The 110783-nt window shown below is 37.6% G+C and overlaps 6 protein-coding genes across 15 annotated transcripts; 3 read left to right on the top strand and 3 right to left on the bottom strand.

The window, feature by feature from the left end:
- The first annotated feature begins 1507 nt into the window (after positions 1–1507).
- LOC138134932 (protein artichoke) lies at positions 1508–64431 on the top strand. Of its 3 annotated transcripts, none has more exons than XM_069053531.1 (5): positions 1508–1785; positions 37605–37634; positions 55828–59124; positions 59433–59728; positions 63188–64431. In XM_069053531.1, exons 3-5 carry the CDS (start codon positions 55866–55868, stop codon positions 63749–63751), a joined length of 4119 nt encoding a protein of 1372 aa, XP_068909632.1. In that variant the 5' UTR covers positions 1508–1785; positions 37605–37634; positions 55828–55865; the 3' UTR covers positions 63752–64431. The 3 variants fall into 3 exon arrangements, with proteins under 3 accessions (XP_068909632.1, XP_068909634.1, XP_068909633.1); XM_069053532.1 differs by lacking the exon at positions 1508–1785 and adding an exon at positions 31283–31395; XM_069053533.1 differs by lacking the exon at positions 37605–37634.
- Positions 64432–73436: 9005 nt separating this feature from the next.
- Positions 73437–76589, top strand: mal (maroon-like). 2 transcript variants are annotated; one of them, XM_069053121.1, is made up of 8 exons: positions 73448–73715; positions 73884–74040; positions 74091–74720; positions 74771–75164; positions 75214–75748; positions 75799–76011; positions 76064–76281; positions 76330–76589. In XM_069053121.1, exons 1-8 carry the CDS (start codon positions 73586–73588, stop codon positions 76525–76527), a joined length of 2475 nt encoding a protein of 824 aa, XP_068909222.1. In that variant the 5' UTR covers positions 73448–73585; the 3' UTR covers positions 76528–76589. The 2 variants fall into 2 exon arrangements, with proteins under 2 accessions (XP_068909223.1, XP_068909222.1); XM_069053122.1 differs by lacking the exons at positions 75799–76011; positions 76064–76281; positions 76330–76589 and having other exon boundaries at positions 73437–73715; positions 74771–75380.
- Positions 76590–77590: 1001 nt separating this feature from the next.
- Positions 77591–79482, top strand: mora (CHORD-like protein). Its single transcript, XM_069053138.1, has 5 exons — positions 77591–78209; positions 78270–78520; positions 78577–78879; positions 78931–79125; positions 79184–79482. Exons 1-5 carry the CDS (start codon positions 78131–78133, stop codon positions 79379–79381), a joined length of 1026 nt encoding a protein of 341 aa, XP_068909239.1. The 5' UTR covers positions 77591–78130; the 3' UTR covers positions 79382–79482.
- Positions 79483–79525: 43 nt separating this feature from the next.
- Positions 79526–96860, bottom strand: bchs (WD repeat and FYVE domain containing 3 bchs). 6 transcript variants are annotated; one of them, XM_069053120.1, is made up of 28 exons: positions 96566–96857; positions 91636–91867; positions 91328–91573; positions 90925–91276; positions 90688–90874; positions 90437–90635; positions 89772–90387; positions 89550–89719; positions 89185–89504; positions 88978–89134; positions 88806–88928; positions 88020–88755; positions 87286–87971; positions 86951–87235; positions 86341–86900; positions 85836–86286; positions 84453–85756; positions 83817–84345; positions 83524–83768; positions 83218–83473; positions 82949–83167; positions 82389–82903; positions 82105–82337; positions 81375–82054; positions 80971–81322; positions 80774–80923; positions 80610–80721; positions 79526–80557 (listed from the first exon to the last, which is right to left on the bottom strand). In XM_069053120.1, exons 2-28 carry the CDS (start codon positions 91846–91848, stop codon positions 80266–80268), a joined length of 10188 nt encoding a protein of 3395 aa, XP_068909221.1. In that variant the 5' UTR covers positions 91849–91867; positions 96566–96857; the 3' UTR covers positions 79526–80265. The 6 variants fall into 6 exon arrangements, with proteins under 6 accessions (XP_068909221.1, XP_068909220.1, XP_068909219.1 ...); XM_069053119.1 differs by having other exon boundaries at positions 81375–82051; positions 90925–91573; positions 96566–96860; XM_069053118.1 differs by having other exon boundaries at positions 87286–88755; positions 96566–96858.
- A 524-nt stretch (positions 96861–97384) lies between these two features.
- Positions 97385–100153, bottom strand: LOC138134700 (poly(ADP-ribose) glycohydrolase-like). 2 transcript variants are annotated; one of them, XM_069053124.1, is made up of 9 exons: positions 100072–100153; positions 99650–99926; positions 99450–99599; positions 99161–99399; positions 99011–99105; positions 98797–98959; positions 98427–98745; positions 98144–98372; positions 97385–98090 (listed from the first exon to the last, which is right to left on the bottom strand). In XM_069053124.1, exons 2-9 carry the CDS (start codon positions 99902–99904, stop codon positions 97444–97446), a joined length of 2097 nt encoding a protein of 698 aa, XP_068909225.1. In that variant the 5' UTR covers positions 99905–99926; positions 100072–100153; the 3' UTR covers positions 97385–97443. The 2 variants fall into 2 exon arrangements, with proteins under 2 accessions (XP_068909225.1, XP_068909224.1); XM_069053123.1 differs by having other exon boundaries at positions 99978–100140.
- Positions 100154–100268: 115 nt separating this feature from the next.
- Positions 100269–102445, bottom strand: LOC138134701 (moesin/ezrin/radixin homolog 1-like). Its single transcript, XM_069053125.1, has 6 exons — positions 102182–102445; positions 101807–102069; positions 101520–101750; positions 101200–101460; positions 100596–101145; positions 100269–100542 (listed from the first exon to the last, which is right to left on the bottom strand). The coding sequence occupies exons 1-6, from the start codon at positions 102359–102361 to the stop codon at positions 100378–100380; spliced, it is 1650 nt and encodes a 549-aa protein (XP_068909226.1). The 5' UTR covers positions 102362–102445; the 3' UTR covers positions 100269–100377.
- Positions 102446–110783: the final 8338 nt, after the last annotated feature.

The raw sequence follows: 110783 nt of genomic DNA on the forward strand, positions 1-110783 counted from the left end.
TGACTTTGTGTAATCCCATGAGGGCGACAATAATTCCACGTGTTGCGTACAAAATTTTATTTACGACCGCTCAGAATGTTTTAAAATCGACTATTTTTTAGCATCAAAATTCAATTCAAAAACAAATTACAAATATACCTACGGTGAAAAACAGTAAAATTTTGAGTTGTTTTTATGAAAGTTTACAAAGAGAAAACGGATTATGTAAATTAAAATCTGTTTTCGCATGTGAAAAATGACGAGTCAAACTGATTTGTTTAATTCCCTTATTTACTCCATCGCACACGCGTGCGGTAATAGTTCTTTACGACAGGTATCGTAACGTTCCATTTTACAACAGGAGATGGGATAACCCATCGAGTAGCGTAATCTGAAGGTACGACACGAGTATAGTACAACATTCAATTATTATCCCAAGAAATATTACACAAACCAAAATAGTGGGCCGGAGATATTTTTTATTTCTGTCACGTTTTTTACTGCTAAAATACGGACATTATACACGATACAGACCAAGAAAGTATTTCCTCATACAATGAGATAGCAGCAAATGCGCCAATTGCCAATTAATGACCAGCAGCAAAATTACCATAAAAGTACAAAAATATCACTTTATCACACATCATTATATTGATAGTAAAGTGAGTCATTACTTGTCTTCAGACAAGTATTTCAATAAGTGGAATAAATAGAATATACCGCACTCTCGTAGATAATAGTATATTATTTAACGAGTTCCTGTGTAAACTGGGCTCTTTATGGCATGAGTGGGCCATAAAGAGCCCAATTTACATACGAACGAGTTGAATACAAGGTGTTTTTTTTGTTCGACTAGCCCCTTAAAGGCTCCAAATTGCTTAAAATCTTTAAAAATAGCTTGACGTTTCGTTTTGACAAGTTGTGACATTTATTAAACTCCGTTCACACAGGAGAAAATTCTCAAATTCTTACAGTGTCGAACAAAAAAAATAATTAAATTAACAAATCTGTGATTTCCGGTTTGATAATTATTTTTAATAAAAAAAAACATAATAAACGAAAAATAGAGAAATTGATAACTAATTAATTATTACCATGTGACTTCCTTTGTGTGAATGTGGTTTTACGAATTGTCGCACCATACAGATTTGTTGGCATTTTGTTGTTTCGGAACAATTCCCTGATGAAATAATTTTTGTTTATAATTCAATCTGAACGTGGCCAATCGCCAATATTTTAAATCAGATAACAGAATAACTTTAGAAAAATCAGTCCGGATTGTTTTCGTTTTCATTTCCGCATGCCACATTGTTCGAGTATTTTTTGACTATTCACACGTGACATAATAACAAAGATCAGACGAGAGGATCGTGCTAAGACCACACCATCATCGTCAAGAAAACCCGAACGAGGCCACTTTGTTCGAATGTATCTTCATGTGATTAAGGCCTCAAATTGGAATTGGTCCTTGTTGTAATGCGAACAAACCAGCTGGAGGGGACGCCCGGCTTTCCGTGTAAATCCTGCTGCAGTCTACGGCAGGACGTCAGTGTGGTCGCGTCACACTCCACCCTTCAAAACTCGCGTCGCGACGTCTTCGCCGATGTCTTACACAAGCGGAAACTTGTTAGTTTTTAGTGCCCCATTAACGGCGGCCTTTTATCACCGGCTCCAGGCCGTAACACACTGAAGTGAATCCGTAGTGTGGTGGTGTTTATTGTACCATTCCTGCAAGAGTGTCAGTGAACGTGTTTGTGGGAATCATGAACTGATACGTGCGACCAGTGCGAATTTCGATCGTTTGAGGTTAGTCGATATCCCTCGTTTTCCTGCAACGCCAAATTGCCCCCTTTCGCGGACCCACTCTTAAAAATAAAACGGATTATTATGCTAATGCGGACCAGAATTGGCGCTGTACAAACATATTATCGCAATTCTCTTTGCCGTCATTTTTGCCCCGCATGCATAATTAGCGAGATAAGTGCGGTTTTTGGATTTTTATTTCGATCAAGCCAGTCAATTTCCGACCGCAGCCGAGGGTTAAACAACGACGAGGACACATTTCAAGGGTTGCACTTTTTACCGCTCTACATGTCCCAGATGATGGGAAAAACGACGAGACACGTTTAAACTTTCCCGCTTGTTAATTTGTTAAACTAGGCCTCACAGGGACATTTTTCTTGTCGTGGTGGTTGTAATTACAAATTGCCACAAAAAATCACATGTCGCGAAAAATTCGTTTCTACCCAAGAATGAAACGTCATTTCGTTGCTGGATGCAGTCGTGTTTTACGAAGTTGTGCTGTCGCGCCAGTTTTTATTAAAGTGCAAAATCGAAATCGAATCATCGATCGAAACCAAACAACTACCTGTTGCTTGCGGATTTTGATGGGGAAAATACGGGGTCATTTCTGCAAAGCAATTTTTTTTTTGTTCGATGCCAAAGGCTAGAATTTATCCATAATACAAACAAAAACAATTAAAATCGGAAAATCTAATTATTTTTTTAAATACATATTCTTATAAGAACACCATCATTGAGAGTAGATTTTTCTATCCTGTATTGTCATTTCTTCGTACTCGTACCTAGTGTTGTATCCAGCTTTGTTTAGAATTTTATATACCCAGGAGAGTTATGTTTCCAATAAAACACAACGCTGTCATGTGTTTTTCTAATTAATCAATAACGTTTAATATTTAACAATTAGAGTATAACTGCCAAAGGTTGAGCAATTAACAGTTTGTTAATTAGTCATGAATTAAATTACGTATTGTGATTTGATTGGTATTTCAATCAGTATCAATATCACATACTCGTAGGTATTGCGGGCAAAAAAAGTGGGACATCAAATTTCTGTCAGTTGTGAAAAATTCGATGTAGTTCAAGCTTTATTGTCATTTTTTTTGACACTATTCCAGCTGACAGTTTAAAAATTTATTTTATACTCCTATTTTCCTTTTCCAAATGCCCTCTTCTTTTGATAAAGGTAGATTTTGATTGGGACTTTGCATTAAATAAATATTCACTACGTGCTTACTTACAATCATTCCCTACAACCTACTGTTACGAGCAATACATTTTGGTCGTCAATGTCATTTCAAAATTTGGTTAGATTGTCACAAATTAAAAAATTTCCCTGTCTGATTATGCGCATGTCAACAAAGTGTCAAAAAAATGAGAAAAAAATGACAATTGACGTCATACAAGATGATGATAGGTTATGATATTTACGACTGTTTTACAATGGAACATTTTCGATTGCGTCAAAGAATGACCTTGACAACAAAAATTTATAGCTCGCGACTGTACAATACTTAATAACAACGTCAATCAATAGAATCAGATAAGGGTTATTTCACATTAAAAGTCAAGACAATGACGTTGATGTCCCACTTTTTTTGCCCGCAATAGTACGTTTAAGATGGGCAATTTTTTCGTAATATGTATAAAATAAAATCATTTTTCTACGACTGTTAAAAAACCTGTACTATATTTCATTATTCTTAGTGCGCGAAACATATGTTTATGGTAATAGGAAAAAAATAAAAAGCTTTAAAAAGTTCCCTAGCGTGACATTATTTCACTCTGCTGTTATGCAAATATATGCATCAAAATAGTCGAAGCATGAGAGTGTATTGAAAACAGTTGATCTTCGCTTTAAAAACGTCAAATTTTAAATTTGTGTTTTGCTTTTGATTGCTTTTCTAATTGTACACAGTCGTACAAAAATATAATTTGGAACTCACGCATATGCGTTTTTTTTTTTGTATAAATTACTATTATCTACTATCAACAAACAATGTTAAACTTAGCATTCATTTCAATATCATAATGACGTACTTTCCACATTTGTGTGGAAAGTGACATTTTACCTCACTAGTGCATTAAAGTGCCTAAGCTACGGCCTAGATGGACAATTTCCCTTCTCGTGTCGTAAAATAACAGTTGATAATATGTACTTATATCGTAAATAGTAATTATTAATAAACCCTGATTCATATTTGCCAGTTTTATAAATCATTTTATCGAAACAATGAATTTGGAAAAATCATACATGCAACTTGTGTATAAAGAAGTTGCTGTGTTCGTGTGCGTAAACTCTCCACAAGCTGATCGATCATTCAACAAAAAAACAAATCAAGAGTGCTACCTCATCTTTTGTCTTTTTTAGCTTGATTGTACACATATGTATAGGTACACTGGCGGCCATTAATTTGGAAACACCGGTCTAATCTAGTTTACTGGATATTTCTAATATTTGATAGTGTAAGCGTTATGTCATGAACTCATGTCACTCATGTCATCGTTGCGCGCATTCAACAGACTGTCGCAGCCGAAATTGATATGTCAATAACATTGTCAAAGTGACAAACAATTTACAATAGAAAAATCTTGGTGTTTCCAAATTAATGGCCGCCACTGTACTTGCTATACACAGGCTCGGTTGTATAAAGCTTAGTTGAACATCGTGCCAGCTAACAACGCGTCAAGTCGGAAATCCGCCCATTTGATTGGCTGATTGAAATCCAATGTTAAATATCTCCCAATCAGATCGCTTGACATTATGTTAACTTTAACAACGAACTTGACATCGTTTTATACAACCGGACCAAAGTCGTTTTATTGGTTGCCTACTTCTCGAAAAAATCTGCTGTTAATGATTAAAGCTTTTACCACTTATTCTGGGACAATTGTTGCTACAACTACAGGAAACGTCCGTAAACTTTGCCGAAATCGAAAACTTTTTTTCAAGGTTAACATCAACACCGTTGCTTTAAAACTGACATTTCTTTGACTTTTCACCGAAACATCTGCTTACCGTTGGCGTCGCGTTTGGTCATAAAACTGGTAAATTACCCGATGTAAAATGTTGCTCTTGTTTATTTTATACATTTTCTTCATTATCTGATAATTATAATAACATGCACAAATATAATCCCAACGTCTAAAATTCATGAGGTGTGATTTATTATAAATGGCGTTTGTGACCACAAATTGTCTACGCCCATGCCTTGGACGCTTGTTTACATGGAATTCCGCTGTGACATGACCGATAATTTGCAACGCCTGCTCTGATTTGTTTTCTTTTTCACTTTGTACACAGAACAACTTTTCTGTTAATTAGAAGAAGCTAATTAACATCAATAATTTATTGTATAATTGTGGTTGATATAAAAATGGTTTAATGACTTATTGGAAAGTATTTTTTTAAATGATGCGAGATTCCTCCTATTTCTCTTCTTTTTTTAAATTGGCTTCGACTTTTACCACAAATTAATTAAAAATAAAGAACAGTTTCTCTAAACCTAAATTAAGGTAAGCTCATTTTTTTTGTCAAATTAAAGCTTCGATTTTCGGATTTTGTATGTAGAATGAGATACATACTAAGAGGCTTTGTTTTAATAGGATTTAGTGAATCTCACTAGAGGAGAAGGGCCGGAATAGACGATCTCTCGACTTAAAAGGACTATTAAAAAAACAATCATTAAGTAATGATGTTTTTTAATGAGTAATTGCAACAAATTCAACCGTCGAATAGATCCATTAGTTAAATGATATTTTGGTGGGTGGAAAAATGTGTGGGTCAGAATAATATAAACCGCAAATAAGTGAGTCCGTTCGTGGACCAGTTGGTGTACAAAATGAAGCCACATTGTGTTGCAATTTTAAAATAATTTTTTGTTCCGGTTTAATTTAAACTGTCATCGCGTGAAGTGCTTTATTTAGCAGATTCACTGTGTATACTGTCCCATTAAGGCCGTTTGTGGTGTAACGATTTACATTAGTTCGGATTTGACAGCAGATTTATGCCGAACCGCCATTAGAGTAATGACAGTCGAAAATAGGATTTTTGTCCGGAGCGGATGCAGCAACTAATAGACTGTTTTGCATTCAGTTATTCAGTATATCGCAAAACGATAATTAATATAATTTAAATTGGAACGTCATTTTAATTTCGTTTTGAGCTGTGGGCCAATAAGGAAGCGCTTCCCAACTCAGAACCGTCTTAATTTTTAATATGGTGGAGCCTCATCCGAGCTGTTAATCTTCGCAGAAGAGAAGGATACTGCCGTGGCCCGAAGTCACGTTTTGATTTATAGTTTTCAAACAGCAAACTTAGTCGGAGTTCTTAAGACTCGCTTCATACTTCGGGGACCGGTGAGGATTTTTCTTTTATTCTAAACGCAAACCCTTAACGTCTTTGTGTGCGTTCCTGGCAAAATTTATCACGTTTCACGCACAAAAATCTTCACCGATCGACGGAAAAAATTAAATGTAAAAAAGGCGTCGGTAATAATTTGAAACGCGAAACTGTCAGAGTGCACTACCTCCTCTTCCGTGTCGAAACGAAATAAGGAAGCGCCCGACATTAGATACGACATAAAACACTATATTTCGTGGAGGAATTATCTGTATTACATCAACAGGGTTGACGAGACGCCCATGATAAATGGCATCACGTGTCGCCCTAAAACGGGGGTTATTTTTCAAAGCCGGAGCTGTTTATCGGATATTTTTGCTTCCTTTATTACGTCGGTTTATATAAATTATTATATTTCATCCCCCGATATTCGGCCGATCCTGGCCGCAACAAGGACGACCTAACTGTCCGATCTGAAGGCGGCATCTCCATTTTGACGAGAAATGTTTTTGGCAATCACTTGCGAAACTTGTCCCGGCCATAAAGTGCGCTCTTCACAGATAAAACGCTTCCATAATTGACGCACCAATTTGGATCTGCTAGATCATATGGCAACTGAAACGTAATTATTTGGGAAGATAGTTTCGTTAGGAGTCGTTGATGGTCGCGTCCTTGAAACTTATATCCTGATTATTCCTTCCTCTTATCGTGGTTGTTCGTCTAACCCCAAATCCTGGCGCTGCTCCGAATATATCAGATTAATTGTCGCCAGTCCTAGCAACTCTTCTTTCAGCGGTTTTACGGTTTGTTGGCTGTGAATTGGCGCCACTCAACGGTTTCATACTCCCATACATTATTCTGAATTTCTTTCAAACTTTCGGTTTATTTCATTATTTCACTTTGGCAGGAAGAATTAATTTAAGACCGCGGCAAAGAAAAACTTTTTAAACTCTTAACCTCTCGACCTCTCTTCTTTGTAACTGAATTTATCCAGAAGCTGAGTGCTTGTATCAAATTAATGTGATTAAGAAACGGTGTTGCCTTCTTGTACCCTAATTAAATCATTGAATAAAATAAAAAATAAGCGACATCGCTAGTTTTTCACTTGGAATCGTTGTCTGTGGTTAATAATTAAATTCTTCTGTTTCTTCCATTAAAACCTTCAAAAACTTTTAGTTTATTTAACGTTGTCAAAGCTAAAAGTCGATTTTACAAGATAACAATTTAGGACATTGCTACGTAACTTCTTGAAATGGAGGAGAAGGCCTTTCTACGTCTACGTATATACTTTGGATAACCTATCAGAAGCTTTTGTGACATTTTATTTGTTAACGAGAAAAATTATTTTTCAGTGGCATATTTTTATAAGTTTTGGTAGATTAATAAATGTTCTGTAGCAAGAATTAAAATGAACTAGAGCCTAGTTACAAAGTTAATTTTCAAATCAGCGCATTAAAGTACTTTCCAATTTCAGTTTAATGACATGATGGACTACGGTTTCACATTTTATGATTAATTAGCTACATAAAATATTTTGTTGTGAAATGTTGTGTATTTGTTGATGAATTCGTAAAATTGTTACCAATTAAAAATATTTCTCCTAGGAGAAAACAAACTGATCAATACTGGCTTCAGTACTTCAACACTAAAGTTAGTGTTAGTTAGTTAGTGTCAGAAATTAAAATTTGCTAAACTACACTCTGAAAAAGTTTTCGATCGTAAAGGAAAATTCCCTTTTAAATTGGGCATTTTTTCAGCGTGCAAATAATATGTATTATGTATATTACTCAACAAGTATGTAAGGATGAAATTTGCGGCCGGAGTGCTGTAATCAACAGAATGAATAATAGCCATTTTCTAATAACAAGTAGAATTCGATACTTTTTCTACGTCCAAATGTTATCATTTTCGCTACCAAAATTGAGTTATTGGTTCTTTTTGATAAAGCACAGACGAATTATGACATTTCAAAATAATTATGATTTATGAATATTGCAAATTCAATATTACGATTGATCACCTGTGGAGTAATGAGCCATTTTACTACTCAAGGCCGTGGATAATGAATGTCATTACTTAACAGTTAGCAAATAATGAATTTATTAAATGTGTTATATAGTATAATATGAATAGGAGTAGTAAAGTACTTTTTGTGCAACCGTACGCGAAACAAGCACTTCGCGTACCTAAAGCAGGCCGCGAAATCCAATTTTACAGTACCTAATAGTATTATTTAACTAGTTTTAGTTCAGATCATGCAATGAACGTTCTAAAATATCAATTTTCCAAATATTCAGGGCTAGTACATTTCATGTGACAAAATTTCTCGTTTAAAAACCATTTGCGGCGATAATCGCGATTCGCATAAAAAACATGCATTCATTTTTCGCAATTTTTATGCATCCACATTCGATATCGAATTAATTCTCTATTATAAAGCACGGCACAGAGAATAAATTCGTGCACGAGTTGGTTTTTACGAGTGCAGTAAAATATTTTGTCAGGGACGGTGTTTGATCTTGATGCAACTCTTTCATCTCTTCTCGCGAGACTCGACGTAATCTTCTTTCTTTAATCCTCGATTGTGCTGCAGCAATTTACAAGCGTCGACACTAATCTCGGGGGTAAATCTCTCAGCAAGAATATATTCTATAACTTAACCTCTTACAGTAACAACAAACTTCGACACTTCACTCGATTTTGTGCTGTTGCATGTGATTTTCCTTCGATGGGGACAAATTAATTTTTCAGGAGCGACTGCATGATTCGAAACAATGCTTTCACGTTTATTAAAAATTTGTCGCTGTAAATTATTAAGTTGCAAATGGTGCAAAAGAGAAATGTGTATTATGTATGGTCTTGGAAACGTCAATATTACACTTTTTTAAAATTCAACAATATGTGTTTGTGGGAAAGTGCTGAATGCAGCGTCCCAGTGATGTATATTTATCAGCATTTCCATTTCGGCGGCGAAATAGGTTTTTGCTTTTATTAAAACAAATTTTCAGTAGTTTTGGGAAAACTAGATCGTTTCCCGGTCACAGCACCATGACCTGTGTAAAAACAGCGAAACCTATGCGTGTCGAGATAACAATTCTAAAAATAAAAATATTCCTTAAAGGAGAAAGCCGATAGAGTTTTAATCTGCACCAACAAGCAGTATATGTCAAAGAAGAGATTCAGCCCTCAGTTTTCCTTTTTATTTATATAAATAAAACGTTTCCGTGTCAACCCTTGCGCCGACAGATGTGCTCAGTTGTGGTCGTTGTGACAAATGGAGCTTAATTAATATTTTTTAAGGGTGACAAAAAAACCGTCCGGCATGAAAATGTTGAGAATGGCAAATTTATTTATTCAAATCCTTTGTTCTTTGACACGTTTTCGATACAATTCCGCATTAAAATAATTCAATAAGCGCCATAAATAATTTCAAAATAAACTTCCAATTTTAAATTGTACACATTCTGGACACGCCGCAATTAATTTTAACATCGAATAACAATTACACGAATTAAGCCATAAATTACTTTTATGAAAACCCTTTTTGTGAGCGTGTATTATAGTTTCTGGCGATAACTCACAAGACTGGCTTTTCAAGTTTAATGAATCTTTTTCAGGAGTGGATTTTGAAAAAACTAGATTTTTTGCTCGTCTCCTAAATTTTGCGCACGCCGCTCGGATTAATCTAGTGAAAATTATTTGATATTGTTCGAGGTAATTGCAGCTTTTTCAGGTTGGTAGAGGGATAAATTTATGCAGTAATAAAAAGCTGGGGCCAGTTTTGAAACAATAGCGCAATTCGAGGGCTTCCACAGAGCGGCTTCGCTAATGTTCCCAATAAAAATTAATTTCGAACACGTTTTTCATCAGGTGCGGCCGGTTCGAAGAACAGATTTGCGAATGAACGCTAATCTACCAGAAAGAAAAAGACTTTGTTTTGGGTCAATATCGCAGATCTCGTCGATGGATTTTATTAAATTATGTGAGCTGTGATACATTTGAAATGTAAATTTGTGGAAATAAAAGCCTTAAACGTTCCTGTTTATTGTTGCGATTTATTTACATCAGGTTCCATTGTTGTTCCAGTGAATGCATACAGAAGAAATTTACCGCAGAAAATTATAGTCGTTAAGATTTTTTATTTTGATTTGTGTGTTGTGTATTTTTTAAATCATCTTTATAAGGAAACCACATAATAAAAGATCAAGACTTTTACATTTCACCTCTAAATGTTCGTTGCAAGGTTATAAAACTGTTTTGATTTTTCGAAAGTAATTTGAAACTGGACTAACATAATGTTTGTATTGGTCGTTATTTGTAAAGTACTAAAATAAAAATATATATAATTTAATGGTATTAGTAAAACAATCTCTGAAAAACTTCGTCTAACGTAAATGCAATATTATAGCATTTTTTCAATTTACAGAGTTATTTTTTATAGCTCAGCATTCCTTCTTTTAGTAGTTTTCATTTTATACGTCATAAAGCCTACGTTGCCACTTACAGTTTTAAAGCAGGGGTTGGTAAAAATGAAATGGGAGAAGAAACCAGATTCGCATTGTCCCTACACAATTCTGACAACAAAAACATATTTTTTAAGAAATACTTAATACTAGGAGGGTGGAGGTGTGAAGAAGTTCAACATGTCAGTGCAAAATTTTTTCAGCCTTGGCTGCACCCGAAAGCTGTCTCATTGTGAAGCGAACTATTCGGGGAACTAGCCCATTTTATTTTATTAGTGTATCTGTTCGACGACTAGGCTATAGTTACACTTCTGAATCTAAGAAAGTTTCCTTTGAAGCAAACATTTGAAATGTCGGCTGAGGATCACTCTGCGCAGTTAATTAAAGAAGTGCTGACAAAAACAAAAACAAATCGATTTGAGATTCAAAGGAGTTAGACGCCAATTTTTTTATTTGGGTAATTGAAACGAATTTTTCTTCACTCGCACTGAAATGAAATTTTCATTAGATAAGTATTTCATTTTCTCTTAAGTGAAAATTCTTAGCTTATCTTTTACCGCTTATGAATGACAGATTTTAATTTTTCGTGCTTGACATCAACAAATTCTAGAGTGAATAATTCATTTAATTTTTAAAAATTTTCGAGATTAAAATGAGAAGTGTGTCACTTCCATACTCTTATATATAAAAAATAATACATTTTGACCGCAATGTAGAGGCCCTAGTTGGCAGCAAAAAGCAAGCAAAGCTGTCAAAGATTCGGATGTCAGTTTGACTTTTATAAATTTTTGGGCACCAAACGTAAGGAAAGATAACTCAAAAACTCTTTGTACGGCCAATGTCGGACGATATCCTGTCACTAAGACGAGACGGTGCGATTATTTGGAAAGATAAAATTGGGGGTAGCTTAGCCCAGTCCGCAAAATAAAATATGTAGCTTTGTTTTGTCGTTTTTGCAAAACTCAGCAATTCATCGCGAGATAAAGCTAAGTTGAGCCCATTGTGTAAAGCTTGGAAATACCGTATGAAGAATTCCTTTTTCTTACTCCTTCCTGTTCTTTTTATATCACCTCCACTAAATCTCTTTTTCGACATTCCATCTGTTATACGCTTCGAGATTTATACGACTCGCGGTTTATACACCTAGTTTTACACAAGTCTAATGCACACCCGAATTTTGTTTATAAAAAAATGTCCTGACGGCGATAAATATCGCCGGCCCCACGGACGACAGCGACAATTCCAAAAATGAAATTTATCTCCTCGGTTGAGTCAGTTTGAAAATTTCTTGTGTCTGTTCTCACGACTTCGATTTCGATTCTACGGCGATGGTCGCGTATAAATATGAATGTTTAGACTGGCTGAGATGTGGAACGAAAAGCGAGGGAGTTGCGGATGCATAATTTAGTGCAGGGGTTGGCGAAGGAATTATATTAGGAGTGCATCTGTCGTTTGACGTAACCGGGGAAATACCCTTTCGTTTGCTGCTCCGACTTGTTTCCTTTAATTATTGCTACCGGCTCCGCTATATTTGAAACTTCACAGCTGGCAATGTACTCAGGAAATTGTCAAATAAAGTACTAATGAGCGGCTTAAAAATAAACCGGCGACTTATTTTACGCGCGATATTATTTCAGGACCATCTTCGAAGGCTTCCACGATGAGCGTCGTTGAGGACACCTGCGTTGCAAAAATTTCACGTTCATGAACGTTTTCTCCACGAAACATCGTAACAATTGACGGTTGTTTTTCTTATTTGACCGTCATACATTTTTAATTTTTCGTAATCCATTCATAATTTAAATTTCTTGAAAAGGCGCCATTTTGACTGACACTAAAATCGAACGCTGCATGTTGTCAATCACGGTGACATTAGATGACTTGATTTCTTCAGAACGCAAAGATGTTTCGTACATTCGAGCTGACAAGTTATTTACATAATGTTCGGTTTAAATTCAGCATTCACAAATTAGAACAAATATTGATAACTATGGAACTGGGGCGTGGACAAAAATGTAATAACAAAACCGAATTCTTAAAAATATTATTCAAATATCGTGTGATAATCGAGTCAGCCTTGAACATGTTGGTGATGCGATTAGAAAGAAGACATTTATTTAATATTGCATAAATGACATGAATGCGAGGAAGTAAGGTTAGGAAGTTGTTTCTTGATGTTTCATGTATTTTAAATATGTGTGGAATTGTGGTTCAAGTTACAAAGAATTCTTTACAAAGATTTTGACAAATAATTTCAATTAAACCTCCAAAAATGCTATAACTTTAGACGCCACAGTTAGATATGTAAATTGTAGAATACATACGGTTTCATCCTCAACACTGACTCGCTTACAAATTGTTCTTGATCAGATGATATAACCTCAGAATGCAACACTTGGTGCAATATTCTAGTTCTAATTACAGCATCAGTTGCTGTCCGAGTATCCATAACTTCTTCAAAGGGTTGAGTTAAATGTTGTAGCTTGTGCTTTTAAATTAAATTATCAACATTGTTTTGTCAGGTCTTCCAATAAACTTTGGCTAAGGAGTATTCTCCAAAAAAATAATCATTGATCACTGGGATACCGTTTTTGTAGGGCCAGTCACTTGTTGTTATATTGCATATAAATAATAAAAAAGTTGCTTAACATTTTATTTTATCTTTGTAAATTTTATTCATTGCTGCGATTTCAAAGATCTTGGAACATCCATAATTTATATTTCAAGGTTCAAACTTTTTCAGTTGAAAAAACTTATGTATAAACATAGAACTTTGCTCTCTATTCTTTGCATCGGAGGAATTTGTAAATTTCGTTTTCGATTTGATTTTTTAAGTTTAATTAAAAGCATTTCTGCTTTCCATTGTGCTGCTTTACGTTTTGTGCGATGCGAAGCTGGAGTTTTAAAGAACTGAAAATTTCATAAACCTACGTAGGTTGAAAATGTTCATCTCTGAAATAAAAGCAAAACTCTGTGAGGCTGTGTATGAGGTTTCGTAAATATTTCACCAATCAAAAAGCATTTTCACTCATTTTTGGTCAGGTACCCTGAAAACACAAAGTTCGAGAATTTTATATTAAAACATATCCAGCGATTAACATTCGCAAAATTCCAGTCACAAATAATTGTTGCCTCGGTAGATGATATGCTTTGGATTTTAAAGCCAATTTACACCTTTCTGTGTTAAATCCAGTTATCGAAATAAACCTGCGCCGCGTAATGCAAATATAAATACTGATTAGGGTAGTAATAATAATATATTGGTAATAACCGTAAAAATGAGTCTGGTCTACCAGACTAGGCTTTATTTAAATTAATTTTTTAGGCACCGTTAATGAAAACGGTAATTTTACGTACTCACAAGCGGACGAAAAGTAACTCTTTTTCGTACGTTGACCGTTGCGCCCTCTGTTGGTCTGTTTAGTAAGTTTGCAACGACCCCGACAAAACCGATAACTGTCCTGTCATCATAAATGATTTACATAAATAAATAATAATAATAATGTATTGCAAATAGTAAATTTCTTGTTTTGTTGGCAAGCTGACAAGTGATAACAAATACTATAAAAAATTGTTAATTCATTTATCTATTTGAAAGAGGTAGATACAAAATAAATTTGTAATTTGTACAATGATGTCTTTTGCTTTGTGGTTCGTGCGGTTGCCTAAAATTTTTTATGTGCACCTCTGCCCAAAAATTGCTTTTTGTCTTCGCCCAAAAATGGTTTCTTTTTGGACCTTTTTCAAATTTTTGCTACTCTAGATTATTTTATTTATTTTATCACTCAAACTCGTTTCTATTTTAGGCATAGACCGTGTAAAGAGTCTAATTACACTTGCAACAACTCGAAATTAATTTTTTTATATTGAATATTTTTGGTAAAATTTAAATAAAATACTAATAGAAACCTGATTACGAAATAATGAATCTATTTTTGCCATTATTTTTCTTTCTTCAGTGATATGTGTACAGTTGGTTGCAAAAAAAACGGGAAACGAAAATTTTCCTAATGTAAATTTGGTTTTGTCCATTTGTCAATTAACTGTCTACTTGACAATACCTATCAAATAATTTTTAAAAATGTCACTGAATTTTTACGTTAATTCTAACCTATCCCTCGTAAGAAGTTTTCACACTATGAAGAAATTGTGAAAATGTGTCAATTTTATTCTGACAGTTCCCGTTTTTTTTGCAACCAACTGTATATATTTTATAGACGAGGATGGTTTATGATTCATTCTCTCCGACACAGCAGGTCCTGACAAGGAATCGAAAAACTGTCATAAAGGAAGTGTCATGCGATTTGTGAAATTTGGTTGGAGCTTCTTTTTGCATTTAAGATTAAGTCGGTCAGTTGTTCAATGAAGTCGTCTTTTTTAAAAGTGGATTAAATCGACGAAATGTGTAAAAGGGTTTATCGTTCAAGAAATCTCAAAGCATCTGGCGAATCTGCACCTTACATCAAGTGGTTAACACCCGGAAGAGATTTTAAGGTTGGCAGGAATCTTGGGAATATGCACCAAGCGCCGGATACCTAAGAACTGTTATTGTAAGTCAAGAAAATATTGATTTGGTCCGGAATATGGTTCTGTAAAATAATAGGTTGTTCAGAGCAAATTGGAGCGCATTTGTGTGACTCTCTGGGGCCCTCGGTTCATTTGTTTACAAGTATGGACAACACAAACGTCCGCCACTTTGCTCTGGACAACCTATTAGACAAATTATAGTGAAATGAATAACAGAGAGTTATCGTTTTTGTGTAAGAGTGTCAATGTTTTTATCCAATTAAATAGGACATTCGACAACTGAAAAATGCAAATTTAACTATGTAGTATTCAAGTTCGGATGGATTTCTTGCAAGAATTGAATAAAATTGTTTGAATTTTCTTTGGGTTTGAAGATAAATAAACGATGAACCACTCTCGCAGTTAAGCGACATTGGGTGTAGAACAATACACCCATGTTTCTGACCTTTAGAAACTTCGAATAATAAAATTACGTGTCTGGCAAAGTTTTCACTTTGAATTATTAACAACACTTTAAAATCGATATCTAATAAATTTACCATCACCTATCTCAGCGATTCACTTTACGATCGAAAATCAAAGCAAGTCATGAATGACATACCACAGTTGGCAATTCTGATTCATGATCTCCAAATTAAATGTCATCTGTCATCGACAACTTTGACAAGCTAACGGTTTTGTTTATTTAGAATAATAACAACTGTGTTTACTTTATATCAGAAAATTTATATAATTGCGAATTATAATATATCATAGAAATGCAGAACAACTTGAAAATAGCGATTGGTATTCCACCAAAAATATCCAGATTTTCAGGCCACGTATCAGCAGCTTATTTAATAAATCCGCAAATCCATGGATTTGCAAAAAGAAGCAGGTAGTGTCTTACGCAAAAAATGAAGTGGATAAAAATATTTAAGTCACTAAACAAAGAATAGAGCAGTCCTCAAAGAAATCAATTCGTAGATTGCCCCAAGAAATCAATGTATGTTATGACACTTATAAATTTATCCTGAAAAAAGATTTGCAGACGTTCTCCTATGGTGTATACTCGCATGTATGTTGTGCATAAACTTAAACCGTTTTGCTAGGTGAACCAACTTTTTTTCAAATAATTTAAATATAAATATTGTTTTGGACAAGACTTTCTTTAATGATGAAGCCTGGTTTCGTCTTTGTCGATGTGAATTCTCAGCATCTAAGGTCATGGCACACGGAGAACCCCCATTCTACATTAACATAACATCCACTGGACAGTTATCCTAGTTTGGATTAACATATTTTCGAATTTATAGCAGCATCCATTTAAATAAAAAATATTTTCCCAATTAATTTCTGTTTTTATTTATAGATTTCATTTCAACTATTGGTTAAAAAAAAACAATCAAACTGAATTTTTATGCCTTGAAATTAAAAAAATAAATATAAAAATTTAATTTTTAATTATTAATTTAAACTGTATTAAAATAACTGATTAATGTTATACTATGCACTTATTGGTTGTACCACTTGTTTTGACTCTGCCAAACATTTTAACAGCGAGTGCTGTTTAAGCTGTGGCAATAATGACGTTTCACATGTTGCCAACTGCACGGTGTTAATCATAGCCTGCTCTAATCCCTCCATTTTCGATCGCACTTTATTACAAATTTACAGCTTCAAAGCAGCACAATACGTATCCACTTCCTAAATGGCAAACTTGCGCGAAATCGCTCGTATTGAAATTTCTAAATCACTTCAGATAAATATTATATGAGATACAGCAATAACAAATTATTGATTTTCCTCATGGCACGATAAAACGAACGTGATACAACTTCCACACTGTTTAATTTAAATCTGACAAGTTTACGTTCCTCACTCACATTTCCCTCTGAAAGTTAAGTAATAAAAAGACGTGATGCAGCAGAACTTTTCCTAGTTTGTGCATCAAATATTTGTCTCAAATCGAAAATGTGCTGTTGATGCTATAGCGCCGCTTTGCAATCCAATAGCAAATAAAACTACCAAAGCATTTCTTTATGACGGATCCTACGTTTTATTTCCAGATAAATTTTTACCGTTTGGTCCAGCAGGATTAGTTCCGAAGTAAACTTGGTGACGTTGTGATTGAGACGTTGTTCCAAGTTGCAAAAATTGAGCAGCCGCATCTCGCGATTGGTTACCAGTTTAAAATGCCACGAAGCTAAGCCAGTTCATGCTATAAATACAGCATAAACACCGGCCTAAAGTTGTCTTTGAACGACAGCGCTGACAGTTTATTATTGGTACCGTCACGAATTTCCTACGACTCAATTATTAAATTCCGATTAACTTTTATTCATTTATTCATACCCTCGACCCATAAAACATCGCCGTCGCAATTACAAAACAACCAATCGAATCGTATTAAATGTTAATTCCGTTTGGTCGTCTTTGATCGGCTACGTGCTTTTTTTGCCAACACCTCCGGACGGAATTAATCAAAACCGACGAAAAAAAAATTTTTTATTTCGTCAGACGCGTGCTCGCCCCCTGAAAATAAATAATTCCGAGAGCAGAGCAGGTGTGTGCATATTTAAATTTCGGAGCGGCTGGAGCACCACTCACTTCAATCATGATGGAGCAGACGTGTTCTAATTTAATTACAAAGCTGCCGATCTCGGCTAATTTCTAAAAATTATAGTGGGGACCGGCGAAAAAATATTTTCTCGGGGTCGGCTCTAAGTGCTATCTGAGGATCCCCTTCGAATTTTATCGGGGGGACCTCGTTGCATGTCTACAGGGTGTTTTCTTGAAACAACAACCAGTACTTTGGTGTCTTAAGCGAGAATTGAAACCAAAGTAAAAAAATGGTACCTATTAGGCATTCACGATCTTTTTGGGACCGAGTTGGCTATGATTTTTTCTTTTCATGTTGGACTAACTGACTCAGTGATGCAACGGATGCAATTTTTTTTCCTGTCAGTGTCTGTTCGACATTTTCTTGCCACCGCATTGCCAGATTTATTAATTTAGTATTCCTAAGAAACTAAATGATTTATTAAGGGTGTAAAAATAATTTAAATTTCCGTCAAAGGAACAGTCAAAATTGCCAAAATAATTTTATTACGATAAAAAATTTCTATTAAACGATTTAATTTAATTTAAAAAAGACAAACCAGATTTAAGAGATCCGGCAACAATGTACCTATTCAGAAAATATAACCCTAAACTGAAAACAACCTAACCTAACACAAAAAGTGTAAATTTCCTTTAGGGAATTTAGTTATCACCGAGGTACTGCCAACAAAATCACTAGATGGTCATAGCCAACTCGGTCCCAAAAAGATCGTGAATGCCTTATATTTAATATGTTATTCAATCTGTCTCCATGGCGACAGGTACATTTTGATGCCACCACAGCCTACAGGACTTCTTGTTTGTTACTAATCAAATATGCATGGGTATGATTGGCATACGCTTGGATAATTTAGTCCTTTCTCTGGATAAATTTGATTTCACATTCAGAAGGTCTGGGGTATTAGACGCCAAGCTAATATTGACCATATTTCTCCGCTAGGGTAATTATTTATCCGTGCATCAATATGTAGGAATACGCAAATTTTCTTTTGCAAGTTTTGAAAGTTACGATAAGAAACGTTTCTCCAATTTCTATTCGTCTTCTGTTCAAATTAGTATATAAACAATGGACTTTATCTAGTCAACATACCAGAACCTGATACACTGATAATAAATTTAGATCCTGCTACCCATAAATCTCACTAGCGAGACAGGATTAATAGGAAGATCTGAACTCATAGCTGCCAAGAATTTCATTAACAAGCTGATTTTAACAGCGCAGTTTTATTACAGACATTTTTCTGAATTATCAGTTGCTAGAAACTCCATCTGATATTTTATCACCAGGGACATATAATATATTTTCATATTTGTCTACGTCCAAAATGAAAGTCTAAACTGTTTTCTTCCACAATTTTTCTGGAAACAATATACCGGGTGTTCACGGAAAAGTGGATTTATTTCTGATTGATTTACTTCCATGTACTGACTCACACTTTAAAGATTCAAATTTGTAAAGTTGAAGGTACCGGAAACAAACTAAACCAAAATTTTCGCGCGGACACTCAGTGTAATATCTGTGTTCATAACTTTTTTAATCTCAAATAATTAAACTCTTCATGTCGTAAAAATGAGCACACTGTGTTGATAACTGCTGAAATCAGGCTCATAAATGTTGTAAATCAATAGGGGCTAGTTTATACAGGGTCATTATAAATGATTGTCCCATCGCAGTTGGCGTTGAAAACACGCACAAATTTGGGAGGTGCCGCCAGCTTTGCAACGTTAGACAAACTAGTAGACAAATTTACACTACCCCCAGCAGCGCTACCTATCGGCGATGCTAGTCTCACTCATGTTATAAAGCTTGCAGCACATTCAACGCCTACTGCGATGAGACAATCATTTATAATGACCCCGTAGAAAGAGAATATGTATAATAAATATTTAATTCGATTAAATTTTAATGCGCGGTTAATCCATGAATCCGAAACTTCAGTTGGTTCAATCTGATCACGTGTTCAGTTAATCTCGAATTTGATTACGATTAACTTAATTTCGCTTCTGTAAACTGGCCCAACGTGAAACAGTAGTCCGGCCTGCAGTTCAGTATTTGAATTTTTCTGCAAAAATTCGAAATGGTAAGAGCGTGGAAATTTTAATGCGACCGAAACATTCAATTATCATAAATCCCATCCATCAGAGCATCACATGTAGGTGGGCTCTTCCAGCAGATAAGCCTTGTCTTCTGAAAACTGGTGAAATCGTGTACGCTGCATTAATCCATGCATCATCATCAATCATAATAAAAGCTAAAAGATATTAGGCGTCTAGATAGCTAGTGTTTTGAAGCGTAGCGAAAACTAAGATGTAGTTATGCATTAAGAATGATTTATGCGACTATTTTCAGATGTCACGAATTTTATATTTGCGAAAAGGTGATCAAGCGTGATGTCTTGTTCACCCAACATAATTCCCCCCGAAATTTAATTAATAACGTCCAGAACGTCAAATTTTCCGAAATTTAATTAAACCGACAAAAAGCAATGAAACAAAACTCATCCGACTTGGCGAGAGGAAATAATTTTCCTTCGATTTTGCATGTTTACCCCGGTCTGTTTGTTTTCATCAAATAATTCGAAAACGTCCAAAATAAAATTAAGAGAGAGCAGTCGCTCCAGACCCGTTTCAACATTCGATACACATTTCTTCGTAAGGTGGTTAAGTTGTTCGAAATGTCTCCTCTTTGACGCGGACATTTTTGGACGGACGAGAGGGTTTACGCATAACAATGTCGTCCTTGAGACCCATCTTCCATGACAATTGCGAAATCCTCGACTTCATCCGAGTCGCAAAGCGTGTCCGGACTTGTAACGGAGCTGCCCATTAAAAATGTTCTTCCAACGACTGGTTTGTTCGTGTTAAAGGGTGTCGACTAATTACTTTCTAACACGTCGCGTGATGGGATGGGGCGCAGTCCAGGTGGTAGCATTATCATAATCTCGATGAAAACGTTTGGGTGAAACTTACATTGGATGGTTCATTTGATGTCCATAATCTGTGTAAAATATGGCGAGTACAAAATCCGGAGCTTACCGGTTTTTTCATATATCCCCTTTTCGAGCTGATTGGATCTTTATTATGCTCTTATCTGCTTACGAGGGGACAAACTTATCCGACAGTTATCCACTCCCATACGAAGATTATAAAATCCCCTCCCATTACCGTAATTAGCTTCTCCCGAATTTATATCCCCATTATTAGCAAAATTTACAGCCGACGCACGATTCCTCCACCAAATCCACAACAGAATGTTTACCTCGAGGTAGATTCTGAAATCTGAACAGGAGAGAAGAAACATTAATGAATGCGACTTAATAATGAAAGGTAAACTTGGATCAAGCACCTAGTTCCTGAAATGCGATATACCTAGTTCCGGAGATAATTGCCCCGGAGTCACAGAAGTGGATTAACATGACCAAATTTGGTCTGAGGTTTGGTGCATTTTTGGAAACAAACCCCCCAGCCAATAATTTGAAATTAACTCCCCCGGGGTGAATCTGTGCATAATTCCGTGTCTGACTCGGCTGGTCCTTTACCTTCCACTGACATTCTTTGATCCTTGGAGCCCGGTATTAATTTCAACTTTCCTCCAGCAGGCGTTTGTTCATAAGCGGATGTTCATTTGAATTAGGTGGTTGAGAGGATTCACCCCCATAGTGTACAAATAGGCACAGCCTGTACGCTCACATTTAATGGAGGTACATAACATTTTCCATGCATTTATATCAGCCTGATTATTTATGCAGGAACGTTGGCCTGAATCTGAGACGCCCGAACACGTCGTCAAACTAATAAATAAAATAATAAAGCCGCGATCTAATTAATGGTGCCATTAAATATTCACTAGTTTTGGCCGAGTAAGTGCTCGAGATGAATTCGCTTCAGTATTTGCTCACTTTGCCCAAATGTTGTAAACAAACGGTGAAATTTTAACTAAATTAAACTCTTTGTGTTCCACGTCCCGGAATTTTGCACGAATCTGCGCAAAATCAAAACTGATGTGTGAGGAGTGGATGTTTGAAATTTTGTTAAAGCTCGGATGGTGATGGTATTTTGGTGTTCACGAGTCACATATGGAATGTTAATTTGTCTCCATTTTAATTAAAGATTTAACGATTCGAGCAGAAGCATCCCGTGGGAATTGAAATGCTTCATTTCGAGAAACACAAGCAGAACGGGTTTAGAAAAGTTTTGCTCCGAATTTCTAGTGGTTTACATTTGCCGACAGTAAAGGAAATGCGAGGTGTTTAATAGTGATGAAATAGATGCGCAAAAGAAAAAACTAAACTGGATCTACTATGGAAAGAATTGGAACAGAAACTGAATAAGTACGTAGATTTGAAAAATAAAATATTGCGGACATGGATTTTCAAAATCTTTATCTTTGAAATGTAAAAAACGGATTAATTCCAGTTAATCGAGTCAGCCTTGGAAATGAACACTACAAATAATGGTCAAATAAAATGACAGAAACAAGAAAAAACATTTATTAAGACATTTATTCAACTGAATTGTAGCAATATGCCTTACAAGAAAGTAAGGTTAGGAGGTGTTTGCTAATGTTTCATGTCAATATGTTCGATTGGTTCAATCTGATCACGGTTTAGTTAATCTCGTATTTGATTACGATTAACTTAATTTCGCTTCTGTAAACTGGCCCTAGGAATATTAAATGCTAGCAGTGCAAATGACGTAACGTTAGATACCACAATTAAGCATGTCAATCGGAGAAGATAAACGATTTGTTGATCACAATGTAATACGGTGTGTTAAAAAAATAGTCAAAGTAAGTTTTGCACAAAAAAAAAGAGTAGGTATGTCTTAACTTATTTCCCCTTGCATTGTCTACTACCATGATTGTTCTTTTTCTAAAAAAATGTATCAAGTCTCATTTCGACTTGGTAAACGTCGTCATAACACTGGTCGACTGATTACATATTATTATATCGGATGTTCATTTAAATTTGTCCTCAAAGTTGGCGTTGAAGAGTCGATATATGGTGAGCACACCACTCACCACTACAGAGTAAAAACACAAATAACGCAAAAAGTGAGGTTAGATTTTAACAGTGCTCTGTAATCCGTTGTGCGTTCACAATTGACTCTTCAATGGCTACTTTGAGGATAAATTTAAATAAACACCCGATATTTATTTATTTATAATTTATTTCAGTAAAGCTCTAACTAAGCTCATTCTTCGAATGGATGTGAATGTTACTTCCATAATTTCCTTTGCATTATTTTATACCTCGGCTTTTCTTTTGTTTGGTCTTCTGCTACAGATTTTTCTTTCAACACTTTCATTTTGTCTCAGTTCAACAGTTTTCCTTACAACTTGGCAAACGTCGTCATAACAATGGTCGGCTGTTTCGGCGGAACCTGAAATTCTTCATAAGAGGCATTTAAGCAAAAACATCCTAACCTTTTTTTTATCTCATTGTAGATTAAACTAACGATAAGTATCAATATTAAATTTTTTATTTGTTTTTTCGTAAACGAAAAATATTTACATTGCATTTAATTTCGAATGAATGAATCTTTATTCGTCATAGGAATTTGATTTTTTAAATTTTTGATAATTTTGGGTTTCTTATTATTCTTTATCTAGTCTACTCATCAACACAGTCTTTTATACAAAATGTTTATACAATTTTTTTTCATTAAATTGTTGTCACAAAGAAATGTCGGAATTCATAAATGGCCAAGGTGAGCTTTCAGCCAGAAGATTAAGATCATGCAAGCAGACAGCTCCGAACCCTTAGATCTAGAGATTCCTTCTCTAAGAGACAGAATTGTGGAAATAAATTGGGCGGAAACCCGGTGTTATTTTTGCTGTCCACGGTGGAAATTTTGCGAGCAAAATACAACAGAAATCTTATACAAGTTTTATAACTGTAAACTCCTAAAATAAACTGAGGGTTTGTTTGGCGTGGCGGGTCTGAAAAATATTTTTTAAATCTCAGTTAGCGTAAACTTTGTAAAATATTTGCTTTATTAATCCGTGCTCAATGCGTTTTATTGAATATCGTACGACGAAAATTTCGCGAACAGATTAAACAAAACGCGGAAGCGTAATTATTTTTGCCCCGATATTTATTAAAATTTCAATTAAAATCCGGCAGAACCGCCAACTTTCTCGATTTAATTACGATACGGTGTCGACGTTTCGAACGTCGCAGCCGAACTTTCTTCAGGAAACACCTGAAGATTTACTTCCGGGGGTCAACTGGCGGAGGCTTCTCCACGTCAAACGGGGAATCGACCGCCCGGATTACAACCCGGAAGCCGTCACTCTAGATTGGATGTTCGCCACGATAGCCTAAAAGACTTCTGACCTTCCTTATTGAATCACGTTATATAGAAAAAAAATGTTCTGGATGACGTCAGAAAAATTGCATTTAACGATCTAGATGAAAGAAACAGAGTCGAAATGCGATAAATACATTACCGACAAACACTGCCTGCAAATTCAACAATTCAGCTTTAACCTGAAGTTCAAGCAGGAAAATATTATCCGAGTAAATGTGGAAATTGAGGAAATCCTGCTAGTTTTGCGTTCGGTCGTGGCGGTTGTGTAGACTTGCATAACTTGAATAATAAACTGATTTCTCTGAAGACATTTAGACTAAGAAATGGCGAATCTGTTTTGGAATGACTAAATTGCTGATAATTAAATTCTATTTGAGACATCATTTCTGACATTCGAATCGGCGGCGTAATTATTGAAGCATTGTTAAAATTGCAGCAATAAAAGTAAGGCGTAGCTTACAAGCAATTACTTTTGATCGTAATTTATTGCTTTACGCTTACTTCCAACAATTTAGCACCCACTGTGAAAGGAAAGTAAACAGAAAAATAAAGACGGTGATGTTCGGTAATTTGCAACTGTTAAAAGTCGTCGAGTAATTTGTACAAAGTGAGAACGAAGTGTAGCAAAAACTTGAAATGTCAATTTCAGGAGCTTGGGATTAAAAATCATTTCACTTTTTCTGTTGTTTGGGGAATATGAAATATTTTCTGAAATATTCTGATTAATGTAAGAACTCCTTGAAAGTCAACCGATACATTTTGTGCTTCTAGATGAGTTCACATTATTATGAATCAATCTGATTAAAATATTCATTTATTTGTTCGTGAACTTTTAATTAAAGATTCCTTTTGTTTTTCAAATAATTCACTCAAGTCTCAAATGCCTTACGTTATTAAGTTTTACAAAAAGGGTGATTAAATTTTAATATAACGGGTGTTCAAAATTACCACTTTTGGAGTTGGCCGTTTGTCATTACTTAATTAAAATAAGGCAAAATCAAGGTTTCAATTATGCACAAAACGTCAACTGTCTCTTAAGTAAACATACGAAATGCACACTGTACTTCAAATGGATTAATTTTTGAACGCAGGTTACTAGAAATGGCGACAATTGAATTCTTAAAAATTATTTCTGATGTATTTTTGTGCTTTCTTAACTACATAGTCTCATGGGAATAAAATAAAAAAAAAGCGTTAATGACAATAGGCTCGACAATAGGATACGAAAAATTATATTACTGGGATTAATTAAATTACAATTAAGTGACGTTATAATTTTTTTAAATATATATTTAGAAATTTCGATTTTTGTAAATTTCAATATACATGTTTTTAAGTTAGTAAATGATTCACATTTAAGGGATGAAATTGCTTCTCATATTCGGAGGAATTATGATATTTTTTTATTTACACATTTTTATGGAACATAAAAAAACAAAAAAAAATCCAATGGAATTTTATCTCTTTTATTTTTCGAGAAATAAGCGGAAAACGAAAAACTCCAATTTGCAAGGGGTGATTTCATTTCATGAAATATATTTTTAAAGATATATTTCAGCAGCTAATTTTTCGTAATGAACTACAAAATATAAAAAAATCGAGGTTTCGAGGGTACAGTAAAATAACCGTCCTTGCTAGTGGTAATTCCTGAAATACATCTTTTAACAAAACGATTGAACAGATTTATTTCTAAAACCTTTTAATGACAGTTTCAAAATAAATTCAATGTGAAAGAATGATTATTTTTAAATTTACTGGTACAAATCCAAACTCTATTACTCTTCTGTTAAGAGTTCGTATGTTTATTCCATGGACAGGTCTATCCTGCATTGATCCTCGAGCGTATTCTACAGACATCCTTCCTCTTAACACTCCCGAGTATCGAGGCCAATTATGAAATCTAGGAGAGAAATCGTTATTTGGGCGGATTTCCCGGGAGCAAATCCTTCAGAAGCGATTTATTCGAATGACTCTATCATTAAATCTTTATTGTAATAAACAATGGATTTTCGGAAGACCTATGGCCGGCATAATTCATTGACCGTTAATGGAATCCTCACAACATAAATAACCCCAGTTCACGGCTATCGACCTTAACAGATCGGTTAATTTCAGTTTTGGCTTCCTATCATTTATCTTGTTAGAGGGGTGTGTTTTTACAATAACTTTTGTCGAACGCCCCAACGAAAAATCGACGTCTCCAAGTTAATAGGCCTCTGTTTCCATGCCATCGCACATGACTGCTTCAATTCCAACGGCATAACTAGCCGGATATTAACCATTAAGACGCCCATAAAGAGGATTTCGTACAAGGTGACACACATCTTGGAACACTCTCGAAGAGGAAAGTACAAACGACCTGAGAAAATTAAATGGCTAATGTTGTTTTGAAATAATAACACTGCTCCAGTAATAACCTGTCAAAGATGGATTGGTTTGATTGATGGTTGCTATTTTTACCTTTTCACAAGCCGGATCCGCGTCACTCTCGCTACTCTTCACCCCACGAAAACCGCTACTCTTATTATCTCTTGACAACAAAGGACAACACACACTAAGTGATTGTTTATGTTAAAATTTAGTTCGGGAACGAAAAAATATAATATTTACAGAAATATCTGCAAAACAAATTTGAAAAAAATTCATCACGCTGTGAAAGATAAGAACAAAGAGAACGTCTGCAAATTGCCGTCGCGTTACGCTTTCTAAATTATTAATTTTAAAAATAAAACGAGCGATTTGTCTCTTTGATACTCAACCCCTAACTAGGGAGCAAGACCTTAATAACGACGTCCCAGTTTTTATTGTCGAAGAAAAGCAATTAAGGTAAATGTTGTTTGTAAATAACTTCACTCTGATATTTTTTCCGTCTTAAAATACACCTACGAGGGGGCCCAAGATGAAACAGGTAATTTAAAACAGTTCGTTTAGCCCGAAAAGGGAGGAGCGACTGCGAATATTTATGTAATTATTCTTACGGATGAGTTGTCTCTTAAAGGACCTCGTGAAGTTTTATTGTTGAAGTTTCAGAGTTACCCCCGAATTGGCACATGTTCTACAGGGATATTATTCACCCACGGTTACATTTTTCTCTGATGGGATACATAGATAAAAATTATTTATATAGGTTACACCCACATATTCGCCATCTTGATAACAATTTACTGCAGATTTTATTACACCTAAAAGCAACTTTCGCGTTTAAACTTTTTAAACGAGACATTATATTTATGTAAGAGTTGGCACTTCTCGGGCGGAAACCATACAAGAATTTATTATTATCGAAAACTGGATGGATCCACCCTGAAGCCCAATCATAAATTTTTAAAACCCTCACAGCCGACGACTAATCATAAATTACAAATTTAAATCCCGCCGAATCTCCTATAAATTGATTACAAAAAAATATTTATTGTTGTTTCTCTTTACATTGTTCTTTCCGCCGCTGTTTTCCTTATCTGAAAAATGAAGAGTGTTTTATTTTGTTGCTTCTCGAATCTGGCACACACATTTTTTATTAGTTAATTTCAGACATCCGATTTCTATCAGATTTATTAGCGGCCATTTATCCTGACTGTCATATTACAAAATTCTATAAATATGCCTGCACAAAGCTCAGGATATTGATTGATATATCCGCACGCGAGAATAGGAAGAGCCTATATCTGTTTCTCCCATATCTACACACTCAAATAAATATGTTCTGTGGATAGTGTTGACACATGAAAAGTTTTCAAACTTTTCCAGAATAAATGAGCCAAGTTCAAGATTGATCATGGCTTCGTAAAACCTTCCACAGCTTAATCCTGCAAACAAATAAAACGAAAATGTACAATCGAAACTTAATTAGTCTGTGTTGTCGAGTGCATTAACTAACAGCCCGATCGTGTTACGGGAATCAAAATTAGTTTTTTAAATTAATTCTCGGAGGACCGCTGCTAGTCCTTCGGGGCTCCGGTAATCGACAAGCCCGCAAAAAACACAAAGGGTGTCGAGAGAACCATACAAATCCGCATCAAATTTGCTACCTCCTAAATAATGCTAACGATGTCGGCGATATTATTTTATATTCATTACACTAATTATCTTTGTGCTGTTTGCGTCGTTATAAAAACCCACCATCCTGTTAACAAAAGCGGCGATGACCTAGCAGAATTTTTCACAAACGAATTCAACAGTCTCAGCTTTGTGTGTATAGTGTAGAATTTTCGAATTTCCCAAAGACTTGGTCTTTGTGGTTGGCAACAAGTTCCTTTCGGCAAAATTTCCTTGTCCGTATTGATTGATATGTGTCGCATGCAAATTGAGGTACCGTAAAGGGCATAAGTTATTCAGACATATAAATATTCAGAAACAGGTAGTTACCACGCAGTAGAGGCGTCGTTGGAATCACAAACGCAACAATACTGACAAGTGGAGCAAGCAGATGGCATGCGAAATCAGACGAAGGTGGCGAGCAAAAGATGTGCTGCTGTGAGAAGAATGCCAACTCAATAACTGGAAGTCACTTGACAGAAAGATATTTGTAAGAGGGCCTTTGAAGGCGTTATCTTGTACGTTCTCGACACGATTGTCTTCCTGAGCACGGCGACAGTAAAACTTTAAATCCAGGAAGGAAACTTGTAACATGATTATTTCTGGGAATTATTCGAGCGAGAGGGTTGCGTGAGGGGAGGGTCGATAACTAATAATCACAGACGAATTGGTGAATGCGGTAAATATTCCCAGATATGTTAAATGAACGGTGTTGGGCTAATTTAATCGAGAACACGTTCATTTACCACAGTAATCCCTGTCGCCATAATGCACCAAACATTATTAAATTATGATTTGTAATTATCTAGTTAATAATCGACGGTTGGCAACCCCGACTTGTTGACGAACAAACTTTTACTAATGTTTCATCATTTTGACAACGAGTGTGATTTAGGTGATATCCGGCTCGAAGGACCAAATGCGGAGTAGCGCTCTGCAGAAGTACATAAAGTAGTGGATTTCAATTTTATAGGTGTTGTGATAAAACCAATATAACAATTAGGAGAATGTGTTCGACTGAATGGCAAATAGCAAGTGATTTTAACTGGAAGTAAATTGAAGCTGCGGTATGGTGGCAATTTTCAAATCGAAAATATTTTGCTTTTTAAAGACTAATGGAAATCTATTAGGGAGTTAAAATCAAAACCAGATATCAGATTTATATTACTTCTGGAATTTCTCAAGGGTGAGTGTTGGGTTCTATTCTTTTCTTTTACTTACATCGCCGTGTTTTTTTTTATTTACTTTAGAATGTTCACGTTTTTCCTACATCCTGACAACTTATTATCGGTGAAAACAAAACAATGCAGTAATTTTCAAAATTTGGTTTCGGTTTCACAATAGCGTAAGAAAGAAAAATGCTTCAGAGAATAATAGTATATGTATTATGATACGAGTCTTATAAGAAGCATTTTATCGCACGCACGGTTTTAGAGCACGACGAGCTTGCGAGGAGTGCCCTAATGGAGTAAGTGCGATAAAATGCTTTATAAACGAGATCTCATACAGTATTTTTTCTACTTTGCCACTTTTTCAATGAAAAAAAAATAATTTTAAACCGTTAAAGTTGAAGGATTCCACCCAAGATCACGTCTGCGGTCTGCCGCGACACCACAGTGTCCGTCAATATTAAAAAATTAAATTTCACTGTTTTTAGTATTATTATTATATCACGCCTTTTCCTATTACGATACGCAAAACAGTATCGTAATAGCATCAGTACGAACGCAAAGTAGAAAAATTTAATTATGCTTCTGGAAGAATTAGAGGTGATCAAAATTGCGTTAGTTTGTCTTTAATATTTCAAATTTTGTTAAATGTTTACTTCTTAAAAATTAAATTAAAAGATTAAAAGCGGCAACCCAACTCGGAAGGCGATACCTTTGGCTTTAGCAATTTTTTGGCCATTACCGTTTTGTTAATAAATCGCCGAGCTTGCCAACATAACAAGCAAAAACGCTATGATAACAAACTGTTGTTGTCTATTTGTTCATTCTAGTTTGTCAGCTCCATACGTGAACATCACTCTAAATCACACTCAGTTGTTGGGGCCGTATCGATTCACTTTTATTCCATCAGTTCCGAGCCACAAAAAATAGAAAAACTTCAATCTTTGCTGTAAATGCACTATAAAATTTTTATTAGCGATCGCCAGATCAAGCTCCGCACTCAAATATTATTAAAACTCAGGTTTCGTAGCGATTCTTTTGGAAAAGCTCTTCCGCTCGATTGTGGCGGTTAACGGCGGTTAACTTTCATCGTTTTTCGTTTGGTTTATTAATCGTGAATACGGCATTTTGAAGTGTCGGTTCTGGTGGCGTCGACGGAAAGGGCTGGTGTACAAGTGAAATGGGAAAGTAGGGTAACAAATGTTCGAAAAACATTTTCAAATAGAGGCCAATGAGCGAAAAAAACGTTAAATGACCGCCATTAAAGTGGACAGATGAGGTAGAAAATAACAAGAAGGATCGTGGAGCTGAAGCGGGTTGATTCCTGCTGAACTTTTCTTTCCGCATTTCGAGTGGGAAATGCTGCAGCTCCAACAGACAACTTTGTCGAGTGATTTACCAACCGAGCGTTTTCTATCCGTAAATTATTATTTTCGACGTGAATGCAATAAATCTGCATAAAGGGTGACAAGAACACATTTTCAAAAGCGCTAATTTATGGCCTAATTCGTATCGATTTTTCAAAAGCATATAAATTCGCGCAAAAATGAAAATTGTTTTATATTGGAGTCTGAAAGGTCCGACAAACACAAAGCTACATTTTCTCCTTTGAGTCCCGCGCCATAATTCTCATTTTCAGGCGTCAGATGTTGGCCCAAACTTGGCAAGAACTTTGCAATTGCGATTTGTGAAACATAAATATTTTTCCATCGCTTTTCCAAATCTATTATTATTTGTCCAAAGTTCTCTGCCGAAAATCATAATTTCGAGCGATTTTTTTAAATCGATTGACCTGCGACTTATTGCGATTGGAAAACTTTTTGATTAATAATATTTTTCGTGTTCCATACTTTCGCCATCTTTCAGGAGTAATGAAATGGACCGAAACTTCCAATCTCGGTCTGGCCAGTGCGTAAGCTAGGAATCATTTAAAGTAAGATTGAGCCTCGCCTTGCTCCTCCCCAGATATCCATTCATCTCCCTTTCAGTTAAATCATATGCAAAACGTCCATTGTTAACCGTACGTGAATGATTAATTAAACACGACGTTTGACGTAATTGAACGTTCACAAAGGAACTTCGGGCATAAATCTTCATTACCAAGTTTTCATCTGTTCCGCATCGACGCGCCCAGGTCTAAAGACGACACTTCTGATGGTCACTCACCGTAAGTTCTGTCACAAATTCACCCTTAACCTATTCCAATAAGACGACTCCATCCGAAGTAGAACACTTAATGCATCACTGATTTAGCTGTTTCTAGTTTCATTCGTGCTCAATCCAAAACGAATTTCACCAAAGACACAAAGAACAATTGTAAGAATATTTTTTCGGCTCGGTTTGGTTTCTTTTATGTTCAGCAATTCTAGTAAAAGAAAATAACCAATTTTTACACATGTAAAAGTAAAAGGAAAAGGTCAAAGTAAAAAAAATATATGACTGATAATAATATGTACATGAATTAGTTTATTAGACCCTGTTATACATTTGTAAGTCACTTAATATACGTTTGTGCTGAAAGAGGACGTCACGTGGTATCAAGTGTACGCACTTGCAATGTAAATTTCGGCTCCGCCCATGCCCTTCTCATCTTGATCGTCTCGCCGCAAACACACATTAGCTGGCATTGATGTTTGCGCACCGCAACCTCTTTGTCGGTCAGTCACCGTGTCGTGAACTGCGCCCAAGTTTGTACACACAAGCAGAACAATTGTTGGGCTCCTTGCAAACACCATTAAACCAACATTAGTCATGGTTTACGGCCGGTAGTCAAACTTACCTGTGACGGCTCCGGTGTGTTCAACACTCCGGAGCGCTCCGGATCGATGTGGACAAGATATTTGTATGCGAACGTCGTATCGCGTTAAGCCAAGCACTGGAGGTATCTTGTTTAAGAAGGCACTCATTATCAACACAAGAACACTTCTGTTTCCATTTCCACAAGTCCGCACGGTTGTTTTATTGCCTGGGGTTTTACTGGCGCTGGAGTGCTTCCTGTTCGGTTTGATAGACGTGAGAAAAAAATCAAGTCTCGGGGGTGGAAATCACTTTTTAATACTGGGAGCCGTCGAAATATTTCTCGCGATTTTGTTGTTTAGCTGTTTAAAGGTGATAGCGTGGAGGTGGAGGAATTTGGGTGGAATTAGGTCGACGGAAGGGATGTAAGATAGGGTAGCAACTGTTGAGCTTGCGTTTTCAATTATCGCCCCAACCCCTATCGTCCACGACCGATATTTTTGCCTTTACCGAAGTCTTCGCCGGCTGATTAAAAATTAAAATTATACGGTTCTCATTTAAAGTACGGCGAGACAAGCAATAAAGTCCGTGCCAAGTTTCCCTTGTTTAGGGGATGTAAAACTGCAAAACTCTTCCGTGCAACTAAATTGCCTGCTCAGGGTTGCTTGACGGACTGTTATCTCACCTAAAGCTTACCAAATATCGTTTGCCAACTTTAATCGTCTTTACTGCGTCCTCGAAAAACAACAAACATTCTTCGGCTCTTCTTAAAGTATCCGTTACAATTCCCGAGTCAAGGAAACATAAAATTTAATAAACTGGAGACGATAAAAATTGCACTCTGGCAAACCAGCGCGAGAGCACATCTTTCCTCCAATTTTGTTCAAAATCTTCCAGTTTGAAACTAACTTACCAAATAATTTTCAACAAATTATCACATTTTTAATTGGACTTAAATGCGGCGTAAAATAAAGCAGTAAATTTTCAAAATGTTCTTTCAACAACAGGGGAACAATAACAGTATTTTTTTTTCAGTTTTAATTACCTTCTTGTAAAAAGTATAATAAGGTCGTTGGAAACATCGACGTAGTTTTCATGTAAATCAGTTCACGAGCAAAAATTATTTTTTAATTAACATATTAAAAGTAGCTTTATCTTCTCTCTCGAGAGGAACTAATTTTCTTGCAACAGACGCAATAACTTAAACTTCAAAGATCAAATTGCATTAGTAAATTGAATCGGATAGAGAACGTTGATCTCTTTGAAACTATTTTAAGTGTATTTTGATATGAAAATAAAAATATGAGAAACTTTAATTTGTTGGTCGAGTTATCAAAGCTCTGCCAATAAGTTCAGGCTCAAAAATAAAATTGCGAAAAATAACCAAACTGAAAGAAAATCATAGCGAACTGGCTGAAAACTTGTTTTTATTTTTCGTTCAAAATTTTATTTCCACTTAAAATAATTCCTCTACTTCGTAGTACTTGGCTTCCTCGATTAAATTTCAAAACACGCTTCGACTGTTGACAAAAAATTGATTACAAATGTTCGAGTAATGAATTTGAAGCTTTTACACACTTAATGTAAATTTAATGTAGTTTTAAAATCGATTGTAATGGCTTTTCGGTTTTTTCCTCCATCAAGATGTAGCCAAGTCGTGCCTCGTCTTGGTTTTTTAAGTAGTCGTCAGACCGAAATAAATTTCCATTATCGTAGTTCGATGTGTTTTTTATCATTTGTATATTGGTCGAATATTGTGGTTCAAGTTGTTTAATCAGATTTTGCAGCGTTAAAACGCAAATTGCCGTTCGGTCCAATTAAGAGCCGCACACTCATTTGGGAGATAATGGCCACCGTATTTACAAAACAACGAAGACGAGCTGAATCGATAGATGATAAAACCGTTTCGATGATGTGAGATTCACCAACAGCGACACTTGATTTTACCTTCGAACACAATTAAGCTCGGAGTCGATTTTCTCCGTGCACAAATTATTTTCTAGTTGTCTCATAATGGAATTGTTCGGCAAGCTCGAGCTTTATCCCCTTAGTAGACAGAAAAGTTTCCGCAAATAGTGCTCCCGATAACAACATATCGCAAACGCCCGTCCTGATCGGATACTTTTCCGCCGAAAATTTGATTATCTCGATTATATCTGACCCATAAATTTTCTATTAGCAAATTGGCTCCGTGTCATTTGACACAATAAAACTGCGACATGCAGCGCCGCGTATGGGGCGGCGTAATTTACAAGGGCATAAATAGATTTATCGGCGGCGGTTCGAGCCATTCGATTATTATTAAATTTCTTGTATCGCGATGTGGGGTTGACAACAATGTCCTCTGCATCTCTAAACCGATCCGGCGCTCCCCGCTTTCTTGTGATAAACTGCCAACTGTACCGCCTATTAAATAAATCCCCATCCACTGGAAGCCTTTAAACCTTCCAATGCACTTTTAACACTCCATCGCCTCCATAGTGGACGTTTCTATTATTCTCGGGTTATCGCGAGTTCCTCCTGCCACCGTTGGAAATCGCTCGCGGCAATTTCAAATTATTTTGTCATTTCGTTTGAGCTAGATTGATGGCGATTTGATTTCGACTTAAAAGCACCGCTCCAAGGAACGCGACTCCTGCGACACTTGATGGACTAGTAGTTGGAGGTTTTTGCAATTTCAGAAGTGGCAATGAGACGTGAATTTGTCGCGAGCAGAGAAAACGAGTTTATTTTTAAAAATAAATTGGAACTGTAATCCGGCGCATCCACCAGAATTACACCAAACCGCGTGTCTTACAAATTTGGTGGAGGCTCCGGGGAAAAATATTTTGTTTTGTTACAACTTATGTTTTCGGAAACAACACAAATCTGAATGCGTGCTGGATCTCGTTATTCGTAGGATCATAAAAGAATCGTTCGATTCGGGTTTGAATTATCCAAATACTTTTAGATATATGTATTTAGGTACATTTTCTATCTGGTATCAAGGAATTTTTTGCAAGAGAGAATCTGCAATAAAGCTTTAAATATTACATTTATGAAGCTTAAAATAAAATGAATGACTTTTGTCGCGACGCATCCCCCAGAATTACGATGAAAAATAGAGTTTATCTAGTTACAGTTTTTTGTTGCAGTAATAACTAAGTCCTTGGCATTTCTTATCACTCTCGAGATTAAGTTTTCCTCGACAGTGAAAGAGAGAGTTTTTGAGGAGATAGTCACGTCGTAGCTGTATTTATTATCCCTGTGTCTTAGCTCAGAACTCTATTTTATCCAGAATCAACATAAAAAATTTATTGTGGAAAATGATGATCGCTCTCAGACATAAAGTCGGTCTAGCTGGCTACATCTTATCCCAACTTTCACTATCGCGATAAATTTTTTCTTCCTATTATTTCAAAAATTCGAAATCTGTATAGGAATACCGTAGAGAAGGAAATATTTGAATAATTAACTTACTATTTTTTTTACGAGTTTAATAAATAAAAGTTGATTTAACTGGTAAATTGGAGTATTTTTTTTAAACATTCACTGCAGGTTAAATATTTTTTGAATAAGGTTTTTAATTTTGAAAAAACATTTATCACTTTGTTAATTAAAAATTTTGCAACACCTTGCCCAATAATGTCACCAGTTTAATGAGTCATAACTCATGATCTACCGTAAAATGCCGAGGCCTACCTGGAATGTTTAAGGCAGGGCCGGCATCAGGCTAGAAGGGAGACGATCCCTGACACAGTCAGTCAAATTATGACGGCTTCGGAATTTATGATATAAAATTCAAAAAAGTAAAAAAACACGTTCTTTAAACGATACCGCAACCAGAAAGAAAGAAACAAAATACCAGTTTTATATGTCTATCTGTAATTTGAGTCTCTCCAGCAGCTAGTTCCAAATAAAAATAATCAGCTCCAAAAAAGTTCCAAGCAATCCTTTAAATTTCTGAATGGTTAGAACAACTAGCCTGACAGTCGCATATTTCTCCTCCGCGAAAAAGCCAAGTTAATTACTTGTGTCTTATTTTTCCTTCATTAAACTGGCTGCGTTGAAATTGTTCGTGTTTTGGCGAGGGCAGCATATTGTATTTATCTCGACAAAAGGGAATATTAAACCTTCTGCTCGTTATAAATCTGCAGAAAGCAAATGAGAAAATAAATCGCACACATTTTTCAAACGCTCTGTGATTCGCATCTGCTTTCTTCACTACAAAACCTTGTAGTTTGGCTGTGTGTGTTTTAATTTTCCGACTTTTCCGGCGCCGTCCGACGACTCCTTTTTATACTTCACCATTTGTTTACGCTTCGCTTTAAATCTGTCCCTGACAAGAGAATGACACACCTGGAGCGAAGAAGCAACCCAGGTTATATTTACCGCACTTGATCGAGGAGTTGAACCGGTTCGGCATAGTTTACTAATTAGAAATAGTTGGAAGAAGTTGATTGGGGTTTTTTTGTCGATTACTACATGCGAAAGCGTCATCAACACGGACTGAGCAAATTGGAAAAGTTGCCGGATTGCGCTTTAAAAATGTCGGTATGATTGGAGAAATGTGATATTAGAGGCATCCTCGGTCGTTATTCAAGAATGGAAATGCTTTCAGACAAGTATAAAGTGCTTGGTTCTGTGTTCGGTGTAATAAAGTAGGTGCATGCACGTCTTACAACCACCAAAGCCCCATTGACTCCATTCATTGCTATTCATTGTGTGTTATCGCACTTATCAAGTCATTGTAACTGTGATGTGATTATTCAAGAACAAAACCACTCTCTTTGAACAAATAATTTATTCTGTTCGAGGTGGCTACACAAGGGCTAGTATTAGAAATTGCACGTTCTAATAAAGTCATTTGTAGGAAAATTAGACCGATCATTGTATCAGCAATTTCTGAAACAATTATGCCCAACCCGGCACCTCCGCCATTATTTCAGATAATTGAATCACCCCTTAATTTGATTCTTCCATTATTTTATTAAAATGTCCGATAATAAATGATTTTTAATTTGTATTACGAAGTTAATTTAGAAATTAGGAGTACCTCCCCTGAGAATTTAGGGCAAAATTTGAGTGGAAGCGCCGGGTTTAATGGGTGCTTTTTCTCGTCGAATTTTCAATCAATAAATCGTCGTCATTAATTAACCATTTTAGGACGAGTCGGGTGTAATGTAATAAACCAGCAACTTTTCCATTCTTATTAAAACAACTTTTTCATTAAGTCTTCCTAAAATTAGCAAAGTTGATGGATAAAGGGTTGGGGTTGGGATCAATCGGTAAAACTGTCGAACCCTGTCGATTGGAACCTCTCGGGAAATTATCTAATAGAACGTTAAGAAGTTTGAAAATAAGTTTTTGTGAGCATTAGAAATCGCGTGAAGTAAAATTGATTTTGCTATTTAATACCCACTTGTGTAAAAGAATGATAACACCTGGAAACTGTTCCCCAGTTTGATCGAAATCTTTACAAAACATCTATTCGGAGAGCGATCATTAAAAGTCAATTTGAGAACATGAAATCGTCAAATCTTATCGCTTCACTAACTGCACTTCCAGTAAAATTCACACTGATCGATAAGAAACTGTTTAAGTGTTTTTCTTTCCACAAATTAGATATCCAAGTTTCTAATTTTGTTATTTATTTTTCAGTTTTGCAAGACTTTCGATTGATTTGAATAGGTAAGTTGTTGAAGAATATCCACTTTCCAAACGACATGAATAATACGACTAAACTTTGTACAACAATACTTACCTTCTATTCTTGCATCTTAGCTTACGCAGAAGTACTTACCGGAGTTCCCCACATCACATCCAATATAATTTGTAATCATTTGTCACATGATGATGAGCCCGAAATTATCATGTAAATTTCTTCACACTTTGTGGAACTTCTAAAACTTCGACGGTAACTTGGCTCGTATCGTAAAATTTCAGGAAACGACTATCTAGAACTAAAGTAACGAACCAGACATGATTAATCCGTAAGAAAAACCAGTTCCGCCATTTTCCTGTTATTGTTAGTTGCATTTTCCGTCTAAACCGTAGACGGATGACTATTTAACTTGGTTAAATAGCACTAAACGTTGTATTATGACGAATCCGCAGTCTACTTAACAGCAATTTGCTCTTGTTGAAACTGTTGAAACTTTTATTGTCGCTCAAGTTTTTATATTTAATTGGTGCTGTTTCATTAGAAACTTGCTCGAACTGATCTCACTCTATTTGTTCGCAACAATTATCACAGGTCTTTGTAACCTGCTTTTTGTTACTACTCGCAAAGTATTCAAATGAAACCATAAAAATTAATGAACATTAATGTGAGCAGGTCTGGAAATGCGAAATATTTAGCACCATATTTGGACACGTATTCACGTGAAACTTCTCGAGGAAACTCATAACCACGTCACAATAAACTAAGAAGACTCGGCGACTCGGCGTTTTACTAAATGCTACAATCGTAGAAACTGTCGTACATATTACAGAACAGTGTTCTCGAGTTGTAAAGCTTTTTAAATTTTATTCAATTTATTAGGCTGCGGGTAAATGTTTAATCAGTACTGTTAACTTAATTATTTTCCCGGTGAAACTAAGAGTAATAAAACGGAGGCCTACTTTAGGGAGGGGAACCGTTAATGTGGTCCAGACACTCCTTCAGTTTAAACCAAATTTGAACCATTTAAAAACACAAAGAAATGAAAACATTTACAGTAACCTGCAGATGATGTAATTTTGTTTTGATTTAATATCTATAAGATTTCCGTAACAAATCAAAACTTCTCGTATCAACAACTCACAACAGTGTAAAGTTTGAATTTCCCGCCATTTGACACGAATGACATTTGTTTAATTTTAATCGGCACATGATTGAACATGTTTACTTTGAGCAAAGGGAGTCTTTAGATATTTGCTTCGAGAATAGGAATCGTTGGTTGTTCTATTTTTAATGTAAAACATTGCAAATAAATAAAAAACGGAAAGATTTTTTGTTTATAAATTTTAGGTTAGCTGTCAACATGCTCTAATTAAAACTCGTATCATAGTATGTAGGGAATAGATTTTGAATAAATACGTTCCACGACAGCATTTCGGTGGGTATAAAAGATTCAATTGAAACGCAGTTTGAAAGATTCGATCAGGATTGCTTAGGTAGGTGTGCCAGCTTTGCAACAACGAGAATATTGTGAAACGCACTTGTTGCTATGCATGTCGCTCGGTCACCTAACCGAGGGCTATTCAAAATAAATATCCAAAGAGGATAAGCCACTCACGCAATAACCACACCAGAAAATCGTTTTGTCGCAACATTACATACCTAAAAAGCGTAGGAAGGCCGCAACAAACGATATGAAATAATGAATCGTCGACAAAAAGTCGCTTTGGATTTTTCGCCGAGACCCATATCGGTGATTAATGATCCGGGCTAAACAGTGCTTTTGTCCTGACGTTATCTCCCAACTCTTCTGAATTAGCACCGGACGTGAGCTTTCTCGTTTTTCCTTCGCCCGTATAAGCAAAACTCAAACACGAGACAATGAAGCAAATTATCAACAGCATGCCTGGTGCTAATTCAATTTTAGTTGTAGCGTTTGCTGGAGAGATCAGCCCCGGAGCACACAAGTAGACCAACCCGGCCCACTTGATTATAATGCACAATGATGAATAGTGTATGCGGACACGAGTTTGTTAAAGGAAGCGGTGTGCTAGCGGCAGGGTTACCAACCGATGAATTAGTGCCCCCGCTGATGCATTGTTATAGAATAGGAACTACCCAATTTACCATAAATAAAATGCATCTGCTTGTACACAGCGCAGTTATGTATCCTTGTTTTATGAAAGTCACAAAACATGCCTTGGACAGACTGTTACTCGAAATCGATAATGTTGGTTTGCAAGTACTTGCATAAACGTAACGTAACACATATCACAGGTAGTTAACAAACTTCAGACAACTACTACGCTAAAATACTCCAAATGTTAAGACCTTTCACCACTCAATTTGCCATCATCAGGATAGTGTCAAACACATCATTTCTTTTTTTCTGCATTTTTATTATTACTCAACCCTCCACAAAATTATTTCATAACTAACTTCATACTAATCACAACGGTCTTTTATTTTTGTTTGCGTTTTGAAATGTGATTGACACACATAGAACGCTACACGTGTATGGAACATCGAACGCTAATGCATTAATGTCACGTGCAAGAAGTGATCCATACTTTGATGTTATTATTAACTTCTCGTTGCGTTTAATTGAACATTCTGTAAAAAGCGCTGTTTTACCAAAGCGTCAAAGGCTGGCCCAATTCAATAATTTTTCCCTTTTCCAAAACAATGACCTTGTTACACTCCAAAGCTGGCTTCAATTGATGAGTCACGATGAAAACAGTGCACGAGTGAAATGTCTGTGGAATAATTTCGTTGATTGGAGTCGCAGTACGTGCATTTACATTAACGTCAGTTCGTCGAGAACCACAATCTCGTTATTCCTCATTAGAGTTCTAGACAAACAAGTCAATTGTTTTCGACTAGCACTAAAGTGTGAATCGTTTGTAAGTTCAGTGTCGAAGCTTGTAATAAATTGTGCTTCAGTTGTTGTTAGTAGAACATTCCAGATTTCTTCGTCTGTGCATTTTCTGAAGAAGAAATCGGGAGACATCTCAATCTATGTAGACTGCTCCAGTTGTAAAATCTGAACAGAGTGGAAGTGAATGAAGATTTTTCGTCTCCGATTCCACCAACAATTTGGGTTCACAACTGATATTTTCCAAAATGCAATCATTCGACCTGTTAGGTTTTTGTTTTAAAGGCATTTGAATTCGAATAACAAAACAATTCGATTTAATAGGTAAAATTTTGTTAGCTCTGTTGATAAAATACAAAATAGGAAAGATGAAGCTTAAATACTTTTTTACTTCGTGAGATAACTGAAAGCCGTAAGAGGTTAAGAATCGCTTAAAGTAAGAGCTCCGAAAGGTGTGCTTGCCATTCCCACTTCTACTCAGAAATCGATACCCCCTGCGGTTTCCGCGATATGCAAGGTGTAAAAAGATTTATGTTTCATCCTATCCTAGCGTCCACGAAGATATTAAAAAAATCTCAGATGTGATATCTAAGAAAATCTCAACTACCATTTAGTAAACGTCATTGTCATCGAAAAAATGTTTACGTTATCGAAAGAAAAATTCTACATTGCGTTTTATATAAAACTCGATTGTATGATGATGTTGACTAAGATTTCATCACAAAGGAGTTCGCTTTTGAAAACCGTTAAGTTCGTTTTTTAAAAAAATATAGTATGGGAAAGTAGCCACCGAAGATCTATACCGAATCGGATTTTAAAAGCACAATAAAAATAAAACTGCCCATTCTTAAGATACAAATAAATTTCTCTCCGGGAAACGTACGATCCTGGCGCTTTAAAAGGACGTCCAAGTTGAGGCAGGATTCCGTCGGCATCTCGCTATGATAAAAAAAAACAAATATGTTCGCTACGGAGAATGCCGCAGAATATCAAAGACCATGCAGGTATTGCTTATGGCGCAAGTGAACATACCGGCTGTGTAAACACAGATAGGAGTTTGGGGGTGGTAATGGCCGGACTTTCCTCAAAAATTACCGTCGATATCCGCCCAGATAAACGTTATGTTTGAAGAGAAAAAAGCTTCCAGAGTGGGCCATAACCCTAAAGATAATTGCCATGTTGAGAAAAGTAAATTGGTTTCTATAAGGACTTTTCGGACGTTATGAGTCATTAAAGTGCCTCCAGTGGGGAGGAATGGACAATTTGGACTCGCCCTCCAAATCTGGGCCAGCGACGCCGTTGTCAATCAACGAACGAGTGTCTCCTGTTTATCGGAACTTTCCACAAAAACTTCAGACATGTATTTTTAAACCGTTCCGTGTGAAATAACAGGAAACGCGCACTCTTTGAAAATTCAAGAGATAGAAAATTAAATTCCATGTGCCTCTTGAGTAATGTAAAACAAATAAAAGCTTAGGTAAAGTGACAGTTGCTGAAATGGGTTGGCTCGACTCGTTTCACCGTGATGCCGCTCAAAACAGCGACTGTCGAAAAGAGTTCAATTAAATATTTATTTTTCCACAAAAATGTTAACGAACCCGTCGTCCGCGGTTTTAATATTAATTGCGTCGTCAGCATAGCCGGAAAAATAATTTTATTATGATGTGAAATGTTTATGGCGAAAAAATTCCAACTGGACTCTGTTTTTGCTAGATAAATTTACATTCGTGCTAATTTCGCAGCTCCACACCTGCACCCAATTCACGGATTACATTTTTTTCCTTCCCAATGCAATGCAGCAACAGTTCCAACTGCAATTTAGATGCAACCCAATTAAAGAGCGCGCCCCATAGATGTAGTTAAAACGCGATTAATCCATCTGTGGGGTAAGATTGCTGTTTAACAGACCGTGCCCCCGGCTTAATACCGCATTTTTTCGTTTTGATCTCGTTTACCCTCGAGAATTTTCCAAATTGAGTTTCCTCATATCGCCAACAGAAGCTGAAACTTTTTCATGAAATATTACAGAATTGTTCGCGTTTACATCGGAAAAAGTGTAATCTGTAAAGACGCGACGTTTTGCTACTTTTCACGACCTGATCTAGTCAAGGCAAAAGTAAAAGTTTGCTAATCGAATAAAAAGAATTCCGAATGAGACGCACCGGAGAAATTTCCCTCAATTAAATATGAATGCAGAGTTTCGAGACTTTTGAAATTCGTTTGATGTCATTGAATTTAATTTGGCTTTCTTTCATGTCAAGATTTTGCGACTGGGGGGCTCGTAATTGATCGAATAAAATTCACACATATTTCCGCTTTCCCGAGTTTATCTAGAAATTTGCCCTTAATGTAGTAGGTCTTCTAAGCTGGTTTACAGTGAAAACAGCTTTCAGATTAGTGGGAGCGCTTTTTAGTTCATTCTGAAAAGGTGCTGTACTACACCTAAGTGAAAAACACAAAATATAAAACGGGAAAACTTCTTTTCAGTGTCACTGCTTTCATTATTTTTCTCTTTAATCAGTCAGCTCTTTCCTAATTGCTCGTTTTCATGTCAACCGTGTTGAAAATTGTTTGAAGTTGTCCTGCGAAATTTAGCTTGACCTTGTGATTGCTGAAAAAGATTTTGAAAGTTGACGAGAAGGAACAGGATGAATAATGCATCTCGCAGGAGAACGGACAAGGCCGAAATGACATTGTTTACAGGTTAAACTTTCCATTTACAACACATGAATATGTATCAGCGTTATGAAAAGGAAAACACAAGAAATTCCAACAGTCCTGCCAACTTAGAGCACGTATAACTCTCGTTTTCTAATTCATGAAGCTCACGAAGTTCAAATCGGACCTCACCGGATAAATTAAATTCAAGAAGCGAAATTTCCATATTTTTACATCCGAGATGGCCTTTCAGAATACGCACTTTCCGCCGATATAAATTCGTTATTCGGTAAAATGATCGTGAAAAAATTTGTTTCGGTATGGTTCGGTAGCGAGTGGCCCCTTCGATCTTTTATAACAAATGATAGGTGCTGATTAACCTGAATCCGACCAGGGCTTCAAAGGAGGAAATTTCCCGGGCTCTCAAGAAGCCTCCATTAATAAATTTACTCGCAGAGCTGCCAAAACCGCGGCCAGGTTTGTTAAGACTAAAATCAATTGGTGCGGATATTTCTCCAGTCCCTCCATTTTCTGCGGTTGTTTTCTTACAGAAAAAAAAACAAAAGTAGAGTCGTTACAAGAGATTAGTGGCTCCACGTCTTTGTTGGAATTTTGAAAGAAGACCGAGGCTTATCAACGCATCTTGTGTACTTAAATGTTTATATAAAAAAGTTTCGTAATTAAAAAGTTTTAATTGCAACAGTCCAACAAATATAATTGGCTGCCGACTTCTGGGTCATTTATTTGGAAAAGTTAACGGCTTATTTCTAGTTGCGGACGTTTTAAGTGAGACACAAACTGTTCGAGTTTTAAAATTCTTATCCAACTTTCGTCGCTGAAATTAACGGAACTATTGATTTATGTGGAAAAGGAGCTTTTCGTTTGCTGTTACAACTGAAAAAAATCGCACATTGTAAATAGAATTTAATATGTGAGACGACAAATAAGAATGTAATCAAAAATTGATAGGTTATTTTGTATAGTGTTTATTCAAGCTGAGATGGCCCTGTCTGAGATGTTCTAACGTTATTTGCAAAACATAAAATTCGCATCATAAAAAACGGCTCTGGAGTCGGTCCAAATAAGTGTAAACACAGGGTAAAGTCGCAGGAGCAGCCGGTTGGCAAGCCTGGAATCCTGCATTAATTTCGACGGTCTTCAAATTGCCCTGGCTTTTTTAATTTTTATTTTTCACTAAATCCAAGGCATTACAGCTCTATTTAGTTGCACGTTTCAAAAATATTGTGACAGTCTTGAGAAAGTTCTTTTGCTTCGTCAACTAACTCCGAACACCTTAATTAACACTTGATAAGTGATAAACAATGAAAACTATTATACAAGTGTGAGCTGTCAAATGTCAAATTTACAAATTCAGAAGCGGCGGCAAATCTGGACGTTTACCATAAATCACAGCCAACTACCTACTATGTGAGAAATGTTTATTACAATAACTCTGTACTTCATCACTAGATATTCCGACATTTTACGTCAACCGAAAAAAAAATGGTTTGGATGACGGCATCATTCCACAAATATTATTTTTGCGACAGAATCGACAGCTTTGTCTTAATTGTAACAAACATTTCAGCGTTTTCGGTTAGCTTCGAACAGCAAAAAAATAATCCGCTTTGAAACAGGCGGCGTAAAATAAAATTCCACGATTTTTTGATACCCCATTAAATTTTTTCGTGGAGTGCATCAGCTCTCCCCTCGAAAAAGTCGAGGGTAAGCGCGCTGTAATCGAGTGCGACACGTGTTGTGCCAATAATGTCGCTATCATTAGTTAGAGTGAGGGTGTCAGCGATTTGTGCGGAGGGTTACATCCAGCAACCACTTCATTTGAATCTAACACGTATCCCTCAGTGAATACGAAACCTGACGTAATAAAATGTAGGATGCTGAAATAAAAAAAATCCAGCATACAGATGCATACAAAACAGGACACCCCTGGGATAGGTGTGGAAGGATGCTGACGGCGGCACTTTGAGACGACACTGTTTGCTGTTTTTTCGGATCAATCAGGAGCTGTCGTATTAATGAATAATTTATGAAAATTGGACACTGCAAGATTGTGATAAATATTTTCTCAAGGGTGGTGTCCGAGTATGCGAGAGGTCTAGCCGAGGCGGTTTTCTCGTGGAACAGTTAATAGGGAGTCTGGAATACGCCATAAAAGTAGATTGAGTGGTTTTAAATATTGTTGAGTTGTGCGGATAAATGGGGCGTGAACAACGGCCTAAATAGATTGCCGGGAGCATAATACAGTGACAGATAAAAATCTTCAGTCGCCATTATATGGTTTGTAATATCAGCTTATTTGAAGACGCACAAAGCTGTTTAAAGTCGAAGAAGGAAACTTTCCTATCGATACTCATCGATCAGCGCGTTCTGTCGCCCCAAAAATAATATTTACAACTTGGCATAACCTACTGGCAAAGTTTCCGAGACAAACACGCCGCCCCGGAACCGATAATGATAAATAATTGTTGTGACAGCGAGTCGTGTATAAAAGAAACCCAGGCTTCCGTCTTTGTGGCTTTAACCAATCTAGCAAAGTTTTAATGCAGCCTATCAACCCTTTTCCTGCTATTAAAGACCCGAAATTGCGGTAATCTTCCACTGCCACCTGGAGCTTTCCGGCAATTTATCTGATTGAAACTACAAAAAAATTCAAACAAATCAAAAACATTAAATTGTACCTGTCTTAATTTCCTAAACTGGAAATCTCTTTCATTTCTTACTGACTTCACAGAAACCTAAAATCGATGAATTACAAAGGTATTGGCAAGCACTCAATTGTGAAAAAAGTTTGATTTAGATAATTTCATGTAGCAAGAGTATTCTAATTAAGTGAAATGAAATCGATAGAATAGTTTCAGTTCAGAAATGTATTTCAGATTATAATTAAGCAGTGGTTATCCAGACTGTCTTTAGCTAAATATTTAGTGGTACATCAGAGGTATTTAATTATTGTGGATTATTTGTTATTACCGTTATTTGCTGGCTACACCGTGTGTTAAGCTGAAAATTTCTCATACAATTTTCTCTTGAAATAGTGCCCATTTTAGAACGGAACAGATGGTAGTATGTAAGGTTGAAAGAGGAATCAGACTAATGTTAAAGACAATCTGCGTGCTTTCGCTACATCACCCCAAGCAACTCCCATTTTGAAGTCTTAAACGGTAACATACTCCTTGTTATTCATTAGATTAGAAAATGAACAACCATAAATCAATAGCAACGTTTTGAATATTCAGGTAATTCCCCACATCCACACCGCAGTATTCAAAGTAGTCTATAGTTTTTATAGTTTTATGTAAAAAAAATGTTATATAATAAATATATTTATGCAAACAATTTTGAAGTCTTCTATTTGAATTATTAAAAACATTGGTCAGCATTTCAGGTCCAACATTTGTTCAATTGTTTGTTGCAGTTTTGTAAATTGTTAATCGGATTTCTAAACACACGTTTTTTAAATGCGGAAACAAAAAGAAATCAAGAGTACTCAAGTCAGGTGAATAACTTTAGTAAGAATCTTACACTTACCAATAGCCCAATTTATTGTTGTACTGTGAGCAGCAGCTGAATCTTGTTGAGAGTAGACTTTTGTTAGTTCTACATCATCCAGTTGATTTATAAATGGTTCGAGGAGTCCTTGGTGTCTTTGAGCGTTAATAGTTTCATTAAAGAAAATCGGGCCAATAATTCGCCTTCGGGGCATTGCAACCCAAACACCAAATTTAATTTGATGCGATGGCATCTCAATAACATTGTAGGGGATTAGATGCTGAGCAAGTTCTCTAATTTGGCCGTTAACGAAACCAGAAAGGTGAAACCAAGACTCATTAGTAAAAGAAAATGTAATTACATGTCATTGTTAAGAAAAGTGTTGTAGCAATGGTAAAATTGGATTCGTGGAAAAAAATCAGGAGATAGGAGTTGTTGAACCAAGGAATAAAGATCTAAATATACATTTTTCTTTAAGGTTTTTTTTTCATATTAAAATCGAAAAATGTAGAAAATTATTGTTTGATAGGAAAGTGAAAAAGTGAAAAAATGATTATATTTTACTTTAAATAAATTGTCGGCCGAAAATTTTTTGTGTATTACACGGCTAGAAAATGTTTTGCAAGTGCTCGTCCTTGTGCTTGCACTTGCAAAGTGGCATTTTCTAGCCTTGTGAAACAAATAACTATTTTAATCACTGTCAACTGGCAGTGGAGAGACAAACTGTCTCCAACCGACTAAAAGTTCTTGGTTTATTGATTTATTATTGACAAATTTTAATTAAAAATGTTTTTCTAAATTCAGCGGATATTACTACAGATAACATAACAAAATTCAGAATTTTATTTTAGTTTGTGTTTAGTGATCCATTAATCCACCTTAATGAACTTCCATTTAACAAGACGAAAGTTTCAAGACGTTACTTTGAATTAAATTTAAATTCAATTTAAAATTAAAAACTAATTTAAAATTTAACAACATCAATTTGTATTTGTCGATGGCTATTTAGCCTGACTTCTGATGTTAGGAAGAACTCAACTGAAACAGTATTCGTTTGGACAAACGACAGTTATTTATTATTATTATTGGAAATTGAATTACGTGCACCGTAGCAAGTCGTCCTAAATATATAAAAGTTATATTTTTCGCTAAAACTAAATTTCTTCTAGTGCGAATGCACGAGTTCCGAGTGCAGCTTCAAGGGAAACTTGCGAATCAGAATAAAAACTACAACTCCACCTGAAAACTGAAATTTCAGACTGTGAAAATGATTGGCGCATACATCGTGAATATTAATACGAATTCGTTCAGTCGATAGCATTCAGATTGAATTTCACACTTGAATTTACAAATTTATCATGATTCCTTTTTATTTCCAGTCCACAGTAACGGTTATTTCGTCACAGGCCATCACACGTACTCCCAAACGTGTCATTTTCGTCGAAAATACCCTGTTAAAAAATTCTATTATCGCCTAATAATCCTGTCAAACGTGCGCCCGAAGTGACAAGCAGCAGGCGCCCCCGAAATTACAATCGATAACCAAACGAAATAATTCGTGTGCACCTGGAATAAGGATAAGCGGCGGACAAATGGGGGCTGTCGCATCGATAAATATGTTTATACACCGATTTCAGTACAAATTCTGAGTTTGCGTGTGCGTGGCGAGCTTTGAAAAACGCCGTTTAAAAACAGGACATTTATTGATCGCAGCGAAAGGATATTTTCCACAACGAACACAAACGTGCGGTAAACGCGGATTGTTTTAAATATAAGTGCGGCAAAAATGGTAACATGAATCAATGTCCGAGATGTTTCATCCACCGCAATAAATTATTTACTGAGACAAAAAGGAAGCCACCAGATAAAAACCGCAGTCCATAAACACGACAAAATATGTCCACATGTCAGCCCTGGGGTACCCCATCCGGATGGCCGAACGAAAGCGGCTTTCTTGGAGATTTGTAGTAAATGTGAGGAGTAGGGAGTAAGGAGTAAGTGTTCGATTCTCGAACACTTATAATTTTCTAATTGGATGTCTGAGGAGCCCTCGATGCGAGGAGCTCTCCAGGCTGCAGTGGCTCCCATCAAATAAAATCCCTTTGTTGCTTATTCAAGTGTGAAACAAGGCTCGACTAATCCCACCTGAGCACAAAATTGATTAAAATCAAGCACATTTATTATTTTACGGTGAGTCTATAAATTCAGGGTAATCCCCAAAGTGTGAATTCTCATTTCGCGATAAAATCCTACTTTATTTCCAATTGTTTTCGGAATTGCGTAACGACATCGATTCACGCCACTTAATCACAGATTAGTCCGAAAATGAGGGCGCATTTGCATTTTTAGAACGTCCACTCTTTTTCAAAATAATTATTTCACGCCGGGTGTTAATTAGCGATAGCGCCGTCACCTCTTATTTTTCAGGCCCGAAGCTCACAAAGGGATGTTTTAATTCCACGTGTTTATCGCGCCTCTCTGACGCTTCACAAAAAGCCGAATTAAGATTTTTCACGTGTTTTCAGTCGGTCCGAGCGACCACTCTGTCATTTTCTTTGCAACTTTACAGCCTTCTTCCTCCCATTAATAACCACCGTCCTAATCCAAGCAGCGACTCTTCGGGCCAAAACCGACGCGATAAATCTGAACGACGATTTTGTATTTCGTTGCACTGGAACCATCTCCGCGGAACTTTTCCTGTGATTTACCGAAATTTATTCGACTTGTGTTGGCCACAACGGCCGTTCGCGTAAGTGTATTTTGTCGTAATTCCTGCAGAACGTTGGCAGGTCGTGTTACGGCCTTTCGAAACCTCTGCTTGGCTCACTTTGACCCCTCGTCCATGTCGTCTTTACTGTCGTTACGGTCACTTTGGCACGCGCTGAGGCTTACCTGCAATGGAAATGTTGCGAAATTTAGTCCCGCGGAAGTATTTCATTGCGGTGGCAAAAACCGCTCTCGACAAATTAAGTTGTATTGTTTTCTTTTGAGAAATCCGTCCTGAAAACGTCTTTGTTAAGACTAGGAAGAGAATGAAAAGGAATCGGCTAATGATGAATTAATGAATAGGAATGAGCTTATAAAAAAAAGACACTCCTTATTTATTGTTGCTGCTGTCATAAATCTGCATTTGTACAACGAACTCCTTTATGTGCTTTGCAGCTTGCAGACAACAATAAGAAAATTCTTTATTACTGATCAAAAGCTATCTCAAACACGAAACAACAGAATCTGTTCAACTCTTCTTAGTAAAAAAAAAAAATCACAACGAAATGTTTGAGTATAATTAATTTTTTAATCCAAACAATTACATAATTCAACTATTGCCGGGTGATCTACTTAACACGTATGAATGAACCATTGTAATTTATTCAAATTTCATGTAAACCGTTCAAAATTCCTTAACTTATTCCATCGCAGTTTAGTTCTCGATTAGTTTCCATTTAGTCCCGTATCAATGCTTCCGATTTATCGACTAATGCTTAAATTCCCACCAACTAATGAGACAATACGTATTGTTCAAATATATTTTTATTTTACGTAATATTCCATTCCCTTTTAGTACTGAATTCAAAACAAAAATTCTACTCTTGTGAGTTACTTTATAAAGAAGCCCTTGGCTACGTTGTTCTCTGAGAAAGAACTTTTTAAATTGATGACATTATGAGTTAATGACATAAAGTGTTTTTCAAGACTATCTCGTGCAGGGCATTAGTTACTTACAACATGTGTCAATGCCAATGGTCTAAACCACGAAACACTTTTTGATGGCACTGTATTTTAAGAGATGTGATCAGCAGAATTTTTAGGCTGGAACAAATAAAGAAAAACCAAATGGAAGGATTCTAAGATCTGAGGATCCAATAATATTTTAATCAATTGAACAACCGCAATTTGTCGTGGAGTTACTTGATTTTAATTGTTTTGTGACAATTCTTGTACATTGTTTTAAAGCCCCTGGTTTTTAGGCAACCAAGTAATCACACATTGTAGAAAACCAACAGTGACATTTATTGTAACTGTCAACCATAGAAACGCACAAAACAACCAAAATCTGTTTCATCATAGTACATTTTAATTGTCAGATATGTAATAATAAGTTTATTGCTGGTGTATTTTACACGTGTCAGTTTTGGAAAGTAAATAAATAAAAATTACCATACCTATTAAAAAACAAAAAATCTTCTATAATGAATGAATTGAATTCATGAATCTTACTTAATTGATTGTGATCATTATTTAAATTATAGATAGATAATATGTAGGTATTAGGTTTTTTTTGTGTATTTACATTATAATATAAGTACCTACACAACAATAAAAAGTATAAGAAGTAAGTTTTTTTTTTCACTTGGAGAACCCCCCCTTGAGATTTTTCATTTAACTCGGACTCATCTTCGAAGCCGGTCGATGCGAGCTCTTATCAATGAAAATTTTTCCGTGGCCTCGTGATTAATCTACTTTATCCGTAATGATCATCCATCAAGTAAATCCGCGCAGAAGAGTTTCTTGTCTTGCGGACTTAAAATGCCTTTTATTAGTTTTCGGAGTTAAACTCTCCTCAACGAAAACTATCCATCCTCCTAGTTCCGCACACATCCCACTAACAAAATCACCGCGGCACTGATTAATGAGTACACGAAATTTAGATCGATCCCCTCTCTATCACCTAGATGTTTGGAGCCATATCTGGGAATCACGGATGAGTTAAAATTACAGGCAAAGTAAACTGAGTGCTTGTAACGTAATCCATTAAGCGTCGAACAGTTGTAATCGAGTCGGTTTAAATTCTTGCGGATAATTACAGAGGACCGCAAAACAAGAGCCCCTCTAGGAGCATCCGCAAATCGAGGGCTCCCTTGCCGAGGTGCATCTGCACCGGAACACATTAATCATTAAAGTGCCGTTCGGGATCTGCTTCCTCAACTAGAGAGCTTTTTAATTAGCCAGGGATGAGATTAATTCTTGTCAGAGAATATTAGGGAACATGTCAGTGTGGAATTATAAATTTCCCGAATCGTCACAGGTGGGTTCCAACTCTTTTTTATCCAGTTGGAATCCTAGAATAATTAGACACAAGCAAAAATCGTAAATCAATACAGATCAAACACAGCGCTTGGTAATTAATCAGTTTGATTCATTTACTTCCTAAATGATTCCTTAATTAGCTGTGGAACATCACTTCCAAAAACCGGTGATTTTAATAGAACATCTTTTGTCCGGCGCCTCCACCATAAATTGCAACAAGTGATAGTACCTACTAGTACTGAATAACCGTTAATTGAACAAACGTTTGAACAAATATGGAATGGAATATAAAGAGTAGAACTGAAATGAATAAATGCAAAAGGTTTTATATTTTCTGAACAGAAACCTCGTTGCACATGTTCAAGTTGGAAATGTAAGCACTTACGAGGCTGCTTGGTTTTGAATTAAATTGTTTGCCAAACCAGTGGAAATCCTATATCACTTTGCGAAAGACACGAGGTATTTTGCTTAAGAGAGAAAATGTATGTTTTGCAATACTTCTAGTAACAAATGTATTTTATTCTTTACCGAAGCAATATTAAGTTTCGGCGAAATTTGGTTGAGTAATTTTATTAAGGTCCATGAAAAAATGCAATCGCCGAATCGAAGATGTTATATTGGAACAATTTAAGTTCTAGATATGCCTTTCGGTTCATTTCCCGGTCTAGTTATTTCATCTGATAAGATAAATTTTCACGTTTTATGTATTTCAATTTGGCCCGGTTCCAAGCAAGAAAGGATTTGTTTCATCTCGCAACTAATTCCTCTATTATTTGTCTCCACTTTATAAGTTATTCGGGACTGGAATTGGCGCAACAACAAAATTCCATCAAAGTCTTGCGAATGCGAAGCACCTAAATGACAAATCGGTGGCCATTTCGATACCGCCGACCCAGAAAACTGGAACTTTCGAGACGTTTAAGTAAAAAATTTAAATGATTCTTGAGAAATGATATCCTTTATTACAATCCCTTGAGATGTTATTGGCCGTAACTCAAGATTTTGTCAGTGAAAGAAGAATATTGCGCATCGTTTAGGCTTGCGCCGGATATTTATAGGATTGTGAAGAATTATGTTGCATAAATACATTTCATTTATTGCGGGCGTAAAACGCCAACTGTCCACATTTATCTCCAACATTTCCTTATGAAGCCTTTAATGAGGCAGATTTATTGGGACGTAACGGACCAATTGACGTTCGGTTGCCCATAATCAGACACTTTGTTTTGTCCCTTCGGACGACATTCCGGGAAGAATCGTTCCGTCCTGCAATTAAACCAAAGCAAGTCGTAAAGCCACGCCAAATTAATTTCACCCAAAACATAAAGTATTATCCATTATCCTCGAAATTAATCAGACGGGGCCTGTCGGGTTAAGCCGGACGCGAGGTCAGCTTCTCCCAACACGATATGAATGCAAAATGGGATCAACGTAAATAACCGAACAAAATAACATATTGACTCAATTAACCGCAGCTGTTCAAGTCGCTGTTGTGCTGTATTTAATTAAGCCATTTCGCCCAGTCTTGACTCTTTTATTGCCCTTCGCTCCATCCTAACGGTCCTGCGGAAATCATTAACCTGTGTCACGTAGGCTAGCTGACAGAACTGATGGCGCAGCCGATGCATGTTTTGTCTAAAAATGTCCCAAACAAAGTAACCAGAAACAAACGGACGTGTCCTTCAATGGGGTCATTTCCAACAGGTGTTTCTTACGAGGAGGGTTACCTTGCTGTCCCTACCTGTCCATTCCAAAGTCTAAATCCTCACGCACAATTAGCTGCTTGGGCCATCTTGTCAATTAAATATTGTTTTTTTAAATCTTTCACGGAGCAAAAAATGAGAAAAAGACACATTTTTTGCTTAATCTTAACACCGAGGATAATAAGTACCTAATAACAACATGTGCGCTGAAGGTACACTCCAAATTTGAAATCAGTCGATTAAGAACATCTTGAGATATTATAACAGCCACTTTAAGAAACATAGTTTTGAGAAAAACGTGTTTAACATTTTTTCGTACCAATAATTTCAATAAAGATTTTTTTTCAACCGCTGTAAATTCGTCAGTTTGGGGAATTTCCAGATAAGACTTTAGAGAGTACACATTTTCGAAATCGTTCTTTATGAAAAACCTAAAGTCCATTCAAAAATCAAAAAACCACCACCTGTTGCTTTAGGTTGGTAAAATTTAAAAAACCCTAGGTAGATATTTTTTCATACTATGTTGGTAACCATAAATTGTGACATTTATTTGCTTCAAAATAAAATTCAATTACTTTGAATTTCGTTCATACTGTTTTATTAGTAGCACGTTTCATTTATTTATTGGTTCTTATTATTTTTACTTAAACATCCCCAGAAAAACAAGACACTTAATAAACATTTAACCTCAAAATTCCAAGTCTCACCAAATTTTAGACTGGACAGCGTTGCCGATAGTAATTATCGAGGAAAATGCGACGTTGGTGGCGTTTTAATTTTGAATGGACTTTATGTCTAGACGAGAAAACAGCTTAATAGTATATTATGATACAAGTGTTATAAGACGTCATATTGTTGTCCGGGTTGTTTGAGTCCAAAGTAACTAGTGCAACACTATGTCGTATAAAACGGGTATTAATTCTTTTTACTACTGTTATTTTTTATATTTTGCATTTACTCGTGCATATTATGTACAAAGTGTCTCTGAAAGAACGTACGGTTGGCTTAAAAAAAAACGGAAACTGTCAGAAAAAGTTTCGTCAAATTTTATTAAATTTTTATAGTTTGAAACGGTCTTTTAGAATTTAGGTTAAAAAACAACACCTATGTGTCAGAAATGTCAGTTATGCAAATACAAATACTACTGTCAAACAGACACAAATTGTCAAATTAAATTTCCAATTCACATTAGGTCAAATTTCATTTCCCGTTTTTTTTGAAGCCAACTGTATATGAAGAGTCCTTGGAATTGTGCGGCTCTATAATTTTATTGTATCAAACTATGTTGAGCTTTTAAACCAGATTTCAACAGTCAAATGTAAAATTATTAAATCAGCGTCAGTTGTGAGTTTGACGTCCTAGTTATTTCGTTTGTGATTTTCTTCAGTTTTTCTATATTCTAATTACTTTTCATCTTACAACAGTCTTTCTTAAAAACCTATCATTAATGGGCTTACATAACCTCTGTTTTTCTATTTGGTACCACATTACAGAGCGGCAAAAATAAAATCTTTGTACTTTGACACTTTGTACTTTAAATTAAAAATTGTGCCCAGTGTAAATATGGAGAATTTTTGGAGAGTTGGTACCACTAATATGACACTAAGAAAACATTTGATCATCAAATTGCAATTTCAAACTTGCTGTCAATTCGACACAAAAATTAATTTTAAAAAAGTGTTCTTTACATTGAGGTGTCTTTTATTTTAGTTTTAACTAATTTCAATTAAATGACAGTAAACGTGATTATTTACATTTCGCTACAAGGTTTTGAATGTCAAAATTTGAGGTTGTGTTTGGATGTTTGTATTATTATTTATTATCTGACAGTGCAAAGCAACTCAAAGTTACCAATCTTACAACGTGAAAAGTTGCGTATTTAAAAGGAAACTAAATTTTCCTTATTAGATGTGGTCTCAAGGCTTTATTTTTTTATGAAAAATCAGAAGAAGGAACATTCATTAAAAAATCATTATATCTAACTTCACCGTTATCTACGATTACATGATGACGTATTCCATGTTTTTATCGAACTTCATAAAATAACAATAACTCAATAGAATGACATATTTAGATCGGATAAATGGATAAGAAGACGAATCGTTTCCATAATATTGACGGATACTGTGCGTAGGTAGGCGGAAATCCATCTAAACACAACTAAAATATTCTCTGCAAGAGCGTATTTAGTTTATTTCAACCGGAATTCAAATGAAGCTCTTAAGAACATTTCCTAGCGTTGACTGGGCGTCTACAAAAAGTTTTTAAAGTAGATTGTGTCTTCATTGCAAATATTATGTCATAATTAATGCAAACAAATCCGAAACATTGTTGAATTGCACTTCAAAACACAAAATATTGCAGTAAACACTTTCGTAGATGCCAATTTTTGCGCTGCTTAAATCGATGTAATTTCTTCGGTGTGATTATTGTTGTTTATCGTTGCAGGGCCGTTGCTTCCGCAGCATGGCGCGCAAGAAGGGCACATGATGGCGCACAATGGCGCCCCTCTCCTGATACTGGCGAGCCTGCTGGGCCTGCCCGTCTTCGCCCAAGACAACAAGTGCCCCAGCTTAGCAGCGAACCCCTCTTGCCCGTGCTTCAACTTCGAGGATGGCATCTTCCTCGAGTGTCCCGCGGCCACTGCCAACTCCCTGCGCACGGTGTTGCAGATCGTGTCGGGCCCCATCCAGTCGCTCAGCGTCTACGACCTGGACAAGACCGTGACGAAGCTCACCTCCGACTTCTTTCCCGAGGGGTCGGTGGTCAAGCACTTGCAGATCTCGCACTCCAGCCTCGAAGAGATCCTCGACGACTGTCTGACAGCTATCAAGCCCGAGCTGGAATCGCTCAGCTTGGTGTCGGGGAAGCTGCGTGAAATTCCCCAAAAAGCGTTCGCCGGACTGGTGAAACTTATAGCGCTGAATCTGGAATCGAACGAGATCGGCGACTTGCCGAGTTACAGTTTCTACGGCCTCCACCTGATCAAGTTGAACATGAAGGGCAACCAGATCCAGAAGGTGTCGGAGTACGGGTTCGCGGGGCTGGAAGACTCGTTGTCCGAGCTGGACCTCGCCGAGAACAAGCTCCTGTTCTTCCCGATGACGGCGTTCAGGAGGCTGGAGCGGCTGCGGCTGCTGAAGCTCTCCTGGAACGAGATCAACTTCATCCCCGACGACGGCTACTCCCGTCTGGACTCGCTCCTGTTCCTGGACTTGAGCTCGAACAACTTCGAAAAACTGGGCGAGGACTGCTTCCGACCGTGCCCCTCCGTCCGAACGTTATCCCTTTACTACAATGTGATAGAAACCGTGCACCCCGACGCTTTCGCTTCTTTGACCCACCTCGAGTCTCTGGATCTGAGCCACAACAAGATCGTGTTCCTGGACGCGACCACCTTCCAGACGAACAAGAAGGTGCGATCCATCGATCTCAGCCACAACCACGTCCACTACGTCAGCGGCGTGTTTGCGTTTCTGCCCGATCTCAAAGAATTGTTCCTCTCCGAGAACAACATCCTCGAAATCCCCTCGGACGCTTTTACAGATTCCACGAATTTGTCCGTGATTTACCTCCAGCAGAACGCGATCCGTCGCATCGATCCGGAAGCCCTATCAACCTTAGTCAATTTAGCGCAACTGCATTTGAGTTCAAACTTCGTGCCGCATATTCCTCGTGATTTGTTCCAACAAAACCGCAATCTTACATCTTTGAGTCTCGACAGCAACTGGATAACGGACTTGGAACCGGGAACTTTCGATAAAACAATCAGCTTGAGGGAGATCCGTTTGCACAACAACCGCCTCGAGGGCGTACATCGCGGCGTGTTTGATCCTCTTCCGTCTTTATTGGAGTTGCATCTGCAAAACAACGAGATCGCTTCCATCGACTCGGGGGCCTTTCAAAGCCTGCAGAGTCTCCAGCATGTTAATTTGCAAGGGAACGTGATCTCGGAATTGGGCGACGTGTTCATGCACGAGTCGCCCTCTCTGGTTTCGATCCAGCTCGATTCGAACAGTATCATTTCTTTACATAACGACTCGCTCAGGGGCCAATCCAGCGTCCAGATCATGTGGCTGGGACACAACAGGCTCAAACGCCTGGACAGCGCGCTCTTCAGGGACTTGTTGTTGATCCAACGCGTCTATCTCACCAACAACAGCATCTCTTTCATCGAAGACCACGCTTTCGAACCGATGCAAGCGCTCAAATTCCTCGACTTGGGGATGAACCAACTCGCCGAGATCACGACGAGGACATTCGCAGAACTCCACGAACTAGAGGAGTTGTACTTGTCGTACAATGTCATCCGAACGATCGAACCCCGAGCGTTGACTAATCTCAAGAAATTGAGGATCCTGGACTTATCCTACAACCACTTGACTGTACTCCACGACGCAATTTTCCAAGAGGGATTGCCTATAAGAGTGCTCAATCTAATGAACTGCTCCATATCTGAGATAGAAGCTGGCGCCTTCCGAGGTCTTAACAACTTGAACGAGCTCAACTTGAACGCGAACGAGTTGACTTCCAGAGATTTGGGTCATTTGGATATTCCCGGTTTGAGGGTGTTAAAGCTGTCCAATAATAATTTCAGCGATTTATACGGTACGGCTCTCAACGGCTTACCCTCGCTCCAAGTGATAGCGCTCGACGGTTGCCAAATCGAAAAACTACCCCACGACATATTCCTCAAGAACAAGAATCTCCTGAAAATTGATTTGAGCCACAACTCGATCGCCGAACTCAAACACGGCATTTTCCTCAACCTGAACGTGTTCAAAGAGCTGAAGCTGACCGCCAACGCCTTCAAAGAGCTGCCCTACACTGCCCTGCTGAATATATCTACGATGGAGATTTTATCGCTGTCGTCGAATAAAATGACGTCGGTGGACATCTCGCGCCTCAACGGTCTACCCAACTTGAAGGAACTCGACCTGAAGAACAATCTAATCTCGTCGTTGTCGGGTTTCGCCTCTTCGAATTTAACGCAGGTGCTTTCGGTGGACTTGAGTGGCAATTCGCTGTCCGCTCTACCTGCCAACTTCTTTCATCACTCGCCCTTGATGCGCAGAATGGATCTCTCCCGGAACCGGTTCCGACAGATACCGAACTCCGCGCTCTCCGAGAACACCCTTCCAGGCCTGGCGTGGCTCAACCTGACCGGCAACCCCCTGGTGCGCATCCACGACATCGCCTCCGCCCATCGCTACCCCACTCTCGAGGAAATACACATCAGTTCGACCAACTTGACTATCGTCACCAGCAAGGACTTCGAGAACTTCCCCATGTTGCTGCACGTCTACCTCGGCGTCAACCGCATCTCCAGGATCTCGCCGGGCGCCTTTGGCAGCCTGCCGCACTTGCTCACGCTCGATCTGGGCGTCAACGAGTTGGAGCTGCTGCCGCAGGAGCGGCTGCAAGGACTCGACCACTTGCGGATACTCAATCTCACGCACAATCGCCTCAAGGAGCTGGAGGAGTTTCCCACGGATCTGAGGTCGCTGCACGTACTGGACATCTCGTTCAATCAGATTAGCAGAATCAGTAAAATCACATTCCAGCATCTGGAAAACCTCGCCGAACTGTACTTGTACGGCAACTGGATTTCTTCAGTGTCTAATGAAGCTTTCAGACCGCTGAAAAAGCTCCGAACTTTGGATCTCAGCAGGAACTATTTGGAGAATATCCCGCTGAACGCGTTCAGACCGCTCGAGACGCAAATTAGAAGTCTTCGCACTGAAGGTAATACAAATTTACAGAAAAAAAAAATAGATAAACACTTTAGATCTTACAAATATTTTCATACAGTAAATGGATTAAAACGACAAATAAAGAAAACATATTTTTTTTTATTTTCATTCACTTCGCTTAAAAGATGAATCTGTATTGTGTCTTATTAAAGAAACTATTAGCTATCGTCAACAAAGGACTGAATTTTCTCCATTTTCTTTTGAAAAGCTTTGACGCCTCGAAAGGAATTATAATGAATTTAAAATGAACCGACTCCATTTCCTGCAACCTGCCGATCGTAATTAACAGTTTATTTACAGAGAACCCGTTATCGTGTAGCTGCGACTCTCAGGAGCTGTGGGAGTGGCTGCGCGATCACCAGAAACTGGTCGAAAGAACGAATACGTTGGAATTGCGGTGCGAACATCCCCCGGAATTGAGGGGCCGGGTATTCCTCGACCTGGACCCGGAGCAGTTCTGTGATCAACCGCTCGTCATTAAACTCGGCATCCAAGATATTCAGCCCTTCTCCGTGCTGGTATCGTGGCAAAGCCGAAATCATTCCGGATTACACGGATACCAAGTAGCTTATTATTCCATCGATATGGTGGATGAGGTACGAATAATAATGGAAATGTTGTATTAAAGACGCGGCCCGTTCTGTTTTTTAAGTTCTCCGACGTACGAAACGTTCCCAGGAGGATAGATTCTTAAATTTTAATTTTTTTATTATGTTTTCGGAGGATTAAAAAACTTTTTAATTAGCAGTATTGATCCTTCCACTCATAAACAAGCACAAGCTAATCTTATAAATCGTTGTAAGGGGTGAACATTAAACACGCGCCAACTTTTAACTTCACACTCGCACTCTTAACTCATTCTGGAAAAGTAAAAATAGAATTTCTTTTTTGTGCTGACAAAGTGATGACTACATTTTTAAGAGTCGTTTCACACGCAAAGCATTCCTTACACCACGTTACGAGTATTTTAATATTCCTATCGGAAGTTTGAACGGACTTTACTGTAGAAATTCCTCGCACCCAAAACGAAATATAACTGAATTTTTTGAAAGCTCTACCCTCAAGGTTTTTTAAAGTCAATTGTCAAAAAAAAAACAATTCGAGTGTCTCATTAAGACATTGACAGGAGGTAAATGTAAACAGTAAATATTTAATTTCTTTATAACTCCTAAAGTGGAAAGCACATCGTTTAAATTATGTCTGGAGCTACTGTGCATTTAGTGCAATTATCCAAAAATCTACAATCCGTTGTCTGAACCTTGTGCAATATAGACAAGTCTATTATTCTTGCATATCTGACGTTAACACAAATTTCTATGTTGCGAAGCATTGAAGCAGCAAAGTAGTTGTTCCATACGGTAATTTAAACTTTGTGTTGATGCCGTTCGTTTAGCCATTACTGAAGTTCTTAAAATTTACAGTCAATTCACATCTGTGTCACACCAACTAACAAATGTGGAGTATTCAGGTCAGTTAAATGTGGCAATTATCATTAAATAGTCAGATATGCTATGTACTCCGGGATTCCATTTTCATTATTTAGGTGGGTCTGCATCATAAAGTGACAATTTATCAAAAGGCCTCATGTGACACTCAGTAATGAAGCGGTAGATTCTAATATTATTTATATTAATAACGTCCACAGATGTTATTGGGCCATATTTAAGCCTACAAATTAAAGTAATGTTTTTGCCACGTTAAATAATGAAATAACCATGATTCCACCTATTTAAATTTCTTTTTGTTTATATGTTTTTCAGTTGCTCAACTAATCCAACAAACTGAATTAATGGCACTCCCTGTGCGTATAAATTTATGATAATGATACTTACAAATTCATAATTAGACTGGATAAATGATAGTGCCGCAATTAGTGAACCCTTTTTTAAAACTGCTTGACACTTTCTAATGGCAGGACTATTATTTTCTTTACTTTTTTCTACTTTATCGTTGAAATCCATTATTAATTCTTCTAGAGGGACGAAATGACTATGAAATTAATATAATTATTTTTAATAAATTTATTTGACCATCCAATTTTTTTGCGTGTTCGGTATATTGAAACAAGAGGTTTTTTTATTTATTGTTTTCAACTGTCATAAATTCTCATTTTTCTCCTTTGTAAACTAACTGCTCTAAAGCAAAAAATAGCAGATAACCAACCGTTGCCCTAGACAACACATTCAAAGTGACATTTCTTGAAAAATTTGTCAAAACTGTCAAAAGCAAATGCGAAATCATTTTTAAAAGATTTGGAAGCTTTAGGGACGTCGCGTCGTTTCAAACAATAAAAGTTTGTATGCAACTCGTTTCTGTGCAAATTGGGCTTTTCTAATTGCCTCGAGGCCTTAAAATCCTCGCTACGCTCGTATTTCAATCTGGCCTCTCGGGCAATTAGAAAAGCCCAATTTACACAGAACCTCGTTGCATAAATAACTATTTTTAATACAGGATTTTGTCATTTTTTAAACTGAATATTCGTAAAAAGTAAAGCTTTACAGGACTCTAAATAGTTTTTGTTGACGAGTACTTTTTATGAGTAGGACGTTGTGAATAATTATACGCCATTTTCTCCTGGATTTTTTGTTTGTAAACTTAATAGGACTTTCTTCAGGGTTTCTCGCCAGTCGTATACAACAGGTTCGTAACGTTACCATCATTGTAGTCTCCTTTTTGTCGTTTTCTGGCATTCTCTGCATTCCACTTCCAGAGAATGCCAGACAACATACATGGACGAGACGGGACGCCGGGTCGGCCAAAGCATCAAGATACATCGACTCTGCATTTATAAATCACCTGATAGAAAACAACAACACTATTAACAGTGAAGCCACGACATTCGCGCATAGCGAGAAGCAGGAAGGAAGGTATACAATACACTAGAAAAAGAAGAAATACAAGCGATTCGCGATTAAATAAAAATAAAAATAATAGAGCAACAACGTGTATTGTTGGCTGCATACGTTAAAAACTTGAAACAAAATGAACGTAGAGTAGGCGTGACAATTATGACCTTCACAACAAAAAATAAGTTTGGAAATAAAATAATTGGATGATAGAAGAAGAAAAACAACAAAAAGGCGAACCAGAGTGACGGTAACGGTAGGAATGCGCAATTCAAACTGTTGTAGACGACTGACGAGAAACGAGGACCGAAACTAGGAGGTTTAAAAAAAATCCAGGAGAAAATAGCGTAAAATTATTCACAATATCCCACTCGTAACTCTTGAATACTTGCTATACATTGTTTATGGTTCCTGCCTGAAACGCTGCTTGATTCAAAAAATTTTGTTTGATAAAATTGATGCATTTTTTTCACATGCATGTCAGTAGCAACATGTTATACTCGTAAAATCTGAAACTTACAATCACAGTTTTTTAATTGTAGGTATGTGAAAAAAGTCTATGATAATCTCGAAAAGTAAAAGTGGAAAAAGTGTCGTAAAGATAAGGAACTAAAGAGTGAAAGTATTAAAACACTGATTGCTAATTGATACTCACACCTTCGCACTGAATTGAAAAAAATGATCATTTTTTAGTTCCGCATAAGAGACTGTTCCTACATTTTAGAATCCCTGATAAGCACGGTTGTTTAACCCTTTACTGCAAAGAGTCATCCAGTACTGACTTAATTAAAGTGCTGTGTTTTTCTACTGAATCAATTTGGTCTTATCTACTTACACCATACATACCTATTTATTTTCGAACATACCATTTTTTTTATTATCGAGCCAAATTTACAAAATAAGCACTAGCATAGCAAAATATTCTTAAAAGTACAAAATGATGCCAAAATTAACAGACGTCAGTCAATTGCAATTGGAATAATTATACTAAAGTGTGTTAAAAATGAGTATTGAATAAGTACGTTAGTCGAGTTCGGATGACTGATAGAGAAACTAATGGAATGTTGAGCATCTTAGCTAGTAATGTGTCTTATGTCGGGATCCACCTGCGACCGCGTGAAAGACAAGCCCTCCCCCTGCTGAAGGTTTATTTATAAACCGATTGTTTTCGTAAAAGCGCTGAGCCGGCGGCTTTTATTTTCGTTTCAGATTCGCGGTCGGATGCTGGACCGCAATTCACGGTCCATGAAGCTTTCCAAACTGTATCCAGGCACCCGCTATTTAATATGCGTCCTGGCTCTGGGCAACTGGGCATCGCATCGACGGGAAACGGCGGAATCCCGTTTGGCCGCCCGCAAACCGGAGAACGGGACGGCACGCGACACCCTCGAGGTCTTCAACGACGCCATGCTGCCCCTCTTGGTCGACTCCCCCACGAGCAAGTGCGCCGAGGTGAGCACTCTGGGCGCCCCCGACAGCATCCACGTGGGCCTCGGCGGCCTCCCCGACCACGGCATGGGGGTCCAGTCGATCCTGACCCGACGCCTAGGCCTCATCATCGGCTGCTGCATGGGCTTCGTCGTCTTCATCGTCCTCGTGTCGGTGTTGGGCTATCTTAAGGTGAAAAAGCAGAGAGCCGCCGTTAAAAGGGACCAGCCCATCCCGCCCGAGTACATCTCCTACAGACATTTTTCGATCCAGAGCGGAGAGGCGGGGGCCCACGGGGGCCACCCCCACTTCATAACCAACATGAACACGACGGCGATTAACTAATGAACAAGGCGAGGACGTCGTTAATCATATCAGTGTGTTATTGCGGACGCTCTCTAAACGAGTGGTTAGTGATAATCAGTCTTAATCATGGCCAACGGTCGAAGAATTGTTGTGGACTTACGTCAATTAGCCAAATGGACAGCGGGCTCGTTCTCTGAAAAATCGAAAGTTCTTGCATTTTTCAGGAGGTCTTTTGTTAGCGCTGTCGGCAGACTTTCTAATGCAATATGCAACAGGAAGCGTCAGGATTACAGTTCGCGCCCTTTGCATTTCTTCTTGTATGTTGTCACTTTAATCCCACAGTTGTTAATTTTCGATGACAAAAGACCCGGCGCATCCACCAAATTTGTGTTGCACATTATATCTTTTATTAGGTAAATGATAAACTTGACGCAATAACATTGTTACATTTGTTACATATTGTTAAACATATTTAGAAATTGGTTGTAAATGATTATCGAAGCAATAAATTTCGAGGGGAGACAGAAACTGTAAGAACTTTCCATTTACCGAATTTACTAGCAAAGACAACTATTAACATGCATGTTCGAGAGAACTTTTTAACAATGTTCTAGTCACATAAACATTTTTATAGTACGTTACATCGTTATAATTTAAATTAAAATGTATTAATTTTTTTGATATGTAAATAGATAGAGTAAATAAAATAAATTGTAATTAAAAAAGCGTTACTTTATTTCACCACAGATGCCACAAGATTAATGTTTGGCGTAGCCTCAATGCACTTAAAATAATGGCGTTCCAGAACTTCATCTTTTCAACAAAAGGACAGGTAGTGTGTTGATCTTTACTGAAACAAAATGTTACAATCCTTGAAAGCTTTAATCCGGATAGTAAGCTTCAGTTTTCGGAGCAGAACTTTCTGGAACTGCGTCCGCACATAACATAAAATAACGGAAAGCACACTTCACTGGAGAGCGAAAATGCAAAAATCGTGCATCAAAAATTCTTAGAATTTGCTTTTGTTCGTGCAAAATTAATTCCTTTTAAAGGAATGGCTGGAAAGTGCACAGTAACTATGCAAAGAAAAATTAACATGAATTATTCGCGTTTATACGCACTTGCAGTTTTCACTCACTCTAATTCATCAGCCTCATAAATACCAATTACAGCTTGCAGCTTGCACTACCAATTTTCCCGGAAAGTTAAAACTCTTTGATCAATTTCACAAAAGAATGCGGAAGTTTTTACGAGCTGATTAAAAACTGCTCCCGCTTCCTACATAATTGAAAAATTTTTGTTTTCGCGTGTTGAACTACCTACAACGATCAATTGAATGTTTTAGATATTTTATTGCGATATGAGAACTTCGATAAACAGTCGGCAAGTTCTCACCACCACGCTGGATAGAAAGTTTCGCCGCCACCGAAATAAATCTGCGAATAACAGAAAACAAAGCACTTTTATCAGGATTCTCCGGTTCATTATTTAAGCTTTCAAACGTTTTCGATACAACAGACACCTTTGTTAGACATGTCATGATTCTTACCCCAAACTGGGGCAAGTTCGACGAAAATAGCTCCCCTGCCTCGATTTTTCCGCCCCCGATCAAAGTTTGGTGGTTGCTAATAGAGGGGTGCCTATAAATAATCGTGAACTTGCTGTCTCTATCGGCAAAACTTGGCGGGGAATAAATTTTTGTTCCGCCTTATTTATTCAGTCATAAACTACAATAGATTGAACGTGAAATTTACAGTTCATGACACTTGTTTCAAGCGTTATTTATCGTATTCATGCACCATTCCGCAAACAGGGTAACAAATTGTAAGATTTGCACCGCGCATTACTGCAGACATCCTGGCCGATTCATCACAAATTGTATTTTGTGTGCAGGAAACGTGACGCAATTATGAGCTTGCACCCAAATCCCACGATTTAACTACGTTTGATTAACGAATTTCACTGCGGTAATTGAAGGTTTATTTTCTGTATCGGGTCAGACATCGGTAATCAAAACAATTTAAAACGGATTTTAATCGAGGGCAAAATTGACATCGAGTGTCCTACTGTGTGTACCAAAATAACAACGATAAACACAGTTCCGTGTCTACAACGATTATCATTTCCGATGACAAACTGCAATTACTGCTTCAGGTTCAATAATTTTAAATACTTAATTCGTTCGTGTGCTTGGTTCTGTTTGTTTTGTTTTAATAAACATCAACATTTAATTTGCAATTTGGTGGAAAAATTATGGCAAAAATAATATTCTAATCGTTGGCTGGGTTCGAAGAGCGAAACTGTTTCTCTTTGTAACTAGTTGAATAATTTTAATGTTTATTCAGCATTCATCCATGTCATGAGGGATTTGAATAAATGAAACTCATTGAATGTTTTGCTGTACAGGATAACAGCCTAATTATACTAACGAGGACCTCAACCGATTTGGGACCGGAGCATGACGAGTATGATAATGACCAAACTACGAAATTGATAATTCATAACGAGACCATAATTACGTAGAAACACTTCCTCCTCTGTTATTATCAATATGACCGATTAAATCAGTGTTGAATGAAAGTACAAATCTGGAGGACAATATTGATTTAGGGTACAAAACGAGATGTATTTCGTCGCTCGTTCAGAGTTTGAAATTTTTTTATTTCATATTGCAACTTTGAACAAATTGTAGCAGAATTGACTTAGAAGAGGTCTGCATGGAAATTATTGAGGCAAATTTGTGTTATTGCAGCATAAAGCAGAATCGAGGGAGTGTATCTGCACCCGTAAAAAATCCAATTTTAATTTAGTTGCCACTTGAGAATTTCAAATTAGTGGAGGCAGAATTCGATCAACTAAAAATGTTGCAGAGATAGGGTTGGGCACTTTCCATAATTTGTTTCAGATACAAATTTGAATTTGCAATATTAAGGGTAGAGTTTATTGACAGGAGTCGGGGTCTGATGCAGATTATCCTTGGATTTTTCGCCAAAGTAAATTAATCTAATTAGTCGAAGTAACTATAAAATTGGATTAGACACTATTAGTCTGCCGCGAAATGAACCGCGTTATTAAGGCAACGAGAAGACCATAAAATCAAAAATAATTACTCCGGAACCGTTTCATTTTGTCCATCTGCATCCCTCACTTTTTCCCAGATCCTCCTCGAACCACTTGGAGATAATTTTATTGTATAACAGAAAAGTCTCGACTGAACGTTAACAAAAAGCACACCGGAGCCTATCCAATTAAAACTTCGTCTATTCCAAAAAAAAGTTAATTTACTCTGGACGAAGATTACCACGCATTATTTACGAACACTTAACATGGCAATTAAAGTTTCGCATGCAAATTTGCCGGTCGAATTATTCAACGAGAGAAAAAACCAGCACTGGATGAGTTTCACAAACCGAGGGAGACTTAAATCGAACAAATCGCATCGGTATTTGGTTCTTGAGGGAGTCGGGGTGAAATCTAAATCCGCCATCAGTAAGCGATCCATCGGGATCTTACCAGCAGATAACCGCAGGATGGATGTTTCACTTGGCGCAATTTCAGTTTCTTTTCGAGATTATCGGATCAAATGCAGATGTTAGTAGCGTTCACATTCAATTCCTTCCGGCTCTCGCGGCCTCAATTTATTTTACGATTTTAATGGAAAATAAAAGGGTGGTCGGACACGTTGCCACAAAAGGTCTTTCAGAATTCCGTTTTCGGGGCAAGATTGTAAAAATGTGATGTGAGTCGAGGAACTCGTGCTGCAAGGTACACGTTGTGCACCTGTTTATTTAAAAATTGACATTTCGGGGGTAGTCTAAAAGAGGTGTCTGATTGAAGGTCGGTTAAAAAATGGATGTAGCAAGTTCAATTAATTCTCTGTCATCTGAGGCGCCTTGACGTGAAAGTTGGAAAAATTAAATTTTGCAGAAGTTTTAATTAACTCCCCCTTAATAAAATAAGGGTGACAGTTCAATTAGAAAAAGACGGTCGAATGTTTGCCGGCTCATAAAGTTGCTACACGAGTCTAGCAAAACTCCCGAATTCCTTGTTGGAAGTCAATTTAACAATTATAATGAGGCCACAAACATTTAACTCGTTTGCCATCATCGATGCTCGTGGAAAGCAAATGAACAAAGGGGGATAAGAGACGGTGCCGGAAGAATTCAAATAACCGTGGTGGGACACGAATATTGAATAATTTATATCTGAATTGGTTTTATTTGTAATATTTCTGATAATTCAAGGGAACGTCGGTTTTTGTTGGGCTGAGTTCGTCATGAAATACTCGTTAGTTCTGGGAGCATCGCGAAACTTTCACAATTTTCTTTTTAAAAGAACAATGGGGGACTTAAAGTCTTACGAGCTTTTTACAAAGAAAACTTTTAGGCATATTAAATCGAGCACAACATTGTTATTTATTTATTTTATCAATGACGGGAGTTTGTTTTTCGTTGTTGCCGGCTCAAGCCGAAACTTGACAAACAGTCGGACGGTAAAAAATACTTTGACTGTGTGTTTGTTTTGTAATCGTCATAAAGCAAACTTGTGGCATAAAAATACTAATAGCTGAAACCGAGACTGGGTGGCATTTTTCATAAACAATGCGTCCCGACGTCTCACTTGATGAATAAGCCGAGACCGTGAGGTGGAACATAAATTCTCTCAAATCCTCTACAAGAAAAAAAAACAACCGAACGTCGGAAAATCCACAAAAAGGGCGTTTTCTCCAACAACTGTCTAATTTAACAGTAAAATATGTTTATTATTCGAGTAAACAATAGAATTTCGCAATAAAACATTCCGGAATTACGCGGCTCATTTCCGTGAAGCACCTAATAAAAAAGTGGCAATAACTCCGGGTTGTATTTGTCAACAAGACGGATTCAATTCGGCGCTAATATTGAGGGGCTTATTTGACATTCATTTGCAAATAAAAATGCATCAGGGTTGGGTTTTGTTGAATAGGAAGGGCGGCGGGTTATATTACGCGTGACACAGGACCAGCGGCCCGGAAAATACGTCTTTATAAGGAATTTATTATTTGATTCGAGGATCGTCTATCACAGAAAGTTCAAGGAATGTCTTTTGCAGAAAGAAACCGGAGGAGTGTCGCTCCGATCGCTCCCAACTTCACATCGAACCGGCGCTTTCTCTATTTTTATTGTGGGCGACGTTTCCACGATTCCTCCTCCTGAACAGATCCCACAAGGCTCGCACCTCCGAACTTTTCCCAAATCGACGATTAGCAGACCGCCACCCGAAAAACTATGATATACGCGTACTTTCCGTTTCGTAATCGAGTCTCGTCGCTCGAATTTCATTCCCACCCACATCGTCGACTTTGCAAAAGCTTCAACAACAGCCACTGGTCACTTAGTACATGTTATACCTACTTTATGTATGGCGGTGACACTCCAAATTAAATCACCCGATTTGATAAAGTACATTTCAGTATTTCTAAAGTTTGAAAAGCCTATTGAATAGGGAAATAAAGAGCGAGACTGCTGGCTCATTCAAGTGGACATTTGATATTTCCATTTTCCTAAGAGATGAAAGCCTTTCGAATGTACCTAAAGAACACTGTAATGTAATTAAATTGAACGGAGTCAGTCACTTTTAGATTTATCACTCCCTCGACTAGTTGACGCACAAACGTTGCAACTTTCAAAATATAATAGTAAACTCTGTCCATTCATAGATTGCTTGACATAAATGTTACTAAAAATGTTCACTCTACGCTACAACAAATAGATCCGGCGTCGAAATTTAAAAAAAAATGGAAAGAGTAGGTTTACACGTGATGTTTTATTATTATTCTGCATGTTTGCACTTATGAAAGACGAAAGAAAACTTCAGTATATTATGTATTCATTTTTTAAATGCATGAGGGTTGGCCATGATTCTTTGACACATTTCACACAGTATAGTAAATTTGACAATACAAACTGTCATCAACTGTCAGGTGTCAATCAGGTATCAATTAGATTTTATTAATACAGGGTATTTCACGAGTGATAATGTGCCCGACGGAATTAAAAATGCAACCCACAATACACTTTCAAATTTCCGAAAAAAGCTGGCTATGAAATTAAAATATCCAGCTTTTTTCAGAAATGGCTAAACACAAACAAGATATTATTTAATATTTAATGCATGAACAAAAATTACCTCTGTATCATTTTCGATGTTTGTAATGTTAATTAAAGTGTTCATTATGCTAGATTCTTAAGACAAATTCAAAAAAATAAACAAAAAATCGTAACGGAACAGATCAAAACAGCAACACGATTAAAACTAATAACTTTTAAAACCAGAGGAACACAAAACAAAGCTCTAAAGATGAAAACCGCAAATCTAAATACTTAAACTACTTGACAGCACTGACAATTTCAAATTGAAATGTCATATAATTTATTTTTCGCGTGGGTTTCATAACAACCAATGAGAATCAGTGGCGCGAATGTTTCAAGATATTACCAACACAATCTATGATACTTTGTTAATATTTTAATGTTGTGGTTTGGGGATTTTGTTGTCTAAGGAAGTTTAAAAAACGGCATTCTATCAGTGGATGTGTGTAAATTGGGCTTTTTTTGGCATGAGTGGGCCAGTTTAAAACGCGACTGAAACGAGCGTTTTAAAGGCCCACAAGCGCCAAAAAAAGACAAATTTACACAAGAACGAGTTTAATATAATGTTTTTTTGTTCGACGAGCCCCTTAAAGACTCTATTCGCTTAAAATATTTAAAATTAGCCTGACGTTTCATTTTGACAAGTTGTGACATTTACCAAAATCCGTTCACACAGGCGAAAATTCTCAAATTCTGACAGTGTCGAACAAAAAAATTAATGAAATCTATTTCGACCAAACGAAACATTCCCTCCCAACTCACTCCTGATTTCCCTCCCTTAACTACTTTGTGATCTTGTGTTACACAGACTAATCGATTTTATATCTTGGCGCACATTATGCTGATTATTTCCGAATTAATTTCCTATACTTTATAGATGGATCCATTCACGCATTGCTTCATTATATTCAGCTAATATTTACCGTTTTAAGATTAATTCGATATTGTACCCTGTGTAATTTAGAGCAGCGTTAACTTAACGAGATCTAGGAAATTTTATGAGCCATTGTAGTAATAGCTGCTTTAGGTGTAGTTACCCACTGAACTTGAACTAGACTCAGTAGTGAATAGAAATCTTGTTTGCGAACAAGCACTCTAACTTCGGCAATTCTCTCAGGTGGCAAAAATTACAACTGAAAAATGTACAAATGTGAAGCAAACAGACGCTTTAATAAATCATTTGAAACCAGTCTGTTTTCCGTTGGTACACAACATATCAAGATATATGTATTCAGAAATACGAAATAATAGAAATGTTTGAACATCCATCGATACAACTCGCAAACACATGTTCCTTTTTCATATCCGTCGAGAAAAAGCAGATCGTATATTATTGCATATACAACTATTGTGTAAAAATGGAAAGCCATGACAGAGAAGAAATATAAACGTTGGAATGTTTGGGTTCCAGCTGCATCGTTCCCTTAAAGTCAGCTTAGTTTTTCTATCTTCGTTCGTTGCGTTTGTTGAGGGAAAAATCGTGTAGGTCTGTCTGATTTGGAAGTGGCGTTATAAGGGCATCTTCGTCGTCGCCTCCGCGGAGGGGTTTGCCGGGAACTTACGACTAGGTGAATGGGTCGCAACGGGCAAACTTTCTTTTATTACTGGCATGTATGCCGATATATGACGACAAATGGTGAAGCTGTAAAAGCGGTGGTGTTCTTAATGCGTTTTAGTGTCCAAGTTGGAAGCACCGGGAGATATCCCGACCAAACGCCATCTAGCGTCGTGGCGCGGTTTCGCATTTAAACCGGCTGCAAAACGAATAAAACTTTTCAAATAAATAAGAATCTATCGATATTCCGCGTGAATAGCGCAAACTTTCATTTAAATGCGTAATGAGAGGAAAGGAAAGAATTCTACATAAAGCGCCTTCGTTGAGACCGCATGCCCACTTAAAATGGAAATTTTATCAGATGACGGCCACAATTCCGCCTTCAAATCGAGATAAAAGATCGGAATTACCGGCATATTTGCAGTGCAATTATTAACTCGAGAGCTCGTTAATCGATCTAATAAATTTTGCAAAGGCGAGAAAAAAGTGCGAGATGGGAAGGAGCGGTTGAGGAAAGCTGGGTTTCCTGTGAAAAAATAACGTGATGAATTGCGACATGATGAGTCCATTATTTATCCCTCACGTTCCGGATCACTTTTATTGCTGACAATCTGACATTACAAGTCAACTTTGTGTACTGAATTTACATAATGCTGTTCCACCACGAGATCTGTCAGCTCTATTCCCGTTCGGCTGAATGTGTGGTTGGAAAAGGATACAATCGTGTTCCGATATACGCCCAATGCTATCTCAACTAACCGAATCAGTGTAAAGTGACCTGGGTTTTTTTGTAAAAGGTACCCGTTCAAAATGAAAGCTTCCAGACCTGTGCTAGCTTTAAATTTAAAAGAGACCAACATCAAAAAGATAGAAAAATGTATATGAGCTACAAAAAATGCGAGGAACCCTTTGGAGGATTCATCAACGTGGAGCTCACGCGATTTATTATTTCATAAAAGAGGCGAAAGTTAAGCAAACAGAAAATCGACTGTAAAGTTCACGTTACATGTTCAATAAGGCAGATAGTAAATGAAAGCCTGGCTTTAATTTAGGCGGCGCGTGTAAGAGAGTTGCAAGAGTTTTATGTTATTTTTTATGAAGATAACCACTTCCTTGCGATCAAATAACAAAGGAAAAATAAAATGTGCACTTTTACTATCCTCCAACTTTACTAGCTGGCCGCAGACATTACTTGTAATGGAATAGGCTGAGGAAATCGAATTCTCCGACCCGCACATGTGTTGTTCAATTTATTCTGATGATTAAAAATGTGGACCCCGAAATCGCAAAATACATTCTCATTTTACGACCAGGATTGGTTTTGAATTTTTACTATGTACTTTCTTTCCCAAAAAGTTTTAGGAAAATTACTTACTTATACGAACCGAAATTTTAGCAATAGGTAGGTACAACAAACTGTATCTTTTGGTTATTAAATTGCAGTTGGGTACAGTGATTAATAATTTGTTATAAACAAAATTGTGAATTTTATTTTTCAAAATGATACCTAATTAATTAAGCTGTCGGCTCTCCCTGTGTGATGTATCCATTTTTCTGTTGACAGTTTTGGACAATTATGACACTTATTCGTTCTTTATCTAGGACACTTATGTCAGGCTTATGTCATCGTTGTCTGTGGTTGAAACTTAGGTATATAAATTAATATTGAAATTAATACATCGACAATAATTAATCAAAAATCGAATTTAATTTAAAGTAAGTAGGTGCCTACCTAGTGGATTAGGTGCTAACGGCGAATGAAAGTGAATTTTGAACTTTTTCATTTTTGTTCAGCATAACTACCTAGCTTTTCCAAAAGATAAAACGAGCAAAAAGTATGCTTATGCATGTTTATTTTACTGTTTGAGTTTAAATTATGAATAAATTTGTGAATTATCTCTTAATATTATCTACGCTTCTAAATTGTCTCAAAGAAGTTCTTTCAAGTGTTAGGTAACAAAAAAAAAACAACAAAAAAATGCGATAACTGGTAAGAATGACTTGTAACAAACAAGTTATGTATTCACCATTGTGAGTAACAACAATGAAATTGTTAATAGATGTTGCATGCCAAATGATTGTTTTAACAAGGCTATGATGTTCCTAATTTAAAAAAATAAGTTGCGTTGCTTTTATCAGTTTCAAGTATTTCCCAATCGCATCACGTTTATCTAATAAAAACGGTAGATGCTCGATATTTCTCATTCCAACAAAACAACTCAGAAAACAACTAAAATGGACGAATTTTGCAACTATCGCGAAATATACTCTCCAGAACAAAGAAAATTAATATCGATCGAATTCCAAAGAGTTGAAGGTAAATTTTAAAATATTAACAACTTGAATGTTCATGATTTCCACCATCGATTAGAAAAAAGTGAAAAATAAATTGAGCGACACATTTATCATCGCTCATTGCATCCAACTCACGTCTCAAGTAAAGTGAGGTTATGGTGTTGTGTCATTACCTCTCCTCTTATTTTAGGTCAACATTACTTAGAACATGCAGGAGCCACTTTATATTCAGAGAAACAACTCCAGGAAATTGCACGCCAATTATGCAATAACTTGTACGCAAACCCTCACGCCAGAAACCTTTCCAGCAAGCTGACAGAAGATGCTGTGGACATTGTTCGATATGAGTGAGTCCGTCGCGCTAATCGACCGGTCGACGTTATAAAAATAATTTCAGAATCCTGACACACTTTAAAACCAACCCGCAGGAATACTCGGTAATATTCACATCTGGCACCACTGCAGCGCTAAAATTAATAGCTGAAAGTTTCTCATACGGATCAGACTGTGGCACTAATGGCAGATTTGTATATCTGCAAGACAATCACACGTCGGTTTTGGGCATGAGGGCGTATGCGAAAGCGATGAAATGTATCACGTTTGATGATGCCTTCAATGCGTTATCTTGTGACACGGGGTCGAGAGAAGGAAAAGATGACTGCAACTCGCTTTTTGTTTTTCCCGCCCAAAGTAATTTTTCCGGCGTCAAGTATCCAGTGGCGTGGATAGAACGGGTGAAACGGGGGGCGCTTAACAGACTCTTAGAACAAGACTGTCGGAACTGGTTTGTCGCACTGGATGCGTCATCTTACGTCGCAACCAATGAATTGGATTTGTCGACGGTCAAACCGGATTTTGTTACGCTTTCGTTCTATAAAATTTTCGGCTATCCCACGGGCTTGGGCGCTTTGTTAGTTAGAAACTCAAGTTGTCACGTCCTCAAAAAGAGGTATTTCGGAGGCGGTACCGTTCTCATGGCTCAAACACTCGAAAATACGGCTGTGTTGAGAGATGTGGTACATGAAAGGTGACAAACTGGAACAAAATGAGAAACTTTTATTATCTCAAAGTTTGTAGATTTGAAGATGGAACTGTTCCATTCCTTTCAATCTTAGCTCTTAAGGAAGGCTTCAACACCATCAAAAGATTGAATTTAACATTTGATCTCATTTCCAAACATACTTTTTCTTTGGCGCAATATGTATACAGAAATTTACTCTGTTTGCATCATGCGAACGGTAGACCCGTCGTAGTTTTGTACCACGACACCACTTTTGAAAATCTTTGCGATCAAGGCGCCATCGTCAACTTCAACGTTTTACGAGACGATGGGGAACACGTAGGATACGCAGAAGTATTGCATTTTGCAAATTTGTACGGAATTCACCTACGAACTGGTTGTTTTTGTAATCCAGGTGCTTGCCAATATTTTCTTAAGCTGAGTCCGGAGGACGTAAAGAGACATTTTAATGTAAGTCTTGTCTGTTACAATTCTGTTTTATTAATTGTTAAAAAACTAGGCTGGTCACGTGTGTGGTGACCAACACGATTTAGTTGATGGTTGTCCAACTGGTTCCGTTAGAATTTCTTTCGGTTACATGTCAACAAAAAAAGATGCTGATCAATTACTTGAAATGATTGACAACTGTTTTGTTAGTAAACCTGCCATCAGAAGGATCCCGCAAAGGTACAGTGTGTGGCGAGAGAAATATCAAAACTACTTCGTTATAAAAAACAACCAACCGATTAACACTGACGCAAAAAAAAGTCAAGAGTGTAATAACAACAGTTTTTTGTCGGTGCGAGATCATTTTATAAATAATCGAAATTCGGAAGGAGTTCTGCAGCAAATAGTTCTCTATCCAATAAAGTCGTGTGGGGGATTTACAGTTTTGGACAAATGGCCAATAACTTCGACTGGTTTAAAGTACGACAGACAATGGATGTTGATTAACTCATCAGGAGTGTGTATTACGCAGAAAAATAACAAACTAATGTGTCTCATCCGACCCAAAATTGATTTGGAGACAAAAATGTTAATTCTCAGTTATGCAAGTCTGTCGTCTACTTTTTACTTCGACATTTTTTACAATTTCCTTTTTTAGAACACAAACGAATTTGTGTCCCAATAAGTGCTGGTACCAAGTGCGAAAATTTAGCCTCTCTATGTCAGAGTAAAGTTTGCGGAGATAAGATTCAAGGGTGGGATTGTGGGGATGAAGTTGCTGATTGGTTGAGTGAAGTCTTGAATTGTCCTGGGGTGCGTTTGTTGAGGCAGTGTTCAGAAGATGAATACGTCAGTAGGATTTCTAAACAAAGTAAAAACATCAGAAGGTTTACGTGGTTTTCTTCTTTAAATAAGGATTTTAGATGAGCTGCTTCATTTGTCCTTGGCGAATAAGGCGCAGTATTTGTTAATAAACGTCGCCAGTGTAGAGTGGCTCCGAGAAAGAATTCCAGGAGACGAATTCGAGGAAACGCTGGAAACTACTATTCAAAGATTTAGGCCCAATTTGGTTGTGAAATTTGATAACGCATATGTTGAAAACTACTGCGAGAAATTTATTTTCGAAGATGTATCATTTGAGGTGTGTTGCGTGAATTAATTGGATTTTATTTAATTTTGTAATTTTTAGACTGGTGGCGTCTGTACAAGATGCCAAATGATATGCATTGATCAGACAACTGGAAAAACATCCAAAGAACCTCTACAAACCCTTTCTAAATCTTTTAAAGGAAAAATTTCATTTGGGACATACTTAAATCGACTAGAAAATGTATCGGATGAGTGCCTTCATGTGGGGTGTACGGTAAAAGGTATTGGAATTAAATAAATTAGAAACAATATGGCTGTGATGGTAATAAATTAGTACCTATCATTTATACTTCTTCATAATTGAGTTGATTTACTTTTCCTACCTAGTTGAAGGTCTTTCACTATTTAATTCCCTCAATTCTGTCTTTCTTTTTTCAACTTTTCCGCATTCGGATTTTCTTTTTTTCCCCATTTCATACCTTTTCCTAAATCATTTATTCCTGTTTGTATTTTTCTAACACTAATATCTTATACTGTTTCCATGGTAGATTTGAGCTCACATCTTATGTTTCCCATAAAATACGCTTGTCTCTATAAGACACGTCGTCAATAGCAACGTATCTTATAGTCATAAAATACGCTCACACACATCATTCAAGTAACATTTTATTCATCATTTTTACAGTAATTATCACAAAAGTGAAAAGTACAATTATTGAATTGGAATTGCCATATTAGCTTCGTGCTCTTATTCCTAACATCTTCTTTAACTTCTGCTGTTTCATCCAATGCAAGTGCCCGGCCATCGAAAATGGCAATCTTTACATTTTCTTCAAATGATTCTTGCCGTAGTGTGAATTAACTTTTAATGAAGTTCTACACGCTTACCCCATATCAAGAAAAGCCAAAATGACATCTTCCGCTACCTCCGTGATGCTTTTTTTTATTGTTCCGGCCTTGAAACGAAACATACACCTTTTCGTATGCACTTTTAGACTTCATTGGTAACAAATTGCCCCTTTTTTCTTATTTCTTCTGGAACGTTTTGGCACATTTCAACGATGAAAATTGTTTTTTTTTCCAAATTTGTTGATATTATTACCATAGTACCCACGGCAACCTCCGCATTTTGTGTATTGTGACGCGCCTGGAATAATTTCTGAATTTATTAAAATTTCTGATAAGATGTTAGTGTTAGAAAAAATCTTGAAGACAACGCGTGTTTTATAGTTTAAAAATCTCGATCTATTAAATCCTCGCTCCCTGCGGTCGCTCTGATTTAAACTACGATCTCGATTTTTAAATCGTCTATAAAACCCTTGTTGTCTTAATAGCTATAAGATAAAGATAAAGTGTGAATGCATTCGAGACAAATGAGCAACCTTATAATGATAATAATGTGATGTCTGTTTATTTCCCACTTCATATACGAACGGCGGTTGAGTGTTGAGACCTTCAAAGTTAAAATTTCTTGCATAATCCAACAAAAAGCCCTTACGAGACTCCTTTAATATTTATGTAAAATAAAAACCATTTGACAGTTTACTAACTGAAAATATCGTAGGAAAAGATGTACTTTTTGTGTGTCTTTAAAAAAGAAACACGACGTTCAAAATGAATCAAACAAAAAGAGTTTTTTTTTTTATTTTAGGAAATTATAAACCTATAAAATTGAGTTTATTACATTGTGAAAAGGACAAATGTGTATTTTTACTATTTTTTAAACATTATTTTGTTCTTGAGTTCTTGAAACAGACAGATAAATGGGTCATATGGCAACAGCGCAATTGTCCATATTTCTAGAAATTCTCGAATTGTCAAAAAATCAGCTGTCAACAACATTTTGCGGTGTAAAAATTTGTATACTTTAGGCAAAGTTCTTCAAAATTTGTGCCAGTAACATGGAAAACGGTGATGTATTGCTACAATGTTATAACAAAGGTTGCGGACAAAAATTTAGTTCCTCCTCGAATAGTGACGGTAAGTGAGGTTATGTGTGCGCTTTTTCTCACGGTTAATAACTATAAATAAATCTTGAAGATTCTTGCTGCCATCATCCCGGAGAGCCTGTTTTTCATGACGCGTACAAAGGCTGGTCGTGTTGCAATAAAAAATGTACAGATTTTACAGAGTTTTTGAATATTAAAGGATGTACCCGATCCAAACATTCAAATGTAAAACCGCCAGAACCAGAAAAACCGATCAAACAAGATGTGGACGTTAACGAAGTTATTGAAGTTAAACCAATTGTACCAGTAATTAAAGAGAGGCCCCCATTTGATTCACCAATGGTACTTTCGATTCACATTTGTTTAAACAACTGTATAAAAGCAGAAGTTTATTACAGACCACAATGAAACCAGATATAGCGCCTTCTTTAAAACAACAAGCTCTTAGCACTTCACCAGAAGTAGTGTCAGATAAACCTTCTGGTGAAATAGCTCCAGGTACAATTTGTAAAAATGGTGGCTGTAATGTTTCATACCAAGGCCCTGAAACTAACAATACTTCTTGCACCTACCATCCAGGAGTACCTATTTTTCATGAAGGGTTAAAGTTTTGGTCATGTTGCCAAAAAAGAACTACTGACTTTAATGCTTTTCTCAACCAAGTTGGATGCAGCCAAGGACAACACTTGTGGATCAAAGAGGTGTGTTAAAGAGAAAATTGTTGCAGTCATTGTATTTTTATTAATTTGTAGGATGAGGATAAAAAAACTATACAGTGTAGATGGGATTATCACCAAACTGCCTCACATGTAGTGGTATCAATTTATGCCAAACAATATTGTATTCAAAATAGCACAATTCAGCTCAATCCAATAAGACTGAATGCTTGCTTAGTGTTCCCACAGCAGAACAGTGCCACATTTAAATTAGATGTTGAATTGAGAGGGGTAAATCATCTCATGTTGTGTATGATATATTTTTTATTCATTAGTAACTATCATTTAGATTGTTGATGTGAAGGCAAGTCAAGTATCTATGTATGGTACTAAAGTAGAAATTAAATTGAAAAAGGCGGAACCTGGCAGTTGGTCAAGATTAGAAATACCAAGAACCACCACAACAGCTGAAGAGAAACCTAAAGCAACAACAGAAGTTGCTGATATTACTCCACAAATTGACGCAGTAGATCTTGACGATTTATAGTAGAACAAGGTTTTTTACTTTGTAGCACTTAATTTAAGGCTTTGTATAATTTACACATCTTTTGAAATATGTGAAATAATAAATATTAAGAAAATTTGGTATTTGTTAGTGTTTTTATTCAGTTACTTGAAAAAAAAGACAATGTTATGCATGTTTACTTTTATTGTATTATTAAATCAAGACATGGCATATTTACAATATTACTAAATCTATAGAATCTACAATATCACATACATTTATCAAATATAAGGAAATATACTTTGGAATGCACAATAGTGCACATGTATATTGTCTACAGATGCCTGTGCACACCTTTTTTAACCTACAGTCTAACAAATTCGGTCCTTTGTTGAATACAAAAATAATATCAATAATAATGAAGTTTTTCCTCTTTTTTCGCACGGAGTTGCACTAATACTATCTTAGATTTATTGTACACAAATTCCATAAAATCAACATTTACTGTATACCAGGCAACAGATATTATTGTTCTAAATACATATTGCTTTGCTTTAAATTAATACTTTAGCTAAGCAAACGAGACACTTATATACATAAAAATACTTACAATATACTGATTGACAAACAAGTAAAAAATTGGTTGTGTAATATCACAAAACATCATAACAAAAACTGATGTAAATGTAAAGTTAAAAACATATAAAACGTATAACATGGGTTAAAAACATTAAAATTCATAAATTAAAACAGTATAAATCAATATTAAAATAACAATAATAAAAATCAATGAAAAACACACAATCTACCAATATCAACTTCATAAATTATATACTTTTTGACGCTAAATTTACAGAAATCTATACACTTCATAAATGATTTATCTAATATGGGCTAGTATATTTTTATCAAACAAATTTAAAAATTTACTTTTCCGACTTTAGACTGGCGTAGCACGACTGACATACCCTCACCGGTTTCAAAATGCGCAATCTGGAAATTTCGCTCTCGAATCTGCTACACTTGGAGCAGAAAACTTGACCGCAGTTCCTGCAATGGTGCTTCCTCTCGTATATTGTAAATCGGATGTTGCAGGACGCGCAAAAATCGGCCCCTTCGTCTTTGAGCCAATGATCAGCCGCTCTTCCGGGTACGTCGCACACGCTCCACGAGAAAACCCGTCCTCTCGTGTCCCCCACATACACGCTTCTGTGGTCCCTGTAAACAACAACATCAAACATTCACGTCTAAAACTTCCCAAGAAACGCACTTTGAAACCGCCAACGCCGTTATTGAAGCTGGCTCGGCGTTGTCCTTCCTGTCGTAAGCGGTGTGCATTGTTAACTTGCTCCTGAACACCAACTGTCTTTGCCATTTAAATCCTGCCAAAAACAAAATGGAAAATTTCTTTGTGTGGTTCAATACGGATTTTACCTGGTCTGAGAACGTTCATCGGGTTCACTGTACGTTTTCTGTTGTCGGCAACCATCACAAACGAGTCGGTCAAACTGGTGTCTGATTTGCTGGTCCTCATGCTGCTCCCGTCGTCCACGTCGAGACTCGGACTGTCGGCGCTGTTCCCGCCTGAAAACCCAACTGTCAAGTGAAATCGACCCAAACACCTCAAGTACCTTCGCTCTTTCTGAAACCTCCGTGAACTCTCGACCTTCGCCGCCTGACCGGTACCGGCGGTGCGGGATCTTCAGTATCGCTACAAGTCTCTTTTTCGTTCTGTTGTTCGCTCCTCCACTCCTTGCAACTGCTTTCTCGCTGATCTAGCGCCGGTCTGGTGTTATTATCCTCCGACAAACTACTCTCCGAACCTGATTTCATCAAGCTCAAAGAGCTGTCGTTCGAAACGTTGATTTGCTTGACCAGACGGTGGTGTATTGGATTAGGTCTGACCGGGCTCTGGTGTTGCTTAATTTCTTCTCTCTGCGTGCTTGTCTCGTCGGGGACTTGGACGTAATCGATCGACCACATCTAAAACAAAACCCGTCAGTGTTTTGGTGCAAAAACGACAAAAAAAAATTACTCGTGTCACACCGTCGGTGGAACCTGTCATGATGACGTTAAGCGGGTCCCACTCGTGCGTCTGCGAAAAGGCCACGCACAAAATCTGTTGCATGCGGTCGGCGCGCCCCACGCACGTGTTAACACTCGCCAGTTCGTCCCCGTTGATGCTCCAGACGTGCAACCAGGTGGCAGCACAAGTGGCTATGTCCCCGGTGAGATCGTTGACCGCGACCGCGGCGATGGGACCGGCGTGTCCTCGCAACTGTCTCACGAATATCCCTCGGGATAAATCCCAGATAATGGCGGTGCAATCTCTGGAGCCCGACACGATTACGTTGTAAGCGGGGCTGGCGGCGAGACATGTGACAGCGTCGGTGTGGGCGTAGAGATTGTGTTTGATGTTCAGGGATTTTTTCCTCGCCTCGAATTCCCAAATCGTGACCACGGAACTGGTTCCCGCTGTCACGATAAGTTTTGCCGAGGGACACACGCAAGCCAGGATTTCTCCGTTGTTTTGGACGACACTCTCCGACACAAAAACAGCTTTCTCGCTGTCGTAATTGCCGATTCTTAGAGAGTGATCAGCGAAGCCCCACGCCACGTATTTGTTGTAAAGAGCGGGAATCAGCACTTTATTTTGTTCCACTGCTAGTACAGTCTTGTCGACATGGAGAATCTGACCCACGGGACCTTTAACTTCTAAAACGAGATCAACTGTATTTTGACTCGACAAAAATAAACTCTTTTACCTTTGATCGGTTGCAGAGAAGGTCGCAAGTTGTCCAAGTGATGGAAGAATAATTTTTCTGGTTGGGGTAGAGTGAACGCTTGGACGAGGGCGCCAGTATCGATGACTGAAGTTCTGTTATTGTTTCCGCCCATCTTTTTGCAAGGATGCGGTTTTTTAAATAGTTGTTTGGGGATTTGACCAAAGTTGTTGATGAACCCGATTGTTGCGTTCTTTTTAAGCGGATCGTCAATACTAAAAAAAAATTAGTCAAGTCTCGAATTTAACCCTAAAACGCGAACCCACTTGTAAATGTCAACATTTCCCTCGTAAAACAAGTGGTGGAAAACGTTGACGGAGTCAACAGCAGGTTGGCCTTGCTGTTTGTACCCGAAGATCAGATCAATCCAATGGTGAAGATTTTGCGAGACAAAATCACACTCCAATGCCATCCTATGCACTCTGATAAATTCCCGTGTGTCCTGTTTAGCCCACGGAGGAAGCACCACATCGCCAAGAGCCACACCGCTCTGTTTAGCTCCTAAATCAAACTGATTCAAATTTTCTAAAAATTCTGGAAGATAGAAGAATTCAGGTATTAGTTCCTTCACGTCGGCCATGTTGTGTTTAGAAGCGGACAACCAAGCCTCCTTGACTGAATGGAACATACGATCGGCTAGATCAAAATGGCCGCCTTGGAGGCGCAAGAAATGTTGAGTGAAAGGCTCGGTTCTGACCAAATACGAACAAACTATCATGGCGCTGGAGTAGTGAGTTCCGTAATGATACGGAGGAGTCTCCCCATGAGGATCGTCCCATTCCTGTAACACAGTCGTTAGACTGGATCGGACTGTCGCAATCTTCACCTTGAATCTCTTTCTGAACTGTTCCAAACGCTCGGGACTCTGCGCTCCCATGGGTTTCGTGAAGTCCCTAAAACTGGCAGGATCGGTTAAATCTAACTCTTCGGTGTCGTAATCGGCAAGTATCCAAGGAAAAACAGGATACTGCATGAGATCGTTGTAAGATCGACCGGCTAGTGTGTTCAAATACATGAGATACTGGAAGTTGGAGATTTCGCCCCTCTGAAATGTTTTACTCAAGACTGACAATTAACAGGACAAATCGTACGCACCACCCATCTTTGTGTGACGCTCGTTTCACCAATGAGATTACCCAATAGACTTGTCGCTTGTTCAACGTTCGCCGTCCGTCTTTGCCCCGCCACTGACTGTTGAGCACTGTCGGCTATGCCAGTCGCCATGGACATGAACCTCTGGTAGACTTTATTACGGACTTTTCTAGGAAAAGCCAACAAGTAATTGCGACCATCGCCCGAAAACACCTCCAGAGCCATCGGCTGCAGAAGGTATCGCCTCTTGTGGACCTCCCTAAACATTCCGATTTAATTCTGACCAATTGAGAAAGTTTCGAGTCTCACCTTATGTCGTCGTACGAAAACCTGGAACACTGTCTCATAGCTCGCGACCTACGAGGGGAACCAGGATTCGGCAGGATCGGCTCATATTCGTGCGTATTATTCGGGACACTCTCTATATCCCGAATTTCACGATTCTTCAACACAGTGAAGCCGTCAACTACGTAACAGTGTTCCTGTCCGAACAACAACAAACCTTCGGTCGTATCCAAACCTTGAATTCTGGCACACCTGAACATGTACGAAATCTGAAACTCTCGTTGACACATCTGTCAAATTGCTAAAACAACAACAACCTTCTCGTTCTCCTCTAGGAGTCGCATCAGCGTCTGGTTGTCCGGCGGGGGTGACGGCTCTTCCTCCGCGTCGTTCTCTTCCTGTTGATCATCTGGATCGGATTTGAGTCTGGCAAGAGGCGGAAGTGGAGTGAGAGGCAGAGGAGACGGTTCATCCACAATGCTGTCAGCTCTTTCCGGTTCTGTCAACCCCGTAACTCCGTTGTGTTGGCGCATTTGTACCGCTTGATAATAGATTTTGCTGTGATGACTCGCCGCAACTTTGTATTTCAGCATCCCTTTTTCGTGATCTGGTCGAAAAGGGTAGTGCAAATAGAACAAGTCGTTTCTCATGGTCTTCTTGCGCATCCTGTGGGGACCTTCTGTCATGTCCAACATCCATTTGTCCAAGTAGCAAGGTTCAGGAGGTCCCCACAAACCTCTCTCCCTCGTCAGTTCATTCTCGGTTTGTAGCCACTCCTGGTGGACGTATCTTTGGGTGTGTTGAGTTGTGTTTTGGTGTTGTTGCCGACGCATTTCCACAAATTCCCTAAGAATACATGATCTCAAAAAAAACTTACTTTCGCTGCGTTGTAATCGACAAAACACAAAAAGTCCAGTAATGAAACCAAAAAAGTGCACAGATGTAACACTCACCGTAACAGATTGACGTGATTTATCATCCAGACGCACGCTTGTTTTTTGCTCATCCTGATCTTGACCCTCATGGTGTCGTCCTTGCGTACCTTGGTCCTGCTCGCTAGTCGAGTCAGCCCTCCTGTAACTTTGTGTATTTTTGATTGTATCTGATTGTGAAACTCCCACGGGACTCGGTAGGTGGCTTTACGCTCAGCGTCGACGTAGTTGAGCCACAACTTCGACGCCGCTTCGAAAACTTGTTCTCTCACGATCATCAAATCGGGAGCTTTGGCGTTCGGATGCGGCGAAATGAAAGTAACCTTGAATACTTCCTCTATAGCCGGCTTCTTGCAAACGTACAACTCCTCCCAAACTCGGAGAGCCGCTCCTGCCATCAGATTACGTCCTTGGTGTGTGTTCAGGTGTTCGTCCCGCGATTCCAGATCGCTGCTGGGATTCACGTGCCACGTCGTCCTCATGTTTGACTCCAGCATTATCTTCATGTCTGCTGTCAACTGGAGAAGGCAGTAGGTAAGGCACCCGATAAAGTCTAATTCGTGGTTCCCGGCTCCGAACACGATTAATCTATTGTTTGTCAGTTTGTGTAAGGCTTCCAGAACTGACATCTGATCGGCTATGGTGTCGGTAGATCTCGACAGCAAAAACAAAATGCATCTGTTCAAACAGTGATACAAGCATTCGAGAGACAGATTTCCCGTCCTTCGTTTCGCTTGTCCGATTAATCTTACGATGAAGTCGAACACTTCGTGAGGATCTTTGGTCAACGCTCCCTGCCAAAGTTTGTCGACGATTCTCGCAGTGAGGTAGAACACATTCGGGGTGACGTGTTGTATATGAGCGTTCGCCAATGGAACGACAGGAATGGCGGCTTGATCGCCCACAAGCATATCCGCCGCCAAGAGGTGGTCCATCAGAGTGACCAGGATTTCAGTCTGGTAACAGATTTGTTGGGATGAAGTGGAGTGTTCGGGGTAGGCGTCCAAGACCAAATCGATGACCGGCGAAGTTTTACCAGTGATAGACAAGCTCAAAGAATCAACAACGATAACACGGATAAAATCTATGATAAACTGTCTTGCAGGATGCATCGTTAAAGGATCTTCTTCGATTGGAGTTCTTGGGACGATGATCACCGAATCCGATTCTTCACCAGCTGGAGTTGAAGCGCCGCTGCTGTCACCGCTATCCATTGAAGATATCAGGGGTGTGGGGAACAACACACTTGCCAAAGCTCCCAAGACCTCAGAAGACATGAATATGGGCATGAAATCGGGCATGTTGTGGTACAGTTGAAACAAAACCTGCAACAACTCTCCGTTTAAGAACTCTTACGCGACTTAACACTGTTAAAACAATTCAACAAAATATGACAGGTCTTACTTGTATGATAGATATTGGATGATTTTGTAGCCACTCTGGCAAAGAAACGTCACTGGTGTGAAGCATCGCCCTCACCATGGTCAACAAAACAACAACAGCTTCCGGACACAGGCAGATTCTTGGGGCTACACTAGTAGCAGGTTGATTACTAATCGAACCACCCCACAAAAACGTCCATATTGAATCTAGATCAAATTTTGTCTCGGCCGGTAACAATTTAACAGGCACCCCCATTATCAACGCGGTCAGTAGAAAATACACTTCTGCTACTTCCAAATGTGCTGGCAAAAGCCACGCCAAATACTGAAATCCAGGAATGTGTAGAGCTTCGGATTTGGTGTCGTTACCGTGCGAACTATTCATCTGGCACCCCAAAACCACCGCCATCTTGTTATGAGTGACCTGTTCGGTGTGTCGGAGCCACCCCCCATTACTGCTGCCTTCTCGGAACCTTCCAAAACAAACCAACCTCGACAAACTCCAAGAAAACTAACTCCCAACTTACCGCGCCATCAGCGACGGATTCGAACACATAACAACTAGAATTCGCAACGCCCAAACCACTGTTGTCGAATGTAAGTGTGGCTGCATGAAGAGAAGGATCCAGTCGAAGCCTAAAGTTCGCGCAACTTCCTCTCCGACCATGTTCCGATGAGCAAAAAGCATCGAGTGCACCAGACCTAGACATCTGTTCCTCAACAAAATGTTTGCGCCTTCACACTCTTTCTCTGTATCTCCTTCTCGCAGATTGACGGTCTTTTCGTTGACGGTCGAAGCTTGAGGTAAAGTTGCGGCGATAAACTGACCGAAAAGTAGCAAGTCTGGTTGGCGCGGTTGACCACCGAGCAATATCGACAAAAGAGAAAACAACACCTGACGAGTCGCGCCGTGTCTGACTTCAGGAGTGATGTAGAGGAGTTTCTCGACAAGTTGCAAGTCTCTCATTATCCAAGTGTTGTTCCGTTTCTCGTTAGACTCGGCTGCCAGTTCGTACAAGTGTTCGAGATGTGAACGCAGAAGCTCTCCCGGAGCTTCGTGCCACACCTCCAAGTCGCACAATAAATCCTGAAATTAAGAGGTAGCGAAAAAATCGATTTTAGACTAGATTCGATTACTTGGAAGGCTGTTCTGTTGGGTATCGCTGACGACTCTCGACCGCTGTCAACAGTCCCAACGAGACTGAACGCAAGATGGAGGATGTGGGAGTTGAGGAGCGATCTTTTTCGTCGCAAGAGCATCGCAAGTGTTTGATAACCTCTCTTGCGGTCCATCTCGGCTTGAGCCACTTTGTTACTTCGAACGACGCAAACCAACGCCTTGACTCCTGCATACAAGCTTTCTACATCCTGGGCCATTGCGATTAGTCCTAGTAACACTGCACATCCTCCAACTGTGTCAATCTGGAAAAGAAGAATAATTTTTTGTCGTGGCATCCTCGTTCAAAACTTACCGTAGTCGCTACTGGCCTCGGACTGAAAACTCTCACCCCCAAATACCCTATTACCACTCCCCCTAAACTCCTCGCCGACCCCGCTAAATGCCCCGCAGAATTGTGAAGAATACGTATAGGTGTGGCACTTTCGTGGCTGGACATGCCCAATTGCTTGGCGATAGATTTATTGTCAGTGCGGCTGTAAACCTTCCTGATTTTATTCAAGGTGAGTTGCGAGACAGCCTTGGCGTTTAAACCAAACACGACTTTTTCCTCCGAAACTAACTGCATCGTTTCAGCTGTACTCAAGTTAGGGGCGAGGAATGAGCCCATGTAATGCGGCCCCAAGTGGAACATTTGTGACACCACGACTGGAGTCAACACCTCTTCAAATAGATGACACGGTCCTTGTTTCCAGCACAGTCTCGAGTACCTTCTCCACGCGGGAGGAGTCCCAATGAAACCGTAAACAGACGACGCTACGGTCAAATTGGCAGAACCTCCGCCGGGGTTTTGCGAAATGTAGTGCATTTTCTGCGAGTGGAGCTGTTGCCCGTCTAGGTAGAGAGCAAAAGACGAATTCTTCAGAACTGCTCGATTGAGAACCACGACGATGTGGTGCCACTGACCCTCTTGCAGGATGTCAGGGCACCAAACTCGCGCCCCGTGCTCTCCTGAACCCTCCGGTTCCCAGTCTCCAACATCTGCAACGAAAATTTGTGACTGTGAACAGAAAAAAAAGAAAATCTTACGATGAGGAATGTGTGTTTCTTGAGTGGACACAATAATCGCCTTATCCCTCGCCGACAAAACAATTGACAGACAAACCAAATGGTCTTCTCTTGCGCCGTTGAAGTTTCGCACGAGTGTTAGAAGTCGGACGCAGTGGGGGTCAGTTCTTGGGTCGGAAAACTTGTCCACACAGATCCAAGTTGAATAGCTGAGACCCGTCTGTGGAGGAAACAATCGGTCTCCTGCGCCGATCCCACCCAAGACGCTGCTGTCGATCGTAGAGACCACACTAGGCGCCGTTGGAGATTGTGGAGCGATACTGGGTAAATAGAGACTTCCGAATCCTTCGGCTGACATGTCGAACTCTACAAACGGAGGTAACGTGTACGACGACTGAGCCCGAAAGTCTTTCGGTGTGGTCATGGACACGAGTGTTTTTATCCGAGTGAGAGGGACAGGTCCTCCGCCTGAGTCTTTAGATTCTAAAGGTAAACAACAAAGTGGATTTCCCAACCGGAGAAAATTCCTGAGATCTGTGGGTTCGAGAGCTTGAGCAGCAAGACGCTCCAGCATGTACTGAAGAGGACCATGCAGAGGGTGGTTCTCGTTTTGGATCGGAAGCGATCCTATGGAAAGTAAGTCACCGACGAACTCTTTGTCGCACATTACTTGCTGGTTTCTTTCGCTGCGTACGAGGGACTTGATCACTTCAGAAACGTACAGTTGCAGGGTGAGGGATACGTCATGGTTTTCACTCTACGAAACCACACTTAAAATCAACTGGTCCAATATGCGGTCAAATTTACCTTGATGCATGGGAGCAGTTGAAGCATCGCGACTACCACCCCCGGGTGGACGATTATGGGGTCGGGAATTGGAGGATTTAAATTGAGAGAATTTACGTTAGATCTCTTCCCGCTTGTATTAATCTAAAAAAAACATGCCATTGATTTGTTTTAATTTTAATTGGCAGCGTACTTGTGGTTCGATAGATGCCTGTCTTGACAATGACGGCGACTTCATCAGGACGCCAGTGTTAAGGTTAGGTTTGTCGAACAGGTCTAGAGCTAGGTCGTAGAGAAGTCTATAAACTAGAGTTGCGTAAGATAATGAAGGGCACACCGCGTCAGTCAGTCTGAAACAGTACGAGTTAGAATTTAAGAGGTGAAGAAATCTGGAACTCACTCTGGATTGGTAATTGATCCAACAAATAGTTTATGGTAAACATCTTGAAGGTCGCTAGATTGTGGTTCAACATCGCATTCAGCAAGAGCGTCAACTTTTTCCGAAGTAAAACACCCTAACAATCTAAGAGTATCACAAAGACTAGTTTTACATATTTCGTGGTAAAAGAACTTGGCGTTGGCAGGTTCAAATCTCATGGCAGTTGAAATTGTGTGAAAAACTAACTGAAGGAGGTTCAATATTTCAGGATTCGTTTCGATCGTACACAGTTTGCCTTCCAAAGCTACGAGGACGCTCGTTACGTATACAAAACCATTGACCTGGAAGAAATGGTCAAACAAGAAACAAATTCAAGTGGGACTCACTTTTCTGAAGACGGTTCGTGTCCTGTGCGACTCTTTGAGGCACAGTCTCAGAGCTTCCAAAATGTCTATCTTCAGCTGGAGAGCTGTTCTAGGAGCGGCGTGCAGAGTAGTGAGCAACTGCGCCATGTCGTCGTCGCCACCAGTTGTCAACACCAACTCTTTGATTATTCCTACAAGCGAATTGTCAAAATTGGGACAAGGGGAATGCACAAAATCCCAAACCTAAAGCTGCGTAACGACATTCCGAGTATTGTACTAGTTCTTGGACGCATTTTGCTCCTCCACACTCTCGCAAAACATTGGCGTTTGCACCGTTGCCGGCCAAGAGCAGCGTGATGGCTTCGACGATCAACCCACCCAATTTTTCTTGCCCCACGGGAATGACATAATCCCTTCCGTTGTCTTGCTTGCTCTTTTTCTCTTCCAGAAAATTAGCATATCGATTTAAACACGTAACAAAAACTTCTAACATACCAACTTCACGATAAACATCTTTAAATATAACATTGTGTTTTAATATATTCAACAGGGTTTGTACACATAATATACTACATTCTACGTGATTTAGACTATGAGTTTTTAGAAAAATTGACATGGAAATCAGCTCCTTGCACGGTACGAAATTCAGTTGGAACACCAAAAACTCGATCAGTTCGAACAGTTTCCCTTGAATTTCTTCAGACTTGTAATGGATTTTTTCAGTGAACTGGCTTAGAGTATTTTGGTTTTCGAGTATAAAATAATTGGCATTGTCAGAATGATATATACTGGAAATTGCGTCTAGGATAGTACAGCATAAGAGAGTCGAGTTAGACTTGAGGAATGTGCTTTGCAACACCTGAAAACATCCTTTCAGCTTGGACTTGCGCCGTTTCGGAGGCACTTACGTGAAATGATTGAATGTTTCGGACACTTGTCCCTCTACCGGACGGTTGAGGTAACGTGAATCCTTGCATTTGAAACAAAGAACCGGTGGACGCCTGTGAAGGTTTTAATTCTATGTAGCCGCACATGCACAGAGATGTCACCATCAAAACTAAATTCCTAACAGATTCTTGCGCTTCGCTCGATTTCTCGTTTTCCAACCTGCAACGTACACAATTTTGAAACAACTAAATATTTGTGGTGCAGTTCTTACTTTAAGAGGAAGTCTGACAAAAATAAATATCCTTGAGCTTGCCTGAAATCGTCCAGAAGAGTCGAAGATACTTCGCTGGAATCTTTCAAAAAACAAAAAACGGTTACAAACATCTCTACTAATTCTAGGGGAGCTAATTCAGGTACTCTTTTCATATTTTCTATACATAGAGCTACGCAGCCTTTAGCTGAAACGAGAGTGTTAGAATTTGTCTGGAAGCGTCCGAAGAGGTATTACAATGGATATAACCAACAACTGGCGGTGTCAGACCGTGTCTCGACAGAGTCATTAATACTTCTGCGGCACTTTTCCTCCACATGACGTTGTGAAGGGGACACCATGATGTGATAGCAGAGAAGAGCAGAGTCAAGTCGTCTTTGCGCGCCAACTCCTCTGCGGGAATTCGATGGCTGCACAGGCGTACCAACAACTGAACAAAAATCTTTTGCAACAAAATCCGCCGTTCTCTAGGCGTGAAATCACTAGAAGAATCTTTACTGTTCGCCTCATGTTCCGACATTTCGGGCAAATCAAAAAATAAATACAAGCATTTGACTAAAGTGGATGGTACTGAAACTTCAGACATGACCTGAAACTCATCTTCGTGAGGACGAAACATGGAGTAAGGACTGGTTTCAACCTGCACCAGAGTGGCGTCACCGGCCGCCAACAGGTTGAGAGTAGACAACAGCATCCATCCGTTGCTGGACTCTTCGCAATTTTCGATTTCGAGAAACTTGGCTATGGCGCAGCTCGCCGCTTCGGTGCTCTGATTGGAGGCGCGCTTCCTGATTTCGGACACCATCAGAAGCGAGACTTGATGGCAGAAAGCGAGGATGTCCCAGAATTTCTCGTTCATGTCGCAGGTTGGACTGGAGCCAAAAACCTTTTAAAAAATTAACGACGACGACATCACGACTGACAGGGGACTTTATTCGATTTGTTCACCTTGCAAAAGAGGGGGAGCATGTTGTAGAGCTTGTCGTCCCTTTCTTGATCGGTTAATGGATGCGACGGGTGCGTGTACTCCGAGAACAGCTTTTTCAAATGCATAAGACCCAACTGAGTGTGAGGAGATCCGGGGGCGGCGTCTGATATGTCTGATGAAGAGGCGGAGGGCGCGTTCGTCCCTCCACCCCTCAGCTTTCTCATGATATTCATTGCGAGTGCCTACAAGCACCTAAAATAGAACCACGGATGTTATCAATGCTGAGACCGAATTATCGCCAATTCTAAAGGATTAATGTTTGTATTGGCGTGTGCGTAAATACGAACACCACACCACGAACGCAAACCGACGCTTGTCCACGTTGCACCCAAATGAAACAGAGCAGCCCGAGTTAAATCTGCCGGCCGAGCACTTTACTATCTTTTCCGTGAATAAGATACAGACTCATTTTTACCGTACCATTAAACGCAAAAAAATAACCGCTTTATTGCGGTACCACTGTTCTTCAAAATGGTCTTTTTACGACAAAAGAAACCCCTTAAAACTCACTCACTAAACCATCAACGGAAGTATTCTTTAGTAGATGATGGAAAAAAACAATGTGTGAATGAACTTTTTCAATAATAGTGACTCCCAAAAATATAAATTATTGAATAATAAAGCTGTTGAATGATTAACTAATAACTTTCCACTTTAATGATCGTTAACGAAACGTCTAAACTGATTGTTTTTAATATGTCTATGCATGAAAAAAGTACAGAAAAAACGCAGTCAGAGAGTCAGATAACAATTACCTAGTTTATCTCTCTGATGAAGAATTTAGATAAAGTTATTTATGATATAAGTGGGTTATTTAAGATATTACCCACGTGAGATATTTGTAACTAACGAGGGTTTGTCCGAGTAGGTTATTACCTCGAGTGGGTAGTACCTACAAAATAAACCACGTATGTATGCCATACAATGTTTTATCCAATATTCCAAAAATTTTAGATAATATCATTATTAATGAAAATCTGCTCCCGATGGGTTATGGATGTTAATAACCCACGGTGTTAATGGCAACGTGGGTTATAACAACAGTGTAGTTATAGCCCAGTTTACTTAATTAAAACTAACTAGTAAAACACGATATTACTATTGAATATTGGATAAATTAAATTATTAATTTAAATAATTAGACGACATTTCTGAGATGCGAGATGTATACAAGATAAATTCATACAGAACCCTTCCAAGTGCGAAACTGCAACTGGAAATAAAATGATTCAACAATTATTTCAAAGTTTTATTTCGAAATTCGCTGTTAGGATTGTGCTTTGAAGTGTTTAAGTATTTAGTAACAGTTAGTTATTAAAAAATAATTTTTCAAGTGAAGGTAATATTGTTTAGTTAAAATTTGTAAATCGGAGCTGTGAGGTTTGCGATTGTTACACATATTTTAGTTGACACAGATCTCGATTAAGGTTTTGATGTCGTTAAATAAATATTTAAAAATTGATTTTATAAATGTAATTTGGAAAACATTTCGTAAATTTGTGTTATATTATACAACTTGTCTCAGAAATAAGTACATTCATTTTAACCAGTGACAGGTCTCGTCAAGAACAACAAAATTGTTATGTACCATTTTTTCGAAATATAGTTTTCATTTCAGTATTTTACTTCTCCATAAATTAACGAGCTGGTTATTTACTCGTATTTTCTAGTTATTTGACCCAATAACAGTGACCGTGAAATAAACTAGGCAAAAATGAATAGGGAATTTTTCCTTTTTTGAATTTTTTGTAACTACAGTTTAAAATTTGTAATAAAATGTGTTAAAAAAAAAATTATATACACATTAAATGTAATGTTTCAAGTACATGTAACATTTCAAATTTATCTAATGTTTAAGAATACGTAGGATTGGGGCAATTATTTTGCTTTCCAAGAAAAATTGTTGAATTCCCTATTCATTTTTGCCTAGTTTATGTAATAGTTTTTGTAAAATCAGCGCAAAACTGTGTTTTTTTGAAAAAAGTTTTTTCGCTCTGCGGCCGAGGTAGACATAAGAGGATCACATTTTCAGTTAGTTTTGTGCGACTCCAAAAGGCGGGTGTTTACGTGTTGATTCTGTGATTTAAGCAAAAATTTTGTGAAAATGGTGCGTTTATTTTCGAATAGTGAATATTGTGTAGTGTATAGTGAAGCGTGCGGGAGTACTCCTCGAGCCCAGAGACTTCTTCTTGTGGGGGTACATGAAGGACAACTGAACGGAGGTAGGTGACATTTTATTTTTTAAATAAGTACATATAATAATCATTAAAAACGGGTGAAAAATGCTGTCACAACAATTCGCGATAACAGAGGAATGCTAGAAAGAGTGGAAGAAAATAATTTCGTCGGCGCCTTCAGTATTTATTGTACTGACAATAACGGCGGTCACTTTGAACACTTCTTGTAATGATTAGTGATTACTGATTACTCTTATTACTTAGGCATGGGCGATTCATTCCGGTCAGCTTATAGTAGTTTATTAAACGAGTTCGTGTATAAATTGGGCTTTAAAGGCCCACAAGTGCCATAAAGAGCCCAATTTACAAACGAAGGAGTTGAATACAACGTTTTTTTTGTTCGACGAGTCCCTTAAAGGCTCCAAATCTCTTAAAATCTTTAAAATTCGCTTGACGTTTCGTCTTGACAAGTTATGACATTTATCAAAATCCGTTCACACAGGAGAAAATTCTCAACTTCTGACAGTGGCGAACAAAATTTTTTTTTATTATTAAAATTGTTTTCATTTAATATCTACCATATGATTCCCTTTTTTCTCCTACACCCTTATCATTATAGGTCACAGCATGATGATAATGATTAGCCGTTGTGCATCGATATAAATTCAAGTAACCCCCATAGGCGGGTAACGAAATTTGTGTCAAATCTTTCAATAATTTTAATTGAATAACTTCAAGGTTTAGGAAAAAAATATATTTAAATATATTGTTGCTATTAACGAGTTCTATTACCAGTTAAAATTAATGTACTATCGCTGGCCAAAAAAAACTCGTACAGCAAAAATTTTAGTATTGTAAATCAAAGTCTACAAAGTCAAACGTTATTCTCAGTGTCAAAGTCAAGGCGAATAAATGGGTTTAACTGAAATTCAAAAACAGATTATAGCGCAACGTTTAAGAGAAGGGATTTCAATTCGGGCAATTGCTGCTGAGGGTTAGTGTTCATAAACGTACCGTTTTATTGGCTAAACAAAAAGTCAAACTTATGCATACATAACCTTTATTAAAAAGCGATGTTTACACAACTCAAATTTTCAATTTTTGGATCTGTTGTTTTGTCATCTGTGTACGAGTTTTTTTTGGCCAGCGATAAAACTTACTTCTGAGACACGTTGTACAATAGTGTTATAAAATAGATTTTTATTAAAGTGACTGTGAAAAAGTTCATTGTTGGTGATGTTATTAGCGTAATTTTATTTGGTCTTTGCCGTTCAGTATTCAATCAATAAATTACATAATATAATTTACCTTCCAGTAGACACAAGCACCACCGTGTACATTCTGCTTTCATCTGGATATTAAAGAAAGCATAAATGTATTTATTATTCATAAAATTCATCATTATTGAAGCTCGAAGGAACCGTGATTGATCACGTTCGCCTGTTGAGCCACGATAATATTAAAGAACTGACATTAATTTTTTTATCTGCGGAATTTCGGAAATCAATATGTTTGTTTCATCCCCGGGTTCATAAAAACAAACCTTTCACGAACAATTTTCACAGTACTGTGTCGTAATGAGAGCTTCGTTAAAAAGAGAAGCCGAAACCTTCATCAACGTCACTTATCAAGCGAAATTAAGTGAATCATTTTTCTCTGAATCGATAGGTCAGTTACTGCGAATCTGTAGGAAATGAATGGAACAGGTTCAGTAGTAAACACGTCAGGACCTTACAGATAAGAAATGGTGCATGATGATAGGGAGCAGTTTCTAAGAAGTATAAAATATCGAAATGTTATCGTTGACTCAGTGTTTGTTTACCAACCTGTAATAGCCAAATCTGTGATAAAATAATCGAGAGAAAACCGCAAATACGTAAGGTTTTGCGACAAACGACAATTTACGCCCTCACGACTTAGGATATCCTGTAGTCGACAAAAAAAGATTTTAATTTATGATACGACGAGTTTGATTCTTGTTAGAAAAATGTTATTGTAAGCTTGTGGTTTGTTGTTAAATCCGCAACAGTGCGAGACAGTAAAATTGAGTAAAAAATAAAAATTTGCGTTGACATGGAGTCTAGGCGCAATTGTTAAAAGTGAAGGCGGGGTTTTCTTGAAATTATTAAATTATCGTCTTAAGAGTGATTATTAGAGTTTTGATAAATTTATTGTGTGACGAGTAAACAAGATGAAATAGTAAAGTTCACATAAATAGTAGTCAGAGCTGTGTGAATTTATTCATAAAAGGATAGACAATTTAGGAGTAGGAGTAGGAATAGGAAAAGTGCACTAATTCGGCAGTTTGGCAAAATAGAAAGCTGAATTTTGGAGCGCAACAAATCGAATAATGTTTGCTTCTTTTGGCGTGTACGTAGCGTAATGAGCTTGTTAATCTGAGAGATAAGGAATCACCAAGTAAATTTAACCTGATAGGAGCACATGATAATAAATCAAAACGATGCAAATACATTCGTCAAATGCGGAAGATGACCCGCTGACCCAAAAATCGATGGGGCGACTCTTCCTAACTATTTCCTATATTGTGTAAACAATCAACAGGACGAGATGAGTAACAAATTAAATAATTTACAACACCGAACCAAATGACAACAAAAATTTAAAATGGAAGGCTAGAATCGATTAGTTTCTGTGGTGAATTGCAGCGCATTTTAACACAAAAATGAATTGTCGGTACGTCTGAGGCGTTTACCTGATCAACATTGAGACGATGTGTGTTTTCATTTTGCACTAAATACGCCCATTCGGTTTGTATAAGTTGGATGACAGCTGACACCGCATTTATGTCCTACACAAACACAAACCTGCAACACCGCTCGGTCTACGGAACGATGATGGCTCCATTTCGGCCGAAACGTACTGCGAGTCGGCGTGTTAAGACCCAATTTGCTGAAGAGAGAAGGAAGATAGTGGTGACGCGAGGCGAAGAACGTGGCCGCGCTGGTGTTACCGGGATTTACATTTTTCCAGTTAATTTCAATAATAATGAGGATGGGGTTTGGAAATTTTTAGCGAAAGCGACCAAGCTCCAGTATTGACGCCCACATGCTAAGTGAAATCTTCCAAAGCTTTTTCGGCTTTCAAAATTTTCAACACCAAATTAGAGTCAATACGGAAAAGCGCTGGTTCACTTTTTATGAATGGTGTCAACGAGTTGGAGGCTTTTTCAACAAATACGCCAAACAATTCGTGGAATTTTAAACAAACCTGGTGAATAGCGTAGTAATGAGGTGATTGCACCGCACTGCGTTGTTTTACATATGATAAAACCGCGATTTGAAATGCGTGTCTGAGCTTAGTTCACCCCGAAATAAATATGTCAAATGTGACAAGTTGAAACAATAACTTTAAACATTTTATGCCAAATTGTAGGTATATTTCTCTAATAAATTATGTAACAAGTTTTGACCCGTTTTTCCAAAAACTCTAAAAAAAATAAACCTAGAACTGTCACATTTGTAACAGCGTAACATCCATTTTGTCTGTGACCTCCATTATCAAAAAATTATACCTTTGTATCAAAATTTTATTCGACTCTAACACAATCAACTTTGTTTACTGTACACTCATTTACAAATAACTGTTAACATGGTTTGTCATTTTGGTAAAGTAATCGGTTATTTTTCGTTTTTTATCTTCTATAAAGCCGACTGGTTTTGACGTTTCCTCTTCATCGTCCACTTCCATCGGAATCTCTGTTACTTCTTGACCATTCTTTCCCTCACACACAGAACTTTCCTGCGCCGAACTCTTCTTAAGCTTGTCGACTTCACTGAGCAGCGTTAACTCTTCACAATCCTCTTTCGGTTTTTGTACTTTTCCATCCATCAGATCGATTATTTGTATTATCTCAGCGGAGCTAACGTGAGGTTTTTTTGAAGCTTTTTGCTCCGTCGTTATGGGCAAGCTTGAATACTTTTTATGCGTTACGCTTTTTGCCCTCGGCGACTTGACATCCGCGTCGGCCCCACTCTGAATTTCATCGTTCTGTGAAGTTTTCGAGTTTGGAGAATTTTTTTTGCTTTTTATTTCGTCTTCACCCGAAGAGGTAGAAGGCACAGCAACATCTGTCTTTCTTTTCTGCGTACTGAAACACAGAAATTGCTTCAAAGTGGGCTGGGATTTCATGTCAAAGTGACATTGCTGAACAAATGAATACAGTTTATCTTGTGATAAATTTGCTGCGCAAAATCGACAAAGATACCTCCACAGCTGGCCTAAAATAATTAAATGTCAAAGTCGCAAGCTACAACAATTCGAGGAGAATTACATATCGTTACTTTATTGTTCGCCAAAAACAGATGAAAATTATAAAACTCGTCTCTTAGGTCTGTGTTGCCAAACGAGTAGTACACGAGATCTCTACAGGCGGCGCTGCACGCCATAAGTTGAATCAGAGATTTCAGATTGGGGTCACCTTTGAAAGCGCCACAGCCCCAATTTCCCGTCGCCACCGGCGCCAGATTTTCTTTTTCTTTTGAGTTGAACCCAACATACGCCTAAAAAAAATTGAAAAATAACCAATGAAATCTCCATTAAGCGCATTAGTTTACTTTGTTTAATTCTCTAAGTATTGTTGAACAGTGAAACTGGTCTTTAGGTTTGGAGAAACGTGTAGCGTCGATCACAGCCAGTGTGGTTTTTCTTCTACCATAATCATCAAAAGGTGTTTCATCATTCACATTACCATCCCACTTGAATGTGTCAGCATAGCCAGAGTAGTTGCTGAATCTTTCTATGCCTGTGATAACAACAGCTTCACTGTCGCCCAATTCTTCAGTGAACAATCTACTAATAATTAGTTCAGGGCAAATAACAAACCTAATTTCTTCTTGAACACAGCCATAACTTAAAACTCCTCCACCAATGAATCTTTAATTTAGAAGATAAAATAATATAACTGATACAAATTTTAGAGTTTACTTGTTGGCAAAATCCACTTGAAGTAAACCAAGGCCTTCTTCAATGGTCCCTGAACTAGCTACATGTATTCTTGTGTTTCCTAAATTATTGTCCAAAGTATCCCACCTTGGCATATAGTTTCTTGGAACAAATTTTCTCTTGAATGTTATAACACCTACTGGACCTAAAATGTTCACCATAAACACAGAAATAATTATAACAATAACAGTGTTACTTTTGGAGGTCACTCTCCTAAAATAGTGAATTATACATTTCAACTTTTCAGCTACACAACTTTGTCTTTTAACTCTCTCATTAGCAGTAAACAATCTGGAAATTTGTTAAGTTTACTAATAACTCACAAATGTTGAAGTTCATTTATTACTTAATAAAGTTAACACCTGGATATGTTGGTGCTGTTTCTTTCCTCCAAATAAATGTACATAAAAATGCATTTGCTAATAAAGCAGCTACCTGCAGCTGGCTAAAACTTACAGATGTGGTGTGATTTTTCCTCAATAATGGTATGCTACCTGGAATATATTCAGGCAAGCACAAGGCAAGTTCAATAATTTTAGGTAAAATATTTGTAAAAAAGTGTTGTGTTTCTTCTTCTTCTAAAACCTACAACATTCAGCTGTGATTTTTTAATGGTTAAATGAAATGTATTCTACATCATGAAAAAAATGGTGCAAGGCAGTAAACTTGGGAAGTTTGTTGTTGTAGCTATTTATTGCATTTTGTAGTTCTTCTACAGAATTGATAGGTTTGGTGAGAGCTTCACATATAACTTCCCATCTTGGTTTTATTACTTCTTCTCCATTCTAACAATAAAAAAATCAGATATGTTATTAACTAATAAATGAATTCTTACTTGGTTCACTAAAAATAAACTATGTGAAGAATAAGGCATTCGTACATAATCATCTTCCCAATGTTTTGGTTGTGAGTTGTAGTGAGGTTGCGGTGGTTCTTTTAATGTTGCAGGTAGTTCATAAAGAATGTGGTGATACTTGGAGGGAATAATGGGTGTAGTGCTGAAACACCAAGGTCCTTGCCCTTTGTACATATCTTGTAAAGGGGTACCCAACCATGTCTGACTGGAATTTTCATTTTGTTTGTCACTCATATTGATTGCAAATCCATAAAATCTGCAACACGCAACATCAAATTGCGTTTTACTAACAGTGGAATGTACTCACGGTAAATTCTGAAATATTTATATACAAATAAAATAAAGTTCAAGTGTTTACACACAACTGATAAATTTGTTTTCAACTAATATATTTATTTTACCTATATAAAGATTGTTATTAGATTTTATTTTTAGATTTTTACAAGAAGACATTTAGGTAGGTTATGTTGGTTATGTTGTAATGATATGTCACTTTTGACAGTTTTGACATTTGTCAATTGTCCTTCAAAGCAAGGGTGCGTTACGAAACGTGCACAACCTTTTTGCATTAGTTCGAAATAAAAAAAACACTTGCAAATCTTGTAGCGTTCTAAATTGTTTATTAATCAAAGTTACCATTAAAGTGATTGTCCAATGTCCATATTTATTTATCCCGCATTCTAATCACTAATCTAATCACTAAAATTCTACAAATTCTCAAACATCTCCACCCTTCGTACGGTATTTCCGCGTCGAATTTCGGCGAGGGTTTTGTACTTGTTTCTTCCTTCCGCCAGATTGACTCTATGGATTTTATCCAAATCGGTATCCATCGTTTGGTTTCTTGTCTCGTCCAGTTTCGATTGTAAAAGCTGAAAAAATCCACCTATTATTTGTTTCAACAAACAAACAAACAAAAAAATACCTTGAGTTGCTCACGAAGTTGATCGTTAACATCTGCAAGCTCCGGAAGAGCCGTATCGGCCCCCTCCGGCACCGCTTCCAGTTCTTCTTCTTCGGCGTTTTTCCTGGCGGCTTCTTCCAATTCACGCTGTTTTCTCTCCTCTTCTTGTCGCCGCAGCTCTTCTTCTCTTCTCTGGGCTTCTTCCACTTGTTCTTGCAAGCGTCTGGTCTCTTCATCTTTCGCGTTCACTTCGTCTTGTATACGTTGAACTTCTAGCTGCTTGGCTAATATCTCGTCTTCCAGTGCTTGCTTTTCGGCTGCTTCCATGTTCTTACTGTGTTCCAAACGTTCCATCATTTCTCTAAGTTCTTGCTGCTGCTTCTCGAGCTCCTCCTTTGCCTTTTGTAACTCTTCAAGTTGTTGCTGGAGCTTCTGAATAGTCTCTTGCGCCTCTTTAAGGCTCGCTTGCTGTCTTTCCATTTCTTCTTTCATCGCTTCTATGCGCGTTTTGTATTCAGTTGCTTGTTTTTCTACTGCTTCGCGCGCTGAACGTTCGTCGTTCAGCCGTTTTCTGTAATACACATTATATTTTTTAACGGGCTAGGAGTTAATGTAAATCACATACTTTTGATCCTCTCTGTGCTTCCTCATTTCTTTTGCTCTTTCTTTCATTCTCATTATTTCAGTACTTTCTGGTTTTCGCCTTCTAACGTACAAAGCATGATTGCCGATTCCCAAATTTAAAATGAGTTTGCTCATCTTTGGATCCGACGTTAAGAAGATGAAATCTGTCGCTGCTTTATCAGTTGGTTTAATGACAAATTTCCGGTCTTTAAACTTCAAGTTTTTTATTTCCGCCCATGGGAAGGATATTTGCGGGTTTAACCTAAACAACGAGACATAAAAACTTACTAAATTTGTGTTGGGAAAGTCGTAGGTACCTACCTGTCTTCAGTTTTGTAAATGTCTATACCTAAAGCGGTAACACCCAACAAAAGTTCGCTGCCTTTTCTGTTTCTGATTTTAAAAAAAGTAACACCGTACATTTCCAAATTTTGGGCGAGTTTTAAATACTCCATCATAGCATCTTCTTGTTCTAAACCTTTATGTTTTTGCCACATTAATATGATGCTTTCTTCCCACTCAGAAACCTCCATCTTGTGTTGATTTATTACTCTAGAAAAACACATCAATGAAAAGAGAAGCGTCATACACTTTTAGGAGATACCTACCTATCTGGAATCAGTTTCTTTATTTGGTTGGACCACACCTCTCCACTGTTGTAATCACCGTATTTTGCTTGCAAAGCGTAAGATGCCAGCAACGCACAGGTATCTGCAGGACAATATATTTCATCTTTAACAATGTCATTTTTAACTTGGGTGAAAAACAGTTCTGTGGTGGAGTTTTCAATCAATTCCTCCCCCACATCCTCCGGATAATATTTCACTTTAAACTCAAACTTTTCCGCAACAGTACGAAAATCCTTCAGACTCTGGAAACAATCGATAGGTGTTTATCACCAAAAACAACACTAAGCAGAATGGTAATGACATTTGAAACAACAAAGAGGTATATCAAACATTGTAATGGTTGGAGTTATTTACCTTTTTGGACACATCGACCCAGAACTGTTCGTAATCTGCTCCTCTGTACATTAACCCGAAATACCATTTTTCGAAAATTAACAGATTCTTACACATCAACTCAAAAATTTCCCTGATGGAGGTTTTTGGCAACGCATTTAGCTCATATTCTGAAACCGCGGAACGCACAATAACTTTCATTTTGACCAGAGTAAAAAAATTTAAGACAGAACAACTCAAATATGTTTCATGGCGACTACGGAGCTGATTTCTTATCAATATAGGTATATTAGATTAGATAAATTCTAGTAAAAAATATTTCTAACTTATAGGTGAGGTTAGTAAGAATGTTGACGTAATAATACTCGACGTTCCTATAAGTCTATTTTATTGATAACATTTTTTAATAACAAAAGTTGATGGAAAACTTCAAAATTTTCATGCAACGTCCAAACTGTTGTAGTTGACGGTGGAATTGTAATTGATGGCTCGGAAATCGTTTGTCATTTTTAGAAAGGGCGTCTCCGTGAAATGTGTTTGTGGGGAAAAATTATTGCATGCAGCAAATACAGCTGAATAAATTTTTCAGCGAAAATTTATCGTTTCCTGATGTGTTTATCTTTGCTGGAATTCATGCCAAATGCCAATATTAGATTGTACAATTACACTCCTTACTTAAAAACTACTCATTACGAGATTCTGGTACCCAGATAATAAATATAAAAAAGTGTCAAGAGTCGTATTACCTGTTTCTTTGGAATTTTTAAAATATGTAATTAATGTTCACAAGTGTAATTAAGATTTCTAACAGATATATTGAGTTATTTGATTGTTCTAAAAATTAAAAACATAATCTACAAACTAAAGGTAATAAATTAATAATAAACATGAAGTATTTTATAGGAATTGCGCTTTATAGATTTAACAATGAAAACAAATAATTTTGCCGTTGGTTCTGCGAATTGATAAGATAATGTTATTTGCGAATAATCCATTCCTGGTTACACAATTTCTCTATAAAATTTTATTTGGACTTTTCTTTTACCAGTCCTGGAGGTATTTTGAAAACATTACAATGTTGCGTAGTGAGAAGGGAACGTTTTCTTAAGTGATAAACTTGGAATACATATTGCATTGACTTGCCACAAAAAATCTCTTTATTATTGTATGGAGTTACGATAAAGCACAGAACATGAATTTTTATGGCAAGAATTACCATAATTTGCAATCTTCTCCCTATCCGCAATCTCTAAACAGCATTTCCAAAGCAAATTTATGTTTACATGCATTACCTGATCAGTGTGTACGGCCACGTACGCCAGATAATTCTCGAATTAAAGCAAAATGCAAATTAAAAGATGAAGTAATATTGAAGGGCCTGTAAATGTCATCAACAAGGAAGTTTAGAGTGCTTCACTACTACATTTTTGAGATATGTAATTATTAAATAAACAAAATCAAATGTAAGTTGGTCACTAAATTTATGGTGTACCAATTTTCGTGAATGTTAAAATTAATTAAACAACCTTCACTTAACAATATCACAAAACATATTGCTGCGAAAGTGTTGTCGAGGGATGTTTTTATTGCATGGCGGTTTTATTGCTCAGTTCCAAAAGGCAGTAACTGGGTGAGGGCAACTGGGAATTAACATTTTCCTACGCGTTGTATCATCCAACCGAACAAATTATTCTAAACTGTAAAGCGCGAAGAAACGAACGATTAGTAATTTTACTAAATACCTACATGTTTACAGATCTACTGAAACGGTTCTTTTTGTTTTATTAAATTTTCCTTACGTACGTTGTGTATTCGTGTATGTTTTCCTAGAAATACCGAGGAACACCAGAATTATATTATACATTTTTTATTATGCATCAAATACGTACGAGCAAGACGAGATCGCAAGACGCAACGTTGCAAAAACACTCCCCTAAAATTGAACCTGGGTAATGGGATGAGATTATTACATTCTGTCTCGGTGATTCGTGATCGCGTTATGAAATGTGGGGTAGTTTCAAGAGCTGCTGCACTCTCTTACTAATTATTCAATTGTTTCACTTGGTGGGACAAAAGAAGTGTACAAAGCAAGATACTTAGCAATTAAGCACTCTCCGATTATCGTTGATTTGAACATTCGTCTTTTCATCGAGATTTATTCGGCTCTCCCAGCCAAGCATAAAATTAATATTGAGGGTGAATACGTTAAATATGCTTCCAATTATCTAAAGTGGTTGAGTGATGTTGCAAAAAATGTAGGTACTCGGAGACGCAATTTGTGGTTGAGATTGCTACTCCTGTACAATATTATGTAATTCACATCAATCATCGGCAGCGACTGACAAGTGTCGTATGTGGGCGACACAGGACACAGGATTAAAAAGTTGTAACGAAACAAAGTTAAGCAAAAATCGGAGTAAAAGAGAAAACAAGGTGACGTTTAAAATAACATTGTTCGTTAAGTTCGAATAAACTAAAGGATGCAGAAGCAAGAATATAAATAATTAAGTGATAAAAATATACATATTTGAAAACGTAAATGCTTTCGGTTGAATATCAGGTGGATCAATGCTTAAAGTATTGCTTTCAAACAAAAATATGGGCAAAGTAGATCAAAAGATTTATAAAGCAGGGTTTCGGAGGAAATAGCGTAAATATATTAAGTATCAATAAAAAAAAATGGAATTGAGTACACAAGAAAGGAGTTGTTAGTATCCCACCAGGAAATATTTAATGGCAATAAGAAAAAAATACGAGGAGTGGAGATGAAATAAATGTAAATTAATATAAATTTAATTAACGATATGTATGTCAATTAATAAAATAGGGGCCAGTTTATAGAAAGAGAATTAAATATTTAATTCGAATTAAATTTTAATGCGCGATTATCCCACGAATCCGAAAACTTGGATTGGTTCAATCTAATCACGTGTTCAGTTAATCTCGGCATTTGATTACGATTAACTTAATTTCACTTCTGTAAACTGGCCCTTGGTCATTTTAAATTTTTTTTTTGTTCGACACTGTCAGAATTTGAGAATTTTCTCCTGTGTGAACGGATTTTGATAAATTTGACAACTTGTCAAAACGAAACGTCATGCAAGCTAATTTTAAAGATTTTTAGCGATTTGGAGCCTTTAAGGGGCTCGTCGAACAAAAAAACGTTGTATTCAACTCGTTCTTGCGTAATTTTGGCTTTTTTTGGCATGAGTGGACCAGTTTAAAACTCGAGTGAAACGAGAGCCAAAATTACACAGAAACTCGTTAAATAAATAACTATAACAGGTAATGTGTCACTTTTCAAAACTGACTGACGTTCCGAAACGTCACTTTCCCGGAACTAGTTAGGAAATCAAAGTGTTTCGCAACCGGTGCTGAAATGTTTTGTTTTGTTTTGTTTTGTTTTGCTCTTGATTTTTTCGAAATCACTGATGATATTGCATTTTCTGCGACTTCTTCGATATCTCTTGGTACAGCGGAATTTGAATCAAACATTTTTCATATACTGGTGTCCCAGAACTGCTCCCAAAAAATGAAAGTACTATTGCGGGCAAAAAAAGTGGGACATCAACGTCATTGTCTTGACTTTCAATGTGAAACAACCCTTATCTGATTCTAACCCTACTTTGAATTGATTGACGTTGTCATTAAGTATTGTAGGTTGTAGGGAATGATTGTAAGTAAGCACCTAGTGAATATTTATTTAATGCAAAGTTCCAATTAAAATCTACCTTTATCAAAAGAAGGGGGCATTTGGAAAAGGAAAATAGGAGTATAAAATAAATTTTTAAACTGTCAGCTGGAATAGTGTCAAAAAAATGACAATAAAGCTTGAACTACATCGAATTTTTCAAAACTGATAGAAATTTGATGTCCCACTTTTTTTGCCCGCAATAGTACCTATTTGGGTAAATGTGATAATCTGAATTTTAAAGAAAAAAGTTCTACCTCAAGCGATAATCGAGAAAAGACATCTTAAACTTGATCAATCAGAGTTGAGCACCATCAAGGATGACCACAATTTTGCGTTGCCGGGATATTCCACATCAGAAAACGTCAAAATTTCAAATAAACTTTTCGCTGATTGTTGCGATATCAATAATTATTTTTCCTGTCTAGCAACCTGTCCGATTTTTTAGTGATACCGATACCTGAGGACGAGCTTTTGGGATTGGTAAAATTAAAAACTTTATAACTCGGTTATGTGAGCTAAAGGAAAATTTATTTTAGTCATGTTGGAGTCTCTTTTGCTGTAGGCACATGCCTGTTTTCTATGGGAAGGCAGTTCTGGGACAGGCTGTATATTCAAACTGAACTCTGTACATAAAATTTCAGACTGACCAACGAAATAAACGCAACTACTTGATTTTCAATACAAATCATGAAATTCGCAATTTCGTCAGTTTAAAGTTTAATGAAAAAATAGAAAAAGTCTTGAAGAAAACACGTTAAGAAATTCCATTTTGTGTAACTTGTATGATTTCATGTGACGAGTGAAGCGAAAAACATCCCACTCGTTACGCTTTTTTTTAGAAGTGGGAAGTTTGTACGCACGAACCCAGCTAATATTGTAATCCCCCACATAAACAGGTTTTATATGTATAAGTCACATTTATAATTTTTTGTAAGGTAGCGTAGCTTAGGTAACCAGTTAAAGGTCAAAAGGTGTTACGATGTTGAATTGTGCACATTTAGATTTCTTTTACAATTATTTTCTGAAAATGTGTGATACGTTAGTGAAGGTGATAATGAAGCACTTCCAAGTGTTCCAGAAATTGATTTTATATTTCCTTTATTTGTGTGCGTGCAAGCGTACTGAAGTATGAAATAAAGTTCTCCAAATTGTAAAATAATAATTATGATACCGTATGAGTATCGTAATATGAAGTTACTATACGTATATCGATCGCAGAACGTTTCATCTGCTATCAATTATTATCATAAGAAATAATAATTATTGAACGATAAAAAATCTACTATCTAAAATGGAGACAGTTTCTACTTCTGTCACGACTGCTAAAATGCAGACTATATACATATACACGATACAAAAAAGGATTTTCTTATACATCGAGATTGCAGGAACTACGGCTATGCAGCGAAATCACAAAAACTTCATCTTCACGACTCTTTGTCGCAGTAGTGCCGTAAAGTCATTTTACCACACTACTGCGGTAAAGTATGTCATAAAGTCAACAATGTTATGACGTTCGCACGAATTATGAATTATGTACAGAGAATTCAGAGAATAGATAAAATATTTTATTTTAAGCTGTAAAAAAATGCCGCTGACTTTAGATGCATAATATTAATTTAAAAACAATTATTTTTTAATGATGGAACAAAAAAATGTAATTCAATAACTCGTTTCCATAATTTCAGACATAATACCTATTAAGTCGTATAAAAACTGACGAGATACTGAATAGTTATTATTACTAAGCATAAGTTTTGCTTACAGATTACATAACTTATCGACCTTCCATTGTTCGAAAACTATTTACAAATGTAAATGCAAAGTAAATCATTTTTCATCTTTTATACTTACTGTTTGTCTTCCCGTCTCAAACAGATTTACTTTAGTTTTTAACGTTTTACTCATTATTCCTTTTTGAACGATTCTCCCATTCCTACAGAGACCTACCCCTTTTTATCTCTCTACAAATTCTTTCAAATAAAATGCATTGTCTCGTTTTATTTTAGAAAATGGTGTGAAAAATCTTTCCTTATTTAAAAATTACACATTAAAATCGTAAAAACAACTTTTATTTCTATTTAATAACTTAATAAGATCTGCTATGTAAGACTATCTATAAAAACTACGCTGCATATACATTACAACGTTTGCATAAATAACATCGACGACTATTTTTCTCTCAAAATTTATGGTTCCATTCAACTTTCGCCATAAAATCCACGAAACTTTTTTTAAAACGAATGCCTCAGTCTGCACCGTTTCTCGAAAAGACAAAAAACTAACGCAACAGTTTGTCACATAACAAACGAAGAAAAATGTGTCACTTTTATTTAACCCATACATACTCGTATTTTTCTCTTTTTCCTTCGCCCGTGTTTGCTCACTTGTTACTCCAGCCAGGTTGTTAGACCCAACTTGATTTTGTTTATCATTTGAAATATTAAAAAAGTTGGTCGACGGTAGACCTCTTTTTCCCATCGTCGAGCAGATGTTTGAAATGTTTACCCCCGAGTTATAAAAATCGAAGATATTGTGTTTTCCGTCGCGATACACCCAGCTTCATCAGGTCGACTCCGGTGTTATCCCCTCGAACCAAACCAAATTTATTCCTTTTTCCCCCAAGATTGCCGTCAGGATTATGAATTCTCGACTACTCTCCAGCATCCCGGTCGTGTTCCTGGCATGCGACGTAAACACAACGACGCTCACTAATTTCCAGCGAACGCTCTCGGCTGAAATAATTTAAAGTTTCATTTAATCCCGGCAGATTGCCAGTGAGATCATCCTCAGCCCTTTACCGTAAGTCAAGCCGAATTATCCGGTCCCGCTCCATTGTGCGATTGTTTCCGTTTGATGGCGCTCCTCAAAAGGCCTTAATTATCGCCGTTATGAGAAAATTGCGTCGACGCCAGGACCTTGAAACCCTCAACAACAACGCGATAAACTATCGGGGCGATTGCCACCGGTGGCGTTTACGCCACGGAAAAAATTACGATGAAGATGTTTGGATTAGGGCGAATAAAGCATCGGGAAAACGAGAGACGCCGAACGCGGCTTCAGACGGCGAGCGTCGTTTCAACCCCACATCAGTTGCATCGACGACGCCGATGTAATGCCACATTTCAACAAGTGCTCACGCGTGCTCTCCTCCACGCAGTGCTCACATCTAAAACATTACCGTCGCTGTGATTTCCCCCTCAGATTTGTCAAACTCGCCAAAGTAAGTCGAACTGGGTGTTGGGGTCCCCCGATGGCCCCACGCGCTTCTTTACCCTTCGTTAATTTCTCACAACTCTTCCAAATTAAACGTTTCGCTTCAACCTCGCGGATTTTTTGTTTCTTCACTCTTCACCACTTCCTATTCACGATTGCCAGAACGGGATGCACGATCTTGAGATCACTTTTGTAATTCCGACCAGCTCCAAAATGCAATTAACAAAGTTGGGTCAAATTTTGTGGGGAAAGTTGGGAACTTAACGAAGCAGTAATAATTTAGCGGTAGATGCCTTGCACTGCCTCTTAATGATAAACATTTTTTCAACGACTTGGTCCGAAGAGATCCTTCAAAGCGCTCCGGTAAACAAGGTAAAGTGTGGTAAGTGCACAAATGGGGGAAGCTTTCAAGCGCCTTTTATTTTGTATCTTTTTGGGTCGCGTTCAGCTGAGGTGAAAAAATTTGAAAAATCATCAAGTGCCCAGATTTACTTGAATCATTGAAAAAGGGGTTTTTCTCGGATAAAAATAATTGACATCTGCTTGGCTAATATTAATTTATTAACAGTGTAGCAGCCTTATCGTGCTCGTATCGAACTGACGATTACAAAACTTTGTGCTCCATTTCCATGGACCTGACAAATACAGATGAAACGTAACCGAAATGACGCCTTAATAGCCACGAGTGATCACACTTAATAACGGTATTGCCTTTTTATTGGACATTATTGATCATTCCGCACTTTACGACTTATGAAATTTTATTTACTGCTTAATAGCACTTTTTTCACAATACCACTTGAAAAGCGTTTATTACGATTTTATTATTTAACGGCTTTGCCTAATCAAAACAAAAAAAAAATCTCTACCGAAACCGCTTTCGTGGCTTGGGTCAAAACTGCATCGTCCCCATTCCCATCGATTCTCGTTATTCCCTCCATTATCCTTCCGTGAGGGTGATCTCGTTGAATCACCGCCCAGAGCGATATTCGAGGAGCTTAAATTTAATTTTTGAAAGCAACTTCAGGGAGTAATCGTCAAAACTCCGACTTGATGATTCGATTGGGGGTTCTCGTTCGCGACAGAAATCATTGTCTTTATTGTATTTTTTCCGCATCAATTCGGGTGTGCTTCATTTTTACAGTTCGTCGTTTGGCGCGGCGCCAACGAGGTGGAAATTTAAACGACTGGAAAGCTAATACCTGAAAAAATTCATTGAAATGCCGAGACGTTCGTCTCATCGAAAGCTGATCCCGTCAAAATTTGCAAGACACAGACACCTGCGCGACAACTCCAACAACAAAACGTATTAATAGAACGAACACTTGGGGTTTTATCAATATTATTGTAATAAAAGTGTGGGCACCGCAACTGAACAATGTCAATCAGTGGACTATATTTTAGAGTAACATTGGCGGCACAGTTTATTTTTAAGACTTGACAAGATGGAGCAGCGCCGCACCGCTCCACTTAACGCGCCTCTTGCAAAATTCTCTCCAACTGTCTTCCACTTTGCGAAAAATGTATTTTCAGATTCAATTATCTCCTTTCACAGTCGGCTCAAATCCAATTAAATTAATTTGACTGTAAACAAGTGTGGTTTGGCGAGGCGACACAATTTTTAGACGCATATGCCAGAATTCATCTTCGATCATCGATATGAAACATAAATACACGTCACTTATCCTTGCTTTGTGTCCTCTTGCGATTTTC

This window comes from Tenebrio molitor, chromosome 7 (assembly GCF_963966145.1).
Source record: "Tenebrio molitor chromosome 7, icTenMoli1.1, whole genome shotgun sequence".
Classification (NCBI taxonomy): domain Eukaryota; kingdom Metazoa; phylum Arthropoda; class Insecta; order Coleoptera; family Tenebrionidae; genus Tenebrio; species Tenebrio molitor.

What these genes read in the sequence shown, in the direction of transcription:
- LOC138134932 (XM_069053531.1), top strand. Translation starts at nt 55,866, where the DNA reads ATGATGGCGCACAATGGCGCCCCTCTCCTGATACTGGCGAGCCTGCTG. An exon ending in TAGAAGTCTTCGCACTGAAG is followed by an intron (nt 59,125 to 59,432) that starts GTAATACAAATT and finishes GTTTATTTACAG; the next exon opens with AGAACCCGTTATCGTGTAGC. An exon ending in CCATCGATATGGTGGATGAG is followed by an intron (nt 59,729 to 63,187) that starts GTACGAATAATA and finishes TTTTCGTTTCAG; the next exon opens with ATTCGCGGTCGGATGCTGGA.
- mal (XM_069053121.1), top strand. Translation starts at nt 73,586, where the DNA reads ATGCTCGATATTTCTCATTCCAACAAAACAACTCAGAAAACAACTAAA. An exon ending in CGAATTCCAAAGAGTTGAAG is followed by an intron (nt 73,716 to 73,883) that starts GTAAATTTTAAA and finishes CTCTTATTTTAG; the next exon opens with GTCAACATTACTTAGAACAT. An exon ending in AGAGATGTGGTACATGAAAG is followed by an intron (nt 74,721 to 74,770) that starts GTGACAAACTGG and finishes CAAAGTTTGTAG; the next exon opens with ATTTGAAGATGGAACTGTTC.
- mora (XM_069053138.1), top strand. Translation starts at nt 78,131, where the DNA reads ATGGAAAACGGTGATGTATTGCTACAATGTTATAACAAAGGTTGCGGA. An exon ending in AACACTTGTGGATCAAAGAG is followed by an intron (nt 78,880 to 78,930) that starts GTGTGTTAAAGA and finishes ATTAATTTGTAG; the next exon opens with GATGAGGATAAAAAAACTAT. An exon ending in TAGATGTTGAATTGAGAGGG is followed by an intron (nt 79,126 to 79,183) that starts GTAAATCATCTC and finishes ACTATCATTTAG; the next exon opens with ATTGTTGATGTGAAGGCAAG.
- bchs (XM_069053114.1), bottom strand. Translation starts at nt 91,848, where the DNA reads ATGAATATCATGAGAAAGCTGAGGGGTGGAGGGACGAACGCGCCCTCC. An exon ending in GAAACATTCAATCATTTCAC is followed by an intron (nt 90,388 to 90,436) that starts GTAAGTGCCTCC and finishes GGATGTTTTCAG; the next exon opens with GTGTTGCAAAGCACATTCCT. An exon ending in CACGAACCGTCTTCAGAAAA is followed by an intron (nt 89,505 to 89,549) that starts GTGAGTCCCACT and finishes CATTTCTTCCAG; the next exon opens with GTCAATGGTTTTGTATACGT.
- LOC138134700 (XM_069053124.1), bottom strand. Translation starts at nt 99,904, where the DNA reads ATGAGTGACAAACAAAATGAAAATTCCAGTCAGACATGGTTGGGTACC. An exon ending in GTTTATTTTTAGTGAACCAA is followed by an intron (nt 99,600 to 99,649) that starts GTAAGAATTCAT and finishes TTTTATTGTTAG; the next exon opens with AATGGAGAAGAAGTAATAAA. An exon ending in CAAGTGGATTTTGCCAACAA is followed by an intron (nt 98,746 to 98,796) that starts GTAAACTCTAAA and finishes TCTAAATTAAAG; the next exon opens with ATTCATTGGTGGAGGAGTTT.
- LOC138134701 (XM_069053125.1), bottom strand. Translation starts at nt 102,361, where the DNA reads ATGAAAGTTATTGTGCGTTCCGCGGTTTCAGAATATGAGCTAAATGCG. An exon ending in GGGTCGATGTGTCCAAAAAG is followed by an intron (nt 102,070 to 102,181) that starts GTAAATAACTCC and finishes GATTGTTTCCAG; the next exon opens with AGTCTGAAGGATTTTCGTAC. An exon ending in AAGAAACTGATTCCAGATAG is followed by an intron (nt 101,751 to 101,806) that starts GTAGGTATCTCC and finishes GTGTTTTTCTAG; the next exon opens with AGTAATAAATCAACACAAGA.